This window comes from Leptopilina heterotoma, unplaced genomic scaffold, assembly GCF_015476425.1.
Source record: "Leptopilina heterotoma isolate Lh14 unplaced genomic scaffold, ASM1547642v1 Lhet_58, whole genome shotgun sequence".
Classification (NCBI taxonomy): domain Eukaryota; kingdom Metazoa; phylum Arthropoda; class Insecta; order Hymenoptera; family Figitidae; genus Leptopilina; species Leptopilina heterotoma.
Genome location: NW_025111131.1, coordinates 2,659,964 through 2,781,859, shown reverse-complemented (window position 1 = coordinate 2,781,859; position 121,896 = coordinate 2,659,964). Strand labels below are relative to the sequence as shown.

At 26.4% G+C, this 121,896-nt stretch overlaps 8 protein-coding genes across 11 annotated transcripts; 4 read left to right on the top strand and 4 right to left on the bottom strand.

The window, feature by feature from the left end:
• Nucleotides 1-418: 418 nt before the first annotated feature.
• On the top strand, nucleotides 419-11,428 carry LOC122508833 (protein downstream neighbor of son homolog). Of its 2 annotated transcripts, none has more exons than XM_043622405.1 (7): nucleotides 419-570; nucleotides 4,820-5,434; nucleotides 6,698-7,026; nucleotides 7,116-7,321; nucleotides 7,409-7,612; nucleotides 10,762-10,948; nucleotides 11,028-11,428. In XM_043622405.1, exons 2-7 carry the CDS (start codon nucleotides 4,839-4,841, stop codon nucleotides 11,201-11,203), a joined length of 1,698 nt encoding a protein of 565 aa, XP_043478340.1. In that variant the 5' UTR covers nucleotides 419-570; nucleotides 4,820-4,838; the 3' UTR covers nucleotides 11,204-11,428. The 2 variants fall into 2 exon arrangements, with proteins under 2 accessions (XP_043478340.1, XP_043478339.1); XM_043622404.1 differs by having other exon boundaries at nucleotides 429-975.
• A 410-nt stretch (nucleotides 11,429-11,838) lies between these two features.
• On the bottom strand, nucleotides 11,839-40,720 carry LOC122508834 (zinc finger protein 184-like). 2 transcript variants are annotated; one of them, XM_043622406.1, is made up of 6 exons: nucleotides 40,450-40,707; nucleotides 34,104-34,356; nucleotides 33,533-33,897; nucleotides 15,332-15,697; nucleotides 12,314-12,488; nucleotides 11,839-12,129 (listed from the first exon to the last, which is right to left on the bottom strand). In XM_043622406.1, the coding sequence occupies exons 2-6, from the start codon at nucleotides 34,321-34,323 to the stop codon at nucleotides 12,041-12,043; spliced, it is 1,215 nt and encodes a 404-aa protein (XP_043478341.1). In that variant the 5' UTR covers nucleotides 34,324-34,356; nucleotides 40,450-40,707; the 3' UTR covers nucleotides 11,839-12,040. The 2 variants fall into 2 exon arrangements, with proteins under 2 accessions (XP_043478341.1, XP_043478342.1); XM_043622407.1 differs by lacking the exons at nucleotides 11,839-12,129; nucleotides 12,314-12,488; nucleotides 15,332-15,697 and adding exons at nucleotides 18,705-19,407; nucleotides 19,483-19,622; nucleotides 19,703-19,891 and having other exon boundaries at nucleotides 40,450-40,720.
• A 4,515-nt stretch (nucleotides 40,721-45,235) lies between these two features.
• Nucleotides 45,236-47,156, bottom strand: LOC122508846 (cytochrome c oxidase copper chaperone). The gene is made up of 2 exons (XM_043622425.1): nucleotides 46,883-47,156; nucleotides 45,236-45,433 (listed from the first exon to the last, which is right to left on the bottom strand). Exons 1-2 carry the CDS (start codon nucleotides 46,984-46,986, stop codon nucleotides 45,349-45,351), a joined length of 189 nt encoding a protein of 62 aa, XP_043478360.1. The 5' UTR covers nucleotides 46,987-47,156; the 3' UTR covers nucleotides 45,236-45,348.
• A 512-nt stretch (nucleotides 47,157-47,668) lies between these two features.
• Nucleotides 47,669-53,964, top strand: LOC122508865 (cleavage and polyadenylation specificity factor subunit 4). The gene is made up of 4 exons (XM_043622463.1): nucleotides 47,669-47,879; nucleotides 50,443-50,646; nucleotides 50,969-51,158; nucleotides 52,932-53,964. Exons 1-4 carry the CDS (start codon nucleotides 47,777-47,779, stop codon nucleotides 53,299-53,301), a joined length of 867 nt encoding a protein of 288 aa, XP_043478398.1. The 5' UTR covers nucleotides 47,669-47,776; the 3' UTR covers nucleotides 53,302-53,964.
• Nucleotides 53,965-55,717: 1,753 nt separating this feature from the next.
• Nucleotides 55,718-60,548, bottom strand: LOC122508843 (inorganic pyrophosphatase). The gene is made up of 8 exons (XM_043622420.1): nucleotides 60,328-60,548; nucleotides 57,833-58,068; nucleotides 57,430-57,516; nucleotides 57,194-57,257; nucleotides 56,724-56,786; nucleotides 56,436-56,649; nucleotides 56,156-56,268; nucleotides 55,718-55,908 (listed from the first exon to the last, which is right to left on the bottom strand). Exons 1-8 carry the CDS (start codon nucleotides 60,497-60,499, stop codon nucleotides 55,877-55,879), a joined length of 981 nt encoding a protein of 326 aa, XP_043478355.1. The 5' UTR covers nucleotides 60,500-60,548; the 3' UTR covers nucleotides 55,718-55,876.
• A 456-nt stretch (nucleotides 60,549-61,004) lies between these two features.
• Nucleotides 61,005-66,434, top strand: LOC122508845 (adrenodoxin-like protein 2, mitochondrial). 2 transcript variants are annotated; one of them, XM_043622422.1, is made up of 4 exons: nucleotides 61,005-61,474; nucleotides 65,288-65,400; nucleotides 65,550-65,682; nucleotides 65,920-66,434. In XM_043622422.1, the coding sequence occupies exons 1-4, from the start codon at nucleotides 61,305-61,307 to the stop codon at nucleotides 66,014-66,016; spliced, it is 513 nt and encodes a 170-aa protein (XP_043478357.1). In that variant the 5' UTR covers nucleotides 61,005-61,304; the 3' UTR covers nucleotides 66,017-66,434. The 2 variants fall into 2 exon arrangements, with proteins under 2 accessions (XP_043478357.1, XP_043478358.1); XM_043622423.1 differs by lacking the exon at nucleotides 61,005-61,474 and adding an exon at nucleotides 64,179-65,187.
• A 1,116-nt stretch (nucleotides 66,435-67,550) lies between these two features.
• On the bottom strand, nucleotides 67,551-74,087 carry LOC122508844 (actin-related protein 2/3 complex subunit 3-like). Its single transcript, XM_043622421.1, has 4 exons — nucleotides 73,926-74,087; nucleotides 71,560-71,736; nucleotides 71,233-71,428; nucleotides 67,551-67,789 (listed from the first exon to the last, which is right to left on the bottom strand). The coding sequence occupies exons 1-4, from the start codon at nucleotides 73,929-73,931 to the stop codon at nucleotides 67,635-67,637; spliced, it is 534 nt and encodes a 177-aa protein (XP_043478356.1). The 5' UTR covers nucleotides 73,932-74,087; the 3' UTR covers nucleotides 67,551-67,634.
• Nucleotides 74,088-75,288: 1,201 nt separating this feature from the next.
• On the top strand, nucleotides 75,289-90,714 carry LOC122508860 (coiled-coil domain-containing protein 6). Its single transcript, XM_043622455.1, has 6 exons — nucleotides 75,289-75,739; nucleotides 81,115-81,655; nucleotides 82,662-82,797; nucleotides 82,944-83,071; nucleotides 83,272-83,381; nucleotides 89,405-90,714. The coding sequence occupies exons 1-6, from the start codon at nucleotides 75,518-75,520 to the stop codon at nucleotides 89,558-89,560; spliced, it is 1,293 nt and encodes a 430-aa protein (XP_043478390.1). The 5' UTR covers nucleotides 75,289-75,517; the 3' UTR covers nucleotides 89,561-90,714.
• The last annotated feature ends 31,182 nt before the right edge of the window (nucleotides 90,715-121,896 follow it).

Here is a 121,896-nt window from a genome sequence, read left to right as displayed (position 1 = left end):
TAGATAGAATGGTTTCTTCTTTCGTTATAAATTTCTTCTTTCATTTGAATTGAAGAGTTCAAAAACCTTCGCGAACGCATAACATGAGTTAGAAAAGGATAGAGATATATTTGCGTCCTTTTCTACCTCTCTGTTCTTCCTTCTATAAAGCTGCATGTTTTAACATTTTTTTTATGAAAAAAAAGTCTCATGTGTTTTCTGCACCTTAAACCCAAAATTGTCTGATTCTAAATAATTATATATTTTGCATATAGGTTTACTTTAACTCAGTAAACTATCGTAAATTAATATAAAGAATATGAATCTATTTGGAATAAAAAACATAATAAATGCATTTGCTAGCAATGTAGAAAAACCTTTTTACAGCTAGGTGTGAACCAGTGTGAACGGGATTTCAACAAAGGTGTAAATGCACCCTGAAGAAAAGAGACCTACACTTTTGCTGTTTCACAACAACTGATTTGTGTTTATCGTGTTTATAAAGTTCCGACCGACTGTTTTTATATATATAAAATACTTGTCTCTTTTAATTTTTGTAAAAGTTTTGTCATATGCTGACATCAAGAAAAAGTAATAATATTAATTTAGTAAATTTTTTTTTAAATATAATTTCTTATTTCAAATGTTTACTAGAGAAAGGCATAAAGATTAAAATGTAACAATTTTTTTTGCATAATAGACAATAAAGTAGTAATATCAAATTTTTTAGAGAAACAACACGAGACTATTTTCTCTCAATTAAATAATAAATGTCCACATTTTCCTTAATTATAATAAAAATTGGACTAAAAATTTGTTTTTTTAGTGTGAAATAATTATCAATTGTATACAAAAAAAAGTGTTATTTATATCAATATGAATTTTTTTGGCTACTTTTATTTGTCAGAAAAATATTTTTCTTCTGTTTTATAATTTATATAAATTTATTGTAAATAATTATATAATTTTAATGCCATTTCTTTAACATCTGCAAAGGTATGTAGTTTAATTTAAATTTACCTTTACTTGTAATGTTTCTTTTCAAAATTAATATTTTCTTTCGATTTGAAATTATAATTTGCTAAAACTATCCTGAACTCCTATCCTTAAATTTTTTTCTTTTTTTATGTGAGATGTTTTTTTTATAAAAATTTAATTAAGGTTTGTTAAAATAAAATGATGTAATAAATTTCTTATAACAATTCGCTTTAAAAATTTCCAAAAGAATTTAATTATTTTCTAAAATTATAATAAATCCTTCAAAACAATTCAATTATTTTTATAAATATAGTAAAATTCTTTGCAGATATTCTATTATTTTGAATACAATAATTCTAATAAAATTTCATAAAAGAATTCAATTTTTTTTTAATTTTTAATAATAGTTTTCCTCTAAAGCAGTTCAATTTTTTTTATATATTTATTATTAAAATTTTTCGAAAGAATCCAATTATTTTCTTTAATTTTAATAAGTTCTTCAAAACAATTCAATTATTTTTTTAAGGATTAAAATTCATCGCAAGAATTAAATTATTTTGTAGGAATAATAAAATTATTATTTGGAAAGAATTCAAAGAAATTTATCAAAAGAACTGAATTATGATTTTCAAAAATTTTACTAAAATTCTTCGATGAAATTCAGTTATTCTCAAATTTTTTGATAAAATTCTTCGAAGGAATTCAATTATTTTCAATTTAAAAAAAGAAATTCTTTGCAAGAATTCAATGATTTTCAATACATTAACTTTAAATATTTAATAATTTGAAAATATTTAAAAAGTAAATTTATGATAAAAGTTAGAAAACAAAATAGCAAACAATAACTAACTTAAAACTGCTAACAGATTACCGGAATACAACAATTAATTAATAATAATGAAGTACATGTTCCGGTAATCTTTTCGCAGTTTGAAGTTAGCTGTTGTTTGCTTTTTTGTTTCGTAACTTTTTTATAATTTTTTTTTTTTAAATATTATTAATTTTAAAATTAATGTATTGAAAATCATCAAATTGTTGCAAAGAATTTTATCAAAAAATTTGATAATAATAGAATTCCTTCAAAGAATTTTATTATTCAGGAAAATAACTAAATTCTCGCGGAAAATTTTATTAAAATTTTAAAAAATTATACCTAATTAAATTCTTTTGAAGAATTTCTTTGAATTTTTTTTAAACTAATGGAGTTTCTTTAATAATTTTAATTGAAAATTTTGAAAGCAATTCAATTTTATGAAGAAGAATTTTATTAAAATTGTATTAAAAATAATTGAATTTTTGCGAAAAATTTTACTATTTATAAAAATAATTGAATTGTTCCGAAGAATTTATTAAAATTTTAGAAAATAAATGAATTTTATGTTAATATTTAAAAATTTAAATTCTTTCGAGGAATTCTATTAAAATTTTTTTGAAAAGAATTGAATTCCTGCAAAGGATTTTACTATTTATAAAAATAATTGAATTATTGCGAAGAATTTTACTATTTATAAAAACAATTGAAATATTTCGAAGAATTTATTAAAATTTTAAGAAATAATTAAATTTTTATGAAGAATTTTATAGAAATATTTAAAAATAATGAAATTTTTTCGAGAAATTCAATTAAAGTTGTTTCGAAAATAATTGAATTTCTTTAAAGAATTTTATTAAAATTAATTATATTTAAAATAATTGAATTCATTACAAGAATTTTATTATTTTTTGAAAATACAAATTGAATTCTTTCAATTTTTTTGACGAATATATTTAAAAATTGCATTGAAAGTAATTTAATTTTTATAAAGAATTTTTTTAAAATATTTTGAGAATAATTGAATTATTTTTAGAGAATTTTAAATTCTTGTTAAAATTGAATTTTATGGAAATTTTTGAAAATAATTAAATTCTTTCGTGTAATTTCATTAAAATTGTATTAAAAATAATTTAATTCCTGCAAAGAATTTTAGTATTTATAAAAATAGTTGAATTGTTTCGAAGAATTTATTAAAATTTTAGAAAATAATTAAAATTAAAAAAAAAAATATTTGAATTCATCCAAGGAATTCAATTTGTAAAATTATTATATTTTGAAGATAATTGAATTCCTGCAAAGAATTTTACTATTTATAAAATTAATTGAATTCTTGCGAAGAATTTTACTATTTATAAAAATAATTGAATTTTTTCGAAGAATTTATTAAAATTTTAGTAAAAATTTTGAAATTTTTCGAAATGTGTTAAATTTTTTTTTTAAAATTGAATTCTTACGAGGTATTCAATTAAAATTGTTTTGAAAATCATTGAATTTTTGTAAAGATTTAAATAATTGAATTGTTTAGAAGGATTTATTAAAATTTTAGAAAATAATTGAATTCTTTCGTGAAATTTTATTTAAATTTTTGAAAATATGAATAGTAATAATTAGTTTTGTACTTAATAAGTGAATTTTAAAAATTCTGATTATGAAATTATTTAAAAAAATTATATTTGAAAATAAAAAATTTTGTAATTTGCATAACAATAATTAATTTGAAAATCACGTTTCGTGCGTTAGCGCGCGTAACATTTGCTAGTTATTAATATAGAAGAAGATTGAAATTCTTATAGAGCTGCATCTACCTTTCAAGTTAAACATTTTCTAAATAACATTTTTTTGAAAATCGATGTTTTTCTAAGTAATTGATAATTTTTAATCCTTGCCAAATTTGTAGGGAAGAAATTTGAAAAATTCTAAATTAAAACCAAGAGGATTTAGGTATAGGGCCAAAATAAGTGAAACCGGCCACTTGAAAAATTTTTATCTCCAATTTTTAAGTTATCTATGATTTTTGGTAGATATATGAGTACACTTTTTCCCCCTAAATTTTTTTTCAAAAAAAAAAAATTTATTTTTGAAGTAATCAGCTGTTGAAGTTTTGGGTCATTTTATTTTCATTTTATTATTACTTTGAAACAAATAAAGATAATTAAGTGAATTTTTTTTTAAATTAAAGCTTAAAGTCTATACTTTAAGGATTAAATAAAGCGATTGCTAAAAAATGAAAATTTATAATTGTTATTAACAATTCTTTTAAACAATTGCAAATTGAAGAATGTTCTCAATGTTTTTGAAAGATTAAATTACGATGTATTGATGCGCAAAACTTCAAGCATTAAAATAAAAAAAAGAAAAATGAGTAACCTTCAATATTATAGAAATTGTGTAGATTTTTCTGACAAAATTCAGGCGAAATTCGACTTGAGTTACTGGAAAAAGATAAAATTGCAAACGAATAAATAAGATCGTCTTTTGTTTTGTTAGAAACTTCACGCTTTCAAACGGATTTTTAAGATTAAAGATCAAATTTCGCCTGCATTTTGTCAGAAAAATCTACACAATTTCTATAATATTGAAGGTTACTCATTTTTCTTTTTTTTATTTTAATGCTTGAAGTTTTGCGCATCAATACATCGTAATTTAATCTTTCAAAAACATTGAGAACATTCTTCAATTTGCAATTGTTTAAAAGAATTGTTAATAACAATTATAAATTTTCATTTTTTAGCAATCGCTTTATTTAATCCTTAAAGTATAGACTTTAAGCTTAAATTTAAAAAAAAATTCACTTAATTATCTTTATTTGTTTCAAAGTAATAATAAAATGAAAATAAAATGACCCAAAACTTCAACAGCTGATTACTTTAAAAATAAATTTTTTTTTTTGAAAAAAAATTTAGGGGGAAAAAGTGTACTCATATATCTACCAAAAATCATAGATAACTTAAAAATTGGAGATAAAAATTTTTCAAGTGGCCGGTTTCACTTATTTTGGCCCTATAAGATTATTTATAAAATTATATAACATAAAAAATTGTGTTTTAGAGATTTTATAATACGTAAAATGGACAATACAGAAGAAAAATCTGAGGCATTAAAAATGTCAAATGCAAATCAAGTAACAGAAATTCAAAGTCTTAGATTGAAAAAGAATGCCCTACAGGCTCGAATGAATGGAAGTCATAATAAAATTACGAAGCCTTTAATCAGCCAACGTAATGAAACTAACCCCAGTTCAATTTCAAAAAGTGTCCTTTCGACTAAACGTAAAAATCCTTTTGCAAAGAATGAGCAAAATAAAAAATTAAAAGACAACAACCCGGAACTAGAAACAACTTTTGATTCGACGCTTTTTGAATTACTTAATCTAAAACCGTCAAATGTAAAGAAACCAAGTCCATTAAGGGAAACAACATTTGAGAATATATTGGACAAATTTGAAAATTTTGACTCCATTCCTGAAAAGGAAGAATTGCATGGTGAAAAATATGTGCCTATAGATTGGACTCTACATAAAAAAATTAGATTAATGTCAGACAAGCCATTTGCTTGGAGCGTAAAGTTGAAAACTAGCGAAGAAGCATCCAGTACCACTGGTTTCGTGAGGTGTTTGGACATTGGTGAAAAGGAAACAACATTGGATACCACTCTAAATGCAAGGTTGGTTTTTATTTTCATTCACATATTACATATTACATTGTTTTTAAGCCTTTTTGCTAAGTACAAGCTTTAAACAATTTTTTATTTTTTACGGAACAATTACTGACAAAATTATAAACAGTCTGAATCAAATAAGAGAACATTCTACTTCAGAATATAAATTAAGTTTTTCATAACTATAAAACATGAAGATATCGATAACTCGGAGTGATCGATTTCTTCGTGTTTTATAATAATTAAAGATGATTCAAGCATTTTTAACTAAAATTCTTCCTTAAATCGACTATTTTTAATAAGTTCTTTGACAATTTTCAAATCCATTTGTTTACAATATTCAATTTTACGAAATTTTAATTATTCGCAAATTCTTCAATCAAATATATATTAGAAAATAAAAACTTAAAATAATGTAAAAAACATTCAATTAAACTTTTTACAAAAAATAAATTTCAAAATTCAATTATGTTTCTAAAAATTGATGGTATAATGATTTTAATATTTAATTATTATCTAAAATTTTAACTAAAATTCATTTTTAAATCAATTTTTATTACAAAATTCTATGAGAATTCAATTATTTAAATACAAAAAATAGATAATTTATTGAATAATAGAATGTTTTTTAAAATTTAATTCCCATAACAGATTTTTATTAACAAATTTTTAAATAATTGAATTCTTTCGATGAATTTTAATAAAATTTTTAAAAATAATTGATTCCCTGCAAAGAATTATATTAATTTTGAACAATATTGAGTTCTTGCGAAGAATATTACTCTTGAAAATAATTGAATTTCCGAAATAATTTATAACTTTTCCAAAATAAAATAAAAAATTTTTTTCGTGTTTTTAACTATAAGTCTTCTATAAATGCATTATTTTTAATAATTTTTGAAAAACTTGTTTTAGAAAACCCGGTAATTAAATTTTCTCAAAAAAATTAATTCCACAAAATTGTTAGTTGAAAAAATGAAGAATTTAGATTCCATTATAATCATCTTATAGAGCATTTAAAAATACATTGATTGGCCCAAGCTTTAATAATTTTTTACCCTATTTATGAAAAGTTATTCATATATTTCAAGTGTTATTATCTCTACGAGGAAGCAAAGTATATTGATGAAATGAGCACAAAGAGAATTACAAAAATATACAACTTGGCAGCGGCTTCCAAGCTTTCCAATTTCATGTGGTTTTTTTTCCAGTGAATGCCTCATATTTGAGTATTATATAAAATGTGATATTTTTTGAATAACTCTTCAGGTTTCATCGTCATTGCTTAGTTTGGCAACATCCATCAATACCATGGATGGAATTATATCCTCGAGTTATGGATAAAGCAACCGGATCTGGTGGTAGCAATGGTCTTATTGCAGGAAACCAAGTTATAAAAGATGCTTTGTATAAGGAATGGAATGAAAGCTTCAGATCGTTATTTCATTTATTGCGGGCTAGACAGTGTCCATATTTCTACGTTTGCGCTAATTCATTTACAGCACTTTTTCGTGCTGCTGGAATATGTGGATTATCTGAACTTCACGCACTTTTAACTCCCACAACTCGAGGATTTAGGAAGGCACTGAAGCAAGAAGGTTCATTTAACATTTAATCAAAATATTACCAATTTTTACGTTAAGAATTTTTTCTAATCATAAGAATTCATAAAATAAATGCATTTTAGAAATAGAATACACTATGCCTTTACAAAAGAGAGCACAATTACATTCTGGTTTAGTAAAGAAAAGTTCGAATAACACGAAAGATAATGACAATTTTGCTGAAGTGCAAGATCAAAATGCTGTGTGTGATGAAGATGAGTTGGATGACAATTGGTTGCAAAGTCTTGGTGTAGATGAATCTGTAATCAGAAGGCTCCACAATTCACAGGTATTGAATCTATTTTCTATTGTTTAACTGACTTTGCGTTTAATTTTTGCAAGTTTGAAATAAAAAAAATTGTTGTTTTCTTTACAGAATAGGATAACGTCAGAAAAAGAAAGCGAAATTGATAACGAGAAACAATCATTAATTTTTGTGGTTGGAGTCGAAGCTCAAGCATTATTTAATTTTCTAATTAACTGTAAATCTGCCACAACAACAATAGGAAATATGGCAGGAATACCTCCTACTCTTCTGGCACCAGTGGCGTTTAACGGAGCTACACTTAAGTCATTAAAGGTTTCATTAAACTTGCCTTAAATACAAATTATATATGTGACCGCGTCTGAGAAAAGGGATCTTCTGACAAAACTTAACTTTTCGAGTAAAATGCATTTAAAGTTTTTCATTCAAAATGCTGTTTTTAAGCGAAAATATCTATAATCATTTTCGTCATAAAAAAAGTATATTTTCATTGAAAATTTTTTTTGAAGTTAAAAAAATTTTTTTTTTAAATTGTTTAAATAATTGCAAAAAAATTTTTTTAACCCGCAACTAATTGCATTACATTTTAAGGACCTTATAGTATAAGAAACCATCTAAATCTAAACATCGATTTTTTGGTCATAAAGTCCCTATTCTAAGACGCGGTTACATATATGCATGGTAGTCATAACACATGAGTGCAAAACAATATTTTTAAAAAACTAATTAAATAGAATTTTCTATCATATTTAAAAAAAATTAATTATCCAGGCCTCGCACTCATCTACTAAAACCTACTATTAACTACTTTTTTTACGTTATGCTACTATTTGGGTACTTTTTTAGATTTCAGCCACTAAAAGCTACTATTTCTGTTTTTCCTGAGAATTTCCACTACTTCAAATTCGCAAATACTGGAAATCAAAAAACTATTCTCAAAAATTATAATCGAATTCTTTAAAACGATTCAATTATTTTCAAAAAAATTTCGAAATTCAATTATTTTCAATATCTAGTATTTTGATGAAATTTCGCAAAAGAATTCAATTATTTAAAAAAAAATTGATAAAATTCATCCAAAATTCAATTATTTTCACAAATAATATTTCCACAGGAATTAAATCAATTTAGAATAGTATTTTATACAATTCTTCACAATAATTCAATTACTTTCACTAATAATAACATTTTTCATGGAAATTCAATTTTTTTAAAAAAATTTATGATAAAATTTTAAGTAAGAATTCAATTATTTTCATAAATAATAAGACTTATCGAAGAATTCCAATTATTGTCAATACTATTTTAAATTAATTAATCGAAAAATTCAATTCTTTTCACAAATAAAATTTTTCACAAGAATTCAATTATTTAAAATAAAATTTTCATAATATTTATTACATTACGAAAAAATTAATTATTTAAAAGAATGTTTATAATATTCTTATGAAGAATTCAATTATTTTCAAAAATAACTAAATTTTTCACAGAAATTCAATTCTTTTTAAACATTTTAATAAAATTTTTCGCAATAATTCAATTATTTACAAAAATATTAAAATTTTTCACAGGAATTCAATTATTTTCAAATATTTCAATAAAATTGTTCGAAAGAAATTAATTGTCTTAAATACAATTTTTATCAATATTTTTTTAAATAATTAAATTATTCTTTTAAATTTTAATAAAATTCTTTCTAAGAATTTAATTGTCCACATAAATAATAATTGATCGAAAGCATTCAATTATGTCGATAAATAAGAAAATTATTCCCGAAAATTCAATTATTTTGAGGTATTTTAATAAAATTCTTTGTAAAATTTAATTATTTTCATAAATAATAATATTTATCATAATAATTCATTTATTTTTAAAACTAATAAATTTCTTCTTGAAAATTCCATTATTTTAAAAAATTCTAATACAATCATTCGCAAGAATTCAATTCTTTTCGTGAATAATAAAAATTTCTCAGGAATTCAATTATTTAAATTAGAATTTTCATAAAATTAATCGAAAGAAATGAATGAAATTATTTTTATAAATATTATTTAAATTCTTTCATGAATAATAAAATTCGTTGTAAGAATTCAATTTATAAGCAGGATAAGAAAAAAGTTTTGAAAATTTTGTTTTAAAGTAATTTTTGATGGAAATTAGGAAAAAGTCAGGAAAATAAAAAATATGGAATAGAATTTCTGTGAATTTTGTAAACTGTCTAAAACGAGAGTCTTTGGTGGTCAAGTTTAATTTTTCAATAGCTACATTTTGACTACTTTTTTTAGATATTTTTTATTGCAAGTTTTTTAAAATTAATTATCGAGGATATAAATTTATATTATTTAAAAATATATAAATATTAATTAAATTTCACAAAAATGATGAAGAATAAATATTGTATTTTTAATAATTAGATAAAAAATGACAATAACCCACAAAAATTAATTTTCAAAACAAACAAATGAATGAAGAGAATTTGCTAACGGAAAGGAAACTTACGATTTTTATAAAGTATTTTTTATAAATTTCTTTGAAATAATTCAATTATTATCATAAATAATAAAATGTTTATAGGGATTCAATTATTATTGTAAATAATAATATTCTTTTTAGGAATTGAATTATTATTTTCACAAATAATAAAACTCATTGCAGAATTTCAATTATTTTTAATACAATTTTAATCGAATTTCTCGACAAAATGTAATTATTCTTGAAAATTTTAATTAAAATTCATCAAAAGAATTCAATTTTAAGAAACATTCAATTATTAAATAAATTATTATTTTTGGATTTAAATAATTGAATTCTAGTAGAATTTTCTAATAAAAATTCATTTAAAAATGAATTTTAGTTAAAATTTTGGATTATAATTGAATATTAAAAGCAGTATAGCGTGAACTTTCAAAAATAAAATTGAATTTTAAAACAAATGGATTTGAAAATGGTCAAAGAACTTTTTCGAAAATTATTAAAAATAATTGATTTAAAGAATAATTTTAGTTAAAAATTCTTGAAAATAATAATTGAATTGAAAAGATTAAATTTATTTTGAAGTACAATATTTTTATAATATAAAATAATGATTTTATCACTGGGCCAATTTGAATTATTATAAAACATGAAGAACCTTGGACTGGTTATATTTTTGTCAGTAATTGGTCCGCAATTTTTCATTTTTGGTCCGTAAAATTTGTATTTTTAAATACTTGAACTGGTTTGAGCCCTGATAATTAATTTTTTGAGATAACCCTGAATAAAATAAATTACTTTTTTAGTCGTCAAATTTAATTTTTCCATGGCTACTTTTTACTCTTAAATCTACTTTTTACTACTCTTTTACTAATTAAAAAGTGCGAACCCTGTCCTACGACTACCATATAGCTTTTCTTACTGTATTTTTATTTTTTTCTTCTCTATTCAAATTATCCTAAAAGTGTATTATTATTATTATTTGTCCTTAGGTCCGTGAAAATCAAGTGCTGGTTGACAACAATAAATTCTTTTCTTTAGAATTAAAAGGTGCTTTAATGCCACATGTAATGCCAGCTCTATGTTCTTTGATGAAAACAAGTGAACGTAAATATTTTTCAATAAGTTGTGCACAATTGGGTTCAACATCGTCTTTTTCGAGAGCTAAGCATGGTCAAGGTAAAGAAAATTGAAAAAAGATAGTTGTGTTTTTCCCAATCAGAAACTATTTTTTAATTTAATTTTTTGTATTTCTCAGGTGAAGAAGAATTGAAACCAAATGAAAGGTTCCCTCAAAGTGTATTTGGTCAGGAAAATCTGAGTGATTGTGGCTTTAGTAAAGAATTGCTGGAACACTTCTGCAATCCAGACCCAAATAGAATACACATTGTTGAAAATTTGAAATTTTCAAATGATTTGTATTCGTGGACGTAAAACTATCATGAAAGAGAAATTATTTTTTCTTACTGACTTTTTAAATAAATTTCTTATCGTCTAATAATATTAGTGCAATATACGTGTAAATAAATATTTTTCTATTTATTGTATTTAATAATACTTTTTTAAATGATAGTTTGATGAATCTAAAGTCTTTGTGACGCATTTTGATGTGAAATTATCAAGATTCTGTGAATCTAAATACATACACAATTGGCATGATCTTTGTATTTTTTCATAAAAAATTACAAAAGTTACCAAGCACACATCCAAATTATGAATGCATAATGTGTTAACTTTTAATTTCAACTTAACTTTAACTAATTTGCATTAGCAAAGAAAAAAAAAGCCACTGTTTATTTAAATAATGACAAGTTTAGTAATTGCTTAAATAATCGTTTATTTATATATTTATTTATTGAGAATAAAGGAATCGCCATTTATTACGTTCTTTGGTACATAAAAATACTACCTAAATCTTAAATCTTTAAATAAAGAAATAATAAATTAAACAAAAAAGCAAATGTCCAACTAGGTTGTAACAATATAAACAAAAAGTTATTAACAGAATATAAGTAGATTTACATTGATTCATAATATATTAAATACACACTTTTGAGTCTTATTTAAAAAAATAGGCTAGGATTATTAATCGAGTCTCCAATGGAAATTGTCAGACATCTAGAAATAAATTAATCGACAACAATTATCTTGTCTTCAAGGCCGCTTAACCATGATGGCTTCACTGAAAGATGAAAGAGAGATGAATCAAAGACCTGTGCTATCTTTAATTCGAAGCCTGGTGGTGCCATTGCGTGGACGAAATTTTCTTCATTATTTGTTTTTCGGTGTACAGGAGCGGCTTAAGGGCCGGTCAACCTTGTCGGTTGATCGCGTGGCAGTTTTGGAGGCGCCGAAATTCACTGTAAAAGTTACATTATTTTTAAGTTTTGTCGCTCTAATAAATTAATTATATAAGACTTGTGATCATTTTCTTTGAAATAATAAAAAATAATAAAAACACTTGTTCGAATGAATTCTGTATGACAGATTAATTAATTTTTCATATATTCTATTAGTTACTTTAAGAAAAACATAAAATCATACCGTTATTATCTTTCATTTTAAAAGTAGTTGTTTCTGTGTGATCATTGTTACAAGACTTTCCTCTAGTTTCTATTTTATCGCTGTTTTTTGCCTTCATTGACTGAGATTTATTTAACATTGAACTGAATTCGCCAAATTTTAATATTTCTTCGAATGCTGATTGTTCCACAGTTACCTATTAACATTAAAATATATTGTTAATATTTAATTATTCAAGTATGAAAATTTATTGATAATTTCTAGATGACTTGAAAAAAAGTCACTTTTTAAAATAAAATTAGCAATTTTAAAAATAATACATCGTAAAAATTTTTAAATCAAATTTATTTTCATAAAAATAAAATATGAATTGGAATAGGTAGTTTTAATATTATTATAACTATAATAATCATATATTCTAATACAGGGAATTCAGAGAAAAGTCATGGATTTTTATTAAAAGTACTGAAAAAAATTAAATTTTTAGAATTCATAAGAAAATTCTGAATTTTTGTGTCTTTTTGGTTTGACTCATAAACTATAAAATTACCACAAATTAAAATACAAAACCTTTAATTTTTTGAATTTCTGACAATAATTTCTTTTTTATAACTTAATTTTTAATCATAAAATAATGACTTATAAATTATTAAATGAATGATTTTACTCAAATATTTCAAAATTAATTCAATTTTAAAAGATTTGCGTTTACAATTTTCATAAATAATTGAACTTCAACAGGTTTTAATTTGAAATTTTAGAAAATTTCAATTTTGAATGAATTTATAATTAGAAATTTTAAAGAACTTAAATTTTTGAAAAATGTTAATAATTCAAAATCTTTAAATCTTTAATTCAAAATTTTCTAAAATTAGTTAAATTTTTCAATATATGTTTAATTAATTGAGGGGCTGGATGCTATAATGTGTTACGCGCCATGTTAAGTGAATGGCGCGTAACACATTATAGCATCCAACCCCTCAATTATTAAAAATAATGGATTCATAGAAGAACTTTAGTTAAAAACACTTAAAAAATTGAATTTTTGAGAAGTTACAAATGATTGCAGAAATTCAATCATTTTCAAAAGTAATTAAATTCTTATCACAAAATTCAATTATGTTCAAAATTTACAAAAAATTTTTCACAAAATCCCAATTATTATCTTTATAATTAAAAAAATTCTTCAAAATTCAATGATTTTATTACAATTTTTAAAAAATTGTAATAAAATTCTTGTGAAAATTTCAATTATTTAAAAAATTTTTCCTCATTTTAATGATTTTCAATATCTACTATTTTAATAAAATTACCCAAAAGAATTCAATTATTTAAAAACAATTTTAATAAAATTGTACGAAAACATTTAATTATTTTCATAAATAATAAAAATTTCACAGGAATTCAATTATTTACAAATATTTTATAAGTTTCTTCTCAATAATTCAATTATTATCATAAATCTGAATAAAACTCATCGCAAAATTTCAATTATTTTTAATACAATTTTAATTTAATTTCCCGAAAAATGAAATTATTCTTAAAAATTTTATTGAAATTCGTCAAAAGAATTCAATTCTTCAATAAATTATTTACTTTTGTTTTTAAATAATTGAATTCTCGTAGAATTTTCTAATAAAAATTGATTTAAAAATGTATTTTAGTTAAAATTTTTGATAATAATTGAATATGAAAATAATTTTGAAGAAGTTACTATAACAATATTCTTATAATATAAAATAATTATTTTATCTTTCGTACATCTTTAATTTATTATAAAAAATGAAAAAATCGATTGCTGAGTCGAAGACTCAAAGTAATCGATTTCTTCATTCAAAAAAAAATTTATTTAAAAAACAAGTTATTGATGTTTTTCAATAATTTTGCAATTAAAGAAATTCGTAAATTAATGTAACAAAACATTTTTTTGAGTAAAATCTTTTCCTTTATTTTCTAAAAATTCAAAATTTTTCATTTTCAATTAAAATTTGTTATTGACAAATTGAATTTATAACCATTTTTTCCCTTTATTTTTAAAAAACTTTTAATTTTATTAAAACAATTGTAATTAAGAAATAGAAATTATGTAAATTATTTCCTTATGAAAATTGAAAATTTTCTACAAAAATATTAAGAAACGGAAATATGTAATGTTTTTTTCCCAAAATAAAAGAATGAGTTTGTGAACAATATTGTTATTGAGAAATAAAAATTATGCATAAAATAGGTATTTATTTACTACTTCTTAATCATAATTTTTTAACAATTTTCTATTTTTTATAAATAAACAAGAGAAAAATTTGAATAATTTAGTTTAATCAAACAAAATTTGTTATGGAAAAAAAGCATATAATAAACAAAATGGGTATATTTTTCATTTGTTAATCATCATTTTTTAAAAATTTTCTAATTTCTAATATTAATTTATTATGAATCCTGAAAAAATATCTGCACATTTTCGATTTGTCAAACAATACCTATTTTTTTAGAGAAAAAAAACAGAAGCATACACAAAAACTAACTACAAAAAAAAATAAAAAAAATTGTTTTGACAGAATGCGATTTGGCTATATACATAAACTACCTTGAATTCTTAATTTCAATCTTCTCACAACAATTTGCAAATAGTTAGCGGCTCTCAGTAAAATTTCCAATACATTTAAAGTTGTCAATGCCAACTTGCAATACAAATTTAATGAAAATTTAAAAAGTAAATTTTAGAAAAAGAAACATTCAGTATTTTACATTAAAATAATATTTAGGTGTAAAAAAGACATAAGTGACGATATATTTTAAAGGCATATATGGGTCCAAAATTTCTAGGGTTTTTGTGTTTGCTGATTACAAATTGATGTTAGATTTAAAAAATTCAAAATGACGCATCCAATATAGCGGACACATTTTTTTGGATTCATCAGATTCGTTTGAAACTCATTAGTCTCTTTATGGGTCTCTGATTACAAATTCAAAGTTAGTTATAAAAGTTTAAAAATAACAGATTAAATATTTGTCCGACATTTTGAATGTTTAAAAACTTACCTTACGAGGCCTGCCACGTTTATTTTTAACAGGAACTAATTTAGTAGAAGATTCATTTTTCATTGCTCTTTTTTGATGCCATTGGAGGTGGGAATCTAAATGTTGCTTTAATTTATCTTGCCTAGCAAACATACGAGGACACAAAGTACAAGCAAACGGTCTCTCTCCAGTGTGCACTCGTCTATGCCTTGCAAGATGTGATGCTCTAGTGAATGCTAACGTACAAAGATCACAAGAATAAGGTTTGTGTTGTTTTTTATCAATTCTCAAAAGTTCTTCTGTACTTCTGCAGATTTTTTCTCTGTTTGATTTTTCAAAACTCTGTTTTATAGTACTTGATTTTTCTTCTGTTTTTGTTAGCAAATCCTGAAAATCGAACAAATTTAATGACTAAAATATTTTATAAATTTCGAAAAAAAATTCAAAATGTAAATATTTTAATTGTTCTGATATTTCACAATAGAGGTATTTGCATGTGAAATATAAAATATTTCTAATGTAAAATTATAAATACGAATACACTTGAATCTGGATCGGTGAAACTATTAATCGGTGATGGCTTCAACGATCCAGCGGATTAGTTGAGACTGAGAAGCAAAACAAACAGGGCCGTACGAAGTATTTTATGTGTGCACCTTTCTTTTAAAAAATAATTCATGTTAGTAAATTAAAAAAAATAACAAAATATTATTAAATATTATGCAAAAATAAAATGTATTTATATTAAAAGAAAAAAGTAAATAATGATAAAGTTATCAAATGAAATAAATAGCATCGGGCAATGAGAACCTTTTTAGGCACGGCACTGATCGACACTTCAAAGTCCCCTTTCCACGCCTACAAACTATGTAAACAGAGTCTCACCGATCCAGATTCCAGTGTAGAGAAATGGAAAAAGGAATAACTTCAGGGTAGGTTAGAATAAGAAATACAAGATTTTTTTTACAATGCTCTATATTATTAAGAACTTTTGAACATAAGAAATTTATCAAATAATACAGGAAATATTTAACATTTATCATTTATACTAATTAATGCTTTTTTTGGAAGTAGATTTGAATAAATCAGTTAAATACGCATAATAATCAGTTTAAAGATGATGTCATAAAACAATAGGAATATTCTTTATCAGTGATATGCAATCAAAGGTTCATAACATTCTTGATTTTTTAAACATTTATTTTAATTACAAAATAAATTAATTATAAGTTAAATTATAACTTGATATTACAACTTAATTATCAGTTAAATTATAGCTTAATTTATAAGTACTCAGGAAAATATTAAGTTACTGAAAATTTACAGGTTAATTGAGTAACTCAAGAGGTCATAAAATAAACTTTGGAATTGTATATTTTTCTCTTTGACGGTAATGAATATTAATTATAGTAGTGATGCATGTTGATCAAATAGATGCTACTATAAATTGACATAAACTATTTGAATGATTTGAATGATTTTTAAAAAGAAAAAGTTAATTCAAGGTTGCCACAAATATTTAATTTTATTTTTCCCTGACTTTTCTCTGATTTCCAGACAAAATTTTTAATTTTTCCCTGACCCTAAAGAATATTCTGATTCAATCTAAAAATTATTAGATACTCAAAAAATGTTCTATTACAAAAATTTACAAAGGACCCCGCACAAAAAGTACAGAATTTGGTTCCCGGTCAAATTTGTTTTGGATTTTAGATTTATGTTTGAGTTAAAGTAATTTGGAACAAATATAACCAATAAATATTAACAAATTTGACCGGGAACAAACTTATGTACTTTTTGTGCGTCGTTCTTTCTTTTATTGTAAAAATATTCAAAAACGTCAATAACTTGTTTTTTTAAATAAATATTTGATCATTATTATTTTTCCGTAGGAATTAAAATTCTTCAAAACATTCAAATTTAAACCTTTTTGAAATTCAACAACTTATAAGAATATTATTACAAGACATGAAGAAGGCGATCACTTCGAGTCTTCGACTCGGAGTGATCCCCTTCTTCATGTTTTGTAATAATTTTAATTACCATAACATTTTTCAATAAATAAAATCCGTTGCAAGAATTAAATTATTTTCATAAATAATAAACCGATTATTCGGTAATTCATTTTTAAATCAAATTTTATTATAAAATTCTAGAAGAATTCAATTATTTAAAATTTCTTAAAAATAATTTATTGAATAATTGAATGTTTGTTAAAAATTAATTCTCATAAAGAATTTTATCAACAAATTTTTAAATAATTGAATTCTTTTGAAAAATTTTAATAACATTTTTAAGAATAAATACATTTTTCGAGGAAATTGATTAAAATTGTATAAAAAAAAATTAAAATCCTGTGATGACTTTTATTATTTATGAAAATATTAAAAATTTTCCAAAAAATTTTATTAAAACTTTTCTAACATAATTGAATTTCGGAGAAGAATTTTATTATTTATAAAAATAATTGAATTCTTTGAATAGAACTTTGTTAAATTTTTTTAAATAATTGAATTCTTGTTTCGAATTTTATAAAAATCTTTTTAAATAATTGACATTTTTCGAAAAATTTTATGAAATTTTGTATATTAAATAAATGAAGTCTGTGAAAATTTTATTATACTTATGAAAATAATTATTGAATTATTTCGAGGAATTGTATTAAAAATTTTGTAAATTTTTGAATTCCTGTGAAATTTTGTCTAGAATTTTATTAAATTTTTTTTAAAAGAATTGAATTATTTCGAAGAAATTTATTAAAAATTTTATAACTAATTGAATTCCTGTGAAATTTTGCCAAGAATTTTATTAAAATTTTCAAAAATAATCGAATTCTTAAAAAGAATTTTGTAAAATTCTTTTAACGAATTTTATTCAAAAGTTTATAAAAATAATTGAATTCTTGAAAAGAATTTTGTTAAATTTTTTTTAAATAATTGAATTCCTGTAAAAATTTTATTACTTATGAAAATAATTGAATTATTATTTATAAAGATAATTGAAATTTTGATGAGAATTTTACTATTTATAAAGATAATTGAAATGTTGACGATAATTTTATTATTTATAAAGATAATTGAAATTTTGACTAGATTTTTTTTTAATCTTTGAACATAATTGAAGTTCTGCGAAGAATTTTTATAACTTTTGAAAATAATTGAATTTCTGGAATCATTTGTAACTTTTCCAAAATTCAACTTTTTTTAGTATTTTTAACTAAAATTCTTCTTTCAATCTAGTATTTTTGAAAATTGTAAAAATTATTTATTAAATAATTTATACGTCATAATTTTATGACAGTTCTTGAAAAATTAAGTTATTTGAAAATAAATTATTGTAAGTTATAGAAAAAATTGAAGGTTTTGTATTAAAATTCGTGTTAATTTCATAGTTTACGAGGCAAACAAAAAAACCATAAAAATTCATCATTTTCTCATGAATTTTAAAAATTCAATTTTTTCCAGTACTTTTACTAAAAATCCCTGACTTTTCCCTGACCTGTGGCAACCTTGTAATTATAGAAATTGATGGACAGGTATTTTATTTAAATAAAATTCACGTCTTTCTTATTTACATAAAAATGAAAAATGAATTTGAAGTTTAAATACGCAATATATGTAATACTGTAAGCATTAAAAAAAGTATTCCAAATTGTAGAAGAAAAAATATCTTTTTTGTTATATAATTATTATTTCAGTTCGCGTGAAAAGCAAATAGTTCTCATTGTTAATCCAATATTAACCACTATTTCTTCTTTCACTAATTCTGAAGAACAATTCTGGAATGGCTTTCAAAACAAATTTATCATCCTCTGGTTTTCACTCCAAAGTTTTTTTTAAGAATGTTCGTTTATGAGTTGTTATTTGTTAAATCATAACTCAATAGACATTCAGGTTTTCAATTATGTTTCAGCCATGGATTTTTCCAATTTGTCGCAACGATACTTGACATTCCTTATATAATTAGGTAACTTTCCCTCATGATTTTTCTGCTGTTTACCATTCAATTTCGAAGGTATAAAATAAACATACTGTGCCTCCGATGGGAATAATTCTCTAATTTTCTGATCTATCAGTTCAAAATCATGTCTAGTAGGACTGCGTAAAAAATAAATATTAGTTTCAGATTATGACAATTATTAATATACATTAATGTTACGAATGCCAACATACTTTCTTTGCACTGCGAGAAGTTTATCCCCAACAATTTGCACTAATTTAGAGCGGCATTCTGCATTTAATAAATTATTTGTTTGATAATATCGTATAATACTTTTCCCTTTAGCTGAAGCATTCAAAATCTCTGTGATATTCTGAAAATGCAAATACAATTAGTTTCACTAAATTTTACTATATTCTCAAGAGGTAATAGTTTGAAAATTATTTGTATTACAATTTTTTCTACTTCCTGACTTCCAATCCATTTACAAACACGTTTTGTTTTTTGCTTTTCTTGTGAGTCGTCTTTTCGTTTGACAGAGTACTCTACACTAACTGATTGAATAATGTTGCTTCCAGATGGTAAATTATAGACGCTAGTAGTAGGAAAATTAGAAACGGCAATGTTTTCATCAGGAGTACTCTGAAAAGTCAATAAAGCCATGAAATCAACTTTTTCAGTATTGCACTGTTTGATGGTATTCAAATAATAGAATTTAATCATGTTCAGACTTCGCACTCGATAATTAATTTTAAAAAAGGAGCAAAAAGTAGCTTTCGAACTAAAAAGAAGTAGTAAAAAAGTAGCTATCGAAAAATTAAACTTGACGACCAAAAAAACTCGTTTTAGAAACTTCACAAAACTGGCAAAAAGTCCATTCTATATTTCATTTTCCTGACTTTTTCCTAATTTTCATCAAAAATATTTACTTCTTTCTTATCCTGCTAATAAATTGAATTCCTCCAAAGAATTTTACTATTCATGAAAGAATTTAAATATTTATAAAAATAATTTAATTCTTGCGAAGATTTTTATAAAATTCTTTAAATAATTGATTACTTTCGACTAATTTTATGCAAATTCTAATTTAAATAATTGAATTCCTGAACAATTTTTATTATTCATGAAAAGAATTGAATTCTTACGAAGATTTTTACAAAAAATTTGTTAAATAATTTAATTCTGTTTGGAAATTTTATAAAAATAGTAGATATTGAAAATCATTGAATTTCAAAATGTTTTTAAAAGTAATTAAATTTTACAAAGAATTCAATCAAAATTTTTGAGAATAATTGAATGTCTGTGTGGCATTTTATTAAATTTTTTTTGAAAATAATTGAATTTCTAAAAAGCATTTTATTAAATTTTTTTGAAAATAATTGAATTCTTGGGAACGATTTTATTAGAATTTTTAAAAATAATTGGATTTCCAAGAAGAAGTTTATTAATTTTAAAAATAATTGAATTCTTGTGATGAATATTGTCATTTATGAAAATAATTGAATTTTGTAAAGAATTTTATTAAAATGCCTCAAAATAATTTAAATCTCGGAAATAATTTTGTTATTTATCGACATAATTGAATTCAATCCAAGAATTATTTATGTAAATAATTGAATTCTTGGGAAGAATTTGATTAAATTCTAAAAGAATAATTGAATTATTTCAAAAAATTTAATTTAAAATAATTGATTTCTTTCGAAAAATTTTATTAAAATATTTTAAAAAAAATTGAATTCCTGTGAAAAATACTAATATTTTTGGAAATAATTGAATTTTTCAAAAGAATTTAAACAAAACATTTTTTTAAATAATTGATTTTTTCGAGAGAAATTGAAATTACATTTTTTTGATCAATTTTGCTAAGAATCAAAATTGCTAAGAATTTTATTAAAATTTTTAAAAATAATTGAATTCCTGAGAAGAATTTTATTATTATTTATGAATATAATTGAATTATTGCAAAAAATGTTATTAAAATGTTTAAAAAGAATTGAATTTCTTTGAGAAAAATTGTTATTTTTGAAAATAATTGAATTGTTCATAAGAATTTTATAAACATTGTTTTAAATAATTAATTTTTTGATGAGTTTTATTATTTATGTAAATAATTGAAATCTTGGAAAGAATTTTATTAAATTCTAAAAGAATAATTGAATTATTTAAAAAAAATTTAATTAAAATTTAATTTAAAATAATTGATTTCTTTCGAACAAATTTATTAAAATATTTGAAAATAATAATTGAATTCCTGTGAAAAATTCTAATATTTTTGAAAATAATTGAATTTTTCATAAGAAAAACATCGAAAAAAAACATCTATTTAAATAATTAATTTTTTTGAAATGTAATAAATATTATGAACATTTTATTTCAAATAATTGAATTTTTCGATTAATGAATTTAAAATATTATTAAAAATTATTGAAATTTTTTCATGAATTTTATTACTTATGAAAATAATTAAATTCTTGATTAAAATTTTATCAACAAATTTTTTAAAAAATTGAATTTCCATGAAAAATGTTATTATTAGTGAAAGTAATTGAATTATTGTGAAGAATTGTATACAAATTTTGTTAAATAATTGATATTTGCGAATTTTTTTTGAAAATGCTATTCTAAATTGATTTAATTCCTGTGGAAATATTATTATTTATGAAAATAATTGAATTTTGGATGAATTCCATCAATTTTTGTTCAAATAATTGAATTGTTTTGCGAAATTTTATGAAAATACTAGATATTGAAAATAATTGAATTTTGAACATTTTTGGAAAATAATTGAATCGTTTTAAATAATTTGATTATAATTTTTGAGAATAGTTTTTTGTTTTCCAGTATTAGCGAATTATAATTTTTCAATATGTTATTATCTTTATTTTCTACACCTATAGATTGTATGTACGCCCAAAAATGGTTCGGCAAGACCGCGGGTATACAAATGTACAGAAATAAATAAATAAAATAAATAAATAATAAATAACAGAAATAGTAGCTTCTAGTGGCTGAAATCTAAAAAAGTACCCAAATATTAGCACAACGTAAAAAAGGAGTAAATAGTAGGTTTTAGTAGATGAGTGTGAAGCCTGCATGTTTTTGATCATAATTATGGAAATCATTAAAATTCAAAGAAATATTGTTTAAAAGTTCCGACAATCGATAATGCCCCTCTAGTTTATCTTACATTTTAAAAGTTCAAAAATTTAACATTTCTAAAATATGAATTTGTAGAGAGTGACAATGGAAACCTTCTTTCGACAATAAAATGGTATTCGTTAATTTTATATTTTATATTTTACACCTTCGATAAAAATAAATATTGGGTGCATGCTTTTTAAAACTTTAATAATTTGTTTTTAAATAAGTGTTATTATTTCGAAATTTTTTCTGTTAGTTTGCAAGGCTAGAATAATAGAAAATAATCTGGACATAAGTTTTTTTAAAAACTTTTTTGAAACCCTTTTGTAAATTGTCGACAGTATGTTGAAGTATTAACCCTAGAACGGAAATACGATTTTTTATACACTTTATATAAAATGAATCACAGGTAGAGATCTTGAAGCAAAAATAACAGTAGTTAAGTCGTGAACATACTTTGAACTTCGCTTGGGGTGCCTAATCACCCCAGTTTTCCGTTCTAGGGTTAATATAGGTGGATTCCACGTCAGTTCAACACACTAATTTTCATGACTTGTTGGGATTTGGCTGTACTTTTGTAAATTTATTACTTTTGTAGTGATAAACAACTCCACCAAATATTTTTTCAAAATTTTGAAAATTACCAAAAATATGGCATTTTCAAAATTTTTGTCTTTTTTTTAAAGTGTTCTAATTAACCGATTTTGGGTTTAAAAAAAAGGATTTCTTTGGTTTTAAGTATATTTTAAGTTAAAATAAATATAAAAAAAAAAATTCAAAAAAAATTTTTTTTTTGAAATTTTGAAAAATTAAAAATCCGTTTTTGAAAAAACATCATCTTCGATTTTTTTCAAAATTTTACTAAATGTTAGGGCAAATGTGCTTTACATGTCCTGTAAGTTTTATCTTGGTATCTCAAAGGGATTCGGAGTAAAAAAATAAAACGTAACCACAAATTACGAACATATGGGGCAAAATTCCTCAACTGCCCAGGTAAAAAAATGAATTTTCTCTAAACTTTGCTAAAATGTTACTATTATTAGTAGAAGTGTAAATATTAATTTTTTTTGAATTTGATAAAATATTTTTTGACTTATGGAGTTTCAAAATTTTGATTTTTTTGAAAATATCTTTTTTTCGATTTAATATATTGATAAGTAAAATTAATGAAATTTAAAGTATGAATAGTGATTTTTAACGGGGTTTTCACGGGCTATAAGCTGGTGATGAAAAAAAAGTTGTTTTCTGTCAATTTGACCTTGAAATTCAAGGTCAAATTCTTAATTTCAATATACACTCGATTCTTGTTATAACGAATATTAAAACTCTCGATACAACGACAAAAAAAACACGAACGAATTTAAGAATTTAATTTAACCAAAATTTTGGTTAACTCAAAAAAACGACAAAATTAATCAACCCTTAACTTTATTTAACCTAAAGAATCTAGTGATCCGATTATTATCAAAACTACTTACTTTTTCTTTAAACTGATTCCATAATTCAGAACTTTTAATATAAATAAACATACTTTACGAAAAATTTTGCACGTATTTGACGTTTTGTACTGTTAATCACGGATAAATTCATGCGTTTGAATAGAACGTGAAGTAGGATCCTCTCCTTCCGTCGTAATATCGAGATTTTGAAGTCCCGAGTTCGTCGTTATAACGAGAATCGAGTGTACAGTAGAACTCGGTTAATACGATCCCATTTAATACGATTTCCCGCTTAAGACGCTCATTTATGGTGGTCCCTGCAATTAAAGACATACATTTTATATCCCATCTAATACGTTTTCCCGCATAAGACGCATTCTTAGTGCGGTCCCTACAGAATCGTATTAACCAAGTTCTACTGTGTCTCAAAATCGGTGTTTTTTATTTTTTTCTAACCTATCCCAATCGAAAGCTTACCTTTTTTCCTATGAGCCATGTAAAAATCAGAATGGGACCATGGAATTTTTTTAAAGAAATTAATTATGAATCATCATTTTCTATGTAAAATAATGATAAATTATTATTTTCCTCAAAAATTCGCATGGTCCCACTCTGATTTTTACATGGCTCATAGAAAAAAGGTCACCAGCTTATAGCCCGTGAAAACCCCTTTAAAAATCACTATTCATACTTTAAATTTCATTAATTTTACTTATAAATATATTAAATCGAAAAAAAGATATTTTCAAAAAAATCAAAATTTTGAAACTCCATAACTCAAAAAATATTTTATCAAATTCAAAAAAAATTAATATTTACACTTCTACTAATAATAGTAACATTTTAGCAAAGTTTAGAGAAAATTCATTTTTTTACCTGGGCAGTTGAGGAATTTTGCCCCATATGTTCGTAATTTGTGGTTACGTTTTATTTTTTTACTCCGAATCCCTTTGAGATAGAATTACGATCTGAAATTAGTTAGAACAATAAAGAAATTAATTTCCATTCACAAAAATTAAATATTAATGGTATTTCTTTTAGCTTTTTCAGCCTAAAAACAAAGATATTTTTCAAAAAAATGCTTAAAAAATTATGAAAATCATTTTTTTTATGGATTCAAAAACACATTTTCTACAAAATTACGCATGAATTTCAAAATCCACAAATTTTTAAGCAAAATAAAAATTCAAAAAGGATCGAAATATTTTTGTGACCGATTTTATTTTATGACCATTAAATTCCTCACAAAAAGTTACTTTAAAAATAATTTTGTGGAATATTTAAATTATTTTCTTGATATAGTTAAAAATATCGGTGTAAAATATCGAGAATGAAAAATAGCGTGGCGTAATTTATGAACAATTCCAAAACAAGATATTTTCAATATAGTTCAAAACCTACTGTAAAATGTAAATATTATTTTATTTAAAAAAGAAATAAATATATAACGTGCGTATAATAGATATATTAGTACTTACTTTCGAATGTAGCAATATATTTTTTTCAACTCATGCTCGGAAAATGCGATTTTCGAAGTTAATAAAACTCTTGGAAAATATAAAACTTTTCTACGTTCACAATACGCGTATTGAACATTGACTCACGTAGTTAATATATATTTTATGAGAGGACAGTGAGAATGATAGAAGACCTACTTAGTCTTGAAAATTTTTAATGAGGCTAGGTATCTATATGGTAAAATAAAAATAAGAATAAATGATTTTTTCGTTATTATCAGTATGCTTCCATAAAAAGATTAAAAGTTTGATTATATGACAGAAAAATCTGGGTTCGTACGACACTGTACACTTTTCAAAGCTCCAATATGTTTAAACTATTCATCCGATCAGCTTAAAAAATTTTAATTTCTTAAACACTAAAGAAGAAATTTTCTTTTTTTAAAGCCTCATTAAAAGTATTTAAATGAAAATAATTTTAAAAGAATTTAAAAAAACAAAAAAATGAAGATATTTAAGAAAATTTTTAATTTGTCTATTGTTTTGTCAAAATTAAATCGTAGTTTATTTTGTTGGAATATAAAAAATAAATTTATGGAAAAAAGTAAAGATTGGATAATTCCATTAAGTCCGCTTGTTGCAAGTTCTTGCTAATAAGATTGCAATTCGACAATTAGAACAAACACCTTGAAAACATAGAAAACAATTTGTAAGTCATTGAGAATGCAGATAAAAAATTTGGAAAAGTTTAAGAATCTTAACTTGACTCTAATATATATGAAATGTGCTCCACTTCTCTATTTTACATACTTGTGCTATTAATCTATTTAATTCTTGTAAAACAGAAAAATTAGTATGTTTCCCGTTCAAGGAAGTTTGTATTTTATATCAGAAATTGTAAACATTCTAAAAAGTTGTAGAAATCAGGAAATACCAATTTTCTAATTGTCAGAAATAAAATTTTTAAAAGCGCATTTTCTTGCAAGAATTGGAAAAAATATCGTGTACAATTCGTTGGAAAGATGATTTCACTAGTATAAGTAATGCCAAAAATTATTTAAACCATGTACATCATACTCGTGAAATCACTAACTTTTTTCACTAATTGCACAATATACTGTCTCTACATTCTAATTAATAATTATTAAACGTTTTTTAAGTAGTTAAAAGATAGTAATTCTTGATATGTTTTTTTCAATTGCGCATGTGCAAAGTAATAGAAAATCAATTTCCTTCCTTTTACAAAAATGTTAAAAACAAGAATTCTTCTTTATTTATGAAGAATAAAAATAACTTAAAGAACTTTCCGTCTTAAAACAAAAATTATTTTTGGCCTTTTAACTCAATCTAAAATTTTAGAAATAACACTTTAGTCTAAGTTTCTTCTGTCGAAAATAACTGACAGTTAGTTCTTATACTTCAATTTATAAAAACCTATAAAACTTACTTTATTACTTTATCCAAACCAAAAAAAAATTTAATAAAATCCTAAAGTTTTATACTTGTGTATACCAGCGTGTTTGTTAATTTCCAAAAGTTGGGATTCCTTAGGTCTCCCGCCGAAATCTACTTTAAAAAAAAGTTGAAAAAATTAGGTGTGCACAAGGACGGCTCATTTGATAAATATTAACTCGTTTAACCGAGGGGTTGAAGTTTAAATAGGTACCTCGTTTTTAGCGCTAACCAAAATAACGGCGAGGTCGCACAGTGTGCCTTTTTCTGAAATTGTTTTCTAAACCTAGTATCTCTTGAAGGAATTGACGAAATTGAATGGTTCTTGAGCCAGCGTCAAAAGTCAGAAATTTCATCAAAAAAATCACAAATCTTAGTCTGTAAACCAGAAAAATGACTCAACTTCAAAATGGTCATTTTGAATTTTGAAAATCTGTCATCAGTTTCATCATCAGCGACTCCAAAAACCCCTGGATACCAAGTTATATGTAAATCCATAATAACTTTTTGCATTTTTAATCGTCCATATTGGGTCGGACATTTTGAATTTTGAACATCTGACATCAGATTCATAATCAGCAAATCCAAAAACCCCTATGTACCCAGTGTCATTCAAATAAAATGATTTTTAAGTTTTTGCTTCACTTAGCTGTCATACAGGATCCGCCATTTTGAATTATGAAAATCGGACTTCAGATTCGTAATTAACCACCCAAAAACCTTCCGAATATTAAATATTACCTAATTTGAGTCATTTTTCTGATTTACAGATCAAGATTTGTGGTTTTTTAAATGAAGTTTTTGACTTTTGACGCTGATTCTTAACCTTACATTTTGTTAACCTTGATTTTTTATAATTTTCCTGTATTCTGCATTTATTAAGCTTTATTTTCGTCCAAGAACCATTCAATTTCGTTAATTCCTTCAAGAGATATTTGGTTTTGAACACATTTTCAGAAAAAGGCACATTGGGGACGTGACCAGATTCTAGTTTCATTTATTTTTCATACATACTTTTCTTATCTATTGTTATTTTTAATTAGGTTAAATTTGCGCAAATTCAATTTAATTAAATAAATTTAATAAAAATAATAGTTGATGCCGATTGGGGCAATTGTGAAATGGACCGAAGATCTTTTTCAGGATACTCCTTTATCATGTCTGGTGCGGCAATTTCCTGGAATTCTCGGAAGCAGAGAGGACCGTCGCCCTCTCGTCGACCGAAGCAGAATACGTGTGCCTGACGGAAGTAGCGAAAGAGGCGATCTTTCTGAGTTCACTTTTGACGGAACTCGGACTTTCAAATCTAACTAACATCACAATATATAACGATAATCAGTCGGCCGGGAAATTAGCCACACTGAGAGAAGTCCAGGGCGTAATAGTTACCGCTAGACGTCGCTATAAGCTACTGTTCTTGTTGCGTTTGAGATGTTTCGAATCTAGGGCTCAGACGCCCCGAGTCTGTCAAACATTGTTCCCGCATGTGAGAGAACAACTCGTGACCGAAACTAAAAGTTGTAAGTAATCCCGCTTCGGGACGTTCCACGTTTTTTTATCGGAGCTTGAGACGTCCCGATCGAGGGTTCACATAAGAACATTCAAAATTATCACTCAAGCCTCGCACGGGACGTATTAGTTCCCGGACTTCTCTCAGTGCAGTAATCCAGTGTTTCATTCCCGATCCAGGCACATTAGAATGAAGCATCATTTCATCAGGGATGCCCTTCAAGATTACTCTCTCAAATTAGAATATATGTCAACGTTGAACATGACGGCCGACATTCTAACCAAAGGATTACCAGTGTCTAAAAATAATAAGTGTGTGTTGGAACTTGGGGTTCGTGATTAAAAGTAAATTTAAAAAAAACGTTTTGATTCAGGGGGGTATGTTAGTGATATCAATCTAAATCAGACAATTGACTATTATATTTTTCGCGCCAAGACATCACAGATGTAGCACTTATCATTTCTACTCAATTACACTTTTGTTTCCACTTTTCAATTCAGGTCTGTTCTAACCATGCTAGCAATCTTTTGTATCTATTTGAATAAAGTTATCATATTCGAAATCAGGGTCTCCAAAAACCTTTATACTATAAGTATATTTTATATTTTTTTTCGTTTACCCAGTGTGCACGTTCTGGAACTGTTCTGTAACAGTTAATGGAAATAAAGAACAGTTACAGAACGGTTCCGGAATTGTTCCGGAACGTGCACACTGGGTAGTTATGCATTTGGTACTATAAGCAAACTCTGTAAAAAAAAGTATTGAAAGGTACGGGATTCCGTATTCGAGTGCCAACCCGCCAATGCGGAATTCGCGAAATACCGCATTGGGTGTCGTGGTCAATACGGAAATCAAAGAGTCCCAATGCGGTGCAAAGTTTAAGCTTTAAAAAAAGGAAACCGGTTTGTACCGATTGTGCGCAGCATTGAAACCAGCCTACGCCGCATTGGACTCATATCCCAGTCAGAAATGAAAGATCTAATCGACGTCTAAAACATCTATCTATGTGGAATCTAAATCGACATCTATATATAGACGTCGAAATGGGACGCCACAAAACGTCTATAGACATCGAAATTGTTGTCTATTAGACGTCTACTGCTCAGAATTCGGCTGCTCATTCGCAAAAGACGAGTGGTCTATTCCATATCTTAGATGCAAAGTATATGTTTAATCGCTGTCTAGGACTTCGAATAGACAACTTAATTCTTGTTGGTGCGCACCATCAAGAAATAGACGATTTAAACAATCTATTCGATGTCTAAGTAATTGTAAATACGTCTGTTAGACTGGCACTAGTTACACGATTATATTATTTCCTGCAAAAATTTCTGACATTCGTAAAAGTTACCATTAGACGCAATATCGTACATTTACTTGCTTCCCAACAGTGTCAATATACCGAGTATGTCAATATAGCGTAAACTTGATATAAAATGTGTATAGAATTACACTAAGCCACTGAATGACAAATATCTTTGAAGTCAAACAACTTTGACAACCATTAGACCAAGGGTTGATCGAGATAAGCAAAAAATTCTGGTTCGCCAAAAGAAACATGTAATACAGTCAACTCTATCAATAGTGTCGCAAAATTGCACAGCGTTTACGACTTTTCTTGAAACTGTAGTACCCCCACTGTTTATATATTTCTCTTCTTGGGGAAACTCGAAATTCAGAAGCCGAGCTAGAGTCTCGAAAGTGGGGATAGAGCTCGAGCGAGAAAGAGGAGAAGTAGTACTAGTGGCACTATTGGTAGAGTTGACTGTATTAGTGAATTTATAAAAAGTTAAACTCTAAAAGATTGTTTTCCCTTTTTCAGCAGCGCTTGGGATACTATACAAAAATCTACTTTTCATAAAGTTTGGAAATCGCTTCTAGGAGCGACTCATTAATAATAAATTCTCAACAGAACAGTGATGAGTTAAGACATTTTCCTGACATGATGATAGAAGAAATAGTTCAGCAACTCCCTAGTCTTAATTTTTCAACAAATCAAATGAGGAATTCCCTATTTAATTGGATCGAAAATAAAGAAGAAGATTGCGGATGGGAGAAAGCCATGAATTGAAAGCCATTTAGGATACCTAGTGAATGTGTGAATGTTTACGTTTATGCACACCTTCCAAAGTTACAACAGTGCACAACACTCCCGACGAATGCAAGAAAGGAGTCAATGTCAGATGGAGATAAATAAGAAACAGACTAAAACAAGAGGTATACCTATATATAAGTAATAATAATCGTTTATTTTCTTCCGTTGTTGTAATTTGTTTATGTTTTTTGATCGATTATCGGAAGAGTGATAAATGAAAAACATATTTCACTTGTGCAACGTTTCGGTATCTTGGTTTGACACCGTCATCAGGACACTAGTCATTTGTTTAAAAAATGTTAAATAAACAATTGGTTACATTTGTAACACGTCTTTAATAAAATCGTCAGAGAAATTAAAATATCATTTAGACTGAACACTGACATTTCTTATGAGTGACAAAACAAGACTATATATTTATATCTAGAGTAACATTTTGTTTCGATCTATAGGGAATGCTTCTAATATCATCATTATAAAGGTCTTAATTTCCTGTTATTTCTGGGTGTCTGACACCCAGTTTTCGGTTTAAGGTAATTTCAGTAATTTTAAAAAACTTTTTATTAATTATTAAGATTAAATAAATCATTATGAAACCTACTTTTCTTCAAAGTAGATGTACTGAGCTACATAAGATAATTTTTCTAAAAGATAATACCCTATTCCAGCTTGGAGAACACACTTAAAAGTCCCCGGGTGTCGCACACCCAGTGTGCGGTTTAAGGATGGATTCGTAAGTGTGAGCTTTAAGGGTTAATCCTATAAGGACCAAATGTACAAAATCTTAACCTAAAGTTCGGCAATATTTTTAAATAATAAAACGGAATAAGAAACATTTGGCAATAGACATTTTTTATAGTTTAGAAACCTTTCTTTCAAATGTTATGTTATAAAATACGGTAATTTTAAAAATACACAAATTTCAAATAGTTTATTAATAAGAAACATGAATTTCTAAGGTTTTTTTGCATAAAATACTTCTGCTAGATAATAATACATAATATTCTTGAATACAATTTCATTATATTTTGGGAGTTTATGTCACTAAATATCTTTTATATTCTTTTAAATTTTTAACAGGTTACACAGACGTACACAAAACCTATTATTCAACAACTTAGTAAAAAAATAATATCAGTCTCAGGATAAAGTGATATGAACTTCAATCCAGTAGTTATGAAAATAAAAATTTCAATGGAAATCGGGGTAAATTAATATAATTTTTCGTGTTTGATAAATAATTTAAAAGTGGAGTGCCCAAAAAATTCTAATGTCTAAATTTATAATTTCAAGATGAATTATTTTAATGGCGTTTTGTTTAAATTCCATTTTCTTCACAGAAAATAGAAGTGAAAAAAAGATGTTTATTATACCTACAGTGCAAATGCAAAAAATCTTTATTTAACTGTTGTAACGATCTAAATCTTTTCTTACTTTTCTTTAAATATGCCATGTTCTGATTGTTTCACCAATTCATATTTTATCGCGCTAGGTGTTAGCTTAATAGGTACTGCGACCACCGGTCGTTAAAAGAATTATAAATTCGGGTGTCATCGGACCAAAGACGAATGTTCTTATGGTTACGATGACGATTACGCGAAAATTCTCATCAGAGAGAAGCGTGCCTTCGTACACGCATCCTCCTCTAGATCAACTCGTAGTCCCCCCTACTCCATGCCAAAGTTACCACAATTTTAAAGTATAAAAGTAAAAATCTGCGCATCAGTCTATTTCTCTCACAGCACTCGACACGCGTCTACTTTCGCCGCTAAAAGATTGAAAGTTGACCTCGATATCATTCGCAAAACCGCAGGTTGGAACGAGAATTCTAAAACCTTTGCAAAATTCTACGATAGGAAAATCGCAGCAAATAATCAAGCATTTGCAAATGCAATTCTAAACGCATAAAATCACATTTTTCATTTACTTCGTTAAAGTAATTAAGAAAACATTCGTTCTTTTTTGTAATTTTCTAATAAATAAGTTTAATAGCATTGTGTTTTTCCAATTTATTTTTGCCGTGATTATAGCTTTCAACATCTACGAGTTGATCTAGAGGAGGAGGCGCGAAATACAATTGTATAATTGAACGAACTTACCTTGTGAAGTTCAATTGAAATTGTATGAGCGCCTCCTCCGAATAGATCAATCCCATCCTTAGTGATGAAATATTAAACCATTATCTGATTCCTCAGATATTTCCCTATTATATTAATTACGGCAAACTTTAAAAAAATAAAAATAAATTCTCACAGCAGTGCGATGTGCGCAGATTTTTACTTTTATACTTTAAAATTGTGGTAACTTTGGCATGGAGTAGGGGGACTACGAGTTGATCTAGAGGAGGAGGCGCGAAATACAATTTCAATTGAACTTCACAAGGTAAGTTCGTTCAATTATACAATTAAATATTTACTTTTTAATTATTTTTGTTTTATTGTGTCTTTGTTCCCATCACTAAGAATATCATTTATAGGAGAACATTTGCGCTGCTATTCAATGATCATCATTTTGTAAGTTCGCTCAATCTTCTCCATATCATCTATTGCTCTCGTCTATCAATTGAATTGCAACTGCTCATTTAATTAAAACTATAGGTAAAATCAACTTTTGATACGAGAAGATTTCGTTCATTAACCCTTGTGTCGACTGTCGTAACCCGAACCCTTATCCTCATTTATTTAATTTTCAAAAATATCAAAGTCTTGCGAAGTTCGCCACACTGTTTTGGTGAGTCATGTTCAGATAATTTTTGTTTATTTTGATGAATTTAGCAAATAAGTATATTTAATATAAAAAATAGTATTTATTTTTAAATTTTTAATAATTTTTACCGAGTTGTTGTAAAATGGGTTTTGTATGACTGCGTAACCTGTTAAACACTAAAAAAAATTATTTAAAACTATGTAACACAAGTCCTCAAAATATAATCAAATTGTATTAAATAATATAATATATATTATATTAATTGAAAAGCATATTAACTGCGTAAAATATCTAAAAAAAAAGTATGAAAAAAACCTTTAAAATTCATGATTTTATTAACTATCTGAAACTTGATTATTTATAAATTAACAGTATTTTATGCTGCACTACTTAAAAGAGCGGTTCCTGAACTATTAAAAATGTAAATACTTAGTAAAATTTCTCTTATTGCGTATTGGTAAAAAGAATTGATATTTTACTTACCAAACATTTGTTAGTTAGTGGTAAAGAAGCATCAAAATTATCTTCAGGAGTATCCATAATCATTGGGTCATCTTCTACTTCTACTTCTTCAACCTTAACATGTTCGATAGAATTTGAGTCTTCAGATCTTAAAATATTACTATTTGAAGTTGCGTCTTGTGTATAGTTTAATTTTTGACTCTTTGAATTATCTTGTTTCATATTGAAATAAGCATTAGATATTTCGCTTTGATGATCAGCCGATAAACCTCGTATTTCTAATTCCGTGGCTATACTGATTAAAGAGGGTAAATTTTCTTCAGTTACATCAATAGAACCTCGATACATAAAATGTAGAAGACATTCCATCTCTTCCATTGGTACACCTACATTAAATAGGAACTTATTTATTCGAAAAAAGATCATTATATTAAGTTTTGAAATAATATTTCACAGAAATTGTGGTTATGTGAAGCAATATTTTAAATTTCTAAGATATATTTAAACAGTTGATTTTTTATAATATAATAATGGATATGGAAAGTGAAGTAAGTAGTTTAAAAAATAAATCTGGTTGTAAATTAATGTTTACCTTTTAATATAAGTATGGGTTGGTCTCCATAATGTTCTTTAAAAACTCTTTCAAAATAAGGGCTACATGCTGCTAAGACAAGCTTATGTGCTTTTAATATGCCATTTTGACAAGCTAGTGTTGTGTCTGTGAGTATTCCATTTTTATAGAGCTCTTCAAATAATCCTGATAAATTTGCCAAATGATTATTCCACGTCAAGTTAAAAGTTTTCTCCACCATGATTCTGGATATCTATAAAAGCCTTGTAGATACCTGAAGTAAAAACAGAGAAGAATCAAATAGCTGTTCATGAGGTTGAAGTTGCAAAAATTGATTTTAAATTTAGGTCAAATATCGACTTTTACCTACAGAAAATTGACTACAAATAAGTGATTAAAGCGCAAACCACAAGTTTACACCGAAAAGATTGAAATTTCACACGAAAAGTTTGAATGTTTTCTTTTTATTGGTTTCATTGCAATTTAGCAATCTTTCTGTGGTGTAAAGTTGTGGTTCATGGTTCATCCATTATCTTAGTTACAAAAAATTGTTAAAGATTTATTTTTGAACCATAGTGTAATGGCAAATTATTCTTTATTTATCGAAAGCTATTTTTTAAAAGGATTAAAAAATAAACTTTTATTATTTTAAAAAATACACTGAAACGCCGATCGTCGAGGGCGCCCCGAGACCTCCACTCGTGTCACAAAAATCACCGTAAAGAAATGGCTGCCTTTATCTTCTTGTTGCTTAATATACTATTTTAATTGCCACCTGTAGGTAATATGCGGAGAACACACATAATCATAATAGCACTAAATCATAGAAATTGCTGACAAGTTATAATCGACGTGACGCTGTGCATTTTGAGTGTGAAGAATCCGTTTCAATCTCACATTTGCTGAAGCATCGTTAAAGTAGTGTGAAATTCTAGAAAATGTCCTGGTAAAGAAAACATCAAAGATAATCTCATTCAATGTTTAGAGGAAGACAATGTAGAGGAACTCAAAGATGATTCTTGGATACAAACTAACAGGTGTAATTTGAAGACTTTATGTATGAATGCAGCAGATTTGGCCAATGAACTTTGTGACGAATTACTCAAATGGAAACATCATGACTTTTTCAATCAACAGCAGGCATTGTTCTTCAAAATTTTGCAAATGTATTTAAAAACTAATAAATTTCTCATTATATTTGATTTTGTTGAGAACTACAAGTTTGTACTTAAAAATGCCGCGCAAAGATTCCATTTGGAACAATGACCAGGCCACAGTTTTCACAGTTGTAATATATTTCCCGAGTAATACGGAACTAGAACACAATTTATATCAGAGCGGTCAGAATTTTAAAAATAAGAGCAATTTCGCTAATCTTTTACTTCATGAATCGAATTTTAAAATATCAGCTGAATGGCCCATATTGGTCCAATATTGGGAGTTAATCCGCGTCCAACACGGCAACCAATATTGGGCCGATATTGGACCGATTATTCGGTCCAATAAAAAAATAAAAATAGTCTATACGGCTATTTCTCACTGGGTAATCGACTGAAATTTCATATGGGAATTACACTGAAAAAAAAGTTCTGGTTAGGGTATATTTAACACGATATTCCAGTTAAAACAACCAGAATTCTGGTTAAATTAATTAGAATTCTGTTTAACCTAAGCAGAAAAATCTAGTTAGGGCATATTTAACACGAAATTCTAGTTAAAAACAGGTTTTCTGGTAATTCCAACCAGAACTTTTTTTTCAGTGTACTTGTAATTTTTCCTGAAGTTTACTCAAAACTATATTTTTTTAGCATCTGTGATGGTTGGCAGTAGCATAATGATAGTATCGTGTAACATCATCTTTTTAACATCAAAATCTGACTATCCATTTCTCTCAGTGTAAGTAAGAAAATTAAGTGAATATATATGTTGTTGTCCAAAAAATTGAAAGAAAAAAATACTAAAAATCCCAGTAAAAAAAAACTAATTCAAATGAATTGAAACGAATTAACATTTTTGGTAGGCTCCAATTCGTATTTGTCACAAAGCGGGATTCACTCAAGCTCTTTGTATATTCAATTGAATTTAATTCAATATGTACCAATTTGTCCAAACGAATTCGCATTCGAAAGAAATGGCCAAGGAATGCATTGAATTCGTGCTAACGAATTGAAAAAAATTAAAGGCTCAAAACTTGTCCAGTGAATTGGTACGGATAGAAGGTTCGGAAGTTCAATACAGTTTCACGAATTCAGGAAAATTGCATCATGGCTCCAATTCGTATTTGTCACAAAGCGGGATTCACGAAAGCTCTTTGTGAATTCTTTTTAATTCATTTCAATTAGTTTTCGTTTACTGGGATAGGAATTCACAAAATTTTTTTTAAATTTTCATTTATAAACATAAAACATGAAAATATAATAGCTTTTTTGTCGATATTTTACATTAGAAAGTTTTATTTACATAATGAAATGTAATTGTTAATAATACTTAAATGAGATCTTTCATAAGAATTGGTTTTTTAAAAACAGGCTCATAATTTTGAGAAGTTAAATTGACACCTTCTTTCTCCTTATTATTTTTTAAAAAACTATCAAAAACTTTTTATCAGCCATCTAATTTTTAAAAATGAAACGTAAACATTTTTTAGTAATTTACTAATAACAACTATCAAAATGAAAAAAATGGATTGTTTTTAGTCATATAAATTTTTTAAATTTTAGAATCCACATAACCATAATTTTGTACAATAATAAATTATGAGCAATTTAATTCCAAAAAAAAAAATTATAATTTTTTTTCTAGATATAGATCTTAAATCTTTATAAATGATTTTTTTATTATTGAACAACCGACTTAAAACACTGTATTATTGAAAATACAATTAATATTTTTAAATTTGACATAAAGTTTGTAAACATAATATAATAAGGCTTCGTCCATAAATTACGTCACACGTTTTTAGCCCATTTTTGACCCCCTCCCCCCCTTTGTCACACTGCGTAACATCTGAAGGAACCCCCTCCCTCTAAATTACGTCACAATTCGTAAACCCCCCTTTAATAAATTTTTCCAAAATGAATCGCTGTCAATATCTAATTTTACATAAATAAAGTGGATTACTTTCGAATAAGGGGGACCTCCGATTTCAATAAAAATTGGTATACCAACGTATTTTGATGCGCTGATTACAAAAATGATAATGAAAATTGGCGCAAATTTGATGTTCATGGTGAAAACTATAAAAAAAACCATAAAATTGTGATTTTCTTGCGTATAATTCGCTGGATTGGATTAATCATATTTTTTTGTGTTTAAAAATATTTGTAAATTTTTCTCTGCTCTTATATGGAGGAGAAAGAAGTCATTCACCTTCGGTTGGAAATTTTCTTTTTATCAAAATTTAATTGATTGGAGAGATAATTGTGATATTTTTTGTTTTCTATTTAATTCTGAAAAACCCAAGGTGGATGACTCCCTCCTCCATAATTTTTTGTGTTTAAAAATATTTGTAAATTTTTTTTCTGCTTTTAATTCGAGAAGGAAGGAGGCATCCACGCATTTTTGCGTTAAACGCAAAAAACCACAATTTTATGGTGTTTTTTATGGTTTTTACCATGAAGATGATCTAGTCGCCAATTTTCACTATGATTTTCGTAATCAGGGCACAAAATTACGTAAGTATACCAACTTTCATTAATATCGGAGGTATGCGCTTTTCGGAAGTATAATATCCTTCGTTTTTTTACGAATTATTCGCAAGAAAATCACAATTTTATGGTTTTTTTATGGTTTACACCATGAACATCAAATTTGCGCCAATTTTCATTATCATTTTCGTAATCAGCGCATCAAAATACGTTGGTATACCAAGTTTTATTAAAATCGGAGGTCCCCCTTATTCGGAAGTACACCCAACAATAAAGTTATACTTATATAATTAGTACATTCTTTAATATTTTAAAAACAAGAAATATATTTGATATTTTTATTTATTACAATTTTCTCATTATAAGAAATAGAGTATAAAGTGTGACATAACAAAATAAAAGGTCCCCACCCCCCCTTTGTCACAATTAGTCACATTTTCATAGACCCCCTCCCCCCTAAAAAGTGTGACGTAATTTATGGACGAAGCCTTAAATAATCACGTTAAATAAATATTATTTTGGATTTTTAATCAAACAATTTATATAACCAAAAGAATTGTTTTCATTCTTAATTGATTTTTTCTATATTTGATGAAACTTTTTTAAAGCCAAAAAAGGTATTACTATTAAATTATATAGTGAAAAATGAAAAATTTAGTTTTAATTTTTTTAAGAAGCTTAAAGAATAATAAAATTAGATACGAAAAATTCAAAACGTTAAAAAATTGTAATTAAATAAACATCCACTATTAGTAATTATTATAATAAGGCTATTCAAGTTGGGTGGGGGAAAATTCAAGATGGATGCTAACTGGTGCACAAACATTGTACAGAAAGTGTATGGGATAGAGTCTAATTTTTTAAATATCTCGCTTAAACGAAATTTTTAACCATAAGTTTATTAGGATTTTATGTTTCATTTTTAAAGAACTATTTTTTGCAATAATAAAATCAATAAAAAAATAAAATCGATTTTTATTATTGCAAAAAATAGTTCTTTAAAAATGAAACATAAAATCCTAATAAACTTATGGTTAAAAATTTCGTTTAAGCGAGATATTTAAAAAATGAGACTCTATCCCATACACTTTCTATACAATGTTTGTGCACCAGTTAGCATCCATCTTGAATTTTCCCCCACCCAACTTGAATAGCCTTATATATTATAATCACGCGTCCAATAATAAATTTAATTCACTTCGAACTGACATTTTCAAAATATTTTTCTATTCAATTACATGTTATGGTAAGCCTATACGCATACACGTAGCGTCACACAGTGGTAAAAATTGTATAATTTATTAATATTTTTGTTACATTAAATTAATCTTTTCTTATTAAAAAATTAATTGTTTATTTATATTTTTATATGTTGTTAATTAAAATGCACCTAATTTATTGTAACACAGAGGTTTATAATTTTTTCTTGAGATAAGATAAGACAGCTCCATTTATTTCGTTTCCATTTAGAGTGTGAGGTGTGCTTTCTATGTTCTTTTTTATTCTTTATGCTTATTTCTTATTTCGATACTTTTCGAGTTCGACTTTTTTCAATTCGAGCTTTTTCTATTTTTTTAGAAAGGAGAAAAGGATAAATATATTCTCTTACCCTCATGGAAAGTTTTCGATTTACGTTTTATAATTTTTAATATGCATTAGAACTTCGCCAAAAAAATTCTAGTTGATATTTAAAGTAACCAACCACGAACCACGGTTGATACAATGAAATAAAAAAGTCTTTGATTGTGTCAGCTAAAGTTTGGTTGTGACAACTAAAATTTGATTGTCACAACAAAAGAAGTTTTTGTTGCTTAAATACCAGTTAAACTTTTTGTTTGAAATCACAATGATTTACAAAAATGATATTTATTTTTTTAAAATATAAAATTACCTTATTAACGCTATTAAAAACACTTCTATTCGTATTAGATGAATAACACAAAATCTAATAATTTATGTTACTCTAAAATCTAATATGATTACGCTTAATTAGAATATATTTAAAAAGTGATATATTAATTTGTTAAACTTAAAATTATAGTTAATTTAAAAAAAACTCAATACAAAGTAATTATATTGATTCTTCATAATATATCTAATCAAAATATTTCCAAGTTTCGCGTGTGTTCCTTCATAACCAATACCGGTATCTGTTACAAGTTACAACAGAAGAATGCAGTTATGAATAGTTTCTGTTTAAATAATATTTGTCACCAGAGTACAGCATAAAGTGTAATACATATCAACTTGAGAAAATATATATATCTAATTTTGGAAAGTAATTATATTTTAATTTTTCTAATCTATATTTAATATTATAAATTTCTCATTTATCAATATTTATTATTTTTGATTAATATTTATTTTATAAAATTAAAAATTTTTCAAAATATTTATTATTAGAATTAAAGATAATGTTTATTAAACTGAAGTGAATCGTTTGTAGTCTAATAAAAAAATAATTAAACTAACTTTTTCTGGTAAATTAATTATTTGTAAATGTAGTAGGAGTTTTAAAAAAATTTAATTTAGATTATATTTCTGACAAACTCATCTCATCTATTTATAAAACTTACACAGCAACATTTATGTATAATGTTGTGCATTTGTATCGAAACTTTAAAAATAAATATGTACCAGATTACATAAGATAACTTGAATTTAGGAATAATTTTGAAATTTGTTTTATAAAAAGTAAACAGAATATGATTGTAGCTTACCTCAGCGTTGTTTATTAGTAAATTTGACTTCTCCTTATTTAACCTATTTTAACACACACAGCCTACTGAGACGTACAGTGACAGGATACTAAAACATTATGTGAGTAAATAAAAGACCGATAATAAAATATCGCTGAAAGGGGGCACTGTAAAAATGTATTGAACGGCGGAATAGTGATTAATAAGTAAATGTGTAAGGGGCACAAGCTATATCTCCCTCGTACAAGGCTCGACTGATATCAGTGGGGGACTGTGTACACTTCGACCTAGCCCCACCGGGGGGCGTCTCTCCCCCTGCCGTACACTCCAGCTACACCATTACTTTCGATCCTAACACCTAAAGCTCGCCCTGTCATTTAAACAATCCTGATATGATAGACAAGCGTCAAAATTAATAAGCAAACATTCTTCTACATTTTTAACATTATTTTATCAAAAACAGAATAAATTAACAATATTTTTAAATAATACCTTCATTATGTCACACAACATAATATCACGAGGGTATTTTAAATTTTTTCAAGAGTATAGATTTATGCAATACAATTTAGCGATGGGGAAAAATTATTATTTAAATAATAATCGCGTAAAAATTATGTAACAATTTTATAAGGTTGCTTATTTCATCTATTCTCTGTTTTTGCAATATTACACTTCTATAAATCGTAATTTATTCTATAAAATTAGCTAATTTATAATTTTATAAAATAAATCATAAGAGAATTTTATTAAATTCAATTATTTTAAAAAACATTTTAATTGAATTCCTCGGAAGAATTCAATTTTTAAAAAAAATTTAACACACATTTCGAAAACATGCAATTTTTTCTAAAATTTTAATAAATCCTTCGAAAAAATTCAATTATTTTTATAAATAGTGTAATTCTTCCCAAGAATTCAATTAATTTTATAAATAGTAAAATTCTTTGCAGGAATTCAATTATTTTCAAAATATAATAATTTTACAAAATTGAATTCCTCGGATGAATTCAAATATTTTCATAAATTTCAATTATTTCCTAAAATTTAAAAAATTATTCGAAACAATTCAACTATTTTTATAAATACTAAAATTCTTTACAGAAATTAAATAATTTTTAATCCAATTTAAATAAAATTACACAAAAGAAATTAAATATTTTCAAAAATTTCCATAAAATTCAATTTCAACAAGAATTTAAAATTCTCTAAAAATAATTCAATTATTCTCAAAATATTTTTAAAAAATTCTATATAAAAATTAAATTACTTTCAATGCAATTCTTAAAAATATTCGTCAAAAAAATTGAAAGAATTCAATTATTTTCAAAAAATAATAAAATTCTTGTGATGAATTCATTAATGTTATAATAAAAATTAATTTTAATTTTAATTTTAATAAAATTCTTTAAAGAAATTCAATTATTTTCAAAATAACTTAAATTGAATTTCTCGAAAAAAATTTATTATTTTTAAATATTTCTGTAAAATCTTTCATAACAATTTAATTATTTCTCAAAATTTTAATAAATTCTTCGAAACATTTCAATTACTTTTATAAATAGTAAAATTCTCCGGAATAATTCAATTATTTTTATAAATATAGTAAAATCCTTTGCAGAAATTAAACTTTTTTCAAATCAATTTTAATTGAATTCCTCGAAAGAATTTATATTTTCAAATATTAACATAAAATTCATTTACTTTCTAAAATTTTAATAAATTCTTTGGAGCAATTCAATTATTTTCAATTCAATTTAAAAAAAATTCTTCATAAAATTCAATTGCTTTCAAAATTTTCAATTAAAATTATTAAAAAAAACTCCATTAGTTTAAAAAAATTCAAAGAAATTCTTCAAAAGAATTTTATTAGGATTTTTAAAAATTTTAATAAAATTCTTCGCGAGAATGGGAGCGTTCATAAATGATGTCACGCAATTTTTCGGGATTTTAGACCCACCCTCCCCCTGTCACGCAAATTCATATGTAAAAATACATTGTGTCACGTTTAGTAGAGACCCCCCCCCTTCCCCCAAAAACGTGACATTATTTGTGAACGCTCCCAATTCAGTTATTTTCCTAAATAATAAATTTTTTTGAAGGAATTCTATTATCAAATTTTTTGATAAAATTCTTTGCAACAATTCGATGATTTTCAATACATTAACTTTAAAATAATTCAATATTTTTTTTCTATTTTTTAAAATAATTTCTTTTTAAATATCTTAATTCTAGAACAACAGTCATAACATTATTACTTAGAAATTATTTAATGAATAATTTTATTTATAGAGTAGAACGGGGTGAAATAGTCATGGTGCAAAAAAGCCATTTGACTTTTATTTGAAAACTATTAAACCGATTTATCAGCTATTTAGAATATAAATACTATCAGTTAATACGCAACTTTTGATACTAGCTTGGATGTTGTACCTAAATTAATATAATTTTTATTGTAATTTTAATTTTTGAGTTGCTCTGCGTATAATATTTCGATGAACTTTTCGAACATATTACAACCTGTTTAAGTGAACGGGTAATAAAAGTAAATGTTTGTACATAAGGAGAAAACTACTCAAATAACGTATACAATGTTAATTTTTGGAAATTGAACTGAATTTAAAATTTATTTTAGCTTTTAGAAAAACTAGTCTTGGGGGTGAAAAAGCCAGGGACAAAAATCCATTGAATATTATGTGAAATTCATTTGTTTTCTACTTAAACTAACCTTCTAATTTTACAAAATTTTCGCGTGTTTACTTAATAAAATTAATTAAACACGACGAAAAAATAGTATAAAGTGCGTTAAAAAATAAACATCGAAAAAACGGTTGCAACAAAATATGGCATCTGTGGTGAAATTTAAGGAAGACTTATTAAAAAAAGGTACAAAAACTTGGCAGTGTAAATCGAAAACAGGTAAACTTAACATAATATTCAATTTTCCTTGATAAAAGCTCTTTAAATTTTATTAAAATATTTTAAAAATAAGATTATTTGTCATGTAAATAAAGGAAAACTATAAAAATACCAAAATTAATAACATATTTTGATAAAATCGCGAGGTGGCATTCTCCTCCCACCAGCTGGTACAAAAAGCCATTTGCAGAGGTTTCGTAAAACTCTTATAACTTAGTCCTTTCATGGGATAAAAAATATTTCCGTCAAGAATATTCAAGCTTAATAACTAAACTTTCAATGCCAATTAGAAATTTGAGAAAAAAATTTTAAATTCAGATTTTATAAATTAAAATGTAAAAATGTGGCTAAATCACCCCGTTCTACTCCACATTTCAAAATTAATTGAATTTTAAAATAGTTTTATTTACAATTTTCATAAATAGATGAACTTGACAAGATTTTAATTTCAAATTTTATAAAATTTCAATTTTTAATGAATTTTATTAGAAATTCTAAAGAATTTAAATTTTTGCAGAAATTTTCAAAATTTAAATAATTCTGAAATTAGTTAAATTTTTTAATATACTTATATATTTAATAGATTATTAAAAATAATAAATTTATCGAGGAATTTTAGTTAAAAACATGTTAAAAAATTGAATTTTGGAGAAGTTTCAAATCATTGCAGAAATTCAATTATTTTCAAAAGTAATAAAACTCTTTTTACAAAGTTCAATTATGTTTAAAATTTAAAAAAAATTATCGTTAAAATCACAATTATCATTATAAATGTAACAAAATTCTTCTACAAAATTCAATTATTTTTAAAAAATTTTCTCATTTCAATGATTTTCAATATCTATTACTATTTTAATAAATTTCCCCAAAGAATTCAATTATTCAAAAAATTTTTTAATAAAATTGTACGCAAACATTTAATTATTTTTATACATAATAATTTTTTTATGAATTCAATTATTTTTATAAATAATAAATTTGTTTCAGGAATTCAATTATTTTCATAAATAATAAAGCTCATCGCAGAATTTTAATTATTTTTAGTACAATTTTAATCGAATTCCTCGAAAAATGTAAATTTTATTCTTAACAATTTTATTACAATTCGTCAAAAGAATTCAATTATTTAAAAATTGGTTGATAAAATTATTTATTAATTAATTAAATTTTAAAAAACATTCAATTATTCAATAAATTTTTGAAAATCTTCATTCTTATGGAAAAATAATAATAATAATAATAATAATAATAAAATATTTATTTGAAAAAGAAGTTATTGATGTTTTTGAATAATTTTAAAAAAGTTTGAAAATGTCATTTTTTTTAGATCGCGATCGGTCAATGAGTTAGGATCGTGGCCGCCGATAGATGTCGTTTTTATGATTATAAACACTTTAAAGTGTTCGGTTATTTTTCTATTTTGTTTCTAGGATGTCTCCTGATGATTTTGGGCCTAAAATGAAGAAAATCGGTTGGGTCGTTTTTGAAAAACCTTTATTTTTGTTTTTTTTAAAAGGTTAATCAACATATTTTTGCGAAAATATGTTCAAATAAGTGCCATGTCTTCAGTCATTTAGAAAAGTGTCTGAAAACAGGTCCTTAGTGTTGAAAATCTTGCACTGACTTTAACCGATCAAACTTGATGAAAAGCTGTGAAATTGAATAAAAATTATAATTTTTTTTCAATAATAAATGATTTTAGTGTAATATATAACCACAAATTTAATAAATGTTTCTTATTGACAAAAAATTGAAATTTTTATTAAAATGCAAAATTATGACATTGGACTAACTTTTATTTTGATAATAATTTTATGAAACTTTATCACATAGTTTTATTGACAGATAAAAATTTTAATTTAAGAAAACAATCAAGAAAAAAATCATGTTGCCAAGGTAACAGTAGATTTATTAATTACATATTAATAATTACATGTTTGATTAAAATCACACATAGAAAGCAAAAAAATTAATTTACTTAGTTAAGATTATCTAACTCTCTTATATATTAAATCCCAAATGCCGCATACACGCCTTGTGAGCTTCTATAAGATGACCACACTCAGCTTCACCTTTTTCGATAATACTGAAAATCAAATACACATTTACATTATTCACTTTTAGCATTTTTAAATAAGTAATTGTTAAGAATTATTATAGATAACAAATTATAATTGTTGAATTTCTATTAGTGGTAAAAAAATATCAAATTACACAAAATTTTCTATCTGATTTTTAAAAGCTTGTTGATATTATATTATAATTAGTAACTGGCTTTCATACCAATCATCGCAGAGTTTTAATGCCTACCCTTTACATTGCTAAAAACTTGTTTAAAGTTTATTAAATTTATAAATGATTAAATACAAATATTTCAATGTTATTGTTTCCAAAATGTACTTATATGTATTTATATCTGTTACTTAATGGGTAATTTTCAAAAAAGTCAAAATTTTAAAAGTTTATAACTTAAAATTTTTTATCAAATTCAATAAATAAATTTTATGCATTGTACAGAACTTTGTCTTTATAATACTTAAAATTTCCAAAACTCATAAATGCTTAAAATAAAATATTTCAATAATATTGTTTAAACCATGTTACAATATTATGAAAAATACCAAAAACCTCTAAAAGAATTCAAAATATTCATAATTTTTTATAAAAATAATAAATATTAATAATTTTTAAAAATAAATATTTAAATATTATCACTTCTACGTCAATAAAAATTTTTTAAGTAAAAAATGTTATATAAAACAAATTACCTTGTAAATTAAATAATGTATTGCAATATTAATCAATATTGTAACTTTCTATCAACACTTAAAGCTTTAAGAGTTTAAAATTTGGATTGAGAAAATTTTGATTCGACTAAAATTTTATTAGATTGTAACTACTTTTTAAATTTGAATTAATAAAAATGACAATTTATTAGTAAAATTTACAAATTCAACAGCAGAAAGTCAGTCACTAATTCAACTTAGTAAATATTTTTACGAATTCTTATTTAGAGAGTAAATTTGGATTCATAAATTTAATTTAGTAACAAAATTTTTATATATTATTGCATCAAGGTGAATTGGTGATTCCTGAATTTATGATTATTTTGAAGAAAATAAATAACTATTTCTTTATTTGAACTATCAGTGGGTTTAAAGTAATGTAAAATCTTAAAAAGAAGGAAAAAAAAATTATCTTTTAGGAAATGTCACACGTGCTCCTAAAAAAGAAAAGAGCTTAGAAATGTTTCTCTATTCATAGAAAATGTTGAGTTGATTCTTATAATGATAATAGTTCTTAATTAAGGTAAATATTATGTTCATTAGTTGTAAAAGGATTTACTGATAAATTATTTTTGAGTTTTTTAAATGTACATTTTTCTAAATATTGACATAACCTTTAAAACATTGAAAAGGTAAATGACACAAATGTTTGACTATTATTTTTAAACAATTATTATTTGCTGCTGCTGAGAAATCAAAAAGCAATCATCAGATAAAAATTATAATAAAATGTTTAGAGTAAAAATTACCATGTATCTCGAATCCTCTTTGTTTCTGGACAAGCACAACAAGGCTTTAATTTCTTGTCTTTGTCTGTGTTTGTTGATTCTACTTTTGTTGGTGAACCTCCCATATTTTATTCGAATTAACAAAATTGTTTTCTATGTATGATAATTATTGTTTTTCCTTAAAGTAATTAAACGTAAACTGTTTCTTGTGACTCCTGAATTCTCGGATATTCAAATATAATCATGTATATTTCTGTTGCTAAAGGTGCGCTTGCATACAGCGACGATTACTATTGTTAAGGCCAAGGCACAGTAACAATCATAAAACATATGTTTTATTAAGGCCTAAGCACAGCTGCTTCGCGAACAAAATGCATGGGTTAGAAAATGACAGTGATATATTTGTGTCCTTTTCTAATTACGTTTACGTTACGTTCAAGGTGCTATTGTTGACACAGCTTAAGCTTTGTGAGAGACAGACTGTATATCTGTCTCTCTTACTCCAATGTAAATTTCCCGTTCTGGAAATTTTTACCGAATGTGTAAACGTACCCTTAATTTTTAGCATTGGTTGCCATAGAAACCACCACAAGGCATTTGCGAAATAAGGCCTAAGCAGAATAAAACGGGAAGCGAACGCAAGCATGAGATAGAAAAAGACAGAAGTAGGTTTGTCCTTTTCTATCGCATGCTTACGTTCACGTTACTTTTTTATTCTGCGTTGGGCTGGCTATATGCTCTAGGATTTGTAGAAAGGCCTTTATAGAGAGAACATCAAAGAAGGAATAGAGTTTCTAATCTTGTGTAAGCATATACACACTATTCCAGGAAGTATACCGGTGAAAGTATACATTGTATCAAATATTTGGAATTTATTTGTTGTTTTAATGTTTAATTTTTTTTTATGTGTATAAAATGGAGTGTATAGTTGCAAGTGTTGATCATATGCGATTTGATATTGAAATAGCATTAGACGAACAATATGGAGCTCTTCCTCTACCATTCACAGGAATGGATAGTAAGTATTCTCTCTTTAATCAAAAAAATTTAAGGTTATGCTCATTTTTATATTTTGCTATTCATTTTTTGTAATTTCAAAAAGAACTTGTAATTTAAAGTAAATATTTTCTAAAATTAACAAAAAAAACTAGTCTAATTTTTTTTTTATATAAAATTACTAATTAGGAATTTATTTTCTACAGAATCGTTCATATAATCAACATGAATTTGTTTCTTTATGTCTAAAATAATAAATTGAATGATGAGAATATCGATTAATATTGCATTGATCGCAACAATGTTTACCAACATATTTCTTAACATTTCTCAAGAACTGGCAAGATGTAAATAGATTATCCTTGAATTTTCTTTTTTATCTTAAATACTTTTTCAAAAACCATGGAAAGTTTTCATAAAAAAAGGAAACTTTGATTTTAAACAAATAGTAAATTTAAATGTTCATTACATGAACATTTTGCTTCCTCTTTACAATCAGTAAAAAATTTTGCTTCCTCGTGGAGGAAGCATTAACGTTAGAAGAACTATTCATTAATTAATTTATTAATTCTTGATGCCAGGAATAAGATTTTATTTTATGGGTGACTCTCAGAAATATCACAATCTGCAAGTGGTTCTTAAAATTTGACGAAACTTGGGAAAATTATAGTTTAATATAAGAGTTAACTATATGTAAAAGGAATTTTCAAAATATCTAAAATTGTAAGACTTTAACTAATTGAATTTTACATTGAATTTATTTCATTCTTTTAAAACTCGGTCAATTTTTGACCGATTTTGAATATTTATATGAATCTATTCATATCTCTATGTAGCAAACGCTTTAAATTCAATCACCAACAAAAAGAGTGACAGTTTTCAAAAGATTATATGAATAACGCCTCAGCAGTCATTGGTCGACCAGAACAACGGAAAGCAGAATTATTTTTCTATAGGAATTAAGATTCTCAAATACAAACCTTCTGAAATTCAATAACTTATGAGAATATTATTATAAAACACGAAGAAACCGACCACTCCGAGTCGAAGATGTTTTATGTGTTTTATGATAAATTTAAGATGACAGATCATTATTTTATATCATAAGAATATTGTAACTATAAATTCAAATTTTCAAACATTTTAATTTTGAACCCTTTTCAAAATTCAATTATTTTTAAAAATTCACGCTATAATGCTCTTAATATTCAAATTATAATTTAAAATTTTCAGTAAAATTCATTATTTAATCAATTTTTATTAGAAAATTTTTTGAAAATTCAATTATTTAAATACAAAATTAAATAATTGATTAAATAATTAAATATTTCTTAAAATTAAATTTGTCTGAATAATTTATCAAAATTTTTAAAAATAATTGAATTCTTTCGGCGAATTTAAAAAACAAATTTTAAGAATAAATGCAATTTTCCATCATTTTATTTAAAATTATATAAAAAATATTTGAAAGTCTGCAATAAGCTTTTGTTATTTATAAAAATAATTAAATTCTTGCAACGAATTGTATTAAAAATTTTTTTTAAAGAATTGAATTCCTGTGAAAATGATTATTTTTGAAAAGAATTTTATTAAAATTTCTTAAATAATTGAATTACTTCGAAGAATTTTATATTTTACGAAAATAATTTAATTGTTTCGACGATTTTTGCAAACAATTTTAAAAGTAATTGATTTCTTGCGAAGAATTTTATTCAAATTTATTTAAACAATTGAATTCGCATAAAAAATGGATTATTTGTGAAAATAATGGAATAATTGAATTTTTAAGAAGAATTGTATTAAAAATTTTATTAACTAAATCTTGTAAATAATTTTGTTTACATTTTTTTAAATAATATAATTTTTAAAAGAATTTGATTAAAATTTTTCAAAATAATTGAATTTCTTAGAACTATTTTTTTTTTATTTCTCTGAATATATTTGAATTTTTTCGAGAAATTTCATTAAATAATTAAAAATAATTGAATTGGTTCGAAGAAATTTATAAAAAATTGGTAATTGAAATTCCTGTGAAATTTTTTTAAAAATTTTGTTTGAATAATTGAATTCTTTTGGAAAATGTTATTAAAATAGTAGATATTAAAAAGAATTGAAATAATTTCTAAGTAATAATTTTATGATAGTTCTTGAAGAATTAAGTTATTTAAAAATAAATTATTGTTAGAAATAGAAAAAATTGAAGGTTTTGTATTAGAATTCTTGACAATTTCATAGTTTTACGAGGCAAACAAAAAAAGCAGCAAAATTCAGAATTCTTCTAAACTTTAATTAGAAAAAATATAAATTTCCTGAAATAATTTTTTTAAGCATAAAATTATTGTATAATTACGTCTGATTTCAATGACGCAAAAAGTGTTTAAAACATATATTTATAGAGTTTATTGAACCCAACTGAAAAAGATCTATAGAATTTCACTGAGGTGCATGATTATTCCCCAAGTGTTCCCCAAAATTTGATGAAAAACTGGAAAACCGAAACCCGAAAAATTGGAATCCAGAAAGAAAAGAACCCTTCACACCCTGCATTTATGACATAAGTAATATTGTAAATTTCTCTATTTCAGAATCCATTGCAGCAGTATGTCAGTTTTATCCACGGGGAACTTGTAATAAAGGTGCATCTTGTCCCTTTAGACATGTTCGGGGAGACAGGACAATAGTATGTAAACATTGGTTGCGTGGACTTTGTAAAAAAGGAGATCAATGCGAATTTTTGCATGAATATGATATGACAAAAATGCCGGAATGCTATTTCTACTCACGGTTTAGTAAGTATTTTTAAATGTTCATTTTTCAATACACACTTTATTTAAATAAAACAAAAAAAAAACAAATTCGGTGAACAAAAAAAGAAAAGACTAATATTAAACAAAATTGAAATAAATATTTAAACTAAAAAAGAACAATTACCTTTCCGTGTCCTTGGCCGGCACGTGAAAGCCTAGTCGCTGTTGAACCCGTGATCGACGAATTGCGAAAGTCAATTATTAAATTAATTTTTCGCACTCTTCATCAACCCCGCGATGGAATATTTTTAATATAATTTTATTATGTTTCATATTATCTTAAATAATTAAACCTTATTTTCAGATGCATGTCACAATAAGGAATGTCCGTTTTTACATATTGATCCGGAAACAAAAGTTCGAGATTGTCCATGGTACGATAGAGGATTTTGTAGACATGGGCCACTATGTAGGCATCGGCATGTGAGAAGAGTTCTTTGTATGGCTTATTTAGCCGGTTTTTGTTCTGATGGAGGAACTTGTAAATTCATGCAGTAAGTACTTCATTGCTTTAATTGAGTTTATTTCTATAGTTTTTATTTTCGATTCTCAACAAATTTTTTATACGAATTCGTAAAATATTGCCTCAATCCAAAAAGACATTAAACATTGTCTTTCTCAAGGGTTTTTAGATTCTTTCATTCTTTGTTAGTTTTTTAACACTGAAAATGGCGAAAGATTTTAAAAAGTTGATCAGTTTTTTATGTAAACTAATGTATGAGGGTTTCAGGCTTCGCACTCATCTACTAAAACCTACTATTTACTACTTTTTTTACGTTATACTACTAAATGGGTACTTTTTTTTAGATTTCAGCCACTAAAAGCTACTATTTTTGTTTTTCTTGAGAATTTCCACTACATACTTTAAATTCGCAAATACTGGAAATCAAAAAACTATTCTCAAAAATTATAATCAAATTCTTTAAAACGATTCAATTATTTTCAAAAAATTTTCGAAATTCACTTATTTTCAATATCTAGTATTTTCATGAAATTTCGTAAAAGAATTCAATTACTTTAAAAAAATTGATAAAATTTATCCAAAATTCAATTATTTTCATGAATAATAAAATTTCTACAGGAATTCAATTAATTTAGAATAGCATTTTCAAACAAATTTCGAAAAAATTAAATATTTAACAAAATTTTTATACAATTCCTCACAATAATTCAGTTACTTTCACTAATAATAACATTTTTCATGGAAATTCAATTGTTTAAAAAACTTTATTATAAAATTTTAAGCAAGAATTCAATTACATATTTTCATAATAAGTCTTATCGAAGAATTTCAATTATTGTCAATAAAAAAAAATATACAACTTGGCAGCGGTTTATAACCATGTTTATAAGATTCAATTATTTTCAAAAATAACAAAATTTTTTACAGAAATTCATTTCTTTTTAAACATTTTAATAAAAATTTTCGCAATAATTCAATTATTTTCAAAGATTTTAATAAAATTGTTCGAAAGAAATCAATTATTTAAAAAGTTTTATAAAATTCTTGTCAAGAATTAAGCTATTTTTATAAATATTTAAATTCTTTCATGAATAATAAAATTCGTTGCAGGAATTCAATTTATTAGTAGGATAAGAAGGAAGTAAATATTTTTGATGAAAATTAGGAAAAAGTCAGGAAAATAAAATATAGAATGGACTTTTTGTCAGTTTTGTGAAGTTTCTAAAACGAGTTTTTTGGTCGTTTTTTCGATAGTTACTTTTTACTACTTTTTTTAGTTTGAAAGCTACTTATTGCTACTTTTTTAAAATTAATTATCGAATGCGAAGTCTGAGATTTTTTAAATCATTCATTATTAAATCGATATCAGATTCGTAATAAGAGATCCTGAAAATCCTTTGAATCTGTTTACGTTTATATTATATATATATATATATTAACTGTCGTACCTGTTTGCGACAGATTTTAATAAACTGTTGTCTTCACATTGCTTAAAACTTCTTTAAAATTTATGAAATTAATAAATGCTTAAAAACAAATATTTGAATGATATTATTTCTAATATGTCCTCTTAAAAGTAAACAATCGTGCGACTTAAAAAAATTTGTTAATCTCTTAAGGATTGGTTATTTAATTACATTAATTAAAAATATATAAATTTTTATGACATTACAAAGGCGCTGGATTCAATTTCAATGAGATTTTTATAATGAAAAAATTGTCAAGTTCTAAGCAATGTAGAGACAAAGGTTTGATATTTAAATTTCGACTTTTATGTATGTGGTAATAAATATCCTTTTTTTAGCCCTCGCTTTGAATTACCCGCAATACAAGATATGCAGCCTAAAGAAGGCAAAAAGGTAATGATAACATGCCACTTTTGCGGTGAAACTGGCCACAAGGCGATATATTGCAATAAGATGCCACCGGATATGCGCGAGTCCCAAGTGAGGCAAGACATGGATGGTGGGCTTTATCCTCAGCACCATGGACCTATGCATGGTAACATGCCACCATCCAGGGGTCCGCAAAAGCCCCTCGAGGAAGTCACTTGTTACAAATGCGGTACCAAAGGACATTACGCGAACAAATGTCCAAAGGGTCACCTAGCTTTTCTGAGTCACGCTGGAACTGCAAACTCTGGAAATAATGCTGGATCAGGAGAAAGGAGATAGAATTGTAAATAGCTGTATGAAATTGTAATTTAAGCATTAATTTATAAATGTTGTCATACAATAACCCCAAAATTAATTTTACAATTATATCAAGGTTTTACTAGGTTTTACTAGAAAAATGATAATTTATAAAATAAACATCAAATTTACTTTTTCTCATAGTTTTTCCTCTATTAATTTTAATACAAGTTTCTATATTATAAAAATCACTTTGAGAGGCAGGAAACTTATTATTAGTTTTACTTGTTCTCCTGTAATTAGTTTTTTATATGTATAATTTGAATTAAGAATATGTTTACCATTTAAGTAGAAATGTATAGATTTAAAATATTAAATAGGTTTAAATTTTAATTTTTTCCAAAATTCATGTTATTAAAAGAAAAATTTATTTACTTTCAAAAGGGTTTATCAGTTTATCGTCGTTAAAACATTTTGGTTTTTTTATTTTTCAAAATATCTTATTTCTTAAGAAAAGTGAAAAGAATATTAGATTAGGCAAAATTTGGATGTTTTTATAAGGTGAAGTCCATGTTAACTCTTTAAAGCTGTTTCAGTGACTTAATGGGATTAGGTTAAAATGCTCTGTATACACTCCTTAGGTGATGAAAAAACCTACCACCAAATATTTTTTAATAATAAAAAATTTCAAAGATTTTGACTGAATTTTTTGTACTATTTTTTCAGGGTTGCTACTGTTACGTCAAAACTGAACTTATGTTCCTCAATGAGGATAAGTCAATGAGTCTACTAAATTTTGTGAGAGAATATTTCATTTAAAAACCAACCAAGAAAGAAAAAGTTGACTATTATACAATAAGTATATTTTAAAATTGAAAATCTTTTAAATAATGACGATTAGTATTAATCGTTGGCTCCGACATGTTAATATTTTTTACTTTTCTATGTGGCATTCGTTTGTCCAACTATTATTTTTTTTGTTAGCTAAAAATGATAATGTTCAGCACTTAAAATATCAAGAAAATTGGTATGGGTTAAATGAGAAGGCAAATGACAAAAAATTGAGTATTAAAGCGAAAAAAAATAAAGTTTCAAATAATAAAAGAAAAATAGAAACTATTGTTGAAGATGTAAGTCAGGATAATGCTGAAGAAAACGGTTTCAAAAAAGTATGTCCAGACTTACTTTTAAGCAAAGACCTTTCTCACAAAAATGAAGATTCTGAAGCCTATTGGCTTTGAATTTGTTTAATAAATCGAAACTTATAACTATTAACAAGAAATTTGAAAAAACCACACCTCTGTCTGAGAAAAATAATAACCGTTCTAGAGGAAAATATTTAAAACCCTGTCCAAATATTGAAATCATTTACAAACGACAACTACGAAAAAGAAAGGTCGAAATAATTCAAAATGAAGGTAAATGTAATCCGGTCAATATTAACGAAAGCCAAATATATGTAAAAAAAATACATGTGCCTTTTTGACGCAATCAATGCACTTTGAAAATAAACATAATTATTAATTATAGATTGTTATGGAAGTGCATTGGTACTATTACAGAACTTGATAAGCGACACACCGAGCAAAAATGCACCAATTGTGAAGAAACATCAAGAAAGCTGCAAATATTGTCTATGGATAAAACAAAAATAAATAAAAATTCTGATTTTGAATCGCATTTAAAAATCTGTTTAGAAATGACACAAAGCATGGATAAAGAATGTCGAAAGTGTTCATCGACAGTGGAAATCCAAACTACAATCGGGCCATACGTGATTGTAGACACAGAGATGTTTTTAAAACATAGAATTTATAGTTTGAAAATGATTCATACAATACTATTAAAACACATTTCCAACATTCAGTAAGAACACTCATCAAACACTTTTCTGACATACATAACAGGGTTCATACAATATTTTGAGAACATTAAGTTCACAGACTAATGAAATGAGTGTTTATGAAACACTGAAACGTTTAAAGAGCCACAACTTTTAGCTTCCAAAAAAATCAACCGTTACGAAACCAGTAGTGATGAAATTTAGCAGCAGTTTTTCTTTTATTATTTTTAATATTTTATGTCTTAATATCAATTTTAATAATATTCTGTTTCTAAATAACTATCAAGAAAAGAATCAAAGAAAAGGCGCGCAAAATTTGTCAAGTACTCATTATAATAATGAATTTCGTAACAAAATTCTTCTAGTGCATATTTAATTTCAATGTCGATTAAAAATATATGTATATTTGTGTCTGTTCATTTGGTCCTTGAAGAGTTAAAAATTCAATTTAAATTATTAATGACTCGATTTTAATCAATACTGATCAATTTAATTCGAAAAATTCTTTATAAATTTTTTTTTTATTTGCATTTTGAATTAATTTTTTAATAATTGAAAAAATGTTTTTTTAAATAATTAAAAATTATAGTTTATGTTTCATTAAGAATACCACACTTATAAGTTCACAAATTTATTTATGTCCATATTTTTTTACAAGAAAAATTCTTCTTACTTTTCACATACATATAAAGAAATGTTTAAAAAAATATTTTTATGTGCAGTAGTATTCATTTTCATAGTCGCAATAGTGTTTTAAAACTCGTTTTTGCTGATTTATTTGAGATGTTCATAGTGCCATTTATCAACTGAAAAGAATAAAACATTTAATTTAATTTTTTCATCATCATTCTTACTAAGGATTACAATTAATATTTTTTTAATCCATCATTATTTATTGTTGATAAATTTGTTGGTTGCATTTCTTTTAAAATTTAGGTCAGACTACTTTAAAAGTAGATAAACAAATTTTCGATATTGTTTTTAATTGCTTTAGTATAAATAAAGGTTGAAATTTTTAATAGATTATTTATTCATAAACAAAACGTTACTTACTTATGGGGTCAAGTGGTTCTTGAGATTCATTCAATTCCGGCACTTTCTGCAAAATTTCTTTACATGCTTCTTGAGTTATGTTAAATGGACTTCCTTCAACGCTTACATTAGTACTGTTTATAACAAAAAAAATATTTATGTTAATGATTGATGCTCTAGAATTTTTTTACAATGCATTTTATTAAGAATATATTATTTACTTTAAAAATTTGACACCTACTAATAATAAAATAATTCTACTCTACAACTGACATATAGTTTTTTAGTGGAAGTTACTAACCATTGGATGCCACCACTTGGTGCTTCGCTCTTAATAAGATTTTGCCAATGTTGATGGACCTCTTCAATTACGTCCCAAGCAAAATCTTTTGGTTTAGTCTCTCCATTAAAAGCAAACTGATTTTCGGGTTTTCCGTCAGGAATTTTATAGATTTTAAACCATTCTACAGTAGCTTTCATCAAGCCTGGATAAATCTTTTCAATATCAGTTACATCTATAAAAAACGGAAAAGATTAAAATGTGTCAGAATAAAAAAAATTAAAATAGAAAAGAAAAAAAATACTGCACCATTTAATTTGCTGGCTATTGGATCATTTACATCAATAGTGATAATTTTCCAGTCAGTCTCTCCTGAAAATTGAATAATTTTAATATTGCATACTTTTACTATTATGTATTTGAAAGGAAAGTTTTATTAAATGGCGTATTCCTAATATTAATCAGTAAAATTGCAGGAAACTTGAAGTGAGCTTAAGAATTTGTTGTAAGCTTGCAGTACAATATTGCTGCAATTAGCGAATTATTCTTAAAACATAGTATGTAAGCTTGCAGAAAGTTTATCTACTAGTTATTTTAAAAACATTTTGCAAAATGAGCAAACTTGTACACTACAAGCTACAGGCTTTTGTTGGGATAGAAGTTCAAAAAAGGGGAAACGGCAGTAGAACCTGTATCTACTTAATTTTTCAATAACATGTCCTGCTATGAATCCATTGTTATTTACTCATGCTAATAGTAATAATGATGATTAATACTACCTTCGTCAATGAGAGCCAAGGCACCAAGAACTTTAACTTGTAAAACTTCGCCTTTCTTAGCAACCTGAAAAAACCATAGGTAACTTTCAAATTGGATACAAAACTTTTCAAGAGTTCGGTTTCATTTATTTTTGCCCATATTAATGAAGAATTTTTGTTATGTGTTGTAGTAGCATTCTTTTCAATTAGTTGTAAAGATTATATGTAAGTTGACAAATATGGTGAAAATGTCTTACCCTATATCCAATTTCTAAGACATCTATTGGATCGTTATCACCTTTAAATCCTGTTGCTTTATCCAAAACTTCCGGATTCTCCCAGGTCTAATAAAAAAAAATTTAGAAACCTTTTATATAAATTCTTTATAATTAAAGAAGAAAGAAACAAGTACTTCAACTATTTTTAGAAATTAAAAATTAATTGCGTGACAGAATAGCAATTACAAGCATTAGTGTCAAAATCAGTGAAGTGTGCCTATCACTTTTCGATGAGTGAGTATTTTTTATGGTTTTAACATTTTTCTACTCTATATGATAATTAGAAAAAATACAGGTTGAACAGTTTTGAGAAATTTAAATATTTTTTTAATAGTTATTGTTAATAGAATTTTTTCTCATTATTATTATTCTTGTTTCCTACTTGTGGAAGAGCTCCGTAATTCCAAATATATCCATGGTGAGGGAAGCAATTCGCTACGAATCTTAGTTTGCCCTTTTTTATATCTTGCTTTATTGGATTTAAAGCTTCCTTAAGATTAATTTCCATTTTGGCGTTGGTCCAACGAGGAATTTCAACAATCATATTGACAGTTTTATTCGCGCTGTCGACATACAGTGGAATGTCATGAAAAGGTGAAATTGGAGATTCATCTTTTACTGAAACATATTTTAAATGTTTTGAATAAATAAAATATATATCTGTAAAACTTTTAGTAAGTAATTATTTAAAGATATGGGGCATTCTATTTCAAAACGACCCACCTTATAAACAATTGACATTGTAAGGAAGTTTTTAAATAATTATCTCTCCTATTTATTGGAGCCAAACTTTATTTACTATCAGGTGATTTTAAAAGAAAAATTTCTCAACTTTACGATAGTGAAAAAAGTTTTCTTTTAAAAATAGTATAATTTATGAAAAAAATTAAGTTTGAAAATTAAATTAAGTTATAATTTCTCAAAACACGTCGCCTCCGATTTTCTTGAAACTTATGTCAAAATGAGACTTGAAAACTATAATTTCATTCCCTGTAAACATTATAACGGGCAATTCAGGGGAATTTAAGAAATTAATTAAATTTTACACTTAAAAAATTAATAAATTACAAAGAGTAGTAATATTTATTATTAACAATAGGAAGAACATTGACTGTTTATAAAAAGCAGTTACATAACAAACTAATTGTTTCATAAACATTTAGTGAATAAGTTTTAATAACATTTCGTGTTCCTATGTTCTAGTTGTCGTTGATTATGAATCCGTTATTAGTTTTTGAAAATTTAAAATGGCGGATTCAATATGGCAGAAGAGATTTTCAAAAATTAATAATTAATTAAAATTAATAATTTAAAAATTGTCGAACATGTTTAAAACTCGTAAATGATTTCCATGAGTTTAAAATATGTTTCATTTTTACATGTTTAAATATTCTCATATTTTAAACACAGTGTATATGCATTGTTTACAATTAGTGGTACTGATAACGTAAGTAACAAACAGCTCAGACTCACTGTGAGATTAAAACGTACTTTCTACCACAGAGAGAAACTTCTTTTATGCAGTTAATAATACGAATCTAATCTTATAATAAACTGTGTCTTCTAATATTTTCCAGGTTTTCTGGAAATCACACTATAAGTTCAAAATTTTCCTTATTCCTTTTTATGTATTTGTTCTGTATTTTATTTGTCTGATAGAGCGATTTCTTTATCTCATGAAGACTAACAATCGATTTAAAAATAAAAAAACTTAATTAAAAAAAAACTAAAAAAAAAACTAAAAAAAATAAAAATAAAACTTAAAAAATAAAACTTAATTGTTTAAAATTTAAAAATAGTAGATTTAAAAAAAAAGAAATAAATTTTTTGTAAAAACTTAATTAGTAACATTTTAATCGACAAATTTTGTAAATATCTCAAAACTTGTAGTATTTCTAAAATTTTCAGAAGCTTACAAAACTGTCTACATCCTATAATTTTTAACCAATTTGAGTGTTAAAACGAAAAATTATAGGATATAGACAGTTTCCAACAGTCAATTGTAAAAAATCACATTGTGAAGCGTAGCGTAGCCCACGAGCAACTTGCAAGAGAATATTGGAAATTTTTTTAAACTCAATAATCGGCCCATTTCGGGACTTTTAGGAAATTTTCTCTATATTATAAGGTATAAATAAATAAAGAAAATAAAAAAAAATTAATTTTTTTAATTAAAAATATAAGAAAATAATTTTTTTTACATTACTTAAAAGTTGAAGAAAGACCAAAATTTTCTATCTTTGACAACTTATTTCTAAACTCAATACTTTCAAACTTATAAGATACTGAAAATAGGTCTACTTTTAAAAATCCAAAATTTCGAAAATTTGGGCAATTATACAAAAATAAAAAATACGTATTTAATATTTTTCTATAAGAACGAGAAAAAAAATATGTTTAACCGATTTTAAATTGACATAGAAAAATTTCACGTGGAATTGCCCATATGCACTTAGCAATTTTATAAAATGTTTCAAATTATTAGCGCAATTCATACGAGAATATTCTCACGCACACAAATAGCAAGTCATTCATTATAATATAGTTATGAAACTATGAACATCTACTTTTTTCTTGTAATATGAAAAAATAATGATTAAGTTCTATAGTAAATATGCAGAAACTTATCGATATCAATTTTCAGCTATTATGTGTTTAGTATTGTAAAAACAGTTTTCTATGTAAAAAATGAGTTAAAACCACTTGAAACTTAAACCTAACTTTCATCTAGATAAGCTAATCATTTTATTTTACATTTATAAAGATTTTATTACATAAATAGAAATATATATATTTCTTAAGTTGTGGGAGTTGTGAGAAAAAAATTTATTTAAATGCACTTTTAAAAATTGTAGTTATGTTAAATAAAATACTTACAAATATAAAGTCTATAATCAACTGAATTAAAAGTACCACGTTCAACTACAGAAAAAGACATTTTCTTTGGAATATGGGTTACAGACAAAAATCGTTTAAAATTAAATAGTTCGTAAGTAAGCTTAGGTCGAGAAAGCAGATTAATCCTATTTAAAATCCTATATGCCTGCATTTGCAGCACGTTGTGTACAACCACGGTGTATGATAAATGTATGGGATGCAACTCAATGTGTAAAAAGGTGTGATTTTCTAAAACTAAAGGTTCGTAAGGTTAAGTCCACAATAGATAAATTATCTTGAGCAATGCATCAAGGCCTAAGCACAATAGGTTCGCGAACGCAAAGCATGAGTTAGAAAAGGATAGAGATATATATTTGTGTCCTTGTCTATCTCATGCGTCTCGTTCCCGAATGACTTTCGCGAATCTATTGTGCGTTGGACTTTATATTTTCATATTTTTAAGCAAGTTTTTACATTTGCATTTTATTTAAAACAAACAATCTTTATGATAAGAAAATCTTTTTTAACTCGAATGCAATCCACTTCCTGTAAAAGGAAATTCACTTATTTCAGATCAGAAGGTTACTCACCAGAGAAAACATGTGCCAACACCTTAAGCAGTCTTATTTTGACCTGTCATCTTGTGATTCATATATTATAGAAAATAGTAACTAAATATGTTGTAATAAACTTTTAAGATTTAGTAGTTTTTACTTTTTTATAATATAAATAATAATAGTAATTTTCAATTCACTTAAATGTATAAATAGTACAAAAGAAAGTGTTTAAACAGGTTATAAGTGTTTTCAAATTAATAGTAATTGATAGTAATTGAAACGTTGAACTAAATTTACTCTATTAGGAAAAGGGCCCATATTTAATCAATTAACTAAAACCTTGAAATTTATGCGATATTTATGTGGATAATTTTTTATAAAATAAATACCCTTTCTGCCTTGTAAATAATATCTAGTCTAATGGCATTATTACAAAAACTGCACTTGCTGTCAAAGCATATGTCAAAATCTCCTGTTTCATGCATAATGAGAAATTATGCTTTTAATGGGACAAGGGCTACTTATTGTGTACAAAATAGATTTCAAACTAGAAGTACATGCACCACCCAACCTTTTTATAAGGAACATGAGTAAGTTGCTTGTTATTTTAGTCGGGTATTTGAAAATAAGTTAGATTTGGGACTTTAACTGGGTACATTGGTCATGATAACGAAGCAAGTAATTAGCCACCTGTGTGGCAGGGACTATCACTTTCACTTTTTTAGTTTCTCACACATTTCACCTAATTTCACTTCATGTTGCAATTTTATCTTCCACTTATTCAAATTTCCATTCCTCTATATTTTAATAATAAATCCTAATTTTACATTTTGGCAATAAGGCATTATTGGAATTCTACTTTCCATTAATTCTGAATTTCATTCATTCACATTTTTAACAAAGAATTTCATTTCATTTTTTTCCAAACTTAAAAATTTAGTTGCTTTATATTTCAATTTATCAGAACTATAACTGTTTATTTAATTTAGAAATTTTTTTAATATAGGATAAAAGTAGGATACTCATAAATAATATTTCTTTAAAAAACAGGCTTCACACTTATGTACTGAAACCTACTATTTACTACTTTTTTTTGAAAGATTTGCTACTGTATGGATACTTTTTTTATATTTATGCCACTAAAAGCTATTTTTTAAAAAAGAATTTGCACTACTTTAAATCCGCTATAGTAGTTGAAATAAAAAGATTAATAGGGAAATGTCTCCATGAGTAGACCACCTTTCTGATTTTTATGAAACCAAAGGCAAAATGCTGTAATATCTGTTTTAATAAATATATAAAACCGCAAAAACATTCTTAATATGATTCCGAAGTGTATATGGGTGATTAAAATTAAAATGTCATTTTCATGTCCTGCCCAAAAATTTGGAATAGTTCATATAAAAGTTTTGTAAATTAACTAATTTTCTTAATCACTCCTTCTACTTAAATTAATAATTCTTAGTCGCTAGAAATTCTCTGAAAAAATTTGGCAGAAGAATTAGAAGCAAAATGTCAGTGGTGTCCCTTGTCCGCACTTAAGAAATCAGAATTACTTTACCTAATAATAAAAATTGTTGATTCTCACATTTATAGTACCAGAAAAATTATTTTGTACAGCTAAGAGTCTATATTTTTATATAGTAATTGTGCTAGCAGAATAATTTTGATGCAGTGCTAGAAAAAAAATCAAAATCGCCTGTCCGTAAGTTTCATATTTTTAAGTAATTATCGCAAATTTTGAATATCATGCCTGATATTTAAATAACCTAGTGCAGATAATTGCCTTATTAAGCGTTAATAGTATTGGTGATATGTACAGCTTCTTAAAGAAAAAACATTACAACATTCTATCACATCTATAATTTGTACGGTTGGTGGCAGAAAGCAAGTATCAGTAAGCAAGTATCAGTTTGTCGAGCACACCATGTCAGTGGTGTCCCCATCAAAAAATTGTTTATAATATTAATATTTTTTAAATATTATTGAATCTCGTTTTCAGGTATTACACGTAGTTTAAAACCCGCACCGACTTTAACTTAAAAATAAAGTCTTTCTTTTTCGAAAATGAGAAATGAAGCAAAATGTCAGTGGTGTCCCCTCAAAATTCTGTTTCTTGCAGCTTATTATTTTATTTTTAATAAATTTGTGTTAAATTTACTCCTTATATGCAGTTAATGAAGATTTGATAGTGGATTGTAATTGCTTATAAATATAAGCTGATTTTATTCTCACTATTCAAAAATGTCAGTGGTGTCCCTCAATGTTCATATGTTTTTTTGGTCTTCAAAAGTATATAATTTATGGCAGAACTCATTTCAAATATTTTTTAAGTCATGTTGAAACATTCATTATTGTAATTTGAAATATTTTAACTTTTTAAAGTTGTAAGAATTTATTTGAGAAAAGAATAAACGAAAACAGAAAATTTCTTATCATTTCTGCCTATCGTTTTTCACCTGGTGAAAATTAAAATTTGCTTCCACCTGCTCGACCACTATTATTTTTGTCCATCATATATTATAGTCAACCAAAAAAGAGTATCGTTAAGTTCAAAATACCCATACACTCATTTTTTCTTTTCGAAGATTAAAAAAATTGCAAATTATCACTTTTTCATAAACAATATACCTAATTTGTTCTCGGCATTTATATATTTATTATCATTACTGAAAAATAATTTTCAATTATTCTAATATTGAAAATAATTTTAATATGGTTTTACAAATTGATTTCATTTCTAAGAGTGAACCACTTTTTGTATCCATGAGTATAGGCCTCATATAAATAATAATATAATGAGTATAATAATATAAATTCTATTAAGTGCAAGGAGTGCAAAAGACCTGTTCACCTCACTTATGTTTCAAAAGTTTCCTGTTTCATTGTATTTCCTTTTCTGAAATACAATGTAATGTCTTTAAATGGTTTTCCGACCGTGGGCTTAATAATTTTGCAAATAAAAAAGTGACAACTTTTTCCACTTGACACGTTTGTAAGACCTGAATTTAACAAAATATTTTTGTAATTACACGTACAATTTTTATAATAAATATATATTACATTAACATTAAAATCTTATAACTTTTCTTTGATTTACAAGTTAATTTTTTTAAAACATTTTTTAGCACCTTTGAAAAATAATTCCTTCTTTTATTTTATTAAAATAAAAAATATACTGATGTGATTACTGAAAAATTGTTTTTGAGTTAGACTTTTTTTAAAAAAATTTTTATGAATTTTGACAATGTTTTTGAAAGATTAAATGTATTGATGCGCAAAACTTCAAGGATTAATTTTTAAAAGAAGAAATTTGTTTATCATAATGAGGAAGCTAATTTGTCATGAAATGAAAAACTTGATCTAAAAAATTATTAGATTCAAAATTTATAATCTTGGTGTATTAAATTGAATTTCAAATAAAATAAGGGGTCGTCCGTATAGCATATGATACTTTGGGGGGTAGGGGGGTCTGTAATATATCATGCTTCATGTTAATAATTAATGGAAAAGGCATCCGAAATTAATAAGTTTCACATTCTTTATGGATGATCCCATAATGACTATTTTAAGAATTGTAATAAAAATGGTAAACATGACATATATTACTAAATTTTTAATATAAGTATAATAACTGAGTTACAAAAAAATGTTAATGTCGTGTTTATTTAAAATTCCCTGTGTTTATTGAAAGTTTAGGTGTCACTGAACAAGAATATAACAGAAAAATTTTTTCTTTTGGTCAATCCCATAAAAAACGAGATTAAAGTGTCAAAAAACCGCATTTTTAGCACTTTTTGAGGCAGCGTAACAAGAAAACGCAACATGATAAAAATCTCTACAAGAGCTTAAATAAAAGCTAAAACCTTCAATTTTAAGGCTCAGAACTAACAAGTACTTAAATAATCACTGAAAATCTCGTTAATGAAGCAGTCGCTATCTGAAATTATCAAAAAAAGCTAGGACACTTGGTAAAAATCGATTTCCCTAACCGGATTCGCTTCCAACTTGTTCCTTGAGGTTTTTTGAGGTTGCTAATGACGAATTGGAACTTAGATTTAAAAAATTCAAAATGGTGGATTTAAAATGGCGTTGACAATTTTCGAAAATTAAAAAAATTCTTTTTAATTATTTTATGCTCACAGTATATATTTTTTAAATAACTCGCTTATTATATTTAATGCTTTTGCATGGTAGTATAAAACTCGTAGAAACCGGAGACAATTTCAATGGGAAAGGTCTATCTGGGATGTATCCGCATTCTATTCGACATTTTAAGCAGGGCACTCAACTGGATTATACTGCAAGTTTCATTTCGATCCGAGCTATTTACATCTACATTACACGTCGAATTTCCTAATATTCATCCTCTTAATTATGATATAAAACTTTTGTATTTTTAGAGTCAAAGTTATATTTGTCAGAGCGAATGGAGAACGAATTGAAGCCAATGGAAAAGTTGGTGACACGTTATTGGATATTGTTATAAACAATGAAATAGACTTGGATGGGTTTGGTAAGTCATTTTATTATAAATATACTTACTTACTTGTTAGTTTTTTATACCTAACAAGGAAAAGTTGATTAAAAATTGATTTATTATAATGCAAACAAGATGAAGTGACATTTTTATAAACAACATAAATTTGTTGTATTTTTAATTAGGCGCTTGTCAGGGGACAGTAACATGTAGCACATGTCACTTAATATTACCAAAAGAGGTTTATGACAGTTTGCCGGAAAAACCTTCCACTGATGAAACTGACATGTTAGATTTAGTACATGAACTAGCCGACACGTAAGTTTTCATTTTTATGATTAGGTTTAATGTTACATGTTTAATGAGTTTTAAACATAAACTAAAAAAACTCTAAAATAAAAAAATCTGACATGAAAGTCATATACCATGGTTTTTTGTTTTTGACGTCACTAATTTCAAGAATTCTAAGCATATTATAAAGAATATTTTTGTTAATTCTAAGTGAGTATCTTTCATAGAATAACTTCTCCTCTAATTAATACTTTTTTGTTTTAGATCTAGACTGGGTTGTCAAATTACAATGACAAAAGATCTTGATGGTCTTGAAGTATTTGTACCTTGTAGTATCAACGATGCAAGATCTGTAGATTAATAGAAAAAATTTATAAAGTACCTATAAGTTTAAAAAATTATTTTATGAATACTGATGAATAAGAGTGAAGTGAACGTGAGAAAATACTAAAATTTGTTATTTATATATGTATTGTTATGAAGAACAAAAAGAGAACAATTAACTAGATAATATATTTGCTAAAAATTTGTCTGTGACAAATTGAATAGAAGTAATGTGTTCTAACACAGATTGAATTTGTAAATAATAGATTTGAAAATTTTAACTTTGTTTAATAGTAATACAATATAATTGTATTGTCAAAATTTTAAATTAAATTTTAATTTAATAATAATTTATCATCAATTAACAATAGAAATTGAAAGTTCAATTAAGAAACAAAAATCTGAATACTTTTTCAACTGTTCGTTTTTGAATAAAAATTACTATATATTTCGTACAAAAGCGGTTATTTAACTAAACAATACAAAATTCCTAAACTTAGGGAACCATAAAGCAAATGCGGACCTCATATTAAAAAAATTCTTATTCGTGTTTAAGGGTGTTCTGTTTCTCTTTTCTTTTTAAAATTTTCAAATGTAACCTCAAGTTATGTAGAAATTTTCACTTTATTGGTTTTTATGGAATTGATTTCATGGGAGAAATTTTTTTTTCTATTATAAATTTTGTTAAGCTTAGTTTTTCACTGACAAATACTCCTTTTCGAACTTCTTCGAAATTTGATTAATAACTAAATTCGATAATCTAGTTTTTAAAATTTTTAATATTAAATACGGGATGGAAAAATGCAGCGTAATAAAAATTAATGCTTAATTTATAAAAGATCTGAATAAATAATTAGGTATAAATAAAAGTTGTATCAAAGAGAAAATCCTGTTAAATAAGAATAAAATAAATTGATGTTTATTTTTTAAGCGATTTTGTATAATATTTCATCCAAAAGAAAATGTATTTTGATTTTCAAATTGTTTTGAAATATAAACAAAGTTGCACAAATTAATTATTAGTTTCTTAAATTAATTAATTTTAATTGTATTGTTAAAATTAAGGGCCAAAAACTTTTCAATGCGTCAACAATAAAACATTTCATAATATTATACTTTAATAATGTGCTTTTGTATTTTTAAGTATTGCATTTTTGTATTAGGGTCATTCTACACAAAGCGGATTTATTATTATTTAATTCCATTTAAATGCATTAATTCGAAAAAAAATTATGTCTTATTTTTATAGCAAATTTAATTTTTTTTAATTTGGTGAGTTGTCCGCTTTACGTAGAATGCCCCATTGACAAACATAATATTTAAATTTATAAATATTTTCATTTTGAGCAAATGGAAACTAATTTAAGTTTGTGTCATACGGGATTTGAAAAATATTTATGACCTTTTCTCTTTTTTTCAAAATTCTTTACTGATTAATATTGATTATATTTTGAAGTCAATATAATATCAAGGACAACAGAGAGGAGCAAGAACTATTGGATAGAAATTTTTCTAAACTCATCTTGCTTCACATTCATTGCTTCATTCAGGAAACTTTAAAAAACACCAAATATGTTTTTAATATTACGAAACATAATAAATTTTATTTTAAAATGAAAAATAACAAAAAAGTACTTTGTGTTGAAAGTAGATTATTATTGGCCAGGTCCTGACAAAGATTTATCCATAAATTTCTTTTTGGCAAAGCACAGCCACCATTTACTTGGTTTTCCATCACTTCCATATACTTTTTTGATAAGACGTTGAGAAACTTCTTGTCTAACTTGCTGCAAATACTGCCTCATTGATTCTATAAGAATAAGAATAAATAAAAATAAATTTTTTTAATATTATTTAATTATTTCCAAAGTTTTAAAGCAATTATCTTCATAAATAACAAAATTCTTCACTGAAATTCAATTATTTTTAGAAATTTTAATAAATTTCTTTGCAAAATTAAATTATTTTCAAAAGTAATAAAATTCTCTGTAGAATTTCAATTATTTTCAAAATTTTTAACGAATATCTCGTCAAGAATTCAATTATTATTTTTATAAATAGTAAAATTTTTCACCAAAAATTCAATTATTTTCAATACCGTCAACTGGGGCTATTTTGTGCATCCGGGGGCTATTTTGTGCACGCGAGTTTTTTGATGAAAAAAATTATTAAAATGAATTATTTTAATCTGCTATTTTGTAAAATGAAAGTTTGATTACATGACAATAGAGAGCACTAAATGTTATTATTTAATTCTTTGTCAATTAAGAGAAAAAAATTCCTAAAAACGGAAAATTTGTTTAAAAAATTTTGAAAGTTCGGAAAAATTATACCAAATCTTATAGAGTTTTAATGTGTTTCATAAACTGAGTTAGATATTTGTTGTCAATTGTGTTGTGATGATACATACGTAATGCGCTAATTTTTTATTCATTATTTTAAGAGAAAAGTGGAAAAAACTGAAAAACCAGGATTCCATGGGGCTATTTTGTGCACTTAAAAAAATCAAATATTTTTCATAAATGTTTTATTTAGTAAGTAAAGAAGATTCTGTTTATCATTTTAATACATTTTTGTCTTACTTTTCTGTCAAAAAACTGTAAATACGTTAATTAAAATCATTAAAACGATTAAAAGCTCAGCCGCTGCACAACGTAACTTCAAAAAATGAACATTAATTAATATTTATAAGTTTTTCAAATTAGTTTTAAAACTATTTTCTCGTTTCTCTTAAAATAACTTGAAAAGCATATTAGATATTAAATTGTTATCTATTTAACCTTAAAAATATTTATTTTAAGTTTTTTAAAAATATCATTCAAAACTATTAAAAAAGCTCCTATTGAAATGATGTTTTAAAGTTATTTATAAGTGTTTAAACGATCATTTTATAATTATATTAGTATATTATTATAAAATATATATTAAAAAAGAAAAAAATGTTATTTACTATCTGCGTAGTAAACAATTTAAAGAAAGATTGTTAATAATTTTTAGTAAATTCAGATTTTAGCAAAATTTTAGTGCTTTATTTTACATTTTTTGTATAATATATCTACAAAAAAATTTTACTAGGTCATTCTTTTTTTAACTTACTCTCAAATATATACACAAAAGATTTCATGAAGCAGAAACGATTAAAAAAATGTTTACGCAACATTATAGGAAAACAAAGTTCGATGCACAAAATAGCCCCATCCCGGGAGTTATTGTGTGCACGACTTTCAATGACTATAACTAAGACAAAAAAATTTTTTTCTTTGCCAAATTTATAGGAAAGCTTCAGAAGGATGTCCACAACATATATCAAAAGTTGATTTTCTTTATTCTCTTAATTCTGAATTTAAATAAATCTTTGAATAAAAAAAAGCTATTTGGTGCACAAAATAGCCCCGGTTGACGGTAATTTAAATAAAATTCTTTGCAAAATTTAAATTATTTTTAAAAATCTTTCGCAATTCAATTGATTTTCAATATTTACTATTTTCATAAAATTTATCACAAAATTTAATTATTGAAAAAATTTTTTTGATACAATTACAAAAAATTTAATTTATTATTTTCTTAACTTTCCATAATTTTCTTCACAGATATTCGATAATTATTTTAAAAAAATGTAATACAATTCTGAACAAGAATTCAATTATTTTTTCATAAATAACAGAATTCTTCCCAAAAATTCAATTATTTTCAAAAATAACGAATTTTTAGCAGGTATTCAATTATTTTTGAAAATTTAATAAAATTCTTTGCAGGAGTTCAATTATTTAAAAAAATGTCATAAAATTCTTTGCTGAAATTCAATTATTTTCAAAAATAACGAATTTTTTAGCAGGAATTCAATTAATTTCAAAAAAATTTAATAAAATTCTTTGCAGAAATTCAATTATTTTTAAAACTTTTACATAAAGTTCTGGCAAAGAATTAAATTACTTTTTCATAAATAACAGAATTCTTTTAAAAAATAAAAACATTTTAAGCAGGAATTGAATTATTTTTAAATATTTTTTATAAAATTTTTTTGCAGACATTCAATTATTTTCAAAAATTTTAATAAACTTCTTTGAATTCTCGTAGAATTTTGTAATAAAAATTTATTTGAAAATAAATTTCAGTAAGAATTTAACATAATAATTGAACAATATTAACTCTTTGCCGTTCATATGTTACGAAATGTCGTCTAGAGTCCTTTTTGGGGGAACAGCCAATGAGAAGAGGCGTTTATGCTTGTGTTGATAAGTTAGTTATGTGTGAGAATGTAAGTGTCTAAACTTGCAGTATCGTACCTTCTCAAAATTGGAACCCATTTATATTTTACAATAAATTACATTTAATTATACTAATTGATCACTAAAAATACGATTTTTTGTGTAAAGTGTAAATGTATATTTGTAATTTATTACAATTTAAAAATAGTAAATTTGATTGTTAAAGACTTTTATCAAACATAAATATCCTATGTAAACATAACCTCAAAATCAAACTAACATTCGGCCCTGATATTTTCCACGTGATTCAACTGTCAAACTGCTTGTTTCTGAGGTGGGGAAAACTAATGTACGGCAAAGAGTTAAAAGCACTATAGCGGGAATTTTTAGCAATTAATGAATTTTGAAAAATTTGCAAATTTAAAGTTTTAGGAAAATTTGAATTTTTCATACTTTTAATTAACAATTCTGTAGAATTAATTTTTTTGAAAAAGTATAATTTGAATTTTTTTAAAAATTATTTTAATTTTTAATTTTCTACAATATATTTAATTGAAGAATTTTTGAATAATTGAAATGTTACCAAAAATTGTATTGTAACGAAATGGAATTGAAAATTCTCAAAAAGAACTTTTTCGAAAATTATGAAATTTACAGAAGAATTTTGGTTAAAAATTGTAGAAAATAATAATTGAATGAAATTATGAAATTAATTTTGAAGAAGTTGCAGTAACAATATTTTTATAATGTAAAATAATGATTTCATTTCACAGTCATTTTTAATTATTAGAAAACATGAAGATATCGATTACTCCGAGTCGAAGACTCGGAGTGATCGATTTCTTCATGCTTTATAGTTATGAAAAAAGTTTATTTATAGTTTTAAAGTAAAATTTTCTCTTATTTGACTCGGACTGGTTATATTTTGGTGATATTTTTGTCTGTAATCGGTCCGTAATTTTTAATTTTTGGTCCGTAAAGTCCGTATTTTTAAATACTTTCACTGGTTCGAGCCCTGCTATAGCGGAAATATATTGAAATATACCTGCTTCAGAAGGACTATTTGGTTTTGCATAAACTAGATTTAATGGAAAATCAGGATCTCCAGGTATGTCAAATCTTGATAATGACAATGAGTATAATTCAGTGAGGGCTTGATTTTGATTCCCACACTTTTGTAGTTTCTTTAAACATTCTGTAATGTAAAGAGTGATGTATATAAGAACTCGATCAGCATCACTCTAAAACAAAAAAGTCAAATTTTTAAAATTACTATCTCTATAAACTTAAAATTAATTAAAAATAAACTTTGACTATTTACATTTATTAATTAAAGCAAAATAAAAAGACAATATGTAAAATAATACTATACCTTAATTTCATACGTTCGGAAGAAAACATTAGCCCGAAAGAAATATAACGCTTCATCAATAATATCTAATTCATCACCGGTGTAAGGTGGAGCGGGACCCCTAAACTGCGTTTTTATTGGCACTAGTGCTAAGTTGCCAATTGCAGATTTATTATCGGTAAAGCTAGAATGGTATGCCTGAAAATATTAAGTTTTGCATATTTTAATACAATTATTTTTCTTTTTTTTATTCTAATTTTTTTTCTAAAACTAAACCTGGAATATTTTTTATAACCAAGAAATTAATGTTTATAATTATTTTAAACAATCTGGTTGGTCATAAATTTCAGTTTATCAATTTCCCTGACAATTTACTGACATTAAAATTATTTTCACAGAAAAATATGAATGTTTACGGAAAATGAGTAAAATTTATGAAATTTAATAATTTCTAAAAATTACACTTATAACCCTTCCTGAATTCAAATATTTTCTACAATTTTCAACTGAATTTCAACTCTGAATCAATTAATTTAAATAATTTTCCAAAAGTTCTTCTAGAATTCAATGATATTTTAAAATAATTTTTGAAAGATAATAGTTTTTCAATTTTCAAAAATTCCCAAACAATTATAGAATTTGGTAAATTTTTTGAAAAATATAAATAAAAATGTTCAAATTTTTAAACAATTTTTATAAATTATAAACAGGACCATGATTTCTCAAAAATTTTAATAAGTCCAAAAAGTAAATTTTTATTACATTGTTCAAAGATAATTGAATCTTAAAAAATTATTATAAAACAATTCTAATAATTATAGTTTTTAAAAATATTTTAATGTAATTTTTATATAACTTAAAAAAACTAATTAATTTTTTGATGAATTTTAATTAAAAATTTTGAACATGATTGTTTTCTCCAAAATGTTAAAAATAATTCTAAAATATTATTTTTGTATGTACATATTTGAATTTTTAGAAGTATGTAATTAAAAATACTATAAATATTGGATTTTTAAAAATTAGAAGCTAATTTTCATTTTTAAATTTACCTTTAAAGATCTTTTATTCTTCAAAAATTGATTTTCAAAAATTGTAACAAAATACTTGAAATAAATTAATTATTTTCAATTAAATTTTACAAAATTTCAACCATATTCAAAAAGATTTTTATTATAGCTACATATTTGAAAAATTTTATTATGTTAAAAAATGATTTTCAAAAACTATTTTTGAAAGATTTGTTTATAGTTATTTTTCGCATTATAAAAATTAAAATAAGTTGCACTTTTTTTTACTAAAAATTGTGGTATTTTGTTGCAATGTTTGGAAGAAAAGTCGAAAAAAATCTCAATTTTCTTAATTTCCTTGACAAAAAATTTTTTTCCTGACATTTTCTTGACTTTACTGAAAAAAATTTTGTTTCCCTAACTTTACTGACATGTGGCCACCCTGAGTCATGCGCCTCAAATTTACCTAAAATTCATTTTCTTTGTTTCTAATAATGAATTTAGAATATATATTTTTTCAAATTTACAGATTCATGAAATATTAAATTACATATTATAATTAAATAATTAATGCAAGTTACAGTTAGTTTTTTTACTACAGATATTTTGTACTTTGTTTTCCAAAAAAATTATAATTTATATCAATGTAGGTATACCTAAATGTTATTTAAAATGAGACCATTTAGTAAAATTATTCAAACATTTAATTAATTTCTTATTGCAATTATTTTAGTTTTAAAAGATAAGGAAATCTTTGTTCAAAAAGGTAAATGTATAATCATTTTCTTACTTTTTCTATTCTTTAGAATAATTACAATTTTCGTAATGAAGATTATTTTTAATTTTAAAATTATTTTGAAAATGAAAGTATCAAGTAATAATTTTTGCGAAATTCAATTTTCCTTGTACAACAAGAAAGTTTAGCAGCAATAATAGTAATTTAACAAAATTTCTCTGACGAGCGAATTAATCTAGTTTTTTTTTATTTCGACAATTTCTTATTTTGCAAATTTTTCTTTTTCAAAGAGAGAAATAAACTATTCTTCTTTTATGACGGGCGAGATAACAAATTCTTCTTATTTCGCCTGTTGACAGGCGAATAGACACTTCGTAAAAAATAACTTGTACTTTTGTTGCTTGAAATATCCTAGTGCACGTTATTTATAATTGGCTTTGGGTACAGTAAATCTTATTTTTTTTACAAAAAAATAATTATTTATATTTTCTATTTAACACTTATTATAACATTCCGATTAAATGAAAATTTGTTTTATTAATAGGTTATCTATCTGTCACTGACGTTTAAGTATTTAGGTCTAGGTAAAAACATTATTGTAAATTTCTTAGACATTTAATGTACAAAATTTGAATACTTACGGGCATAATTACTTGATAAAATTAAAGGACCGTTAAAGAACAATTAAAAACTTAAAATATTTATTATTAAATTACTACTGTTTGATTATACAAAAAATCATCAGCAAATGATTTTAGGCTGGGCGAACTGTCATTAACTCCAGTTCATTACTGTCATGAACTGTACTATTAAGGTGAGTCCAGATAGTTCATGTTGGGTGGGGAGAAAACAATATGGTGGATAGTTGGATGCCAATCGCTTGGCCCCCAGCCATCCTCCATTTTGCAAAAATGACCCAGATCACAAGTTGAACTGCCTTAGGGTGCATTTACATATTGGGCCATCCATAAACCACGTAGCCTCTTGAGGAGTAGGGGGGGGGTCAAGCAATTGACTATGACAAGAGGAAAAAATGGCGCTAATACATGTAATAGCGTACTACATGGGGGAGGGGGGGGTCAAAATCCCCCAAAAATGGGGCTACGTGGTTTATGGGCGGTCCCTATTGGGTCAGACCAATTCAACTGTGTTAAAAAAATTTCATTGATTTCCTAAAGTCCAACGCACAATAGGTTCGCGAAAGAGACGCATGATATAGACAAGGATTAAAATGTTAAAACTTATGAAAATCTGTTGTTCACAACAAAACAAAAAACTCTTTTAACCGTTTTTTTAACCACTGAGTAACATAACCTTAAATGGAAATATTTGCATGATTGTAAAAATTTCATATTTTTAATAACAATTTTATAAACAATTTGGATATTTTATGTGTTCTACCCCTTCAATTGCAATAAAACTCATACGAATTGTACATAAAAAATTCAAATTGTTTATAAAATTGTTTTTAAAAATATGGAATTTTTACAATCATGCAAATATTTTTATTTAAAAGAGTGAACAATTTTGTGTAATCAGTGTAAGTTTAATTAATTTATTGTAAACGGCTTTTAATTCCTTTGAAGTTTGCAACACTTTGAGATAAGAACTTCTAAAATTCCAAATGAAAATGAAAAGAATTTGTCAGAAACGGAATTCAAAAGAATTAAAAACTTCGAATTCTTATGAATTCCTCACTTCTTCTGTAAAAATTGTCCAGAATGGAAAGTCTATATTGTAGTAAGAGAGACAGACTGTGTATCTGTCTCTTTTACTCCAATGTGGATTTTCTGTTCTGGACAATATTTACCGAAGGTATAACCAGGTGTAACGTGTAAATGCTGCATAATGATTCTACAATTGTGAATTGGACGTAATATAGTCATTATGCTCTGTTCATTTTTCGGCAAATGTACCCATCCCCTAAGAGATGCAAATGCACCTTAACAATGCAACTCTAGGCTGCGTCCTCACACTTGTACTGCTCTATTCACGTCTATACTCCATGATTTAGAATTCATCAAACAGCTGATTTATTTTTATTAGGGAGCACGTGTTTATAAGACGAACAATAAAAACCGATCATTGTTTTTAATACTGCAGTCAGTGTGATAATATTGTGCTTTCAATGAGATACTAATAGAGCTTATAAAAATAAAAGTATATTTTAGACATGATTTAAAATTTTATTATATATAGTATAAAATTTCCATAGAATTTGAAAGGAGAAAAAATGGCTGACCGTGATAGCGCATCCGAAAGTGATTCAAGTTCAATTGACGGCGGTCCAATTATGATGCCTCCGTCTCCAATAACTCGTGAGCAACTTCAAAAAAGAATAGAATCACTTCAGCAACAAAATCGCGTATTAAAAGTCGAATTAGACACATACAAGCTTAGGGTGAAAGCCTTGCAGGAAGAAAATCGCAGCCTACGACAAGCTTCTGTCATTATAGTGAGTGTTACATCAAGTTCCATATTCTTTCTCAAAAAACCAGCATCTTTCTTTTATTCAGTGTTTTCTAATTTACAAGTCGTGATTTTTCCATTTTCCAAAGTTGCATTTCCATAGCGGTTCAAGATTTTATTGATTCTTCACATTACATTCACAGATTGCTGTTGGAATACTCATCAAGGGAGTCGAATACGAAAATTTAACTCTGATTTTTTTTTATAAAAAATTGCTGATTTTTTTGTTTTAACTAATCACATTTCTTTTCAGTTCAATTGCTTTCATTGGTGGATTTTATTTTTCGATGAAATTGGTATTCATAATCTGTACTAGATATTTGCTATTTGGGGAAATGTTTTTTGTGATGACTTGACATTTCCTTTGATAAAATTTTTGCGCCAACCATATTAAATATTAATTCAGAAGTCATATTTTTATTTTTTAAAGGTTTGGTTGAGAATTTTTTTGCCTCTTCACGAGAATGTAAATTAAGGTCAAGTACGAAAATGTTAATTGAGTACAAGTATGTCCTTAAAATACGTAATTCTGACTGAAAAAATGAAAAGAGACCATTTGGCACTATTGAACTTAAAAGTAAATGAGTGGATTTTTTGCCAAATTTGAAAAGTTTTGAGAGGTCTTACGTAACTTTAGGTGTAAAAATTGCCGAGTTACGCAGAATTTTGAAGTTCGGTATGATAAAAACATCATTTCGAAAATAAACTAATATAATTTCATAACAATTATGATTATAAAATAAATTTTTATTTAATAGTATAAACAGTATTGATATATAAATTATGCTAATATTCTGTGATATAGTGTTCTGGCTATCTGCTTTGCAAAAAGCCATTAAATCAAAAAAAATTATGCTAATTCTTTACATCTATTTATGGAAGATTCTTCACTCCGCTCATGGATTTTCATTATTTTTATTCAAATTTTTATTCTAAATTTATTATTATAAATTGATATAAGGGCATATCTCTGGAACCTTTAACTTTCATGTCCCTCGCATATATTTCGATGATTTCAATAACTTTTTACTTTATTTTTGTTGGAAATATTAAAGCTTGATAAGATGAATCAGTTCCAAAAGGTTTTACATTAATTTATTAAATAGATCAATAATTATTCCAATTTGAGTGCCCGATTTTTTTACAATATTTACTTGTAATGAATAAGAATTACTCATTCTAAAACGCATCTTTTTAAAGTTAATTAAACAGTGAACACTTTTCCGTATGAAAATTAAAAATTTGTTGATTGTGAAAAAAGTTATAAGCTTTTAAAAGTTGTCCCCTCGGTTGTCCCTCACTTTTAACCTTTTTGATCGTAATCGATATATTTATCATTTTTCATTTATAAGACAAATGGCACATCAAAATGACTTACGGGAAAGAAAAGTTCAAATTATTAGAATTATTTTGAGACATAGTAAATTGATGTGCCTCGTGTCTTCAAAAAACTGTTGTAATTTAAATAACAGAAAACACGTGCGTACAAAATTTGAAAACGACCGTAATTCAAGTGATACTCCACGAAAATCAAATAAAAGTATTTGAAAAGTACTTGCATATATTTTCGCATGTGCCATTTAACATCTTGTGAATGTGCTTCAAGAAAAAATACTTTATTGCCAAATTTATTTTACATATATTTTTTATTCAACGAGAAAATGGAAGAAAACTTTAAACAAAAACTGAAAGTTCATTGCAAATACTTAATATTCCGTAAGTTTTTTCTTAATTTTATAATCCCATTTCCCCATTATTTGTTAATAAAAATCCCATAATTAGGTTACTTTAATGATGAACTTTGGTATAATATTTAATTTATTATTTTATATTTTTAAATGCTTATATCAATTTATAATAATAAATTTAGACATTCTTAACAAATACCAATAATTTTTGTAATATTTTTGTACTAAATTGTATTCCCTTTAAATTATTTTCTACTGGCAGAAAACTGACAGTTTTTAGCTTCTCTTACATTTTAAATTTATATTTTACAAAAGATATAAAATTATTTTGCAAAAATCTTTTTATTTTGTGACTTTAGTAACACCAAAATCATTTCTGCAGGATATTACAATTTTTTTAAATTAATCGGTGACCACTATATAATTTTATTTATACCTTATATATCATTTGAATTTAGGCGTAAGTCTTGAAAATTATGTGCTTGCTCAGAATACATTTTACTTGTTTTTTAAACTCTTTATATTATTAATGAACAAAACTTTACTTTTTCCATCTTAATTATTTTACCTCTAAACTAAAAATTTTAAAATGGTTTATGTAAGATTAAAAAAAGCTAATTTACACCCAAATACCAACAAAATATTTATTTTTAAGATTTATTAAAAAGATTTGCATAGAAAATTTTCAAAAAATTAATTTTTTAATAAAAAGTTACCGCAATCAAAAGTTACTAATTTACAAAGAATTATCCTTATAAAAAAACTTGAAGTTTTGTTAATAAATCGTGATTAAAAAATGAAAATTATGCAAAGTTTTTAACTTTTTTTAAACATTTGTGATTTTGGTAAAGAAATAAAAGTTATAGAAAGTTTTTTTTTTTTTTTTGCTTAGGGACTTTTGGGAAATCTGCCTACAGATACCTTGGATTCCGCACTCCAAGGTTATGTGGGGTTGGTAAAGTGAAACAAAAGGAAATATTAAAAAAAAGATAAATAAATATATATATTATAGTAAATTTAATAAACTGTCGACCTACTACCAGCCCGACCCACTAAAAACCCGTTTTCCTTTTAAAATTATGATGAGTTCTATTTTCAATTAAATATTGTGATGATTTAAAAAAATTTTTAAATATAATTAATAAATAATATTTGTTGATAAAATTTGACTATATTTTGGTGTTTTATGTCACTAAGTATGTTTTACATTCTTTAAAATAATTTACAGGTTACGCAATCATACATAACCCATTATACACCAACTCAGTAAAAATCATTAAAAATAGAAAAATGTATAGGTACTGTTTTTTATTTTAAATATACATATTTGTTAAATTCATCAAAATAAAGGAGAATTATCTGAAAATGATTCTCCAAAACGGTTAAGAGGTTAAACCACTCTAGAATTTTCAAAAAATTTAAAAAAGTTTTTTTCTTTATAAGGTGTCTAAGAGTACATAAAATAAATGAATTACAAGTGAAATAGTATATTTCGTAACGAGTGCGAGCAGTTGTCAATTTTTGAATGAGCACTTTTTTCGGAACAAACTGTAGGCGAAGGTGCAAAAAAGTGCCCTTTTTTGCACCGCGTTATGAAAATACTTTTTAATTGCTTGAATTTGATCCCGATCGTGGTCTTGTACTACGCGCTCGGCAGAAGTATTCTCCTAATCTAAGTGCTTTAAACGCATTTTTCTCAGAACTACTTGTTTGAGTTGACCGGATACATAAATTTCACAAATCTCAAACGATTTACTCTAAAATTTAACTGTAGCTTCTTAATAACATTATCTATAGACAGATGTACGACTTCCAACAAAAATGAACCCAGGTTTTTTGTGTGTTCCGAGATAATCACAATTTACTAATTTTGAAGAAAAGTACCGAATTTTTTTTTATTCTTTTTTCTCAATCTGCAGGGTCTAACACGTCGAATTATGCAGTTTTCATTAATTTATTGATACTTTATTTTTATTTCGTTGTTAGAAAAAAATGAAAAGGGACTGCTTTGTCGGTCCGTTGCAAAAGTTGTAAATTCCTGTTATTTCCTAAATTAGGAAATATATACTAAAATTATTCACAATAAAGTCCCTTAAAATTTTTTATGTCTACTTTATCTTTTTTTGCTTCAAATAACTCAGTGAAATAACACCCAACTATTAACTAATTAGTTATTTGTTAAATATGAAATATTATATAAATTTAACCTGATTTCCATTGAATTTTTATTTTCATAACACTAAACTGAGGTTCATTTTCCTTAAATGAATAATAAAGTGATGATGTCCAGTTATGAAAACGAAAGTTCAATAGAAATCAGGTTAAATTTATATAAATTTTCGTGTTTAATAAATAAGTACCTATTTTAAAATATGTATAAATTTTTCACATTTTTATTAAGGGGGACTGACAACTTTGAGTTGTCTTTTGAACCTGTTTTTCATGAATTTTTTTAGGGGTAAGGCCACTGTAAACGCAAAAAAAACAACAGTTTCCAAGAATTTTTTTTGATGTCTTATATTGAACTGAAAAAATATAAATTTAAAAAAAAAAATACAAAATGGCGGAGTTACGGACATTTTAATAAGATGCTTTTTTTGAAGAGCTCAGCAGAACGCAGCACATAGGGTGCAAAATTGAATCTGGAACTAAATAAATTTTTGTTTCTTTATCTACATGAGAATAGCTAGAGAAACACGTAGGGGATTTAAAAAATATTGATTTTAGTGAAATTAGCATTGAACATCCAGCAAAAGTAATCTAGATATTAATCCTTTGATTAACAGAGGGTCATCTAAAAATACAGTATCAAATCATATTATTACCATTTTACTATTTTTTTAATTTGTGGGCCATCCAAACATCATCATTCAGTTTGACTTTTAGTCTTATGTAAGTCAACAAATAGAAGCTGTATGTGATATTTAAAAATTTAATAACCTGACTTTCGCTTCATTCTCAGGAACTAAAATACATAGTCTTATTAAATTTTTTCAAATTCTAACAATTCTTAAAAAATATGCGTTGTTATAAATCATTTTTAATTTAAAAAATTTGACTTTATACGTAATCAGAGACCCCGATAAGTCGCAAGTAACTCTGCACACACATTAGTTTCAAAAACAATTTCATAAAACAATAATAATTTAAAAAAAAATTATCTGACATTTTGGATTCGCTATTTAAAATTTTTAAAATCTTACTTCAAATTAGTAAAGAGCGACCCCCAAAATCTCTAAATACCCAGTTTTATAAAAGTTCATCAATTTCTAAAAAATTCTTGTACCCCCAAAAAGTTGTTATATTTTTTGAGGTTAGGAAAAAATCCTGACGTGATGAAGAAAAACAGACATCAGACTCGTTTTCAGGGTACCAAAATACGTTGAGATATTAAGAGAAATAAAAATTCCAATTTGTACGAATTCTGGTAATTTTAAGGGTAGGAAGTTCAAGGCTAAACTTATTAAGTTTAGTGAGATAACGAATTTTCACTAAACATAATATTTATTGATATCGATTTTTATTGAATAGAATTTTTATTGAACGCAATCATTCATAACTCTCATCAAGGCAAATGTTTATAATACCAACCACCTAAAAAAAGTTATGTAATTATTATTACAATAAAATTTCTTGTTTGTAATACATATGTAATACTCTTTTCTTATTTTAGCAAGCTAAAGCTGAACAGGAGGAGGAGTTCATAAGCAATACCTTATTGAAAAAAATACAAGCTCTGAAAAAAGAAAAAGAGACATTGGCTCATCATTATGAACAAGAAGAAGAGTGTCTAACGAATGATTTGTCACGTAAATTAAATCAATTGCGACAAGAGAAATGTCGCTTAGAGCAGACTTTGGAACAAGAGCAGGAATGTCTTGTTAACAAACTTATGAGAAAAATTGAGAAATTAGAAGCTGAAACTCTTGCTAAGCAAAATAATTTGGAACAACTGCGCAGAGAGAAAGTGGAACTGGAAAATACATTGGAGCAAGAACAAGAAGCTCTAGTCAATAAATTATGGAAACGAATGGACAAGCTTGAAGCTGAGAAAAGAATGCTTCAAATTAAACTAGATCAGCCGGTGTCGGATCCAACTTCTCCGAGAGAAATTAACAACGGTGATACTGCTACAAATCTAAGCACACACATACAAACCCTAAGAAGCGAAGTGGTCAGATTGAGGCACAATCTTTTGATCTCTCAACAAGAGCGTAAGTTTGGCAATGATTTTTATTATTACTGAGTTATAATGCAATTTCAGGCCTCGGTTTCATTTTCATTTTAATTGCTTACTTAATTTAATTGTTTTAATAAAATGTCAAAGAAGCAATAAATTATTCTGTTGGTATATGTAGATGAACTACAGAAACAATTTGCACAATATCATTAATTCTACAGTACCGTACTTTTAATTTAAATAGTTTCATTTTTTCCTTTTAAGCAATATACTTTTCGATTAATAATCGTGTCATTGAATCAATGACGGGAAATTCAATAGCATGGAGCTATTTGATTCAACAGCACTTTTTTTTCAGTGTAGTTTTAAGTAAAATGTTCTCTTATTTGATTCGGACTGGTTATATTTTTTGTCAGTAATTGGTCCGTAAATGGTCCGAAATTTTTCATTTTTGGTCCGTAAAGTCCGTATTTTTAAATACTTTCACTGCTTCGAGCCCTGCAATTGGCTTTAATTTGGAACCTATTTTTGGTACTAAACCTTTATTTATTTTATTTTAATACTTAAAAACGGCTTTGTTTTGCACCACTGTTGACAACTTTCTTTACAATATTGAGAAATCAAATTTTATTATTGATTAAAACAAATTTAAAGTATTAAATATTTTTTAAAATTTATTTTTGAGTTTGAGGAAGAGCAATTTTTCCACTTCATTGAATAAATCTAATGAAGTGGAAAAATATAAAATTTCTAAAAGTGCTACAAAAATTTTGACTTTTAGTATACTTTGAAAACACTGAAATCCATAAAATTGTCCTTAAATTTTCTTTTTCACCTTGAAAATTAAAAAAAAAATTAAAATGTAGTTTTGTACCTAAAACCAATTGATTTAGAGAAAAAATTTGTGGAGATGTTGAAGAACATCGAATAGACGAGCCGAGTCGATATTTCTTCAAGTCCATTCGAGCTCAAGCAGTTTTGTAGTTTGCCCTTTTTGTTCTACATGTTTTAATAAGTTTTTTTATTTTTTTTGTTAATAGACACAGAAAAAATGCAGCGTTATGTAAATGAAGAAAAACAAATTCGAGAAGAGAATCTAAGGCTCCAAAGGAAACTGCAACTTGAAGTGGAACGACGTGAAGCGTTATGTAGACATTTATCTGAATCAGAATCAAGGTAAAAAAATTTTTATATAGTGGAATAATTGAATTGATAAATTTAAAAACTGTTTGCCATGAATTATTTTTCAAAAATAATATTTTTCACATTCCTAAATCTTTGTCGTTAACTATAATATTACTTGAATATTATAATTTTTCTAGCTTGGAGATGGAAGAAGAACGTCATTACAATGAAATTGTCATGTCAGGTGGAAGTATAAGAAGTCGAAATGTGTCAAGTCCAGTGCCCTATAATGCATCTCCAAGTTCTTCAAGACCTCTTAGTCCAGGTAAGTCAAAAAAAGATCGAAAATTGAGGTTTCGTAAAAGCAAAAAAATAAGAGATATTTATTAGTCTTTATGAATAGAGACCTATGTAGAAGTAGTTATAATTGCTTATTATATCTTCTGAAAGAATACTTACATATATTTTATTTCTGTTCCATTCGAAATTTTTCCTTTATATATTCATGTTTCAATTTATTTTCAGGTATAAATGCAATGACTTCAACTTCTCGAGAAACTGGTAACATAAATCGGTGTTATGCTTGCGGTCAATCTGTTAATCTTCCATTTGCAAGTTCATCTCCTCCTTCAGGTGTAAGTAATTTTATTAAATTATTATTTCGATTTGAGACATGAGAATGAAAATATCATACAATACATTAAAATAAAATGATAAGCTAATAGGAATTTTTAAAATTTTGTATTAAATTAGAAACGAATGATCACAAAATGATAAAAATGTTTTTATAACACAAAATAGTCACATTTTGATATCATAAAATAACCTCTTCTAATTGACCAATCATTAATTTTAATTTGAACAATATTAATTAGGGGCCGTACACATAATGTACATTTTGACCATTTTTAACCCCTCCCTCCCCCTATGTCACACTTCGTCACAAATCTTGAACCCCCCCTCCCCCCTACGTCACGTCACACACGTAAATTTCACTGTAAATTTTATACATTGGACAATATATATGTATATTATATCTTACACTCTAAATTATTGAATCAGTTAAGAATATCTGATTTAGAAGCAAAAAATCAGTCACTAATTCAAATAGTAATATTTTTTTCTGACAATTAGTTGAAAATAACTGATGTTTCAATACAATTGTTATTGATTGATTCAATTAGTCACGTTTAACTACCTACATAGCACCGAAACTTTCCTAAAAATTTACTAAAGATTTACTCGCAAGCTTCGAAATATTTAAATGCAAAGTTTAGTGAAAATTGTGTAAAGATTTAAATATCCCACTTCAATAAATGTTTAGCGCGAAAAGTTAAATTAATTAATTAAGTTAAATTTTTAGGAAAATTTTCACAAAAGTATAGTCGAAAATGCAATTCAAATGTTCAGGAAAGTTTCAAGCTATATTTTTAAGAAAATTTGACGATAGACATTTATTAGAGTGAGAAATTTAAATCTTTACACAATTTTAAAATAAACTTTGCAAGTAAATTTTTCGAATTATGCAAGCAAATCTTTAATATACAATATTTAGAAAAATTTCGGTGTTTTGTGGATAATTTTTCAGTTATTTTTAACTGATTTAGAAGCAAAAAGTCAGTCACTGCTGATTCTCAGTTAAAACCATGATTTTTAACTGATTCAAATTAAGAGAATATATTATATATCATATTATAAATAATATGCCAATAGATGTTAAACAGGTACATAATAGATATTAAATAGTTTAAAGCATTTTTAACTTGTTTTATTTAGAAAAAGTGACATTGTCACATATAATTTCTTATAATCTTTGAATTTAAAAGATTGTGACGTAACACATGAGTTCACCCCCCCCCCTCCCCATGTCACACTTAGTCACAATTCTCAGACCCCCTCCCTCCCCCTAGCCGCGTGACGTATTATGTGTACGGCCCCTTATTACTTACTTAATAAATTATGAATAACTAGCAAAAAAACGTGCGTGCGACATCAGTAACTTCTTCGCTTTCCTATCAGTAAAAAGTAAAACCATCCACATTTTTTTTCTTTTTTCATTTACCATACTATTCTGTTTCTTTTTGTTTATTTTGTACTTTTTTTTTTGCTTTTTTGACAGCTTTAAACTTAAATAATTATTAATAATTATTGAAATTTACTACACATTCTCCAGACTTTGCACTCAATATTTTATTTTAAAAAAGTAGCAAAAAGTAGCTTTCAAACTAAAAGAAGTAATAAAAAAGTAGCTTTCGAAAAAATAAACCTGACGACCAAAAAACTCGTTTTAGACACTTCACAAAACTAATAAGAATTTCATTCTATATTTTATTTTCCTGACTTTATCCTAATTTTCATCAAAAATATTTACTTCTTTCTTATCCTGCTAATAAATTGAATTCCTGCAACGAATTTTATTATTCATCAAAGAATTTAAATATTTATAAAAATAATTTAAGGGGGATTCCACGGATAAATCAAACAGTTGTACGTGAGAAGTTACCGATTTGTCTCAAAGTTTTTAGGCATATTCTACCTTCAAAAATAGTGATCTAGCCAAAATTTTAAGTGCCTATCTCATAAAGATCACTCCCCAGATAGCACGCAAGCTTGCTGCAAACTTGCAGCAAACTTGCACTGCAAATTTTGCAAGATTTCAGTGCAAGCTTTCTGCAAGTTTGCAGCAAGCTTGAAATGTCTGGACTGCTGCAAACATGCACTGCAAGCTTGCAGCAAGTTTGCACAGCAAGTTTGTGGAAAGTTTGCACAGCAAGCTTGCTGCAATCTTGCTGCAAAGTTGCAAATTTTTTCTATATATTCATAAAAAATTCTGCTTTTTGTACCTTTTTAAAATTCAATAAAATTAAAATTATTTGCAAAAAAAGGTAAAAAAAAACATAATTTTTTATGCATACAAAAAGATTTTGCAACTTTGCAGCAAGGTTGCAGCAAGTTTGCTGAAAGCGTTCTACAAACTTGCTGTGCAAACTTTCTGCAAGCTTGCAGTGCAAGTTTGCAGCAGTCCAGACATTTCAAGTTTGCTGCAAACTTGCAGAAAGCTTGCACTGCAATCTTGCAAAACTTGCAGTGCAAGTTTGCTGCAAGTTCAATTTTATTTCAATTTTTTTTATTTATTTCAATTTTATGAAAGGTGCCATTTTTGAAAACTTAGATTAAAAAATCAATTTTTGCTTGAAAAAATGTCAATTTTTGTCTAAAAAAAATCAGAAAAGTACTAGTCGATGGAAAATTTTCCAAAGAATCGAATGCCGTTGGAATTTTTGAGATATTTCAAAACACATGCGCAATAGATTAAAAAAACTACTTTTTTAAAAAAAATGTATAACTCAAAAACACCTTTTTCGATTTGGCTCAAATTTTCAGGAAACATAGTTGAAAAGCCATACTTTAAATTGATTATTCCGGAAATCTGGGTATTTTGAGTTTTTAGCCACATTTTTGCAAAATAGTGAGATAATTCGATTTTTTTCAATGTTTCCTTACGGTTTTTGCCTTTTTGTGCTTATACGCAGCTAAATAGAAAAAATCTGAGCTCAAATTCATAATCCTTGGAAAATTTCCAATCAATTATCTATATTGAAACTTAATTTTATTTATTTTAGACAAATTTTAAAACCAAAAAGAAATACAAGTTATAATTAAGATTATGAAAAAGGTGCGCATGACGATTAGGGTTAGCTAAAAAAGCAAGAAACCCCTGCAATTTGTTCCAATAAGAATAAAAAGAAATACGTATTTTTCTATAAACACAAGATCCGACAAAAAACGTTAAAAATCGATATATATTATACCACAAAAACACGTTAAATTATAAATATCCAAAAAAGGGGTAACTTTAGGGCAGTGCTGTAGAAGGTAGGGGTGGTAAAAATTGGAAGTTATATATGTCAAATTACTTGGCGGAGAGCCCTCTATAAATCCTAATAGCTTAATGTTAACTTTTTAGAAACCCTCGCAAATGATTATGAGTTTTCGAAAATTTAAATTTTTCCCATGCATTTTATATGGGAAAATTGAAGTTCTCGGTGGTTCGGTAATATAATATATATAATATAAATATATATTTATTTATTATTATTGGAACAAATTGCAGGGGTTTCTTGCTTTTTTGGCCCACCCTAATCGTCATGCGCACCTTTTTAATATTCTTAATTATAACTTGTATTTGTTTTTGCTGTTAAAATTTGTCTAAAATAAATAAAAATAAGTTTCAATATAGATAACTGATTGGAAATTTTCCGAGAATTGTGAATTTGGGCTCAGATTTTTTCTATATAGCTGCGTATGGGCACAAAAAGGCAAAAATCGTAAGGAAACATTGAAAAAAATCGAATTATCTCACTATTTTGCAAAAATAAGGCTAAAAACTCAAAATACCCAGATTTCCGGAATAATCATTTTAAAGTATGGCTTTTCTACTATGTTTCCTAAAAATTTGAGCCAAATTGAAAAAGGTGTTTTTGAGTTATACATTTTTTTTAAAAAAGGTAGTTTTTTTAATCTACTGCGCATGCGTTTTGAAATATCTCAAAAATTTCAACGGCATTGGATTCTTTGGAAAATTTCCCATCGACTAGTACTTTTCCGATTTTTTTTAGACCAAAATTGACATTTTTTCAAGCAAAAATGGATTTTTTAATCTTAGTTTTCAAAAATGTCACTTTTTATGAAATTGAAGATTGTGAGTGATCTTTATGAGATAGGGACTTAAAATTTTGGCTAGATCACTATTTTTGAAGGTAGAATACGCCTAAAAACTTTGAGACAAATCGGTAACTTCTCACGTACAACTGTTTGATTTACCCGTGGAATCCCCCTTAACTCTTGCGAAGAATTTTATAAAAAAATGTTAAATATTTGTTTCTTTTGACTAACTTTATGCAAATTTAAATAATTGAATTCCTGAGAAATTAAAATAGTGATATTAAAAATCATTGAATTGCTAAATTAAGTTTTTAAAAATAATTAAATTTTACAAACAATTCTATTAAATTTTTTGACAATAATAGAATGTCTGTGTGTCATTTTATTACATTTTTTTTAAATAATTGAATTGAGGCCTTGGATCCAATAACTCGCCCGACGCTCGAAGGAACGCGCTAATACCAGTCGGGTAGCAGTGAGTGGCCCAGAGGCGCTCACTGCTCACTGACTGGCAGTTGCGCGTTCCTCCGAGCGTCGGGCGAGTTATTGGATCCAAGGCCTCAATTTATAAAAAGCATTTTATTATTTATGAAAATTATTGAATTCTTTCGAACGATTTTATTAGAATTTTTTAAAATAATTGAATTTCCAAGAAGAAATTTATTACTTTTAAAAATAATTGAATTCTTGTGATGAATATTGTTATTTATGAAAATAATTGAATTTTGCAAACATTTTTATTAAAATGCCTTAAAATAATTGAATTTTTGGGAATAATTTTGTTATTTATTGACATAATTGAATTCTTGGGAAGAATTTTATTAAAATCTAAATAATTGAATTATTTCAAAAAAATTTAATTAAAATTGTATGTATTTAAAATAAATGATTTCTTGCGAACAATTTTATTAAAATATTTGAAAATAATTGAATTCCTGTGGAAAATTCTAATATTTTTGCAAATAATTGAATTCTTCCAAAGAATTTAAAAAGAAACATTTTTCTAAATAATTGATTTTTTCGAGGAATTGAAATAAAATATTTAAGAATAATAACATTTTTTGAACAATTCCTGTAAAATTGTATTAAAAATAATTGAAATCTTGCGATTAATTTTATTATTTATGAAAATATTATAATTGAATAGTTGCTAAGAATTTTATTAAAATTTTCAAAAATAATTGAATTCCTGAGAAGAATTTTACTATTTGTGAAAATAATTGTATTATTGCGAAAAATTTTATTAAAATCTTTAAAAAAAAATTGAATTTCTGTGAAAAATTTTGTTATTTTTGAAAACAATTCAATTCTCTATAAGAATTTTATAAATATTGTTTTTAATCATTAACTTTTTTAAAATATAATAAATATTATGAAAATTTTATTTCATATAATTGAATTCTTGTAGAAAACTATATTTGTGAAAATAATTGAATTTATCGATTAATTAATTAAAAATAATATTAAAAATAGTTAAAATTCTTCGATGAGTTTTATATTTTACGAAAATAATTGAATTGTTTCTAAGAATTTTATCAAAAAATTTTTTTAAAAATTGAATTCCATGAAAAATGTTTTTATTAGTGAAAGTAATTGAATTATTGTGAAGAATTGTATAAAATGTTTCTTAAATAATTGATTTTTTCGAAATTGATATTCTAAATTAATTGAATTCCTGTGGAAATTTTATTATATATAAAAATAATTGAATTTTATCAATTTTTTTTAATATTTGAATTCTTTTGCAAAATTTTATGAAAATACTAGATATTGAAAATAATTGAATCGTTTCAAAGAATTTTATAATAATTTTTGAGAATAGTTTTTTGATTTCTAGTATTAGAGAATTTGAAGTAGTGGAAATAGATTATGTCACTTGTACTTTATTATTATTAATTAAATATTGAAATCTATTTGATAAAAAAAAAATAAATAAATAAATAAATACGTTTGTAAACAATACACATTAATTACAATTTATTTTATTTTATAGAGTCACATAATAGCGCCTTCCAGCAGGCGTGCTTCTGATCGATTTGTCAAACCAGCGATTCCACCTACTATTGTTAGCCCAGGAAGTTCATCATCAGCTAATATTATTCAGGCAAATACATCGAGTGGATGTCCCATGGATATTTCTAAAATCTAAACTAACAATTAGTAATTAATGTTACGATTTAATATAATTATTTTATATGGTGTAGAGAGCGAACGAAAACAATTTTCATTTTTTCGCTAAAGCTGAAATTATTTTTATTAATACATTAAGGGCTATATCCGAAGATGTACTGTGACATGAGCTAGTTCACATGCATGTCTTCTAACGTTTAACGGAAAGAACTTGTCATGTTAGCGGAGTTCGAGTTGCTTTAAAGTTTCTCTCGTCCAATTTCTAATAATGTCTACGTGTATCCACAGTTGAAAAGGTGCAAATACACAACACATGCACATACCAACATGGTACTTACTTTATTAGGAAAAATTTCATTTCCGACGAGGATAAATATTCAGATATAAGCAATTAATTTGTTTTGACAACAGTGTAACTAAATGATCGGTTTATAATATATGACTGCGTGCAGATTCCCTCTTTTAAAGAAAATTGTCACTAAAAGTGTTATTTAAAAAAAAGTACCATGTGAGGGGTTGTTCACATTCTACGTCTCCTTATTTTATAACCTCTAACCTCTCAACATTAAGTTTCTTAAATATCAATTGCCAATTTTCTAATGTTCATCACAGACGTAGTTTGTAAATTACCTCTAAATTATTTCTTATTCTTCATGATTATTAGAATTGATGCTGATTTTGATGATGGTAAAATAATAATAATAATGAATAATAATATTAATAAACAGTATTTATGTAAAATTTAAATAAGTTTTATTCTTTTGATTGATATTATGTAATTCGATGCTAAAAAATAAGGTTTGGAAAAATAGTGTATTGTGTTGATATACTGTTGAAAATATTGATGAAGGCATTATTTAAACTTTAAATAATACACTAAAAGACGGTTATTGTACACGAAAAGAGCCATTTGATACTATGATTTTTATACGATATTTTTAATATCATCCTTGATTCTGTCTTTATATCAACAGATACTACGACTCGATATTAATTTGCATTTACATCATAGTACCTCTTTTCAGTTTTATTCACATTACACATTTTTTCATTTAAGTGTTCAACTATATTCGTCTTCTATTTGAAAAAAGTTTCAGTAAACGTGTATTTTCAATTAGAACTGATAACTAATAAAATGTATTATTTTTAAAATTAAAATCAACATTTAATTTACAACGATTGTTTTATTTCATAAATTTAAGTAAAAAATAGGTTTTTGAAATCTAAATTTTCTGTTGTTATAAAATTGTCAGTCGTGCTTCTATCTTTCAAGTTGGATTGAATTGAACTGGACAATTTAAAAAATTGTTTAAACAATGGAACAAATTTGTTTCAGGTTGGATTGGAATAAATTAGTTAATTTAAAAAATTGTCTAAATAAAATAATGTAATACTGACAGGCACACTTGTCGGTATTTTGCATAATTTTTATAAATAATTATCGTTAAAAAAACTTTAAACATGGTGAAAAAAAGGTTTATGAAATTACTTCTCATCTTCAAAAGGTAAAATATTTTGTGTTCAGATAGAGAATGTGAGGTTCTCCTTTTTATTTACAATAACTTTGCGAGAAAATGATTTTAATAAATAATATATAAAGTTTAGACTGAGTTTAGGTTATGTAACTTTTTTAGTTCCTCAGCGTCCTCTAACTCAAATTGGCGCCACCTCCAGTAAAACTCATACTCAAACACAATATCTGTGTGTTGTAGATAAATTTCAGAATCTGCTGTGTCAATTTAAAAGACTAATTTTTTAAATTTAAAGTATTATATCAAATTTCAGGGCTTCTAAGGTCACTGATTAGAAATCTAAATTAAATCATCAAAGCTTAGCTTTGATTGTAAAGCATTCGAAATCGGTGGTGGGAAAAAAAATTTTACCTATAGGTGTGCGCTTAATTAAAAAAAAAATTTCGTTCATTACAAATTACAATATAAGCTTATTTATTTTTTATTAATGCAGCAATCATTTAGAGTATTCATATAAATTTTTTGCTAAAAATATTGAAAATTAAAAAGTTACAATTTTTTCTTTAAATTTCAATCTTTTGAAAAGAAAAATACTCGCAAATTTTTTTAACTTGTTTAAAAACAATATCAACAGTTAAATTCCATGTAAATTAATTTTATTGTTTCTAACCCTATTAAAAATAAAATCAGGAATGGTCAGACAAATGGTCAGGCCGCCTGACCACTTTAATCCAGTTTTCTTACGATTCTGGATGGATCTCGTCAGAAATCTATCACAACTGATCACACGGAGAGAAAAATCAAGCGTTTGTAGTATGGAGACTTCCTATGCTAATTTTGTATGAACGTCCTGCTAAAGAGGCATGTTTTTATACCTGAGTTGCATGAAACATATACTAAAAAAGCATGGATCTCTTGCAATCGTAGTATACTGACGTCCCATGCGTTACAGGTAGAACTTTTATGCTGATAACGTAGAAATTTATACAAATACAGCAGAAGTTTTACGCATATTGCGCATGTGCATTCTTTTACGAAATAAGCTTAACTGTCCATACTACAAACGCTTGATTTTTCTCTCCGTGCAGGAGGAAGTTTAAAGTGGTCACAAGTTTGCTACTATCCCCTCCTCTTTGTTGACCCCGCCCATAATTGGTGACTATTTGAGACCATTTGTATCTCATTTTTGACCATATTTTTAAGCCTTTTTCTGTTTTATTTATTTAAACAATATGCAAAAAGTTGCAACAAATTAATTTTAAAAAATATATTTTATTAATTAATATCAGTTTGTTTACATACGGAACAACTTGAAACTAATTCCCGGAATTAAATTAAAATTTGGACCCTACGGGGATCGAACCCCGACGCATGACCTAACCTAGTGCCTAAACTAACTGCCCTAACGACTGCGACTACCGAACCGACTTACATATTTCTGGATTCAACTGTCTATATAAAGAGCAACTGTAAAATAGTAAAATTCAATTACCAATATTATCAATAAATCAGAATAAACTGTTAAATAATTTTTATTAATTAATTATATTTCAATTTAGTCATAATAGGTTATGTGAATTAATAAAAATTAACATTATTAATTGAATCAATAATAAATTAAGTCTTAACTTTACAATTTGTAATGTTTCATAAACTATAATACGAATACAGATTAATAATAATTATTATTATATCTGCATTCAAAATGAATTTAGTATTTAATATTAATTTAATTTAACATTATAATTTATAATAATAATGAATTATTAATGCAATATTGAAATTTTTATAAATTTGAAATTCAAATTATTAATAATCATTATAGTAAGAAATTATTCTATTAATGATTAATAATAATTTAAATATAACTGTATTTCAATTATAATGCAAATACTTCTCATAATAAGTACTCTCTAAATCTGAATATGTGAAATTTCACTTATTGTACGTTATAAGTCGTCCTCTCGATCAATAAGTGCATATACACTTATAAATAAGTGAATTTTTCACTTACTCTGAGTGAAATTTCACTTATTACCAGTGTATATGCACTTATTGATCGAGAAGACGACTTATAACGTACAAATATGTGAATTTTCACATATTCAGATTTAGAGAGTACTGACTGGTATAGTAAATTACTAATATTATGAAACAAAATTTATTATTAATATAATTAACTATATTAAATAATTACAAGTAAATATACATATATTAAATTAATATATTATAAATATACATTAAATAAATATATTAAATAATGTTAAAAGAATGGTCCGAATGTTTTGATTTATTTACCTACTTTTGTTGTATAATTAATTCAATAATTATACCAATTTGAAAAATGAGAACTTTTGTTAAGTTAAAAGAACAATTTTTATAATAGAATAATGTATTCTGAAATGTAAAAAATAAATTTGAAAGATTTTATATGTATATATAAATTTTCATGAGACTTTACCAAAATTAGAAAGATGTACCAAAATTTTTATAGGTTATGTGTTCACACATTTCAGAAATAGTAAAGAATTTCAGAAATGGTCAGGAATTTCAGAAATGGTCAGGAATTTCAGAAATGGTCACAGCTTCGAAAATGGTGGGAGTAAAGTGGGAGGAGCTTGGAAAGTATTTGGTTAGGAATGGTGAGAAACGTTCGAAAACGTCAGAAGTGGTGAGACTGTTCAGGAATGTTCAGAAATTCTGACCATTCATGACGATTCCTGATTTTATTTTTAGTAGGGAAAGTATATCTAAGAATAGCATGATGGCAATCAATTCAGTTACATATTTTGTAATTTATATTCGATTAAAAAAAGTAATTGGTCAGATTAGCCAAGATAATTACCGACCGTTGGTAGGTATTATTACCATCAGTAGTAGTGAGAGTAGTGGGGAGTTGCGCAGTGGGGAGGTGAGTATAGTGGGGACTGGGGTATAAGTTACGGAGCGCGGGCCACAAGGGCACAAGCATCAGTTGCATTTTGAATGGTTGAGCAGACTACTTTCAGGATTCCAGAGTTCTTTTAGAATTCAAAGATTTTTTTTTCAATTTTGTTTTTAGGTGATATTGATTTTTTTTTAAATTTCAGGTTGCATTGATTTATTTCTATTATAAGGCCTAAGCACAAGTGAGTTGGGTTCGGGAGACGGTTACGGGATATGTAAGGTTTACATCCATTTTAAGGTTAAGAATCCCATATCCCGAAGTCGTCTCCCGCACCCGACTCAGTTGTGCTTAGAGCTATAGGTATAAGTTTTTAAGGTGTTGGCTTTTTCTATTCTAAGGTCTTCTTATTTTTAGGTATATTTTTCTAGTTTTAAGTGTACTTTTTCAGGTTTTGGGTATTAGTTTTTAAGGTGGTGATTTTTTTTTCTATTCTAGGGTTTTCTATTGTGTTTTAGGTTTAAGGTGGTGTTTTTTCAATTTTCAGGGTTTTCTTATTTTCAGGTTTACTTTTCTAGATTTCCAGGTACAAGTTTTAAAATGCCCAACCCACTTGAAAATAAGTACAAACTATATGTACATACTATAGTATGTCTTAAAGTGTGTCCGTAAGTACGTCCCAAAGTATATACTAAAGTATGTCCGAAAGTATATCCGAATTTGGGATACGAAAGTACATGCTTTAGGACGTCATTTAGGACATACTTTAGTACAGTTTTATATGCGATTTTGCAATTACATAAATTAGTTATTCCACCTTAATACTTACATATGAAATAATTGTTCATGTGATGTTTTACATTAATTTATAATATTTTTGCAGAATTTACATTTTTAGTAATTATTTATAATAGTTTTTAAAAATTGGACAAGTGCGAGTTGTACTCGCACTGCAATGGCGGGTTCCGCACACAAATATTAAAACAATACTTGCAACATTGATCGGTAATTGGTAGAATTAAAATAAACAATTATAAAAATATATTAAAATCATTTGATAAAAAAAATAACTAAAAAAAATTAAAGTATTGTATATCTAATATTGTAAACAATAATAAGCAGAGGAACAAAATTTTCAAAATTTATTATAGTTCTTCTGCTTATTATTGTTTACAATATTAGATATATACAATACTTTAATTTTTTTTAGTTATTTTTTTTATCAAATGATTTTAATATATTTTTATAATTGTTTATTTTAATTCTACTAATTACCGATCAATGTTGCAAGTATTGTTTTAATATTTGTGTGCGGAACCCGCCATTGCACTTGTCCAATTTTTTTTTATTTTTAGTTAAGAAATTAAAGTCAGAAAACAATCTCTCATTTATTCTTTTAAAATTTCACTCTCTTCCTTAAAATATTTAATGCCACGTGTTTAAACTAAAAAAAAATTAAAAACATTTTTTTTTTTTTGAAAAAAAAATTAAAAAAAAATTTTTTTTGATTTTTTTTCAAAAAGTTTCTTAAATAAATTTTTTGTCGTCAGACTGTAATAATACACTAGGATACCAATTTTCAGCTCATTAGGTCAAATAATGTAAAAGTTAGGAAAAAAAATTTTTTTTTTAAAAATTTTTTAGTTTTTCCTTGACAACGCTATGGCCATCATTACATATCAAGTTCTCTATATTTTTCCTGTAATATTCGAGTAAAAATACACCAGCATGCAAAATTTCAGCTCTCCATGTCGAATAGTTTAGAAGTTAAGGGGGGGGGAATGGTCACTTTTTATGCATTTTTGGCCAAAAATCTTGTTATTTCCTTGACAACGCTATGCCCATCACGTCCAATCACATTCGCTATATTTTTCCTGTAATCTACGAGTGAAAATACATATCTGGACCAAATTTGAGCTCTTTAGGTCAAATAGTTTAGCCGCTAGGGGGGGGGGGGACACGATTTGGCTACGGACAACAGAGTCTCACCAATAGGGTTCCGCCGATACACCGTAGGTGTGCGGAACCCTAAAAAGTGTTATGATTGTATATTTAGGAAAAATTAAATTCCATATGTAGTAAAGAGCTTTATAATTTTTTTATTTTTCATGTAATTAACAATTTAAATGTTTATTTCTTAGTCTATTAATTTTCTTTTTGGTACCGAAGGTCATATATTTTTTACATTCTCATCAAAAATGAGAAAGTCTTGGATTTGTGCGATTTTGAGCAATGTCTAATTTTGGTAAATCTTTACGTTTCATGACCCCCTGATCCAAAAAAAATAGTTTTTAGAGAAGTGTCTGTCTGTCTGTCTGTAGTAAATTTTGTCGTCACGATAACTCGAATAAATTTTTATGAATTGATTTGCAATTTGGGGGACTTTTTTAGTCTATAAAAATGAAGCCTGAGTTCGTTGGCCAGCTCATTTCGTCAAAAAACAACAAAAATACAAAATTTTGAAATTTTCAAAATTTTGTATTTTTTGCAATTTTCAAAAAAATACTTTTTTTTTTATTTTTTCCTTAAATTTGCTGCAAAACCAAACAACTTTTCCTTTAGACACTTTTCAGTACAACAAAAAACAAAAAAGTTATGAATTTTTTTTTTTAAGTTCTTGGGCCAGGTATATTTTTTAAGTTTTTGGGCCAGATTTAGCGAAACGATTTATCTAGAACTAAAAAATTTTATTTTCATATCAAAATATTTTTTTTTGTCTCTCAACATTGTTTAGAAATATTGCTTTACATATTACTCAGAAATTTTTTTTTAAAGCTATTAAAAATTTAATTTTTTAGTATTTCTAAATTAAACAAATTTTTTTTTGAGTTCTGGTTAACCGATATAAAATTCGAAATATGATTTTTTCATTTTCAATTGCACTATTTGAATATATTTTTTGTTTTTAATCATTTTTACATTATTATCACATGAGAAAGTATTAGTTTTGGTCGAAAATTGACTTTGGCTAATTTCTTGAAATCTCGACGTTTTGGAGTCCCCTGAGTCTGTTAAACATGGTCTAGAAAAAGTGTCTGTCTGTCTGTATGTCTGTCTTCGTGTCTGTCTGTAGACACAATGGTGTCCCTACGATAACTCTTGAAAAACTTATTGCATCAACTTGCAACTTTGCATGCACAAAGTTACTGTTAAAATACAGATCGAGTTCGTTAGCCAGCCATTTTCGTCGAAAACTACACAAACTACAGTAGTTTCAAAATTTTGAAAATTCAATTTTTTCAAATTTCAATATTTTTAATTTTATATTACTTTCGATTAGAAAAATACAAACAACTTTTCTCTACAACATTTTTTCATAGAAACTTAATTTTTTTTTAAGTTTTTGGGTCAGGCGAGGTCAACTAGGTTAAAAAAATTTTATTGGTTTTCTAAAATGTTATAACTAAAATATATTCATAAAAGATATAACATTTTAGAAAATCAATGAAATTTTTTTAATACAGTTGCGCTGGTGTGACCCCTTTTTACATTTCAATTTTTGGTCCTATCTTGTTGGAAATGGTATTCTCATCACATATGAGAAAGTTTACAATTTTAATCATCAAGACCAAAAATATACATTTAAATTCACTTAATATCGCAATCATCAGCAAACTAAAACATGTGATGAGAATGTAATCCTTAAAGTCGTAGTAACTTTAAGAAAAAAAAACTGTTTTATGAAACATATAATAGGAAACAAGAACATAAATAATGCACAACAATTGCAGACCCCGGCGAGCGAAGCGAGCCATTTGCGCGCGAAGCGCGCAACAACACACGGAGCGCGAAGCGCGACGTGCGAAATAATCGCCGGAGCGCGAAGCGCGACGATCAATAATCGCGCGCCCCGAGGCGCGCTGAAACTTGCGAGCGAAGCGAGCCCCCGCGCGAAGCGCGGATGAGAATGTGTCCGCGCTTGCGCGGACAGATTTTTTCGATAGTATTCGTGAAACTTTATTTAATCTTAAAATTTTTGACTTCCCCTCAACCATTGATTTCGAAAGTTTGAAATGTAGGCAGTCTGCAACAGAAACGTAAGAAAGTATTCCGTTTAATTATGTTTTACAAATGTCTAAACGTTTAGATACATTAAAATTTTTAATTTTAAAGAAGCTACGAAGAAAGGTATCTCAGAAACAGGCGAATTATAAGTTTTGTTTGTGCTATATTTTTACCTGAATAAAATGTTTCTGTTCAATTATTTCAAAACGAAATTGATTTTTTTTAATATTTTGGATTTAATGAAAACTTGAATATCAATAATTTATGTTATAATTGGATATCTTTCTGTTTTTTAATCAAAAAATTATAAACGTAACCAATAATTTTCTTCTTCTTTGGTACCTTTCTTTGTTGCGCGTCACATATGTATATCAAAATTAATATTTACTACACGGAAAGAAAAGGTCTGGAAGAGATATCCATACAAATATTGTTGAGCAGAATATTTTTGTGTTATCCAATTCAATGGAAGAGACAACTTTCAGAATGGAAGCACATTCCATATTCAATGGATAAGGGAGCCATATTATATTGTTGAATCAAATATGGATGTGACATCCATAAGCATAGTTGGGCTTACAATTCATGCTATGGATTTTCACATATGGCTGCCTCATCCATATAAACTTTGGTTGGAAGATCCATAGTTAGTTCAAAATTTCGATACATGTTGCGCGCAATTCATTATCATGGCATCCATTTAAAAATGGTCGTCTCAATTTGTCCGTCGCGTCGGTTTCCTGTCACGTCTATATAATCACGTTGTGAGTTTATTGTGCATAAGTAGTGTTATAATTGTTTATTATTTATTATCGTTATTGTCTATTAGTGTTTATGTAAATTCATTTTCATGAAATATGTGTATAGTATATAAGGAATATTATATGCTCAAATATTGTAGTTGCGTGTATAGTGTAGTAGATAGCGTTAGTGTTTAGTATGCGTTAGGTCTAGGGTTCGCGTCTCCCCCATCGGTTAATAATTTATTTCGTAAATATGCGGTTATTCAATAAGTGGTGTGTATTAATTAACAAAAATGTGTATAAAATATCTCAAGTGACATTGAATTTAATTAATTGAGTGATTCCAATTTTTTTTCCCATTTCCATTACTATGGATTACCCAACCATAGATCTTTTGCTGCTTCAACAATATACAGCCAGCCATAGAATATGGATGCAGCAACCTTAACTATGGATATCCCGTATTTTTCAATATAATATGGCTGTGATATCCACGTATCTGGATGTGTCAACTATTCCTTTTTCTCTGTGTATCACCTTTTAAAAACTCCAATTTTTCTGGTGTCACAACCCAGTAAAAAAAATTCGATACACGGACCGCGGAGTTCGTATACGAGCTCGGTAGCTCGTATGAGAAATATGAGAAAACTCTCATACGAGCCTTTTCCGTAATGAGAAGTGTATAGATGCTTGTATACGAGGTGACTTTTAAAGCATTTTTCTTAATATAACACTATTTTAAAGTAAATGTAGATAATAGAAAAGAATTTTCAAAGTAAAACAAAGCTAAATTTATAAGGGAAATGAAGTTTTAAGAAAAAAAAGGATAATTTTATTCAAAAAATTTATTCACACTGAAAACAGGTTAGAATTTGATAATTCCTTGTTACTCTAACTAACCGACATTAGATATTTCTCGTATACGGTAAGCAGATTTTGTATTAAATTTAATTATTTTATATAAGAACATTTATATTATAAATAAATAATAATATATTATTAATTAGTAATGAAAAAAACTTATTAATTCTACCGCCAATACAAAATCGTGCTTACCGCATCCGAGAAAATATTCGAGTTCAGGAAATAGACTGGGCTGATCAATTACTTCACAAATTTGTTGCAGAATCAGAAACATTGTATTCAAAAGTATCAATGACTTTTAATGTACATCTTTTACTACATTTAGCAGAAAGTGTTTACAATTGGGGTCCACTTTGGGCTCACAGTGCATTTGCTTTCGAATCGGGCAATGGACAATTATTAAAGGTAATTCATGCCGCTAAAGGTATTCACCATCAAATCTGTAGACGCATTAGTGTATAATACAGCTATCTAATGTTAAAAGATAGAGTTTACTCTTCTTGTTCACCTTCTGTTAGAAATTTTTGTACTTTTACGGGGACAAATTTAGTTAAAAGTACATGTCAGATTTCGACAACCAGATATTTTGGTTCGAAAGCACCAGTTAATGAAATTTGGGTAGAATTTTTACAAATGTCAAAAGAATTTTCTTTATCCTACCAAAAGATTGTTAAAAATGGTTGCTTATACATGTCGTTTTTAAAAGTTAATCAACGTTTCGATAATTCACATGCCAAGCTTAATAACAGTAAATTTATAAGATTAAAATATTTTTTAACCCTACTGAAAAAAAACACATGTAAAAACACGTGTATTTACACATGTAAAAACACGTGTATTTACGCGTGTATTTACAAATGTTATAATACATACGAATTTGAAACAAGATTTAGACGTGTATTTACACATGTATTTACACATGTATTTATGATTTTTCAATATTTATATATACAAAAAAATGCATAGGTTTTTTGCTTACAGATGCATGTATTTATACGTGTATTTACACATATAAATATACGTGTATTTACACATGTATTTATACGTGTATTTTTTAAACTTAATAAAATTTAAATTGCTTTTTCATTTCTTTCTTAGTATAAATCATTGTTTAAACCATTTATATTTTTCATAATTAGTATTAATCAAATTTAAACGAAATTTAACGTAAACAATAACTGTCCTTCTTGTCATAAAAAATACTTATGCAAATTAAACATTAGATTATAAGTTTTATTTTAATGTGCACTAAGATTTTGTTTACTATATTTTCAATGTATATAAAAAATATTAGTAATCATCTTGAAGTAATTTTAACCGAAAACTGAAGATAAAGTTGGTACATTTTTATCAAAAATAATAATTAGGTCTTAATATGTTTATAATGTAGATAATCACCCAAGTAGCACGCTGTATCACCTGAGTGTCATGATCGATATCTATCGGGGATATTCTTGTGATATTGAAGAAGTATCATAATGTCCGCCTTTTTGAATATCCCTGTGACAGTCCTGCGATATTGAGGGGATATTGCTGTGATATTGAGGGAATATTGCCGCGATATTGAGGCGGGATATTGCTGTGATATTGAGAGTACATTGCTGCGATATTGAGGGAATATTTCACAGAATTTTTTCTATAAGTCCAAATTTGGACATTATGATACTTCCTCAGTATCACAGGAATATCCCCGATAGATATCGCCAGGACACTCAGGTGACGCAGCGTGCTACTTGGTCATATACAAATATTATTGTTCTTTTTGACACAATTTTAAAAAAATTATAAGAGTTCGAAAAAGACTATAAAAATTTAGTTGTCTTATAGAAATCCTATGGGAGATAAGGGCTTTAGAAATGAAATTATTTCAGTTAATTCATAAATTTAGTTGAATAACATTGTTTAATGTTTTTCAAACATCATTTTTTAATTTTCTGCAAATTTTTTATGGTTTCTAGATGGAAGAAGGAAGTTTTTCCAAAAGGTCTCATGTTCGCTAAAACTTTTTGGAAGTCGCTATAATTTTTTTCAGAAATTAAGAAAACTCATTATTTTGAGTAATGTGTCGACATATATATTTTTCACTTATACAAGGGTGATAATCTTTTTTAATAGTGCTTTTGACACTTTTACTTTTCAAAATTGCAAATTTCAAAAATTAACAAAATGGCGGACGTTTTTCAAAAAATATAAGATCTCAATTTTCTTGAAAACATTATTTTTCTGAAATTTTTTTTGTGGTTTCTAGAAAAAAAATATCCCTTTCAAAAAATTAAATTAAACCAATCATGTTCATGAAAAACAAATTTTCTTCAAAAACCGTAAAAAAAATTTCTTTTTCAATTACAAAAGCTTAAATTTGTTTATGATAAAAAATACTTCCTTTTAAAATAAAAATTATTTATAACGTTTTAATTATTTTTCACTTTTAATTTATGGATAAAAAATAATAATAAAATTGAGTTGCAATAAAAAATTGTAAATGAACTTTCAGCTTCTACCTTTCTATTCCAAATCCCCCTCCACCCTCAGAAAAAAATTCCATACATGAAAAAGATTGATTGCGCCGTCCCTGAAAGTTACTATGATATGTCTAAATGTAGGTCAAAGATTCCCTATTTCTATAGTTACATGAAAAAAATTATACTTAGTTTAATACAAATGAAATTGAACATTTAAATAAATTGAAATAAATTAAACCCCAGCAACACTGTTACATAATAGTTATGTAACAGTTATGTCACAGAATATCACACGTAATATAACATGTGAGGAACATGTGACATGAAATTTCATAACATAATGGTCATAGTTACATAACTGTTACAAGAAGGGTGATGTAACAATTATGTTACAACGTGACATATAATTATTTTATCTCAGTTATGTAAATGTGTTATAAAATTGGAAGAATTTAAAACATAATTGTTACATCACTTATATCACATTGTGACTTTTATTATTATACCACAGTTATGAGATTTTGTTACATAATTTCACCATTATGACCTAGGTGAAAATTATTGTTATTCTTTTATTCATATATATGTGAATAAATTTAATAACAAATATCCCTTGATATAGTAATATTAAAAAGTAATTTTAGTAAAAAAACAATTTGCGTTAATTGGTACATTTTTAAAATTTATTTTTTAACAGACATTTATAATTATTTAATCTTACTTATTGTTTACAATTTTTGTTCTTACCACCTATTATTTCACTTTCAATCGTTAATAAAATAATTTCCTCGCAAAATTATTGCAAAAACGGAGAGGGCCGCTCCTCGGACAGTCTTCCTCTATCACCCCTCCAAATATGAACCCGAAGTATTTTATCCTCTCAAAATAAGACGTCTATACCAAACCGTTCATAACCCCTTTTTCCGTATATTTAAACATTTTTTTCAATCATTATTTATCAAAATTTTTCTAAATTCCGAGAGCAGCACGGGTCTTAGATCATTTCTCTACATTTACCAAAAAATCCCGAATCAAAATATTCTTTTCTTTTTAAATGAGACGTTTATTTGTGACAAACTGTGACCCGGAAATGGACAAAATTCCAGAATGTCGTTTTTAACGGCTACCCTAATAAATACATACATTTATACATACATACATACATACGTACATACATACATATATATATATAATGACTTAAAATATTTTATTATTATTAAACTTAAAAATTACTCAAAGGAATGTAAATTTGGAAAAGGACAAATATATTCTATATTTTTTACTTTTATAAAAACACAAATTGTTTTTATATCATTCGTATTAACAGCAAAAAAATTATTGTTGCGATACGTGATTTTTTTAAAAACAGGACATCTATTTTGCCATGCATTTTCAGTGACTAATGTTTGACATAGAGTATATTCAGAATTGGTCCCTTCATCTACAATAAAAAGTTTTATTTTTATAAATGATCCGTCCGTCATTTGCGCGTAACTGTTATCAGAACGTTCTGATCTAGATATAGTCGTTGAATAGATGCATTTATCCTTTACAATTTTTTTATAAGAAAGTGTTTGATGTGAGAGATTTAACTGATTTATTACATTATCTTCTAATCTTTTAGCACATCCAAAATATCTAATAGTATTTATTTTGAAAGTTTTTTTTGTAATTTTTCCATTAAAATTTAAGTACAATTCTTTTATATGAACAGACGAGAAGGGTAGAATTTTATTTCGCAAAATAGTATCACATTTTCTTAAACATAAGTTTCTAGCTACTTGATGTGTAACTCCTTTTGCAGCTTTTATTGTGTCCAATAGTTTTCCATTAGCACTTTCAAATGAATAAGTTGTGTGACAATACGAGGGTCCCCAGTTACCTAAAGACGTTACCCAATGAAGTAATTGATGAACATTATAAGTCATTGCAAATTTTGTGTAATATTTCTCGGTTCCTAACAAGAATTTTTTAACTAGGAATTCTAAATGTTCTAGTTCATTAATAGTAATAACATCCTGCAAAGAAATATGTATGACTTCAACGAAGAGAGCCCAATGTCTCCATAAATCTGGCGATAGAAATAGGTTTAGAATGGGTAAACTGTAATAAAGTATCCAATTTTCCCATTCTTTTGCCTTCCAATATGCTCTGTCAGTTATTGACCGAGTTAAGCGCATACTTTTATGAGGAACAGATATTTTGACTAGGAGCTTGTCAATTACTTTTAAATTTTTTTTACCTAAAGTCTTTTTTAATGGTGAATTTTTCTTAATGAACCAATAATTACTTAATTGTTTCGCTATACCTAAGTATGCAAAATGCACTGGATCTGGCGAAAACCCGGAAACAATATTAAATTCTTTTAAGTTTATTAAGGGCGATACACTTTTTACTCCCAACATTTTTGGTAAGTTAGTTTCCACATCTGAAGAATCTTCTGGTTCTAGCACTTCTCGATTATTAACATTAACACTTTCAATATCTAAAGGCTCTTCTGCTTGTTGCATTTCATCATCATTATTAACAGGATTTACAAGCAATGACATACATTCTAACATATTTTCTTCAGTTCGATCCTTAGGCATTACTTTCAATAACGGATATTTCCAAGCACCGCGATTACTTCCAACTCTTGGAATATATTTACCTTTTTGTAGGCACCAAGCACAACCACATTCGCCATTGTATAAAGTAATACCTTGCATTGAAGCGCGGGCGACTGAATCAACACAACAGCAAATTACGTAAGGTTTGATGTTAATTACTTCATTATCTATATTACACGGAATACCATTCTCATTCATATCATTCATTTGTTCAACGAAGGCATATAAAAAAACATCCATGTCGGGTTTACCTTTTCCAAACCACAATCCACAAACAATTGGTTGCGATGTTCTAACATTTAAAGGTACTTCATTAACCATTAAATAAATTGGGTAAGCTGAATGAGGAGAGTTTTCAAATCTTACAGCTCCGTCACAATTAAAAATACATGTGGCGTATCTTTTTTTAATTTCAGGATCTAAATTTTTAACAAATTCTCTATAAGCTATTCCGTCATAGATATCTTTAAATATACCACTTTCATGCATTCGTTCTCGTACAACATACTTATAATATTTAGAGTTACTTTCTAGTATTAGAAAGAGATGTCAGTAACTTGATGTGATACACGGAGAAAAATTTATTCATAATGATTACAATAGTCTATATTACTGCTCGGATATGTGACCACTTTTTGTGATGATTACTATAGCTGTTGTAAGGAGTACAAACATGAAGGTATCCCTTACAACAGCTATAGTAATCGTTCCTACTCAATTCTTAACACATTACATAGTCTTCGTAATCATTCCAAAAAGTGGTCACATATCCGAGCTGTAATGTAGACTATTGTAATCATTAAAAAAGAATTTTTCTCCGTGTATGTATTCCATTTTATAGCACTGCATTTAAATCATAAAATGACTTCTTTGAATCAATAGCGATGCTCTAAAATGAACTACATTTCGCATTAAGTTAATGACAACTACTTTTGAACGTGTGTGAATATGCGTGATATAGATTCAATAGCATTTTTTCAGTGCATAACAATGTTTAATTACCACCTTCAGAATTAAACAGATAAACCGTTAATACGTAATAGATCGCAGTGACGCGTCTCTACTCTTCTTGGGTTAGTTGTAACTGCTCTCTCAAAGTCGGTTAATTCCGACAAGACTCATTTCTTTAACTTTGCCAAAGTTCGACGATGCTCGTCAATTTTTTTTATTTTCTTTTCATTTTTCCTGCATTTTCGTATTAACTTTATCAAAATTTGAAACTACTATGGAATTAACCAGAATTATAAATACGGAATTTGAAATATTTGGTTATAATATTTCTTAAAAGGCGTATTAGAAATTAACATTTCGAGTTTTAATACAAACATTTTGAATTTTGTGAAGATTATACTAAATTATCTTATCAAATATATTGTACTTCCTTCCCGTGAAAAAATTTAAACCTGGCCAGGGCCAGACCGGGCAAATTCGGGGCCACTTCGGTAAATCTGACCTGCCCCCGGCCTCGATGAAACAATACAACCGACCGGAGCCATGCCTCGGGCCATATCTGCTTCCTTGATGGGGACCCGATCGGGGCCATGAAATTTTTCCCGATTTGACTGCCAGGGGCGTTGCCAAAAAAAAGTTTGGGGGGGTTATGGAATATGATAAGAGGTTTACTCAGAATAAAATTAGAAATTTAGGCTTTAACATATATGTTTTTCAAAATTTGGGGGGGGGGGGAGTTTGAACCCCCAAACCCCTCCCCCCTGGATATGCCCCTGTTGACTGCTATTGAAATTTTTGTGGTATAGGGTAAACCATATAGTAGACGGCTACCAAACAGTAATCATCCGCCGAATAATTTAGAGTGGATATTGGTAAAATTTTTGAACAATATATGGACAATTCCACGTGAGATTCAAGTCGACCTCTTAAAATCAGCCAAAAATTTTTTTTTTCTATAGTGTATCGGAAAAAAACAGATACTTCTAAGCCTTCTTAAAAGTAGTAACGAAAATCCTTACCAAACCAAAAAGTCCTACACTTGAAACTAAATATATTAAAAAGTGACCCCAAAATATTAAATATTGTAACAAAGCTTCTTTTAGTGTATAGTAATGAAAATGTTTTCCAAAATATCAGTCAAAAAATTGAGTTCCAGATAAAATAACGATTAAAATTAGTCCAGGAACGTTAAAAAAATAGTAGTTAGCTTTGAAAAAATAAAGAAATTATGAAAAACATGCAACATCAATTTTTTACATTTTTTTTTACTTTTAAGGAAAAAAATAATTTCTTTTATACACTTAATGCTTTTTTTACTATCATGAAAAAAGATGTCTACTCAATTAAAAAGATGTAATAACATCATGATCATTATGCATTTTCTAGGTGAAATGCATACATTTGGGGGAAGGATACTTCATAACAGAAGAAGCCTGGGATTTTGTATCCGTACAAAGAGACAACAGGAAGTTTGTGAAGTATCTGGCTGAAAGTTTGTGGACCGATTACAAATTAGCAAACAGTTTCGTGGAGGACAATAATAAGCTCATACAAATACCTGGAAGGTCTCCACGAAAAAAACTGTCTTCCCCCAAAAAAAATGTATTAATTAGTAAGTAAAAATCTATACCTATTCCATTAATTAACCTACACTTAAAAAAGAATATTGGCATATTTTAAATAATTAAAGCGAAGAATTGTAGAAAAACATAAATATAAAACACAAAAATTAAATACAAATGTGTAATAATATTAAACAAAAAACTCTATTGGAAATTTTTTAATTTTTCTCTATATCTTTTTGTATTGTATGCAAAACAAGAATAACTTAATTTAGATTTATTTATGGAAAGAATTTATTGAACTATCATGAGCTTTTATTCTGATGGAAGGTTTGCCAATTCGAAAAATCGTCAAACTTATAACCAATTAAATGGACTAATAGTATTAAAGGACTAATAAATATTATCAAACTTCTTCCCATTATTCAAGTCTAAAAACACTCTTAAAATATCTCCTAATATCAAAAATCCACATATTTCCAGGTAGTAAATTCATATAGCCCTAAAGAATTATTAGAACATAAAAAAGTCATTATATATACAAAAAGAGAAAGATTATGACTAAATTATTTTATTATTATATTAGGCTAATTATTTTTGTTTGTTTCTCTTTTATTTGTAAAATTTTTTTACATCGATTTGATTTAATCTCATGGTCTATCATGGAAAGACGAAAGCGCGAAAATTGAAATTCTTTAAATAAAGACCAGTTAAAAGCAAAGACTATTTTATATCTTTTTCACTTCAAAATAATCTGGTCAACAACAAAAATACATATTTTAATATATAACCATTTTATATCTGACATTTCTTAGGGCTACATGAATTTATCAACTACAAATAAGAAAATATTACGCATTAGGTGATGTTTAAAGTCGTATTTAAAAATATTAACTTTAACTTGCACTCGATACTAATAAAATTTTTTTTATTTTTATAAATTTTCTTTCTTTTGCATGTTAGAATATATTAAAATTTTTTTAAAATTGTTGTCAGGATGTTTTGAGGATCGGCTGAAAGACGCGAAAGTCAACAACGTCCATAAGATGCTGGAATTGGGGCAAGTGGGGCTCCACATAGGTCAGCATATTAACTCGCTCCGACGGAAATTATATCCGGAGTCAGTCCAAAGTAAGTTCTTAACTTTATTTGTTTAAGAAAAATACTAATATTATTATACTTATATATATTAAGATATATACAAGTTCTTCTAGCTAGAAATGAATATCAATAACTTTCTAGCATTCCTTACTTGATTTATAAAGTTAAATTTTTTCATAAAATAAATTTTTAATAAATTAATTTTATTAAAAAATAACGACATTCAACTCTCAGCCCTTGTCCCTAATTATGGGAAATAGTATTATATAAATTTAACAATTGACAATTTTTTTCTTTTCAGAAAGAAGAGTTAATAATGTTGACCGCCAAGAACAGTAAGTTAAGTGGAACCCTCAAAGTAAAGAATATATAAAAATAAAATATTTTAACAAAACTTCGCCATTTTTTTATTTAAATATAGACTGAATCCATTTCAAATCAGGAAGGTCGACTAATTTCAAGTTATAGATTTAGCTGTCGCTAAAATATGTTATTGTACATGAAAAATAAAGAGACATGTACCGTCAACCGGGGCTATTATGGTACAAAAATAGTCATTTTTTTATTCTTTGCTTTACCGTCGTTTATAAGCGTCCTATTTGCATTCTAAACTGCATGCATTTGGAGGTTATGTTTTTCATTTAAGACGCTCAAATGAGACACTTATTTACATAAGACGTTTATAAACGTCTTATTTTTAGACGCCACTTTTTGCAGCGTACATATTCTAGAAAACAATTCTTTATTAAAACGCAGAAAGATAATAATTATTATAAAAACTTTTACTATAATATAGAACGTAGAATTCAAAAATTTCATCAAAATTAATTTCATTTTTAAATGTAGTGTTTACTTTTTGATACAAACGTTTTTTTATATTAAACAAATAATAGAAAATATCATTCTCCTTTTGCACGAGATGGATCAATTTATTCCTTTAACAATTTAATATAAGCACAGACTTCAGAAGTTTTTGCCTTTATGTACGCAATTTTAGGAAGTGCAGTTTTCCATCTGTAATGTCCAACCATTTAAAAAAAATTTAACATATTTTAAGTTATGTTAATAACATTATCAAGTCACTTTTTGAGGTTATGTATACCTTGTAAATTTATAAAATTGCTTTTTTATATGCATAAATTGACAAATTTTTTATTTTCTGATTCAGAAAATGTGCCATTTATATGTAGAAACAAAATTGTAATATTTTTTATTTATTAGGCAATGTATTTTCTTTAAATAATAATTTTTAATTGTGTACCATAATAGTCCCTACAAATTCTGAACTTTCAATTTTTGACATTTTTCTATTAACATACTTTATAGAAAGTTAGCCCACCGCGTGCACATCATTATAATTAAATTGTGAGCACTTAACTTGAATATTTTTTATTCTACTTTCATAGATTTTATGTTTCAAGCAGATTTTTACAGATCACCCTCTTGTGTTATCAAAATCTTTTCTTTTTAACGATTTTTTTTAATACCGTACACAAAGTATTTACTAATAACATCCCAAGCAAAAATTGACAACTGGCGCAGTACTGCGCCAGTACTGGCCGCCATGGTTGAACCAGTACTGGCATTTGACCGAAATGATAACGCTTTTCAGTACTGGTTTGATGTTACTGGCGCAGTACTGGCAGCCAGTACTGGTTTAGTACTGGCGCAGTACTGGTTTAGTATCCGTGTAGAAAAATCTTCTGGCGCTGGCCTGAATCAGACCAGACCGTCTATTTTCCAATCTAGTGGAAAATTTATTTAAATTCAATATTAATATAATATAAAAAAAAATTCATTTATATTTGCAAACATGTAATAATCCCCAACTTTTAACTTTGAATCAAATTAATGTTTACAACACAGAATAAACGCAAACCTATAACGAAATAAAATTTGACACTGTGGGGAATCGAACCTACGACCTACGGACTTCTAGCCTAACACTCTAACCACTACCCTATCGAAGATACAGGGTAAGAAAATTTTAATTTTCGACACCTTTTACACTTACAATTGATAAAGAGCGTTTAACTGCGTAATTAGATTAAATTATTATTTAATTCAACTAAATTCAAAAAAAACAAATAGGTGAATTACCTAATAAATTTCCATAAATTACCGCGAAAATTTCCATAAATTACCATAAATTATCGACGTTCAATTTTTAGGTCTAATTTGTGTTTTACATATTTTAATAAATTATCGTATAAATTTCCATAAATTACCGCAAAAATTTCCATAAATTACCATAAATTACCAACGTTAAATTTTTTTAGTTAAAAATGTATCGTCAAAATTTTCATATATTATCTCATAAATTTCCATAAATTACTGCGAAAATTTCGATAAATTACCATAAATTACCGACGTTCAATTTTTTAGGTCTAATTTGTGTTTTACATATTTTAATAAATTACCGCAAAAATTTTCATAAATTACTAACGTTTAATTTTTTTAGTTAAAAATTTATCGTCAAAATTTTCATATATTATCTCATAAATTTTCATAAATTACCGCGAAAATTTCCATAAATTACCGACGTTCAATTTTTTAGGTCTAATTTGTGTTTTACACAGTTTTATAAACTATCGTCAAAATGTTGAGAGATTACCGCATAAATTTCCATAAATTACCGTAAAATTTCCATAAATGACTGAAGTACAAAATTTTAATGATAATTTTTGCTTTATATATCTTTACGAATTTTTGCGAAAATTTCTATAAATTACCGCATAAATTTCCATTAATTAGTTCCTAACTGACTATTGTCAGTTTACCGTGTTACCAATACTGGCACAGTACTGGCGTAGTACTGGTTTGCTAGTGTTGTTTTCGCAATACTGGCTCAGTACTGGCATACCAGTCTTAAAGGTCAGTACTGGCGTAGTACAGAAATTTTATTGAAGCCAGTACTGAACCAGTACTGGCAAGCCGACTGCTGGCATGCCAGTACTGGTGCAATACTGCGCCTGTTGTGAATACTGGCATTTGACAGAAATTTTTGCTTGGGATTGTACTTCTTTTATCAGCAATATGTCGAACAACAATTACACCAAGTACACGGAAAAAAATAATTCGGAAATAGTTCCTGAATTCGTTCCGAAATTGAGGATATGAGCAAAAGTCGGTAATTATTATAGAGCTGTTATTTGGAAGAAATGTCGAACTTTCAAAATAGATATTCAGGAATTATATGGTAAGAACTCGGTATTTATGTGATAGTTTTTACGAAATGTAGCGGCTGAGTATTTCAGATAGTCTGGACGGTAGAACTTCCGATGAGTTCGGCAAAAATTCAGAGGGTCGCTTCATATATGAAGAAGCTCTTATAAGGGCTACAGAATAGTTCCGGAACAATTCCGTAGCAAAGAAAATAAAAAAAAGAAGTTGTGTATACGCGTATATACTTGATCGACATTCGTCAAGCAAGGCGAACTGTGATTGGTTGAGGAGGATACACACACATACATACATACATACATAATACACTTATAGCTACCTACATATATTCTAACGCACACATAATTTATACACAAATAAACGCAAATACACGACGCATTGAATCGCACGCTGGTTATAGGGACCTGGGAAGTCTCTTATATACTAGACTTTACTATTATTCAGCGCTTGTGAGAAACGGGGTAGGCACATCTTTTCTTTCGATGAAGTTCGGGAATTATTATGAAATTTAAACTGGAGTTCTCCTTGATTAGACGCTTGTAAATACTATTTTAGAAGTAATATAATTTCTACGACAAAATTTCGATAATATTATAGACCAGTCCTGTATTTCTCCAGGAATTTATTTACAATGCTGATTTTTAAAGTCTCACAAAAACCGTTTCGTAATTAGTTCGGAACGATTCAGATATACTTACATTGAATTTCTAAAAATTTCTGGAACTTTGCACAAATCCTCAATTATGGAACAAATTCAGGAATTCTTACAGAATTTATTTTTTCCGTGTACCAATTTTAAATAATTTGAAATGAATGTTTTATAAATTGAAAACTGGCTTGTACCATAATAGCCCCCCGTTGAACAGAATAGCTCCGGTCAACGGTATTTTTTTTTTTTTTAAAAGATAAATTTAACGAAGTTACGAGCATTTGAACTTTGAGAGGTAAAACTCGAATGAACAATGAAAATAAATTGTTTTGCTTGTTATTTATTTCTTTTGAGTATAAGTTAATTCTCTTTCTTGGGTCTTGTTGATGGTCTTGTCCTCTTCAAAATCCAGTTTGAAATTTGAAAAAATATTTAAAATTATTAAAATAGGGGATGATTTTCTGAAAATAAATAAGATCAATTTTCTCAAAAACACCACCTTACTTCTTATCAAATTTTTTACTACAAGTTCTTAAAATAATTATGAACATTTCCTATGAATTTCAAGCGGGCTAGACCATTCTGGCAATCCGGAGAATTTTTTTTTTAAATATTTATTTTCGCAAAGTTTCTAATTGTTAACGTTCACGTCAAAAATGTTATAACGATTCATTTGTTTTTAACCCGGCGAGTATGTGGCGCGAAACTGTTACACCGACTATGTGGTGGACATGACATACGCAGACTGTAAATTTGCTTATAAATGTTAAATATGGCTTTATTAAGTTAATTTCTGGTATTATATTATAAAAAGGCATGTACTAAAATGTATTTTCTTAATTATTTATTTATTTATGATGACAAAAACAAGTCTTTGTCTTAATATTTATCATATGATTAAATAAAACAATAAAATATTTAAACTTTTATAAAATGAAATTTTCACTTTTATAAAGTTAGGACTTTAAACAGTATAGAATAAGAAGTATAATACTGTTTTTTAGAGTATTTTACGATAGTAATTTAAGACATAATTTGCACAACACTATCACCACATCAATATCTTCTCTTGTGAACCCATAACTTCAGCTACTCGAAGTGCCAAAACAATATAGTGAAAATTTTTGGATTTAATTAGGTTTAAGTAAGTGTGGGGCATGACATGCCCAACCTCATACTCGCCGGGTTAAGAATGCAAGTTAACAATTTGAAAATTTGCGAAAATAAATATTTCAAAAAAAAATTCTCCTGATTGCCAGAATGGTTTAGCCCGCTTTAAATTCATAGGAAAGGTTCATAATTATTTTAAGAACTTGTAGTAAAAAATTTGATAAGAAAAAAAGGTGGTGTTTTTGAGAAAATTGATCTTATTTATTTTCAGAAAATCATCCACAATTTTTATAATTTTGAATATTTTTTCAAATTTAAAACTGGATTTTGAAGAATACAAGACCATCTACAAGTACCAAGAAAGAAAATTAACTTATAAAGTAAAAACACCAGTACTTAAACACTTTTAAGATAGAAGCAAATTTAGCAACGATTTTTAAAAAAATAGTAGTTTTACTTGCCAAACTTTTTATATTTCGTTTGTATTATGATTAAAGAAATCAAATTAAAAGAAATTAGTTTAAATTTTTACTTTAGTTAAATATAAATGTAGAAAATAACTAATTGCTTCTTTACCGTAATAGTTGAACATGCCTTTTTAGAGGGTCCAGTAGTTGGACACGATAAGGACCAATAGTTGGACATTATAAGAAAATACGCATGATATTTATTTACATACAATGTTTGCATTTGTATATTAGTTAATATTGTCAGCTATTAAATTTATTAGTTAGTCATTTTATGTTAATTAATTCATTATTTAATTAGATTAAAGCCTGTTAAGTTTTTGTCTAACTACTGGTGCTGCTGGTTTTTGAGGTTATGAAGCAGAAGGTAAACTTGGACACTCATTTTGAGTAGTTTGAGACTTATAATTTTTTTTTGATAAATTTGGAACTTAGAAATTAAAAAATTGAATTTTAACCAACAGAGATCCAAAAGTTATTATTAAATAAAAAACGGCATATATTATTATTAGCATATATTATTATTAGCGACAGCTAAATCTATAATTTGAAGTTAGTCGACCTGCCAGATTTGAAATGGATTCAGTCCAATAACAATTTTTCAAACTGCAAACTAAGCTGAATAGTATAACGTAAAGTTTATGAATTTAATAATTCAGCAATTATTTATAGAAATGAAATTTATTTTTACTTTACACACAATTTAATTGAAACATGCACTGTTCAATGTTACATTCTTACTCAGCTAAATTAATTGCAAAATTAAAAGAAATATTCAAATAGCACACTGTATCACCTGAGGGTCATGTCAATATCTATGCGGGATATTTCATTTTAAAAAATTTTAAACAAAATATTTTTCATACCTCAGGTACAAAATAGGCGCTTTTAGACAGCAGCCGACTGGAACTAAAAGCCATTCATTTGCCCACTTGAATGAAAATGGCAACATTTTTTTCCCATGGGCAAAAAAAACATCTGGTCCCATGCGTTACTTTTGCCCATGAAAAAAAGGCCACAATTTTCATAAAAGTGGAACAAATTAATGACTTTTACTTCCTGTCGTCTGCTACCTGAAATCGACACTTTTGTGCCTTTGGAATAAAAAATATCGTAACTAACACAAGGATGACAATTGAGCACCTGGATCGTAGAAGGGCACGTAAATTTTTCACAGCCGAAATCGAAATCCCCTGGACACTCAAAATTCAATTTCTGAATTTTAATATTTTAAATACACATCCTTATAGAAAATTTCATTGCGCATCTTTGTTTCTTATGAAATTTTTTTGTATCTATTACCGTTTTTGAAATATTTGAGAAAAATTGATTTTTTGAAAACTGCAAATTTAATGACATTTTTCACTTCAACTCGCGACAATTCAGATGATTTAAAATATTTTTGAATGTACCAAAAAAGAAAATACGTCTAAAGATATTCTACGAATGACAAAAAAGAAAAAAAGTTATTTTCTTTATAAACAAAATTGTTAATTTTTTTCTTTATTAATGTAAAAAACATAAAATACAATCTTCACGGCTCTCGTTTAACGGGCGAATTTTAAGTAACGAAGAACTTTCAGTGAGAAAGTTGTTCATTATGGACCAAAGAAGTTTTATGGAAAATCACAGGGTTAATAATTAATTAGTGTTGAAATGGTGAATGTTTAAAGTTGATACCGTCCGAATGTGTATCACGCGTCACTCGCCACAGGTGCTTGGGAGGCTTGGGAGTGTTGTTTCATAGGTTATGGACTTATCGCGCGTGCCGCACGTTCGGACGATATCAACTTTAAACATTCACCATTTCAACACTAATTAATTATTAACCCTGTGATTTTCCATAAAACTTCTTTGGTCCATAATGAACAACTTTCTCACTGAAAGTTCTTCGTTACTTAAAATTCGCCCGTTAAACGAGAGCCGTGAAGATTGTATTTTATGTTTTTTACATTAATAAAGAAAAAAATTAACAATTTTGTTTATAAAGAAAATAACTTTTTTCCTTTTTTATCATTCGTAGAATATCTTTAGACGTATTTTCTTTTTTGGTACATTCAAAAATATTTTAAATCATCTGAATTGTCGCGAGTTGAAGTGAAAAATGTCATTAAATTTGCAGTTTTCAAAAAATCAATTTTTCTCAAATATTTCAAAAACGGTAATAGATACAAAAAAATTTCATAAGAAAAAAAGATGCGCAATGAAATTTTCTATAAGGATGTGTATTTAAAATATTAAAATTCAGAAATTGAATTTTGAGTGTCCAGGGGATTTCGATTTCGGCCGAGAAAAATTTACGTGCCCTTCTACGATCCAGGTGCTCAATTTATTTACGATGATTTTTGTATAAAGGGGCTTGTATACCTCCTCCGTTCTAAGTATATCAGAAACGTCCAGCGTTTTGATTGGCTATGCTCATAGAGAATTTCCAAAAAATTTAATGTTTTGGAAATTCTGTATGAGCATAGCCAATCAAAACGCTGGACGTTTCTGAATATACTCAGAACGGAGGAGGTATACAAGCCCCTTAACTCGTTACGGTCTAGGGCCGCCCTCGACCTCCACTAAAGGCGCTAGCACAGCTCCTACTGCCTGCCTGCAGGTTGACATGGTAACACATAAGAGTAAGAAAGTCAGAAAATTCAAATTAAATGTTTTCTCTCTCTCACTCTTATGGCGCCTGCCTGCGCAGGCAGGCAGTAGAGGTGAGAGTGTACCTTAATGTCACAAAAATCACCGTAAATAAATGGCTGCCTTTACGTACCTTGTTGCTTAATATACTGTAATTCATTTGGAAGTTAATTTTAACTTCTTTTAACTACTTCTTTTGATTTAAACATAGGAGTTGAATTCGCAAAATTAAAATTAAAGACTTCTAATTTATTTACCTCCAGTTTCTTAACTTTTAATATTTCGTTTTCGATGCTTTAATTCATTTAACCCTTTAAGTCACGCATTTTTCTTTTTAGTGAATTCGCTTAAAAATCGTTACTCGGTGGTTTTTGGGGTTACTGATTACGAATCTGGTATCAGTTTTTAAAAATTAAAAATGGCGGATCCAATATGACGCACGAAAAATTAAAAAATTTATTGGATTGACATAAAAATCATATTCTAGGGATTTTTGGGGTCGTTTATTACGAATCTGATGTCCGTTTTCGAAATTCAAAATGGCGGCTTCAATATGGCGGATAAGAATTTAACAATTTTTGCGGATTGTCATAAAAATCATAATTGAGGGGTTTCTTGGGTCAATTGTTACGAATTTGATGTCGGGTTTTAAAAATTTTAAATGGCGGGTTCAATATGTCAAACGAATTGTTAGAAAATCCATATAATTTTCTTATAACTTGTTACTTGGGGATGTTTGGAGTCGCTGATTACAAATATAATATCCGTTTTTCGAAATTCAATATCGCAGATAAAGTATTTAAAAACTTATTAGATTGGAAAGAAATAATCGATGACTTGGTTTATCATCATTATTTACCTTCCACGGATCGAAATTTTTACTTACTTTTAATATAACAAATTTCCGAAAGGGGATATCATCATTATAATATATTTAGTAAATATGTTCGCAGAAGTAAGGTAGTACTGAAAGTAAAACAGAGTTTACTTCTCTTGACTTGTCCCAAAAAGTAGCTTAATTATCACATGTACTTCGATAATGTCTTCTGTACTACTGACTTTTTAGTTTAACTATAAAAATTGGTTTAATTGCAAGTTAATTAATTAATAAAATTAATTAATAAAAAAATTAATTAATAAAATTAATTAATTTTTAAAAATCCAGACACCTAATTAGAACCGTAATGTTAAATTTCTAAAAACGGACATCATATTTGTTTTTAGCGACCATAGACAGCCCATAGTAACGTGTTTTAGTTGACAACAGCGAATTGTTAAAAACTTTGTCCAACATGTTGGATTCGCCATTTTAAATTTTAACAACCCGACATCAGATTAGTAATCGGCGACCGCAGAAACCATCGAGATACATATTTCTTTCCGCAATCAGCAACCCCAAAAACCTATAGATTATGATTTTTATGTCAATCCGATAAATTTTTTATTTTTTCATCCGCCATATTGGATCCGCTATTTTGAATTTTGAAAAACGAACATCAGATTCGTCATCAGCGAACCCAAAAACATTCGGATGATAAGTGGCAATAAAATCAAAAAATTTTTGTTTTCGTACATAAAATTATGAATTAATTTACAAAGATTCCTTCCAGCGCCATTTTAAAACCGCCATCTTGAAATTTTTTAAAAAACGTTTCATATTTGTAAAGCTTGGGTATTGCGGACGCGATATTTGTAGGTTAGCAGCTTATACTTTAACTTGCAGCCTTAGAAAAAAATATTTATTTTACAAAAAACTGCAAAAACTTCGTGTTTTTTGTCAAAAAAATGGCCACAACTTTTACAAATTTTATTTTTTTGCAATTTAAATGTCGAATTCTGAAAGGGGACGAAAAAAAGCTTTAGGAATCGTTCTGGTCAAATTTTTTCCATACATGAACACAAAAAACAGTCACCTCGAATAATTGATAAAAAATCTGTCCTTCCCACAACTAATTTTGTAATTACAAAAAAACTGCAACTCTCTAAGTGTTAAGAGAAAAATGTTATACATTAACAATAATAAACTGTTTAAACTAATAAAGAATGCATCATAAGATTAATAATAAATATTATATAACAAAAAAAATTTCGACAGTTATTGTTTATGTTAAATGTCGTTTAAATTTGATTAATACTAGTGTAATATATTGATAATCGTCGTATTTTATGTATTGAGAAATGTTATGAATAAATTATTAAAAATATAAATGGTTTAAACAATGATTTATACTAAGAAAGAAATGAAAAAGCAATTTAAATTTTATTAAGTTTAAAAAATACACGTATAAATACATGTGTAAATACACGTATATTTATATGTGTAAATACACGTATAAATACATGCATCTGTAAGCAAAAAACCTATGCATTTTTTTGTATATATAAATATTGAAAAATCATAAATACATGTGTAAATACATGTGTAAATACACGTCTAAATCTTGTTTCAAATTCGTATGTATTATAACATTTGTAAATACACGCGTAAATACACGTGTTTTTACATGTGTTTTTTTTCAGTAGGGAATTGATTCCAAGTCAAAAAAAGAATACTCGATTGTCAATAACATTTCAACAAATAGTATTTTTGATAATAATTATGAAGTACTGCAAAGAATTACGAACGTTGAAGAAGAAGAAATTGCTGTATTAACAGATGACATAGAAAAAGTTTGTGTGCATATGAATGTATCAGAAAATGAATATTTATGTGCTGTGCCAAATTTACATTTTCATTGAAAATTATTTATAGTTTTATTAATGACGATTATATCACTCTTTTCCATTATCTTGACTCGGAGTGATAGCTGATTTCAGTACCTACTTAATTATTTATAGTTAATGTAGGAAATTATTTGCTGATGAAGAATTTTTAATTAAGGAAGATTTCGACTATATCAGCAATTAGTGACATCTATTAGACGTCAATTGAACTCTTTGGTTTAGAGTCAGGTGTTATTCTTAAGATAATTATTCCGATATGGTTGTCGGTAAATAATTATATTTTTGAATTTAATTTTTGATCTGAAAAAATAAGCTGCGTGAACGACTGCACTGTGCATCTGTGAGGACTCGAACCCCAGTTAATAGCTGCCTTTCGCGGGACTAACGCCTACCAATGCACCATGCAGCTTATTTTTTCAGATCAAAAATTAAATTCAAAAATATAATTATTTACCGACAACCATATCGGAATAATTATCTTAAGAATAACACCTGACTCTAAACCAAAGAGTTCAATTGACGTCTAATAGATGTCACTAATTGCTGATATAGTCGAAATCTTCCTTAATTAAAAATTCTTCATCAGCAAATAATTTCCTACATTAACTATACAGATCTTCGACTAGTGTATGGGCTTGATCTGAGATTATAAGAAACGTGAACGTCCAGGCTGTGTTGGCATGGTGCATTGGTAGGCGTTAGTCCCGCGAAAGGCAGCTATTAACTGGGGTTCGAGTCCTCACAGATGCACAGTGCAGTCGTTCACGCAGCTTATTTTTTCAGATCAAAAATTAAATTCAAAAATATAATTATTTACCGACAACCATATCGGAATAATTGTCTTAAGAATAACACCTGACTCTAAACCAAAGAGTTCAATTGACGTCTAATAGATGTCACTATATCGCTGATATAGTCGAAATCTTCCTTAATTAATTATTTATAGTTTTATAAAATTTTTTTATTATTTTATAGCAGATTTTGCTTTTTCACGAACAATTTTGTATCCTTTAAGTTATTTCAGGGTTCGGATTGTGCGACTTTTTTCGACTTCTCTAAGAAAATGTGACTTTTTTCGACTTTTTCGAGATTTTTTTTAGTAAAATGCGACTGAAATTTAAAATTTTTTTAGAAAATTAAAGGAAAAAGTTTTAGTCAAAAATTGTTCTGTTACATTTATTTACAAATTTCTTTCAAATTTTTCGAAAACATCAATAACTTCTTTTTTAAATAAATATTTAATTATTATTTTTCCATAGGAATTAAAATTCTTCAAAAGATTCAAATTCAAAACTTTTTGAAATTAAACAACTTATAAAAAATTGTTTCATAATAATTAAAGATGACCGAGTGATAAAATCATTATTTTATATTATAAGACTTTATAAATAAAAAAATTTCTTAATTATTGTTTATGAAAATAATTGAATTTATTTTTTTAAAGAAAATAATAGAATTATTGAGAAGAAATTTATAAAACATTAGTAAGTAATTGAATTTTGAAGAAGAATTTTGATATTTTTAAAAATATTTAAAATTTTGAGAAGAATTTTAAAAAATATTTGAAAATAATTGAATTTCTGCGAAGAATTTTCTTACTTTTAAAGATTATTAAATTTTGCAAACAATTTTATCAGAACTTTTAAAAATAATTAAATTTCCATGATGAATTTTATTATTTGTATAAAATTTTGACGAGAAATTTAAAAAAAAAATTGAAAATAATTGAAATTCTAGGATAAATTTTATTATTTATAAAGATAATTGAAATTTTGACAAGAATTTTATTAAAATTCTTTGCAAATAATTGAATTTCAGAGAAGAATTTTATTATTTATAAAAAAAAATTAAAATTTTGAACAGATTTCTTTTAAATGTTTAAAAGTAATTGAATTTTGCAGAAGAATTTTAATATTTATAAAAATAATTGAAATTGTGAGGAGAATTTAAAAAAAATTTTGAAATTAATTGAATTTCTGCGAAGAATTTTATTACTTCTGAAAATAATTGAATTTCGGAGAAGAATTTTATTATTTGTAAAAATAATTGAAATTTTGGACAGATTTTTTAAAAAAATGTTAAAAATACCTTATTAAAATTTTGCTATTAATTTTATTAAATTTTTATAAATATTATTCCGGATTGTTTGATATTAAAGTATGTGTTTGTCGAGAAATGTGATTTTTTTTTACAATTTTGACAATTTCGTGTTTCCTTTATGGCGTTTTTTCTAAACTCTCATGCGACTTTTTTCCGACTTTTTCGGTAATTTTATGCGACTTTTCGTGACTTTTGTTGTGAATTTATGCGACTAAAGCGACTTTTTTTGAGTCTTAAAGACGAACTGAGCCCTGTTATTTATATTTAAAAAAATTATTATACAGTCATTTTTATGTAAAGAAAACATATTAGAAATTTTAAGTAAATATTGTATGTACAAATACGTGTAAGTTATTTCATGTGTTATAACGTTTTATATACAAATTATATGTAACACACTTTGATGGAGTTAATGTAAAAATTAATTAATTAATTAATTAATTAATTAAATGTAAAAATTAAAAAATTAATGACTTAAGAAATTCAACTTTGTTTCTATTTATTGAATTAATGAAAACAAGAACCTACTTTTTTAATATACTAAATTGTGGTTTTAAACAAGTATAATCATTCACAAAGGTTATTTAGAGAAGGTAGGTAGGTAATAGTGTAAATTTAGAAATTATATATACTAAATACAATGTAAAGTAATTATTAAACATCACATAAACAATTACTTCATATGTAAGTATTAATGTGGAATAACTAATTTATGTAATTGCAAAATCGCATATAAAACTGTACTAAAGTATGTCCTAAATGACGTCCTAAAGCATGTACTTTCGTATCCCAAATTCGGATATACTTTCGGACATACTTTAGTATATACTTTGGG

Excerpts from the sequence above, each read along its gene's own strand:
- LOC122508833 (XM_043622405.1), top strand. The coding sequence starts at position 4,839 with ATGGACAATACAGAAGAAAAATCTGAGGCATTAAAAATGTCAAATGCA. Across the intron at positions 7,027-7,115 it reads GAAGGCACTGAAGCAAGAAG|AAATAGAATACACTATGCCT; the intron begins GTTCATTTAACA and ends AATGCATTTTAG. Across the intron at positions 7,322-7,408 it reads GAAGGCTCCACAATTCACAG|AATAGGATAACGTCAGAAAA; the intron begins GTATTGAATCTA and ends TTTTCTTTACAG.
- LOC122508834 (XM_043622406.1), bottom strand. The coding sequence starts at position 34,323 with ATGGTGGAGAAAACTTTTAACTTGACGTGGAATAATCATTTGGCAAAT. Across the intron at positions 15,698-33,532 it reads CACTAACTAACAAATGTTTG|GATTTGCTAACAAAAACAGA; the intron begins GTAAGTAAAATA and ends TTCGATTTTCAG. Across the intron at positions 12,489-15,331 it reads AACGTGGCAGGCCTCGTAAG|GTAACTGTGGAACAATCAGC; the intron begins GTAAGTTTTTAA and ends TAATGTTAATAG.
- LOC122508846 (XM_043622425.1), bottom strand. The coding sequence starts at position 46,986 with ATGGGAGGTTCACCAACAAAAGTAGAATCAACAAACACAGACAAAGAC. Across the intron at positions 45,434-46,882 it reads AAGAGGATTCGAGATACATG|TATTATCGAAAAAGGTGAAG; the intron begins GTAATTTTTACT and ends TTTGATTTTCAG.
- LOC122508865 (XM_043622463.1), top strand. The coding sequence starts at position 47,777 with ATGGAGTGTATAGTTGCAAGTGTTGATCATATGCGATTTGATATTGAA. Across the intron at positions 47,880-50,442 it reads ACCATTCACAGGAATGGATA|AATCCATTGCAGCAGTATGT; the intron begins GTAAGTATTCTC and ends TCTCTATTTCAG. Across the intron at positions 51,159-52,931 it reads GGAACTTGTAAATTCATGCA|CCCTCGCTTTGAATTACCCG; the intron begins GTAAGTACTTCA and ends TCCTTTTTTTAG.
- LOC122508843 (XM_043622420.1), bottom strand. The coding sequence starts at position 60,499 with ATGCAGGCATATAGGATTTTAAATAGGATTAATCTGCTTTCTCGACCT. Across the intron at positions 56,650-56,723 it reads AATAGCCAGCAAATTAAATG|ATGTAACTGATATTGAAAAG; the intron begins GTGCAGTATTTT and ends CGTTTTTTATAG. Across the intron at positions 55,909-56,155 it reads AGAACCACTTGACCCCATAA|TTGATAAATGGCACTATGAA; the intron begins GTAAGTAACGTT and ends TATTCTTTTCAG.
- LOC122508845 (XM_043622422.1), top strand. The coding sequence starts at position 61,305 with ATGGCATTATTACAAAAACTGCACTTGCTGTCAAAGCATATGTCAAAA. Across the intron at positions 65,401-65,549 it reads AATAGACTTGGATGGGTTTG|GCGCTTGTCAGGGGACAGTA; the intron begins GTAAGTCATTTT and ends ATTTTTAATTAG. Across the intron at positions 65,683-65,919 it reads GTACATGAACTAGCCGACAC|ATCTAGACTGGGTTGTCAAA; the intron begins GTAAGTTTTCAT and ends TTTTTGTTTTAG.
- LOC122508844 (XM_043622421.1), bottom strand. Across the intron at positions 71,429-71,559 it reads TCCGAACGTATGAAATTAAG|AGTGATGCTGATCGAGTTCT; the intron begins GTATAGTATTAT and ends TTTTTGTTTTAG. Across the intron at positions 67,790-71,232 it reads AAATAGTCCTTCTGAAGCAG|AATCAATGAGGCAGTATTTG; the intron begins GTATATTTCAAT and ends TTATTCTTATAG.
- LOC122508860 (XM_043622455.1), top strand. The coding sequence starts at position 75,518 with ATGGCTGACCGTGATAGCGCATCCGAAAGTGATTCAAGTTCAATTGAC. Across the intron at positions 81,656-82,661 it reads TTTGATCTCTCAACAAGAGC|ACACAGAAAAAATGCAGCGT; the intron begins GTAAGTTTGGCA and ends TTTTGTTAATAG. Across the intron at positions 83,382-89,404 it reads GTTCATCTCCTCCTTCAGGT|AGTCACATAATAGCGCCTTC; the intron begins GTAAGTAATTTT and ends TTTATTTTATAG.